General features: G+C 39.7%; 2 long non-coding RNA genes across 4 annotated transcripts; both read right to left on the bottom strand.

The window, feature by feature from the left end:
* Positions 1–54,256: 54,256 nt before the first annotated feature.
* Positions 54,257–116,363, bottom strand: LOC122863235. 3 transcript variants are annotated; one of them, XR_006374980.1, is made up of 4 exons: positions 116,076–116,363; positions 109,488–109,623; positions 96,932–97,107; positions 54,257–55,852 (listed from the first exon to the last, which is right to left on the bottom strand). It is a non-coding gene; the product is annotated as an uncharacterized LOC122863235 (long non-coding RNA). The 3 variants fall into 3 exon arrangements; XR_006374959.1 differs by lacking the exon at positions 54,257–55,852 and adding an exon at positions 94,506–95,962; XR_006374955.1 differs by lacking the exon at positions 96,932–97,107 and having other exon boundaries at positions 116,076–116,360.
* Positions 64,027–93,298, bottom strand: LOC122863308. The gene is made up of 3 exons (XR_006374988.1): positions 93,271–93,298; positions 93,048–93,144; positions 64,027–64,832 (listed from the first exon to the last, which is right to left on the bottom strand). It is a non-coding gene; the product is annotated as an uncharacterized LOC122863308 (long non-coding RNA).
* Positions 116,364–144,179: the final 27,816 nt, after the last annotated feature.

The following is a 144,179-nucleotide window of genomic DNA, read 5'->3' as shown; positions in this document are numbered from 1 at the left end:
GGAAGTGTGCACACATGCATCAGTGGGCCCCTGTTTATCCCATCACACGGAGCTAATAATAGCCACAGAATAGCGCCCTTTAGAATTTGCTTTTAATTGGTTTATAAATTCTGCCAATTATGCAGTGGCATTCCCCCTCAGGAGTCACCTTCACTAATCTACTTCAAGCCTAAGTGGAATCAAACAGGCCGGTGTCATGAAATCAAAGACTGTCGTGAGAGAAGGAGCGCGGACAGCAGGGGTGCGTGCATGTGTGTATGTGTTTGCCCACATATATCTGTGTGTGTGTGTGTCTGACAGAAGATGGCTGTCCTGCAGCCTGCCAGATCATGTGAAAACGGCAGGCCAATTAGATTAGCAGATTACCACAAGATTTGCCCTATGACCTCTGGCCACTCAGACAGCCATTTATTTGGCTGACTGACGTTGGTGCAGGCTGTCGTTTCCTCCCACGCATACAGTGTACAGTGCATACACACACACAGGCAACGGTCTAACCTTTCCCTGCCTGGAAGGGCATAGATAAACAGGACACTATAACTCTATGTTCCTGCTTCAGGAGGATTACAAGTATGAAGGAGATTAGCCCATCCACTAGAACAATAAGCAGGGTTAAACCCAAGTATCCTCAAGAGCCAAATCTATGCACTTATCTTTGACCATATGGAGGTAATAAGGAGAGATGGATAGATCGATAAATGTTGTCATGAAACGTATTTGTATCATGAAACGTATTCAGTGTAATTCCTAGTTCCTAGTTCCTGTGTGTTATTTCCTGTTTATACCATGGAGACAGAATTATCCATTCTGATTGGCTGGAAGGTGTGGATTAACTTTTAGTAACCAGTCAGTATGACTGGACACCTATGATGCAGGTGTTTGATTGCAGTTTAAAATGAATACTGTAGGTATAGACAGTGAGACTTGGATAAAGATCATAGAGCTAGTGTTAACTGTGTAACCACCACATACAAAAAAAAAAAGATAAATAGCTTCTCATTGAGAACCACGCATATTTAATTTCAAACATGTTTTATATTTGCTTGAATCTGGATGTCCAAATTAAGTAGATATTGCCTCGCAATGCAAACGTCAGGAATTCTGAGCCCCAGGAATTATGTTTTATGTGAAAAAACACAAAAGCAAAGTCAGACAAGCACTTTTATTTTTCTCTTCTTCTATGGTATTCATTCAGTGAAGCTGGGCTCACTAGGTCACACATGGCTATTTGTGGTTTGAAACCAACCTCCCCGGGAGAATAAAGCAAACTTGTTTGGCCTCAGCAGCCCTAATGTGTGGACACATTTTTTCCCAGTCAGAAAGCGGTTTGCCAGTGGCCCTCGCTGTACCTGATGACCCGCAGATCACCCCTGCCTCTCGATGATGTATTTCATTTCCCATGTCTCTTGGCTGACTGACAAATACAGGTTATTCACACATGTTGCTGCTGTTGTTCCTAATCCATTACACAGCTCACATGTCCAGGTTTGCCAGTAGCTGTTCTCTAAACAAGCAGAAAAGACATAGCACCGCTGTTGCCAAAAGCCTTTGAACAAAATTACTTCCTCTCACACACCACGGCTTTAATTACGTGTTGGAGAACATAAAACAGGTCAGACAATTTGTAGTGGGAAATCATATTTCCATTGAAAGGGCTCAGGACATAACCAATGATTTATAAGAGGAATGTCATAATTATTTTTCTCCACCAGGCCGAGGATCGGGTTTCCGCTAATGGGTGTCGAGCTGAAAGCACTAATTAGGTTTTGTAGTCGACTGACACCGGCAAAGAAAGAGAAGGTGCCACAATAAATAAGTTCTCACCGTGTAACTCAAAGCCTGTAATTTGAGTCTATGCTCCTGTATTAGGTTGTGGGAATTATAAACGTCTCAACAAAATGCAGATAAGTAATTGCGAGGTGTCTCACCCATTCTTTGGCAGTGTGGAGGGCCTCTGACATGTATGATTACTGGAATAAGCCTGTAACAAACCCCACCGTGGGCTGCTGTATGAAATTAAAAACAAATGACATTTTACACACTTGTGACTTTCTTAACAGTTGCTACTGTACACCTTGATAAAAAAAACAACCAAGCTATGATCATAAATTTGAAACAAATATATTAGAGACTGTATTCTTAAAAGAGGCGTATTATTTTACCATACGCTAAATCAACACATTACATTTCTGATTCAGACACACATTCCTCTCTGAGGGATAATACTGATATTTTTAAGGAAATTAAGTCCCTGTAAAAAGATGGATTGTTCATACTTGTCCAAACATGACATAAATCACTGACTAACTTGCAGGCAAATGTTGTTTTTCTTCTTCGTGCCCGACATAAAAAGCTATAAAATTATATAAACATAGACTGTTACCTTTTTCAGTCTTGCATGAGCAAACAAAAAGGTCTGGTGGCCTGAGCGCATGACCTCCAAGGTTTGGAATTTTCCATCTCTTCTTTTGAAGAGACTTAAACATGACAATTAGAGAGCGGATCACATGGCCTCTTGATTCATGGCTATTCAGTGAGAGCAGCACATACATGCACATACATAAACCGTTTCTTTTGGCTTCCTACAATGTGTGGAACTAGCGTGGGGCTGTGCAGAGTGCCAGCCAGGTGCTCTCAGCAGGCTGTCATCTTGTGAGACACACTCAATAGTCATTAGGGATGAAGGAGGCCCTATCTCTCCATCCAGGCCCATGGCCCTTAGCAACACACACACACACACACACAGCCAAGTGGCACCTTCCTGTAAACAAACAACACGCGGCAGCAGGACATGGCAGCGGCTCCTCTCTCCCTCCCTTGACACTGATGGCTTATGTCCCTCATGCATTAGTACTCTCCTCTGGCTCTGGAGAGCAAACCAGCTGGGCAAGCCAGGACACCTGATGGTTGCCAGGTCGGATGCTGCCAGGACCTGAAGGAACACCTTTTTAACAGCAGTCGAGATGAAAGTCGCTGCAGGCGATAGCTTTTTTTGTTTTGTTTTAAACAGCAAGTACTATAGTAGGCAGTAATACCTGAAACGACATGCAATACTCTATAATTTAAGGTTTCTACGGCGAATCAACAGCTCTAACATGTCCAAATGGAAAACATGTGACTGTAGTAACCCAGACTCTTTAATTGATTATTTCAAATTTAATCACAGCAAAATGAATAAACAGACCTTTCGATTAATAACTTCTCTGATATGGCTACTAGTATGCAACCAGGAGATTAAGTTATTTTCCCTTTGTTTTTCATTACATTTACTGATGCAATAGTAGATTTTTAGCAGATGATGTAAGCAAGGATAGTGTTATATTATATACATCTTGGTGGCTCAGCTGAATAAGGTACCCACAATTTTCCAGGTTTTCTGGAGCTTTGAACTTTAATAGCATGTCTTCACCCTATAAACTCTATGAAATACAGTAAAACATCACTAACAAAAAGTCTCTAAAAGCAAGCACAATCATCAAGCAGAAGCTCTATATAATCAGGTGCAGGGCTGACATTCATTTTTTATACTGCATATTAATGTATAATAAAGTGAATGAATAATGACAAATGATCTTTTGTGGGCAGCAATAGCTGAGGAGATCTGTCTAGAACTGTGAGATATATCAACATAATGTTGATATTAAGATATAAGACTAGAGTAGTATTGTGTGAGATTTATTTGCATACAAAATAAACACAATAGTGAATAGAATGCAATGATGTGGGATGTGAACATCTGCATGATGAGTTTGATGATCCATGGCGAGGTCTGATTCTTCTGAATCTTACTTGCATCAAAGGCTGAGAAAGCCAATGGAGCGGGGCAGGTATGTTACAAAAGCAATAATAAACTAATCAAGTACCTAGCAGTGCAGAATAGTCAGCTGTCAGCTGATTATATTTGGTATAAAATAATTGATCATATATCAGAATCAGAAATACTTTTGATCCCCGAAGGGAAACTCTCTAGTTTCTGAACATTATTTTACTATATTTTGTTTAATTCAAATTATAATAATAAACAAATACATATATTCAGTTAAGTGCCTTATATTTTTTTCAGTTTTTTAAAAGCACTTCACAGCTATTTCCATTGTGTTATCTGATTCATGCTGGTAAATTTAGAGAAGTTGCTTAGTGACATTATCCACATTACAAAAGTATGTTTTTGCCAAAACAGCTCACACAACAACCCAACACAAAGTATAGAATGACCTGCCCCATATGACCCAGAGAAAACAGCAGCCAGCATTACACACAACTAGCTGTCGTCTACACACACACATACACACAACTGTTCTACAGTTATCCACTCATACAAACTACTCTCTCTACACACACAGAACAAGGTAGACGAGATGTGAGTGTTGGAGGGGGAAGAAGTCATATATGTGCAAATTCAGACAGACAACACACTCCCACACACACACACACACACACACACACACACACACACACACACGTCTCTGCCCTGTTTCAACCAGGCTGCAGAATCCCTGGCCCCTGTCATTCATTAGTTTACAAAAGCTGTGTGAGGCAGACATGAGGTCACTGTGTTGCTTTGAAGACTGAAACACACAGACAGTGTATTAGAAGGTAAAGAGCATCTGACTGGGACCAAGACAGAATACTTATTAACCCGGTCAATGAGTGCTGCTATTGTGTCCCCTCTCACCTCCCTGGCGAGGAGAAGCTGCACTGAACAAGACGTTGGGTGTGTGAAGGGCCAGACAGGTCAAATCCTTTCCCGTACCTGACTTAATAATATCTCCCTGATACTCTGAGAACACACTTTGCTCCTCTGCAGATTGTGCAAATATGACTGCTGATCTCAAACTATTTTTGCAACTATGCAAAGTTATTCTTAGAAAGCATAATATGTTGACCAATGCAATAGACATACACGCACGTAAACACTCGGTTGCCATAAGCACACTCACAGACACACACACTCGCCATGGTTGGTTGCTGAGTCAGTGTGTGAGGTTGCTGGTGTATGAAATGAGGGGAGTACCTTTCATTTCCTCTCCCTGGTTCTCCTCAACTGCCAGCAGGAGTATGTATGCCTCCCCCTGTTTCAGCACGTCACGGCTGTGACTCAGAGCTAAGAGAGCAAACAGGAAGGATGTTAACTGCTGTGAAACACACACACGTACACAAACACATTTGTATAAAGTAGCTCACATAAAGAAAGTAGCTCAAAGGAGCCTAAAAGAAAGGTCAGAAAAAAAAGTCTAACTGGAGCAAAAGCAGCCACAAATACATAGGACGGAGCACATGACACGTGTAAGTACACAAGAACTTCCATGTTTGCACACAAGCTCATGCACACATGCACACACACACAAACTTAAACAAAAAAGCCCACACACACATTTGCTGTCAAAGTCAGGTAGAAAGAATTCAAAGGTGTGACGGAGTGTGATTGCTGGTGAGACTAAGACGTGAGAGGACAGATAGAGAAAGGATGACAGTAAGAAAGACAGACAAAGAAGAAGAGAGAGAAAGAGCGATTCAGGTGAGTCGGTCAGATGCCGTCACTCACCTCCATCCTCACCTGGTAGCTTTTCTGTCACCTTATGCCATCACCTTGTCACCCCACGTCCGTGCCACCCTGTCACCTATCCCCTTAGCAACTGAGCCTGTCAGCCCGTTGTCATGCGACCGTGTTCACCCCTGACCTTTTGTTTCTTTCATACACGCTACAGAGAAAAGAGTTGAGGCACAGGAGGGAGGGCAATTGTGTCCAGACATGCCTATCACCCTAGATCACAGTAGGCCACAGACATAAATGCTACAGGGGCCATAGATTTATGAGGGTGTGTAATATTGTGGGTGCGCTAGCCCCCCCCCCCCAACACAGGGGTAGGATGTCTGGTCACGTCACACACATACACACACAAATGCCATTAAAATTGAAATCAGAGGCCTCTGTCTCTGAAAGGAAGAACTGTCGCTTTTGTATGTGTGTGTATGTGTGTTTGTGTGGGGGTGCTTTAACATATGTGCTGTTTATGTTTTACAAAAGGACAAGTCATGACATGACTAAATGTGACTCACATTTGCTTCAGAAAAACGAAACAGGTTTTGCGGCTGGTGCTGAAAAAACCAAGTATAAAGAAATAGCGGTGTGTTAAAGACCACATCCTGATTATGAGAAACCTGAATATCATAGCTGGGATATGTCAACGTTACCTAGGACTTTTAGTTATGTAAACAGCCTCTACTGTTGACTGTCGGGTTTTTGTGGTCTGTGTAAATTCTGTGTTCTTATGATATTTAACGCATGGGGGACCACAGTAGCCCAGAGGTTAAAAAAGAGTGCAAATTACTGGAAAACTGCCTGTTCAAATACTGTTGAGGTGCTATTGAACAAGGAACTAAACCCCAAACCGCTCCAGTGCGGCTCTGTGGTCAACAGTAGAGGTCTGTGGGCAGTTTTATGTGAGAATGGATGCAACTGTGAAGACTAGTGCTGCTGAAAAATAGTCTGCATTTACATATACAGGGATGAGGAATATGAATGTTAAGATGGAGTCAAAATGCGTCTTGTGGTAAATAATATCGAGCTGGAAATACTATGCATTTAAGGACTGTACACAAATTATTGGGGGAGGGGGTTAGAAAGGGGGGTGGTCATGTGCATTTTCTTTTTGCTGAGAGGAGGGTAGTCTTTTTTAGGAAAGCAGAGAAGGGTATTTTTTATTGTTAACACCCCAAATTTATATTGCAGCATTCCCTTGCAGAATTAATTAAAAAAAAGAAATCATAAATGATGGTAAATATTATCTCTACCTGAAGTAGTTTCCTCTTCAGTTTCTTCTGAATCATAACAAAAGTTGAAAGTTAAATGTGTCACATGTTGGCCTATATTATAATTCAAGTTCAGCCTTTTGTAATGTTTGCCATAAAGTTGGAAACTGCTAATTCTACTTTAAGTGTACTCATTGGTGGTTGTTATGAAAATTATTATTCCATAATTATGGTAATGTTTAAATTAGATTACACCATCTTAAATTCTTTATGCCTTGCCTTTTTTAGTTATTATTGGTTGAACGAGTTGTACCAAGTTGTATTTTATACACTATATGTCAAGATATTAGGGGGAGGGTGTTTCACTTTTTGTCTAAATCAAAGGTAGGGTTCAAATAAAATATTAAATAATGCTTGGGGGGTCTTGCAATTTTAAAAACGGAAATATTAGATTTAACCCCCCTACCCACCTGACAAATTTTTGTATAATCCCTTATTCATCAATTTTAAAACCAGGGTTGTTCCGAAGATTTTCAAAAGCAGACAGTCTAATGACACAACTGAGTGCTCTGACAGAGAGGAGCCAGTCTCAGTGCATTTAGTCAGCAACACAGAACATTTTGCCATGAGGGCTGCGAGCCAAGGAATGCATCATGAAAACAGAGCGCAGCAAGCCACACATGTCCAATCAGACGCCACGGAACATTACCCATAATCCTCTCGACAAATACATGCATCTGGTACCATAACAACGCTCGACTAACACTTAGGAAGGGAGAGTGTGGGACGCATCCGTAGCAACACACCATAATTACAAAGAGAGCCAGGGCTGACTAAGTTTAGAAGACCCAGTAAGCACCCCCTCCCCTCTTCACATGCTCCCACACTGATATTTAACAAAACATTAATCTTCTTGCCAGTGGCTCCAAAGAATACTGGTGATGTAGCTTCGGCGCAGAGGCTAGGGTAATAGTAATTCCATTGTTCTGCCCTTTTATTTATGCCTTGGCTCTACCAGGCAGATGAGGTAAGTCTCCTTTTTCATGTTATTATTCAGAAGTGGTGATACATAAAGCCAGATTACACAAATGTCTCTCTGTTTCACAGCACTGCCACCTCACACCTCCCTCACCAACGCTTAATGCAACCCACCCCCCACCCCCTCCACTGGCTTTCAATAGCACATTTCCCCTTTCTCCCCCTTCTTTCTAAATCACCCTCAACATTTGCATGTGAATTGCTTGTATATCTTCTTTTATATGATGCACCGACAACACTGGCTTTCGAAAGAGAGAGAGGAGGGGAACTGCCACAACTACCCCCTCAAATCATCTCCAACACACACACATCACCAACTCCCACCAAAAAAACAAGATGTTACTCTAACTCCCCTCCCAGGATTGGCATAGCAGCAGTTTCATTAAAAAAGCAGGGGAACAGTGCAGGTTTTATGATATGGAGACAAGTTCTTTTGTGCTCTCCAGAGACAACCCCTCTGTCTGTCCATGTTACTGGGGCGATAATCCTGCTGGAATTTCTCCTAAGCACTTTTACTGACATTTTCAATTATCACCATGCCAGGGCCTGGTAAATGGCATTTAAGGGGCCCCGTCATCTCCATGTTGAATCATATTTGTGAATCAGACAGTGTTGGAGTTGGACTCTGATCTGTTTGCCTGAGGCTGGGAGGACAGTATGGAGGTCAGAGAAGCTCCCGCGAGCCAGTAGTCTGAGATAAGATGAAGTCAGTGGGTGACCAGGTTCAAAGAGGGACCACATACGCCATCATGCACTCGCACAGACACATTTACACATGCCCCCACAAACTGAGGAGCAAACACAGACACACACATACTGGCAGGCTCCTCGAACCATGCCTGCCTTGTAATTTACAACGTCAGCATAGCCCGTCCCCTTTTCAAATAGAGCACGTGGTCCAGACTCTGAAAACCAAACAGACAGGCTGACCTCCCCGGTGCACAGTGCAGGGTGCAGGGTCAGACTTGTTTTCTCTTCACCTCTGACTAGATCCATTTACACAGACTCCAAAAGCACTCCACATCTTTGGCTAGGGTTACATACTTACATCCCTGTAATAATTCAGACATGTATTGCAAGGAGATTTCTTTCTCTCCCCTCTCTCCCCCGCGTTCTGTTTCAGTGAACTCTGCTTTGTTTCAAACGTGGATCAACTTCAAAGCAGTGAAATAGACAGATTGATAGTTGAAGACAAACACTATTTCATAAGAGATTAAGTTTCGGATCCGATCACTCAGACGCCTTCTTGTAACAGTTAGAAGATGTAATGGCACCAAATAAGTGCATTTCAACCACGGAGACCTTTTTTTAGAGAACTTCATGCTTTATTAAACGGCAAACAGACAGCGCAGTATGGAACAGCGGTAGGAGATACAACTCATAATGCTGCTACGCTGGAGCTGGCACCGTGTTTGTTTCGTCTACAATCACAGAGTACGTATCTTCTGTAAGTGAGGGCATGTTTCGGTGTGTCAAACCCGTGTTGTGTAATCGCCTTTTAACATGAGATGCACCAATTAACCAGGTCAAATTTCTTGTGTACCCACTGTACTCAGTCACATTGTGATCCTGATAACACAACAAACACATGGCATGCTTGCTATCCCGCAGACAATCCGAGAACAGCTGTTTACATGCCTCCGTGCCCCCTTTCCTCTCCGCCAAGCTGACATCATTCCTAGCATCCCCTCCTTCCTGTCTCTCTTTTGGATGGGCTATGTTATGACAAGTTTAATTGAGGGTTGTCAAGCCATAACATTTCTGTAAATATTAGACTTGCCAAGAGCGTCAATAAGAGGAAATGGCCTTACTGTATGTTACTCTCTCAGAAGCACAATGTGTGCCTTTGTAAGAGGATCGCCAAGAGGCATTCTGATACCCCACTTTTGTCTCAGTGAGCTTGCATAAAATCCCATCTAATTCTCATTACGGAACTGTGTCACATAACACAGACATCCTCTAAAGCAGTATTACAGCTGAATTCACACTCAGAGTATTCACTTGGAATGAACTAGAATAGATAATATAATACTTTTATTGACAATTGGAAAGATATGGCATTACATGAGTGTTATCCAAGGTCCTGAATTAAACGCCCAACAGTATTTGTCAGAACAAGTCTATTGATTGATGTATTGTTGTTAAAAATCTTAAAGAAAGTGGGTTAAAAGTCCCTGGTGTGATGATGTGATTTCAACTGTTTTTGCAATTTTCTTGCATCAAGATTAAATGATTGCTAATTTTTTACAGTGTGGTCATAGAATAGTAGCAAAGAAGACGTCATCTCTTATGTCTGTGTATACAAAAGCCTCCTCATTGATCAAGGCGATGATGACCTCGGCTATGAATGTTCATGTGTTATTCTAATCCTTTTCACTGTGTTTGAAGAACACCTGGTCCAATGTACACTGGAAGTTATTTTGGGTGTCAGGGGGTGGTGATGGTGAGGTATGGGGATGAAGAGAGGAAAACTACCCGTTGAGTCATTAGTGAAGGCCTGCATGATTTACATGGGTATATGTGTGTGTGTGTGTGTGTGTGTGTGTTTGTGTGAGACCTCCATTGTGTTTTTGGAGAGTGTGTTCCAGTAAGTGCCATGGAGTCTTACTCACCTGGGGGGAGGGGTGAGTCAATATGCATCATCAGTCACGGCGAGCCAGGCAGGGGCACTCAGCAGCATACTGCGTTAATACTAACGTGGAATTGAAGTGGTATAGTTGAGGTCAAAATCAAGTGTGCTGTTTCTGTTGTGTGGTGTAAATAACGCTTTTGTGGGGTGTTTCAGGGGGTGTGAGTTTAGAGAAGCAGGTTTGGGTTAGATTAGGTTACATTCCTAAACTGTTTGATAATTGGTTAATCATTTAAGTCATTTTTTCAAGCAAAAAAAGCCAAACATTCTCTCGTTCCAGGTGAGGATTTGTGTCTTATGTGACAGTAAATGGGATATCTTTGAGTTTTGGACTGGACAAGCAATCTGAAGATGTTGCCTTGGATATGGGAAATTGAGATGAGCATTTTTTACTATGTAATGACATTTTTCAGACCCAAAGATTAATCGAGAAATTAATCGGCATATTAATCAATAATGAAAATAACTGTTAGTTGCATCCTCTATCATGTGATCATGACAGTGTATGCAGACACCCAATGTAGCATAAACAGAACTGTATGCAAGTCTGCTATCATCTGTTTTGGAGTAAATACTGTCCTTTACAATGTAAAGACGCAGAACAGAAAACTTTGTTGAACTTCTGATGTGATTTGGCGCTATATAAGTAAAATTGAATTGAGCAAGAAGAACAACGAAAGATGACACAAACCGTAAAATTAAAGTTCAGTTTTTGGGGAATGTTCTTACCTAGAGGCTGACAAGTTCACAGATCTAGAGCAATTTGAATGCATGTTAAACAGTGAGCCTTGCTTAGCTCAGTTCCTGGACATCTTTGTGATCAAGTAGCAGCTCTTCTCCAGGGATGATGCTTTGTACACAGACATACCTTGGCACAATTACATAAAAAATAAGACTTGCATTATTGGAACCTCTTTTTTTCTGATATACGAATAATTGTATTCATCCACCTATGATGTGGTCACACGTTAATGGCTATTAGTTACTCTGTTAATAGTGAAAATCACAACATTGTAAATATTTCAGTTATGTGGAGTATATAATAGTGTAGTTAAATCAGCAATCATTCTCTGGGGAAGGTGCGCTTTGCTTACTAAGTAAGCAGTATTCTTACATGCTTACTAATAATTCTGTTGAAATCAGATAAAGGAAATTATCCAACTATGGAAAATCTCATGTACTTTAAAATAAAGCAGTAAGCAGTAATCAAAACTGGTGCAAATGTAACTCGATTAACACTCCTTAATTTAACACACTCACTAGCGATGGTGGAACATTTAAGTTGCTGGAAAGATGCATCACTTTATTCATGCATCTTCTCGCTTTAGGTTTTTTCACCCACTGTAGTTGTCTCTGTTTTTAATGTTCTCTACATTTTGGAAACTGAGACCTGTTTCCCCTCGAAATCCTGTTTTCACAGCCAAACACAATGCTTAGTTGTTTACACTACATCAATATTATGTGTTTGCAATACTGAAGTACGTATTTCAGCATCTTCAGTAAATACAGCCATCATAATAATACCTTCTTTCCAATATTTACAGAGTCAAAGTCCCAACACACTTCCATTTCAACAGCTACAACTCCCATAGTTTCCATAGTCAAAACATTATAAGAGGACTGGTGTTGTTGCTTATCAGAAAGCAAAATACAGAATAGTATTCACATATTATAGACATCCTCTAAAGCACTTTTATAGCTGAATTCACACTGGGATTAGAGTAGTCATTTGGAATAAAATGTAACAATATAATACTGTGTTGTATTTGGAAAGATGTGCCTCTACTTGAGAGTGCAATCCAAGATCCTGATATAAGCATGTCAGACAGAAAAATACATTCCACTATTTATAAAATCAAAATGCTTCTTTACTGTTTAAAGTTATTTAATAATGCCGTTACAATTAAAAAAATAATCAGATGAATGAATTTCCCTGCTCTTTCCTTCCCTTGCTTGTCAGCAGTACAAGCCAGCAGGAGCAGCTAAAGAGCCCTCCTTAATGAGACTGCTGGAGATATAACTCAGCACTCCTGGCCCAATAACCGATGAAATATGAAAATTGACAGCACCGTTAGGGCGGCCATGCCACATGTTTATGAGTGGCTATCTTAACTGGCTGCCTCTGCGCTCCATAAGTCATATGCAGAGTGCTCATCATAGAGCAGGGATTTATGGGGCCTGAGTCTGCATATGACCCCCCCCACCCTCCCCACCCCAGCTGCCCCACTACCACAGAGGAGAAATCATTATCTAGACCCAGCCACTATAAGCTTCATAGACTTACTCAAAGCAAGTTGGCTCTGGGATCCTGCTCCTCATATAATCACAGCCTGATGCTCATATGTGTCTAGCAAAAGAGCCCTGCATCAACTTCCAGTGATGATGAAAGAATATTATAATAACAATATAATAATTATAATAATAATAATAAGTGCACTGTCACTAGCAAAAATATATTTATTGGAGAAAAAAGGTCATACACTCCATACGCCAAAGGTTTTAAAATCTTTCAAAGATGTCCAGTGTCTACGTGTGCTGTTGGTTGTGGCTTTAAAAGATGCAAGTCTAGAATTCAAATATATTTTTCATGAGTTTAATCTGTAGAGGTAATATCCTTAAAGTTATACTCCTTAAAATGGTGGATTTGGCAACACCTGTAGGTACTAGTGGTAATAGCAAGTGCAGTTTAATACTACAGGTCCCAGGCAGCAAACACTCCTTGAGCAGCTATTTTTTCAGAAATACAACAATAGAGCAACTAATGTATCTGTTTACAGCGCAGCCAAACATACTGAAATTGTTATAATAAGGAAATCAGTCAATAATTACCTTGGTGACAAATACATTGCATGACTGTTTCACAATAAAAGCAACCCCTTGTTTCACAAGTAGAATATTTTTAATGTGAAGCAGCAGCAGTATAAAGTGTACAGTTAGCAGTAACTTAATATAGCTCTGATATGGCTGTAGAGAATGAATGATAAACAGGGAAGCTAGTGTCAATGTGATAAAATTACAAACTGGATTACATGCTGCATCGTTTCCTGTGAATCCCTTTTTACGTGTGAAGGCAGTTTAATTCCAGCACAGGAATTGGGGACTCCACCGCTAACAATTTTTTGATTATAAAAAATGTTGTTACCATATCATAACCCAAAATACAGGTTAACAAGGTTAACAGGTTTGGTGACCATTATAAATGTAAACAAACTTTCACACTTGCAATTACATGTACAACTTCTGTTTAACTGTGACCCAGTGTTAGTCTTTGAAACAAAATCAAAAACAATAATAAATCTGTCTCGCCTCTGTTGTATTCCCCTTGTGTTTTCCAGTCTGGCCCAGCATGCTTTGTTTGCATTTTTTGCACTAAGAATGTGTAACATTGACAGAGAGCTGGTCAAGGGAAGTGCTGAAGGCAAGGGGCCAGCAGGGACAACAGCTATTACAACAGGGAGGCTGAGGATGAACACTGTATACTGCTGGTCATGTTGCCTCTGGGCTGAGACCCGGGGCAGCATGACCTGGATCTGAAACAGAGCTATAACCAAAGTTGGACTCCTCACCCACAACACGACAGGAAGAACTTGCTGGGTTGTTTACTGGGGTGGAGTTTGTTGAATACATTTGAAAAATGTAAAATCAAAATACATGGTGACTTTTCCCAGTTATTCCACTCTTAGTTCCAGGCTTCGAATGGACACAGACTGAAATGGAGGATGCCTGGAAATGAATGGGACTTTGAACAGCAGAGCGCCTCCAGCTCAGCTAGAGCCTTGTTCCGCTGCCACTGAGACTGACATCCATGCAAATCATAACAAAAATGACAGACCAGACTACCCCACCACCCACCCAGGCAGTCATTTCAGCCAGCCTGCCAGCCACTCAGCCTGCCAGCCTGACAGACAACAAGCTACCCCACCCGAGGTTCCACCCCTGTGCCTGCATAGGCAGACTGGGACAAATTGGGACAATCCCCCCCTCCATTACCACCCACTCTTCCTCTCCATTGCGCGCTGCCGGAGCCTCTGCTCAGGGGGCTAATTCCACGTTCAGATCACCATTTGTACTTATTATGCTGACATAATTAATCCCCTGTTGTGATCAGCGGGGGCATGAGGGCCTCTCCGCTCCATTGGCCTACCCCTGCCATGACACAACCCCCCCATTGGCTTCTCATACAAATCTGCTCCTCACTCCCTCCCATGTCCATCTTGTCTGGTTGGAGAGGTCTTCTGTCTATCTCTCTATAATCTCCACTGTATCTGTCTGTGTTATTGTTTGTCCCGTTGTGGCCATAGCCATTCTAGTAGTGGACTGACAGGCCGACAAGTCACACCAGTTCATGTTTGCGTACTCACTGAGGAAACTGGGGCAAAGTGCTTGCATCAGGGTTCCAGACTAAAATGGACACACTTGTTAAAACTCAAATGTGAGTTACAATCAAATTAAAACAAATCTGCCCGATCTTTTTCCTGTTTGCAATGAATGACATCAGTCCTCTTTGAACATTCAAAAACCTACAGTGAGCTGGTCACCTGTAGCTCTCTGCATCAGGCGCTACGGAAACAATACCATGGATATGGGTTTGATTTCTACTTCTTGCCCCTATGGTTAAGAGTGGCCACCGAGTGGCAAACAGGTTAGATGCTGAAGTCAACATTAAGGAAAGAAGGGGCGGGGGAGAGAATAGGACAATGAGGAGGAGGGGAAGGTTCTCATCAAAAAACACCAGCTGGATTAATAAATCCAACCAGTGACTGTGTCCACATCTTAAAGTGTTGGGCAGATTAAAACAGAACCGTCTCAAGTTGTGAAACATATGTCAGCAAGGCTGAGCAAACAGTGTCAGAATAATAACTGAGGAGATGAGTGCTGCTGTTGGCCCCAAACAGCCGCTCAGCGACAGGCTGGACTAGCACTCCAACTGCTGCTTCGTAGAAATCAAAGACCCAATTGCTGAACTTTGATTCCTCGCAGAAGGGCGCCATGTATGTGTATTTGTGAGGTCAAAGTTCTTTTTTTTGGTTTTGTTTTTATTTGAATAATGTCCATGAGAATAGACAAATATATACAATTCTGGCAAGTTTACAATATCATGCAAGCTGAATAAATACATAGGATGTAAAAACAAAATAACTCACTGAATTGATCATATTTTTGAAAGGTCTTTATACTTTTCATTTCCAAAATATGAAAACCAAATCAAAGAATGCTGCCAAAAATTAGGCTGAGCTGTACATCAAGTTTTATCATTTATTTCATATTTCAATAAATATAATACTGCACATAGTAAGTTCTGCTAGCTATCTTCTTTTGCCTTGCCTTCTTTTGTCCTGATGGAGACACAAATATGGAAACAATCGTGGAAACAATTCTGGAAACTGGAAACTAACCAATCCAAGATCACATTACAATAGTAATGTACAAAAGTAAGTCCCATTTCAATTCAACTTTGTGAAAACTCAATAACAAAACATTCTGACCATTTGGCATTAAATGATGCCAGGGTACCCAGAACACCTGCTAGTTCTGGGAAGCTCTGTGTTATTCTGGCCAGAGAAGAGAATGTACAGTCAACAGGTCTGCATGTACCACTGGAGGAATTCGTTACAAATACCAAGAAAAAACATGAAAGGGAGAAAGTTTTGCCTCATTGTGAATTCTGTCAAAATTGAAGGCAAAACTTAGTGCAGACGGTCAAATCTAACATAAAGCACCAGTGATATAGTAATGCATAATGAAAGGAAATGTAATGAAATGTATTTAGACTCCTTTTGTGCATGTGACTCTTTATGTAGTGAAGTTACACTTACAACAAACTTTAAAAAAATAATATTTTTTTTATCAATCAGTTTTTGTTTTATCACTCTGCTGCTTGATACCATCAATGTCAAATTCCAGGAGCATTTACTCACAACCCCCCTTACCCCCCATCCCCAAACCCTCCCCCTCTCTTCCCTCCCATCAACCCTGCCACTCCTCATCTTTACATAGAAGTTCAGGCTGCATATTAAAAGGAGCTAAAATATTCACACTGTCAAAGGTGGTCAAAGGCTTCTGCGTTCACACAGGAGCTGACAAAGAGGAGGCACCCAGCGCTTGGCCAAAAGAGAACTGTTGAAATAAATCAGCACATACAAAGACACAGAGAGATAATGGGGCTGGAGCTGGGCCTGATCCAGAAACAGAAACACACTGCGCACCAGAACACACAGACACATACACACAGAGCGCCTGGCTGGGAGCAAAGTCTGCACATTGATTAATATTTATTTTTGGAGCACACATTGTTCAGGACATACAGTATCAGAAGACAGAAAAACATCATAACTCCCCCTTGTGTGCAACCTTGTGGTGAATCCCATGCCTGAAATTAAACAAATAACACAAAAAAAGAAAAGAAAAAGAAAATCAACAGATGGTTTCACATGGGGGAGTGCAAGAGAGGAACCGGGTATCTCAGAAACATCTGTTGAAGCCCTTTGTAAGGTGGTAGTGTGTATTAACATGTACGATGTGTGCATTTGTGTGGTAAATGCTCTCAAAACAGGTGAGGTTTAAATAAGTGGATTATGTTCTGGTAAAAATGAAGCATTTCAATGTCTGTAAGCTACACAATGGACAATTTCAGTGTTTATCTGAGTGTGTGTGTGCTGAGCAGATAGAACAATATTTCATTAAGTCAGTAGAAGTCATAGTGACCCTGCACTTACAATGAAATACCAGACATCAGAGAGTGAGACAGGCATTGACTTTAATGAACATACACATTCCAGTTTTCCTCTTTAGGGATCGTTTTGGGGAAAAAAATGCATCTGGGTTTTGCCTCTTGTAGCAGGAGTCCAAATTATCAGAAACCTGGACACAACTGTTGTAAAAGTTTATGGCAGCTATAAATTTTACAAAACACATTTGTCAATAAATAAACACATGTATTTGTTTGTCCTGTTTTTCAAATACACAGAAAATTCTCCCAAAACTCTCTCTGAAAAAAAAATCTATGAAAACAATAAAATGACAATAAAGGTTATGCTGACTTTAACTGCTACTTTGATGTAAATAGTCTGCACTTGCAGTGATATTTTATATTTAGGATCTATGGAGGGTTTGTTGACGATGAAAAAAAATGCGATGTAACACATACATCTGGGAGAGAAGTAATTGTAAACCAAATAAAATGGTACTACTCAGCATTACAGCTTTTGCCCATAACTGAGAGCCCTTCAGTATAATCACAGCCCACACCTAGCAGCTCTACAGAGTAAAACGCGTGTGCCTTGCTCAAGGATCATAGTAAAAACATGGCAACCATTCAATCATAACAGGCCCTTATGAAGCACATTAAATACATTTAAAACTTATTCTGAAAATACATTGGGCCTTTAGCTTTATACCAGTGGCTTTTCAACTCACTGGGGTACTCACAAACTGGGGCTCCACATTTACGCAGCTTTTTATTTGCCCCTATATCAACATAGAGAGGAAACAGAGGCCTCCCTGAACTAATTTCACTCATGAACACTCAGTCATTTGTTGAGCACCACACAGCAGGCCCTGCTGTCTGAGGCCCAAGGATTAAGGCTCAATATTTGTAAACCTCAGTTGGCTTTAGTGCGGAAATGGGGAGTGGAGAAAAATGGGAAGCCTTGGCAAACCAAAGTGTGAAAAACTATCAAATTGTCAGCCATGACAGAAACAGTTACACACACCGGCTTCTGGCTGACAGAGAAACAATACACTGTTAAATCTATGAAACACTATGGCCTTGTTTGTATGAATGTGGGTGGGTGTGAGTTTATAGGTTTTTGGTTTTTCTGTGCAACAAAAAGCAAATATATACACATGACAAATTTATGTGCCATTTATGATACAACAAACTTTTCCCAGTAAGATACGCTCCAATCCACTGTGATTACTTCATTAGTTTGATGATATAGTATGTCTCTTGTCTGTTTGTAATAATTTGCTCTACCATTAAAGGCCTTTACATGAAGGCCAAGCCCTTAACTTCTCTCCTTGCCTTTAACTTCTTCCTCAGTGGAATATTCTCCCACAATGCACATTATCAGCCTCACAACAGGCCCATAAAGTACTAAAAATCCCAGGACCTTATTTCCAGCTGTGACACACAACACAGACCTACTTAAGTCCTCTACTTTGACCTTTGTTTGAAAAGTCTCTTTCAGCCTGAGGCCTCGGCAGTAAATTCATACAGCTATGAAATTAATGTGCCAGAGAGCCCATCCAGTCTTTCATTAATCACAACCAGAGAAAGGAAGAGACAGGTTACTGAGTCACGTTTTATTTTCCTTTTTTTTATTTTAAACTTTCTTTTGTAATAGAGCAGATTGTGTAATGATTGCCCTCAATATTAACTGTGTTCCGCCTATCAACATCCTCTCTGTTGTGAAATGAAGAAGGTATCGTAGGGGTGCAAGCACATCTGTGTTCAATGGGATCTGCACAGCCTAAACGCTTTAACCTTCAGCCCCTAATAAATGCACACACGTGCATCCATAGACACACACACACAAACAGACACACGTAAACACTTTGAAAAAGATAATTAGAACACTGAACTTTGCAGCTCTTTTTTTGTCAGATAGCATAATAGTTGACAATACAACAGAGTCCACTTGTCCTCTGTGGTCAATTGTGCCTCTGCAGCAGCCTTTGATAAATAAGCTGAGGCAAGGTTGACATGAAGAAAAGTGGGCAGATGCACTTTGTACCTGTGAAGGTGATGTGAAGTATATCCTGCGGAGTAATTGTACAGGCAGTGAACCATAGCACTGTCAATGAGGTGCTGTGTCTGGTTGTGGGTATTAAGCTGCAGTAGTGTGGCCGGGCACTCTATGGGACACTAGGCACAGTGCTTAATTACACACGTCGTGAGCGGCAAGCGCGCAGAGCAGGAAATGACAGCCGAGCGGCGCTCACTTCAAACGCAGAGGCGTAAAAGAGCATTCAATAAAAACAGACCTAAACTCTACTTGGGTCCTAATGGCCTGTGGGTAATGGATCAGAGGGAAAGGGGGCTGCACACAGCCCTGCAGGCATGAAAGTTGCTTCTCAGCAAAAAAAAAAATTAGAGTTTCATTTTTAAAAATAGGAAAGGAAAAAGAAGATGATTGCCATTTGAGAAAACTGATATTATGGAACGACTGCCAGCAGGAAAAGTACGTTAAAGAAATAAACGATAACATACAATAAAATAGGTCTATGGCTGACAATGTCACAACACATTAAACTAGATCCTTTAGGGCAGTCGGTGGAGGCTTTCGAATGTTACTAGCATCAAAGACAATCATTAATGAATCATTATCATCAACACTGAAAATATTCGTATAGGGACCAATAATGTTTTTTATTGTAATCGATCACTATTACTATGGCCTACGAATGAAATTGACACTGACTCTGACTGAAAATCTGATTGAGTCTTTTGGAGATAAAACAACAAAGAGATGTTAAACTATTGCATATCCCAGTAAGAAATGACTCCTGCCTCAACATAAAGCCTGTCCCCCAATAATGTTGTGGCCTTTGAGGAGGAGCTACTAACTAGACTACTCACAATTTGTTTACAGTTTTTATGGCTGTTTCAGTGCTGACGGGAAGTTGAGACAAAAACCAATTTCACTTTTGTATTTGACTAAATTACTAAAAGTTTGAGCCAGCACTCCAAATGATGGTTGAATGTCTGCCAAAGTGGCTGAGGGAGGACAGTACCCTGCATATAATAGCACAGATACAGCACAAAAACATGCTTATAGTTCAATTCAATTACATTTTATTTATATAGCGCCAATTCATAACAGAAGTTATCTCATTGCACTGTTCCTATAGAGCAGGTCTAGACTGTACTCTTTATAATATTATTTACAGAGACCCATCAAATACCACTATGAGCAAGCACTTTGGCGACAGTGGCAAGGAAAAACTTTCTTTTAACAGGCAGAAACCTTGGGCAGAACCAGAGGCAGGCACAATGCAAATACCACCTAGAATTTTTTAAACAGTAGAAATGTAATTGTAGTGTTAATATTAATAAATTAATAATAATAGGAATGACAGCTATATGAATAATAATGACAGTATTAGTAACAGAGCCAATAACAATAACTATAGTAACAGTTGCCGAGCAGGAACATGGGGGCAGCAGGTGGGCCACAACCACAGATCCAGACTCTGCAGCTCCGGAGGCAGAAATACCTGCTGAAAGTGACAGAAGGAGAGAGGAGAGAGACGAGAAAGCACAAAACTACGGGAGAGAGAAGATGTCGAGTTAGTAACATGCAGTAATGGGATAAAAATGCATACAGATGAAGAGTGAAAGAAGGAGAGAGGTGCATCATGGGATGTCTCCCAGCAGTCTAGGCCTATAGCAGCATAACTAAGGGATGGTTCAGGACTCACCCAAGCCAACCCTAACTATAAGCTTTATCAAAGAGGAAAGTCTTAAGCCTACTCTTAAATGTGGAGATGGTGTCTGCCTCCCGAAAGCTATCTGGGACCTGATTCCACAGGAGAGGAGCTTGATAGCTGAAGGCTCTGGCTCCCATTCTACTATTATAGGAAGGTAGGCAGACTTAAAGGATGTAAACAATAGGTTCTTTGAAAAATTGGGAGACACAAATGAGGATAAAAAATGTCAAAGTTACAGCTTCTTCTAAAACTATTTCACTCTGATGGAGGCACAAACACAAGTTTTTAATATTGAATGGATGAATGCTTTATCCGTAACATTTCTGGCCAAAAGAAGAAGTTACTGAGGTGTAATAGACTTCAATTCATTGCTTTTTGTGTGAGAATGGTGTGGGTGTGGTGGGAGATCTGAGGAACACTTGACTGGGTGGATGCTGCCACACTGGCTTCAGGGATCTGTATAAGTGGCACATTTAGTCTTGGTGACCCGTAGCGCATGCACACACGCACGCACGCACACATGCACACATGCACACATGCACGCTCACACACACACACACACCCACACAAACTTTCATACATATCCACACATAGAAGCACACATGCACACAAACTTCTCTTTTTCTGTGACACATACAAACACACACTGAGTCCTATCTCCAGCTGCCTTCCTAAACACAATGGCCCTGCTGCGCTGACAACTCAACTGGAAGAGAGCTTAACCTTTGACCCCTGAGGTCAACTCATTAACACTATCACTCCTCCCTGGGATGCAAATGACCAACTTATGAATAATATGACACACAGACTTTATGGATGATTGATAAGACACCGGCACTTTATATTTCCAAACATTTAAAGACTTGTTTGGCCTGTTATTTTGTTTTCAAATTACAACAAAAGGAATTTGAGGTTTTGAGTTGTGATGATGATATTTGCAAAATGATTAGGTTCTGAATAATCTGCGCAAAGTTCTATGAGAGGAAAACATCATTTACATCGTTACCGATGTTCAAAATATAAAGTGTGTTTCAAGCTACGGATTTCACTTGCATCTGTTAGAGATCCCTTAGGAATGAAACAGTTTGAAAAGCACCAGTTGCTACTCATGCAACTCATCTGTTTCTTTCAAACAAACCACTAATACTACAGGCGGAATAATAAAAGAAATTCCTGAGAAAAACTTTGTGTGACACCAGATATTTGAAACAGCATATGTAAAAGCATTTACGAAGTGGCGAGAGGTGACATTATTAATGTATTATATCTATCGTATCACTGTTCATTACGTAAATATTGTCTTATACCGTTGTTGAGTATTCAAAAACAGATAATGACAGCCATTGCTGAATTTTGCAGGTCTATCGCACTTCTCATAAGGAGCGGAGTAGTTACAGAACCTCATAATTTGAAGTGCCTTAAGTGTGCAGATAATGTAAGGTCAATGTCGAGAGCGAGGAGGAAGGCAGACCTAATGTTTAGCTGCATGTAATTGGACAGAAGTGTAGGAGGCAGGTGTGTAGCCATTGTTTGCTTTGATGGGATTATTTGCACCTCTCAATGCTGAAAAAACAGGTATCATCAGAAGGCAGTCATCTAAATTTACAACGGCTGGATTTAGGGTTTCCTCTTTTTCTCTCTCCATCCAGGTTCTGTAATTACAGCTGCTCTGTAATTAGGGGCAGAGTCTTTAGGACCAGGGTGACTACTGTCTACTTTAAAAGGGTTTGGCAAAGTACAAGACTTCAGACTGGGGGATGGGGAGAAAGTGCAGCATTCCTGTTATGCTCTTTTTATACTCTGGGCTTTAATCTCTAGGTTTAACAGTCTTGGTGATTAAATTGCCATTCTCAAACGAATCTAATGCATAAAGCTGTATTAAACATTGTTAAAGTGGGGTCAAAAACAGTTCACTTTAAGCTAAATGAATAGTGTGTTCTCAACCCCTCATCAGCCAATATGCAGTACATGTTGCTGTTACACTATCAAGATATAAAGTCTAGAGAAACATAATGAAAGTTTTGCATTGGGCCTATGAGATATGGGCCACATCACATTCATTCATTCATACAGTAGTGGCAGCAGGGCAAACCCCGATTCTGCAATTCTGGTTAACCTTACGCACGCAGTACCTGAAGCAGGGTCATACACAACACCATCAGAGACCACAAGACAGGGGAGACGCATCCTTGTTGGTCCTTAAAAATATATAAAGGTGTCCACTAAGCTACCAGGTAAACACATCACATCCAATGGAGAGCAGCCTAAGGTAATGCATTATAAGCAATTTTAATGAGATTATAACTTATATCCTCAATTTACTTGAAATATACTATTAGCCATGTAATTTATATTTTAATGTTATTACTGTGTTTAAAGGGACAAATAACCAACATTTTGAATCAATTTAGGGTGGGTTCACACCAGTCTTGTTTAGTCCGGTTTAGTCCCTGGAGCGTTTGCCCCCTTGGTGCAGTTCCTTTGGATCGGTGTGAACACCGGACTCGAACTCTGGTGCAGACCAAACGACCGCTCTCTGGTCCGCCTCGAAGGGGTGGTCTCGGACCACTGTCAAGTGAACTCTGATTCGGATTTTCTGGTGTGAACACCATTCGGCTCAATCACAGGAAGCTTACCATTGTATGCGTCATTTAATTGGTTAAAAAACATTTTCTATTCCTGTTTTGGTGACCGGTGAACTAGTAGCACGTTTGCTACCAAAATGACAAAACTTTATGATTTTTGCATGTTTGCAATTGTGGCTCACTTACCTCACTGGTCCACTTTGCATGGCAAATGCAAACAAGTCGTGGTTATCTCATCATCTTCGGTGATAAGACCATCTGATGGCAGAGTGTCTTCCTCGAAATGCATGCATTATGAAATTATTTAACACCCGCTGTCTTTTACGAGACGTTTATATGCACAGTCCTCTAAAGTCTGCTGATGTGCGCTCCAGATCAACATCAACATGAACAGAACCTGACGGTGCTCCATGATATCCAGGTAGAAATTTGGAGGGGTTTGTTGTCTATTTACCCGCACTCTGTATGACCAATAATCAAACGACATTTCCACCACACAGCTTTTGTTTACAATTTCTGGACCATTTGAGTTTTGCCTTTGTGAACGCAAACCGGGCCATTTTGAAAATTTAAACAATGTATCATCCTCACATTGATTCGATACAAGGACCAGAGCTTTATGTGTGAACCTGCCCTTATATTCTAAAATTAAGCAGATGTTTTTTAAAAGTTGTAAGTTATACATTCTGATGACATAGAGATTGAATGTTTTGACCCGCATTCATTTTATTCTAGAGGGGATACAAACATTGATATGACTGTATCAAAACCCAGTGGTTTTTTTTTTACAAACCGTGCCCTTGACTACTATTTGTACAACCAACTACTACTTCCACTACTAAAAATGATTACTTTGTCACCAAAGATGTACAGCAGTAACTTTTATTTTTCATTGTTAATAATGATGTAACATTTATACGCTTTATCAAATGAGTCCTAACATAAAGCACATGGTTATGGTTTTTCTATATAGTCCTACCACCAACCTTTAACCTCCCATTCGTGCCATCAACCCAGAAATATAAATGGCAGAAAAAGTAACATATGCTTAAGTCAGACGCATTTACTCCTGACGGTCCCTGCCAGGGTGCTCTGCAGCTAAGCTGCAGGGATTTGCACCAGCTCAACATTTACACCATATGGATGCTTTATTACAGAGTAATGATGTCTCTCTCTGTCTCCCTCACTTCTCTCTCTAACTAGAGATGATTTAAAAAACCAAACAGCCTTATGTGTAACCAGGTGATTAGAGAGACTTAAGGAGGATTTGATAGAATTCTACTGGAGGAATGTAGAAGCATATTTCTGCTCGTTTTATGTGAGTCGCTGTCAGATTCAGAGCCCCACAAATGACTCCATGTGGAGTCATTAAATCAGATACAGTTTATTCATAGTCATATTTGACTAAATCAGCTAATGACATACACCCAAACCGCAACAAGTGACCAAATTAACATAAGTTTAACTTTTTTCAAGTGATAAATCACAATAGCAACAAAATGTATGAGGTCAGTGTGAGGTCACAAGTGTGAGAGTATTACTCCCTATATGTTATGAACTAATAATACTAAACAAAGACTAGTGTTGAGGCCATTATATATAGGCAAATGAAAATAACATGGTGATCCATTTCCTCACGAATTTCTTCAGCTTTAGCAATGTCAATAATTGGATTTATATTGAAATGAGAGCTGGGCTGCTTATTGATTTTAACTACTGCATATTAGCAGTGAATAATCAATAAAGTGGATTCAGTGCTTATTAAACTGGAATAAGCTGGGATGGCCTTTTTTCATTTGTAAACCAATAACTGTTAATCTCATAACTGGTCATGGTAATGCATTGTTCCTAATAGGAGCATATTACTATTGACAGTGGTTCAAAATACAGCAGTTGCATTGATTAGTGTATGGGAATTGATTTGTTAACCAAGGTTAACTGTCCTGAAGTTCTCACTAAGTCATAACCAATAAACCAAGTAAATCCTACACATTTCAAGACATTGTAAATCCCAAACATTAAGCTTGGTATTTTACACATTGTTTGGGTCACTTTGGCACCATTTTCTACTACTTGGTGACATGAAAAACGATCCAGTGTGAAGTAAAATATTTAGAACATTTTCCACAGGGACAGAGCTGTACTGTGAGCAGTGGCTTAATAAAATCCAACCTGTTAATAAAAACGAGATAACCTTAGTGAAAACAAGAATTTAGGGCAATGCCGTCAGGCCAAAGCTAAAATTATAGCTGTCCTTTACTTTCTTTATCAGCCTCTTAGAATTTTCGTCTTGGAGAATTAATTGTAAGGGGGCGATTTGCAAATGAATGTGAGTTCAGTTGTGAAAATATAACCGTGGTCTTAGTTTGGGACACTAGGACAAACAGCTCTCAGACAGAAGAAAGAAAACATCTTCATTTATAAGCGATCTGCAACATTTTTCACCTAGAAGCCAAGGCAACTGCTCTGTCGAGACTGAAATGAAATTAGTGCTCGTCTTGAGCAGGAGAAACAAAAGCATCTCCCAAAGCAAATGAGGTCCCAGTCTGGCACAGTGAGGTCAGCAGGCTGAGGCCTATAGCCAACCCTAAGCTGAGCTGTAGTGCTGTGTGCAAATCAACCGCTTTTCTCCCATTTCATTTCTCATGCACAAGCATTTGTGCTCCTCTTTTCATGAATGTAGGACCTTATCTTTGGCCCTCCCCTCTGAAAGGGCCTTCCCGGTGACGAAGGTGACCTGCCACTGAGAAAAAGGAGGACCTGCCATGAACTGAGTGTCAGCCATTAAATATGATTTCGCCCCTGAATGGTGTGCAAACACATTCAGCCACTGAAACTCATTAAGCCCGCATAATCTCTCTTTTCTTAAGCATAACAATGATTTCAGCTGGGAAATGCAATGGTTTTGGGGAGCTGAGCCATTGATTTGAGTTGCATTCAAAGTAATAAATCAAGTCCAACTTCACATCCTGGGCCCATTTGCCTAATTCAGCGCCTCTCACCATACTAGTCAATTAGTTTAGAGCGAATATATTCAATACACAGAGCACTGACAAGGCATAATAAATCCTGCGGCTTGGAGACTGTCCAAAATAACCTTTTGCTGCTATTCTGCCCCTTTACTAACTCTACAAAAAGGTACCAAAAAGCGACCTTTACTGACAAAAAGTAACTGTAACAACCGTTCTTTGCATCAATGTAACTCTGGTTCACGATTTAAGGAACTTAAAAACACATTTTAGTTAAATCATAAACTGTGACATGCCATGTCGTTAACTTCCATGTTGTTATGGAAGTTGATCCTGCTTAAGCTCAAATGAGGTCACTGTCAGCGAGAGAGACGGAAGTGTGAAGGTGCCAACTCCTGTTTGACAAAGTGAGCTGCCAGTTTGATTCCTCTCAGTGCACTCTCACTCCTGTCTTCTCCATCTCACCCTGAGACACATGGCTCTAAAGGGCTGTATTTTTCTTAATTATTATTTTTATTTCTTCTTAACAAAGTTTGTGTCCAATTTCTATTGACTTTGCTTCAAAGCTTCTAGGGGGGAAGCTAGTGGCCCAGCCTGCTAAATTACAGCCGTGCCGACTGGGAGAGGTGGAAGCAGCTGTGAGGAGGGCTCTCAGTAGTCAGACTATTGTAATCTGCATTAACCACATTGCAAGGGAGTGCAAGGGGTCAAAGTCTTTAAGTGCCTGCAAGGATGGGTGCTTGTGGATTACATGTTATCGCTCCAAGAGGTTGTAATAATTGTACAGTGCTGCTTGCTTACTACCTGTTGTTCACCTACGATGATTTACATCGTAGTGCTGTTCTTGAAGAGAGCCTTCATTGTTATTTGGGTCTGAGGAGTGGAAAGGCTGGGACAAATTAGGGGTGTACTAGCATAGATAAGGGAGAACAATAGTTGAAACAAATATGCAGGTGCCTGAGAAAAAGAATGGAAAAAGCATATCTCACATATGTAAAATAATGTGTACTATTAAGAATTAGTCAGAGGACATGTCAACAGGATCAGTGCATAAATACATTCTTCTTGGTAATGCTGATCAGATTAAGTGCATTTCCTGGAAGGTGTACTGGAATAGCTCTGGCAGAAGGTGCATCCTAAGATGATCTGCTCGTCTTCTTCGACAGAGCATTAAACAGTGAGAGGAGCAGAAGTAACACTCTCACTGGCGGGCCTCTGTTCAAAGAAACCAAAATGACAGCAGTGTAATTTTTTTCTGCACAATTCAATATTTTTTTTTCTGTGCGCATCATTTTTCAAACAGAAATGGAGTGAAAATAATTTCAAAGAATGAATGAACAAAAGTCTTGTTTTCCATTGAAGCTATGAATTATTCATTGCTACGTTTCAGAGTGATTGAAATTGTGAATTAATCCCATTAACCTCTCTGATGGCAAGAATAAAAGCATATGTCTTGACGAATGTTTGCTGGGCTCAAATTTAGTGCTATTGAGAGCAGCCCAGCAGACAGATTGTATGCTGTGTCGCACGGAGATTATATAGATCCTCACAGTCTCTGTCTGAGTCTGTGGAGGAATGACAGAAAGCTCAATGGAGGCGTCTGTCTCCCAGCCCGACACCCTGTCCAGTCCTCTCCCCGTATACCTCCGAGCCTGTGATGAATGCATGCAGGGCCCTCTCTCCCCCACATACATCTGACATTATTAACACAATATAAAATGTGATGGAGCGGTCTGCCAAACTACTGAGGCCCCCTGATCCAGCACAGAGCAGCTACGTTGTGATTTATTCCCACAACCATGAAAAAGTAAGCGTGCCATTAAAATCACAGGTGTTTGGAGGCCACACGACTCACCGGGCACGATCGATAATGTCACTCTTTTACATGGCTCATTTTCAGGCCGCCGAAGCATCATATGCCATTAGTGAGGCCTTGATCTATTGAGGAGCAAACCTCTGTCTGGCTCTAAAGCTATGGACGTGCATAGATGCAAGCTAACAAGGTGTATGCACATGCATGCACACCTACTCCTCAACACACACACTTGCATACACTCTTGCAGGGCTAGTGTTTACAGTGTCTCCACCTGCACTCACACATAATTCAACAGAGCTAATGTAGGAGATAATGTACTGTAAATGGCAAGGGCTCTGATTGATACCTGCACTTAGAACAATTACTGGGGTAAAAACTTTAGGAAAAAAACAAAAGTTTGCGCTACTTATCGTAGGGTTACCTACTGAGGCCCGGGAAAGTGATTTGTTAGTGTTTGGTGAGCGTGTTCCCAAGGCTATAAAGTGTGACACAGGCAACAAATAAGGACTGATGCTCTTGTTCCAAATGAATACTTAGCACTACCTGTAAAAGAATGTGCTGTCTCTGCCCTTTCACAACCACACAGATTATCAACAAATTATTTGGTGCTATTCCTAAATGCTGCAAATCAATTTCCGATTAAAGAAACCAAACCATCACCTGATTCCTCATTTAATATTTATCAAATACTCAGAATAAATTTAATGAAAATGTTATCATTCTGTTAATTTTCTTTTTAAATTAACAACCTCTTAATTAACAGGTGGAGGTCTTTTTATTTTAGATATATTAGAATGGTTGCATAAAAAATGGAATTTTAAAAATCTTCACGTTGTAATAATCTAATGTTGTTTTCATATATTTTTCCACAGGTTGATAAATACAGAGAAAGACAATGAACCTGTCAACTCCAAATTCTCATGGGTCTTTTTGGTGCAGGCATAAACATGTTTTTATTTCCATGCTAATTCAGATATATTCAGGAAAGGTATGCAAAACATTTCTGAAAAGGAAGACCTCCGTTTCTGCAGCAATTCCCTGATAAAATAAAACAGCAGATTATGGAAAAGCAAGGATGGGGCGGCAGTCCTCCTAAACTTCCTTGTCACTGAAAATGCATTCTGGATGACATTGTAGTCAAGTTGGCAAAACAAAACGTCTATTCGAAGCAACCCCAGTGGAAATGCAGACTAGTGTTCATCTGAAAGCAATGCATTTGCATATGGCTATACAATGAGCATGAATATTCTTTTATTATTTATTACAAACTTCAATAGAAAAAAATGGGGAAAATGTTCATAAATAATACCAAAAAGAAGTTCATTTAAAAAAAAGCCTGTTTTTTGTTTTTCCTCACTCATCTCCCCCCCCCTCTCTATTTTCTTTCTCTCTCTCATTCTCAGTGCAACTGCCATGAAAATGAACTATTAATCTGTTTCCCAAAGGAATTCCTCATGCCACGCAGGCCTGACAGCCGCAATACGATGGTTGTTGTGCGGTCAACAAACAATTTTCCTGGGCTTCACTGCCTTTCAAAGGCACTTTTTCATCCGGCCCTGATCATGTGAAAAATGTCGTTTTCAAAGGTTTCTCTGCTTTTCTTCTCACACAAAGATGTCAGATGGAGAGAGTTAGAATTTCCAAACATGTTAATCCGCGTGAGCGTAAACTCAGCCCCTTCCTCCACAGTGCTTGAGAGTTCATTCAGCATGTTGGAAATTTCCTGTGCTTGAGCAACACAAGTGTGCCTTTGAGTTAGGATGCAATATGCCCTTAAACTGAAAGAATACAGGATTATGGAGTTACGCAATTCAATCGAACAATTCATGCATGCACAATTTACTAACGCCTGTTTCTCAACGCTGCCCATGATTTCATAAAACACACCTGTTGTGTAAAAATGGAAATTCTTAATTGTTATGAAATTACTGTCAGTTAAGTTGAGAAAATGACAATGCAGAACTATTTTGTTAACAAGTTTTGTGAACAGTTTTGCAGACTAGACAGGATATAAGCTGAAAAATAAAGTGACCACATTAATGAGCGTCTGTGGATGGACGGATGTAAGATGAGCAGCGGTTTCTCAGACCCTGCACACTGTCTGAGAGGGTTGTTCTTCTGCTCTCTGCAACGTCCCAAAGACCATCTCTTACCGGGTCGTCAGGAATAAAAGGTAGGCCCGCCTTATTACAGCCACATACTCCCCGCCTCTTCCTGCCTGCACTCCCAACACCCCTCAGTCCACCCATCATCCCTTCATCCCACCCTTCTCCTCCACTCCAGCTTCTCATCACCGATCTTTCCTGTCATCACACACACATCCGCTGTCACACTGCTGTCTGATTGATGAGGCCACTTTTGCTAATGGCATCAGGAACTGGGGTGCCTGCCTTGTCATTAGATACTATCAGAGCGGTCTTATTACAGCGGAGGAAGACCCCAGGCAGACAGACGAGTTCCTCAGTGTGCAGGTATGGCCGCAGATAATGAAGCTCGGCAACGGTGTACTCTAATATACCTGGCTGAGTTTATCCATCCATCACATGTGTCAAAGTTCAGTGACCTCCCTCAGATCACATGAACTTCCTACTGTCAAGGTGACAGCTGTACTTGTCAGAGATAATTTTAGAGATAGTTTTTATTTATGATATTGATTTGGCATTTATTTTGCTAAATATTCTGTTTAACCAATGGTAGGAAGGAAAAGAGAAGTAAGTGAGGGCCTGTTATTGTTGCACCATATGCATGTAGGTGATGTGTGAAAGTTTTTAAGCTTTTAGTATGTGTCTACATCAACACTGAAGAGAAATTGTGCTACCATGCTGTTTATCATTTGTTTGTATTACCTTACTGTGAGCTAAAAATGGTAGTATAGCTACAGTACATATGATGTGATGCAACAAGTCTGTAACAAATTAAATGCATGATTAGCGACAAACATCTTCTTTCTATCCATCTAAAAATACAATTTGAATTCCACCTAAATTGACCACCAGAAACACACTGGCAACGAATGAATTATAATGGTGTGTGTTATCTGCAGGGTTTCTATTAATTCGGGACAAAGGTGAGGTAATGATCAAAAGACAGCAGAGAGAGGGGCGTGCAAGCCAGGATAAGAACCATACAACACTCACAAAGGCCCGGGCTTGCCACTGGAAGAATAACTATGGTTTGAATTATGGATAGATCTGAATGGTGTCTCTTCTCTACAGATGGCTGCACACATGAGAATCCCAAGGTCCGTATAATTGTATTGCTAATAAGGAGTAAAGCCAATTAGGCATTTAAGTGTGCTGTAATCACTTGGACGGGGAGAGATGAAGAGAGGAGCATGGAGGAGATAGAAAATCAGGCCAAAGGACAAATGAATGCCTCCCCTATTTCTCTCCCACACCGACAACCATAATTAGACATAAACTGTGTGTATGCCACTGAAAAGTCCCCACTGGGGGAGAAAACCTTTGCAACCATACAACAGAAAAGCTGTGTGAGAACTCATGCGCAGTGAAAATAATACGAAAGAAACACACATAAACAAATGGTAAAGACTTTGCATTGTTCACTTTTCATCATCTTTGCAAAGTCACAGAGCTGATGTTCCCTCTCTCTGACCCTCACACTAACTGAACCATGTTATATTATGACAATCCCAAAACCAATATTTTCAGTTTTTAACTTAATCTCCAGTGACAGGTTTTCAAAAAAAAAACAAAACAAAGCAATGTGGAATCATTTTCAAGTAATTTCAACATTTTAAATTTGCTGTGAACTCAGTGTTTTTCTCAGCATTCAGCACCACATGCCTTTGCCATTCATTTTCTCCTGACATTAGAATTTGTAACAAGACTAGCCCATTGTATGGCTATTTTCTCTGCTATTCATTCTATTGTTTTGGCTTCAAATTAACCAATGAGTATATTTCTTGCTATCCAGCAAAACTCTTGAGGTAGCGAAACCACACTGGCTCCAATAATGTCTCAAATCTTAGTTAAGGGATGTTGAGCTCATGAGACAGTTAAAACTGTGATAGTTCACCCGAGAAATCATGAATTCAAGACATGTAAGCAGTTTTTATCAGTAAACTCTCCAACTTAGAGTGCATCAATTTGCAGTTTGAAACAGACCACATACCGTCTCAATCAGGAAATACTGCCTTAAAAAAAAGTAAAAGATTGTATTTAGCTGAATACATGAAGAGAGGCCATGCAGTATGTGAAATCTCTGTATAAAAATTCTATAAAGATGAACTGGATACATATTTTTTATGTTCGGCAATAATAATATAATGGTTAAAAATGGGCTGTGTTGAATAGTTACACATAGGATTTTCCCAGAAGCTGAACCAGCTTTCAACAACATATTGTAGCCAACATGATGCACTTAAATCCAGGTGAAACACAATTTTGAAGTTATCAGAGGAAGCTGACCAGAATGACACTGATGCATTTGTTTGATGCTAAGTTAATAAGCAACTTCCTTTAGCTCATGTCTTATCATGTGAGGTCATTTCCAAATACTTTAAAGCTCACAGCACTGCATTAAATAGTTCTTACTGTTCAAATACAGTTGTTAGTTGCTATCTTAATAAGTTTCTATTTTCTGCAAGCCACAGGATAATAAGTAGAGAAATACCCTTCTTCAAGCAAATAGCATAAAGTAATTTAGGGACATTTTAGAAGTGCAGTGTGAGTTCATTAGAAATCTGTGTGTCACAGATAAAGTCTACATACTAAAAGCGAGAGGGTCTAATTGCATCTGTATGGTGGTCTCGTGAACTTACAAAATTTTTTAAGAAAAATAAGAGGGTTAACATCTAGAGCACAACTGTTCTTTTTCAATATCGTGGTATCAGTATCAGTTTCAAAAATTTGCATTAACCTCTTAAATATTGGGGACTTGCTACTTGAAACTACTGATCACAAACAAAATCACACTGATAGGGAAAAAAGTGCAGTCTAACATTAGTGCTGAGCCATTATTAGCCTAGCCCTTTTCAAATTGTGCATTGCCAGATCTTAGATTCACAAACGCTAAAGAGCTACATGGAAGGGTTAGCGGGGAAAAAAATGTTTATGACAAAACTAAATGCACCTTTCCATGCAGCATTAACTGTTGAGGGGGCTGGTGTAACCATGTACCAACAGTGCAGACGGGCCATAAAATCCTCCAGACAAGCTGTCTGTCACAACATTTGTTTGCCAGATTACATTCCTTTCTGTCACTGCCAGTGGCAATAAAATGGGTGAAATTCTCCAAGCAGCATTGCTCTGGTCTCTCAAACTGCAATATGTCTGTAGTCAAATATGTTTAGAGGTGGAATAGTCAACACAATGCCGTATGCTGAGTCCTTTTTCCATGTTCTGGAACTTTTTAGACTTCAGCAGGCCAGGAGGACAAAAGACTGGGACGTCTATCAATACATTTAAACAGGGACATGCATTTCTCATAAAATGGCTCCAAAAGCAGAGCGAGCCAATGGGAGGGGGCTGCTTGATCAACCCATAAAGGGAACCTCAGTTATGAACCAGAGAAAGAAAAAAAGGAAGAAAGAATTGGGCAAAGGGGGAGAAAAAAAAATTGAAAGAAAAGGTCATGAGTGGCAGTTGATTTGAGGAGTTTCTTCGACCTCACAAAGGGCCATGACATCATCAGGTATTGAAGTGAGAGAGGAGGAGAAGGGGTTCTTTAAAAAGCTGGCCGCTTACCGAGGCCGTAATTACATTTGCGCTAAACATGCCCAAGTGCTCCTGTGCTGTGGGGGGAATCATTTTCAGGGGTGGGGGTTGGAGGGCTGAATTAATCAGCTCTGTTTGCAGTGGGGACTCTTTATAACAAAAATCTTTCTCACCAAAAGCTTATGTTCCAAAAACACTATGCTCCCTGTGTCCTCTGTCCTGTGAAGAGTGAATTTCCCTAAAGTGCATTTGTCTATTGGACTAGCTGTTCTTGTCAGCGGTGAGTGCAAAACCACCCAGAAAATTCAAAAACTGTCCTAATGTCAGGATTAAAAAAAAATGTTTTACCAACTCTAACACCACCCCTGCCGACCCCTCCAACTCTGAGCCTTTCCGTTGCACTGGGAGCATATAAAGCCTTTGCAGTGCATGGTGGGTAGGCATGGCGTGAAGTGTACAAGGAAGGAATGCTATTAAGTAAGTTATGCACATAATGAATCTGAGCAATGCTTGGGAAAACTTCAGCAACATTTATTCCTCTTTCAGATCAGCCTATTTTTCAGTGAAAAGAGCAGGCCAAGTGGTGAATACAGTAAATCACTCTTTAGTTCTGCCAGAGCTGCTTTCACCCAAGGCCAGTGGCCCCGAAGACTTCATCTATTTACAGCCGCACGGTGAGTCCAATCTCGTGTCAAGTTTTTAAATAGGCTCAATATATACAATGCTTTCACTGTTCGTTGTGTCAATTTTAACACTGCAGAGACAAGCCAAAACCAAATTATCACATTGCAGCAGGTTGACAGAGTTTTAAAATGTGGTTAAACTATGCTCTCAAAATGTGGAGTAATATAAATCAAGCATACGGGGTGTACAGTTGTGGTGACTGTGGTGTAATGTGAGGGTGACAAATTCACCAGTCCTATGATATTTGCGGGCTCGGGGCTTTTCCTCACTGCTGCTGACACGCTACAGTCCAGCATGACGTGCCATCACTATCCTGACAGACCCACAGTGGCTGCGCTGCAGCACACTCAGCCAGCAAATCCAATTAGCTTTCCCACGATGACACTACTCTGCTGTCAGGATGACACACTGTAATATGATGAAATTATACACAAGCACTTCTGATTCAATCTGAGCCCTGTGGGACACTAGTGCCAAGAATCACACAGCAACATGCTAATTCAAAGCTGACAGCGTATTCACTGCATTCAGCTTTGTACATTGTAGCTTAGCAAGACTGAGTGGGCATCTGCTTAGGTTAGGAACATCATCAATAATGTCCAACCAAAATAATTTAAAGGCATTTTGATAACTGCCTTTAATCAATTAATTGATTGACTAGTGTTGTCCTACAGTGACAAATCATCATGAAAACTTCTGCATGGATATTTTGGAAGAATCACATATCATCTACACCATCCAACAAAGTTTCTGAACAAAACTCTGGCAACGCAGTTAGTGAATCATTTTAACTTTTAAGAAAATGAATGTATTAATTGCACATCTACACGGACTAGTTCAGTAATTGCTCCCAAGATTCCGAGGTTGAGAGGTGGTGAGTTGGTGCTCACTTCAAATCCAAAATACAGCACAGCATATTGTCATGATGATATAAATATCTTTCCAAAGATTGCTGATTGATCCATCTTCCAACTGTCGGCCTCCATCAAGCCTCAGTGGATGCATAAACAGAGCTAGTGAGATTTAAGGAGGGGTGGGGGGTATGCTCGAAAACAAATTGTTTGTATACAATATGTTGACTGACCATGTTGGAAAGCAAAAACGTCCGAACGGCCAGACTTGAAAGCAGGGTGAAGAGCCGGTTGTACACACGAAAAGTGACAGAAGTAGTTGTATAAAGAAAAAGTTTGAGAGAGAAGTTCAAACCCTGCTTACTTTCTCACCCCCACACACCTGGCAAATTGCTGCATGAAGAGGATGTGAATGTCAGATTGTCGTTTTCAGAAAGTTAAAAACATTGCCAGAAGCAGCCCCACCAGTTCTGATGTCAGAAAGGTGTGGGGGGAGGGGGTTTCAGACGTTGTTCAGCCGAGGCTGGAGCGTACTGGTGCCTTTACAATGGTTTTGGCAGGCTGGCTATAAGCTAATTCTTTTGACATTAAAATAACAATGGGATACATTGCACCTTTTGTGACCTATTTTGTGGGCATGTGTTGTATGGGTGCAGCCAGTGGTGAGTTGGGTCACGTTGCTTTTTTTTTGCTCTTGCCCATTGTCTGCTTTAACAATCAATTTTTGTAGTTTGTTAATTCTAACTTTTGATTACTCAAATTTGCATATTGTTGCTTTAATACTTCATATGTCAATAATCAATGAAATAACAAATACTGTACATATTTTCCCAGATACATGCTGACAGTAACATTGGCCTTTAAAGGATGTTTGAGTGGCCAGTGTCCCCAAAGACATACTAAAAAGTTCCCACACTGAGTGGACTTTAGTTTAGCAGCCGGCAATGATTCCCTACTCGATGGATTGGCTCTTTCTTGCCTCAAGCTCTTATCCATTTTCTCCTTGCCATGATCTATTTTATGGATGTTCCTCCATGATGGCCGCATGTTGCCATCAATGGTTTCCTTTCTTTATTTCTCTGAGGACTAAGAACACCTGTCTGCTTTAATCACTAAGTCCTTCCCAGCAGGAATGCCATCACTGAATGGACGCAGAGCTGCTATCTGACATTGATAGAAACAAGATAGTATAGATCCCCATTCGGCAACAACAAAGAACCAGCAAAGAGATCAACAAGAGAATCCGTCTATTCTCCTGATACTAAAGTTGTCTCTTCACAGTCTGCTGCCACATGACTCACTAATATCATAAAGGAAAGAGACTGCTGTTTCAGCAGTGACTCACTGTGTAAACATGAAACATGGATGAATGAAATAATATTTTCACGAGTCACACCAATTATGTGAATGGTCATGGATTTTCCCAGAAGCTGAACTAGTCATCAGCAGCATATTGTAACCATAATAAAGAATCCAGGAAAAGCACAGTTTTGTTCACATCTTTTGTTTTTGTTTGTTTGTGCCCTATCTACCTGGCATTACAGTGCTTATTTTAAATTGCTCCAGCACATCTGCTCATTGGCCACCACTACAACTCAAAGGTGGAAACTGGTATCTTTTTGGTTTGAGTGTTTGTATGCACGATACATATTCCAACCAAATGACTACTCCTCATTGCTGTGATTAAGAATGTGTTCTTTTTCAACTTGCCTTGCTTGGTTTAAATATGTTTCTGTCTTTTCTGTCAGTTTGGAGACTTTCATGTTTCTCTAACTGGTATGACATCATTTCAGGAAGAGGCCACAATCCTTGTGGGAATTTACTCCCAGCAGACTACTATGTCGCTGTTTGTTCCAGTGGGCAACAGCCTTGGCAGCTATGAAATAATCTACCAGTAAGGTTAACAAACTACTTTGCTGCCACTGGAGACAAACCAATCAACTCTCACCATTTGATTGAACAAGAGCCAAATGCCCCAGACATCAGTAAGCTGCCCCTCAACGGAATTTTTTTCTGAATGCAAATAATGACTAAAGTTTGCTCAGCGATGAACTGATCGTTCTATCAGTTTTTCATGGAAAACAATTTGTCCTTGAATGCACAATGTTTGTACCCATGGACTTTTATGAAAGGTCCCATTTACGATTTCACATGAAACCCCCACCTCCCCTTAGTGAGAGATAAGGACGGGAGATTAATCAATATCTTACCCTACAGAAGCACAGACACATACACACACAGTGGCTTGTTGTCATCAAACTGTCCACAACCTTAAGGCCACAAAATGAATGATCTCCAAAGTTTCTAATGACAAAGTTTTGTTTCACCCATATTTTGTCCTTCCAAAACATCCTCAACAATAATTGTGTCAAAGTTCATGTGTTTGTGTGGTTAATGTCAACAGGCTAGAATCTGCAGTGAATGACATGGTTGTTGCCAGAGGGAGCAGTGGTATCCAACATAACAAACCATTCCTTTTCTTCTCAGAAACTTAATTTTAATTGGAATAACACATATACGTATGTATATTAATTATTTATAGTAAGATATTTCATATTAATATAGGCCTGCTTTGTCACTGATGAGCCCAAATGACATCAAAAATAAGGAAAATAAAAATTACACTGGGCCCTTAGCTCGAGGCATTGGCAGGGGCGTTTATTCCTGCAAAAGCCAGTGGAGGTAGCCTTCTTAGCAGCAATAAAAGGTAGGATTATCGCCCTGCTTGTAAAGACTGCCAACCTATTTGGGTAAAGTGTAAAAAGCGACAGGAACCACAGCTGATAGTTAAGTCAAGGCAGGTGTTTGGGAAAATTACAGCTGCTGCACACAAAATGGGTGATCTGTCAGGGGCGTCTGCTTTGTTAGGTATACTGTGCACCATTGAGGCTCGCTTTACTCATAATGACCCACTGTATACAGTGTATTGGCTTAGCATGTGGTTGTAATCCTCATACTACAATACACAAGGTGATTCTTTTAAACACACACCTCTGTGTATTTAGCCACGCTAGCGGCACGGCTCTAGAGACGGCAATGTCTGTCTGACAGTTGGTCGATCAGTTCACCACTTTGGTCTAGACTGAAATATCTCAATAATTATTTGATGGATTGCCATGAAATGTTGTGCAGATATATATGGTCCCCATAGGTTCATTCTAAATGACTTTGGTAATCCTTTGACTTTTTATGTAGTGCCACCAGCAGGTCAATATTTTATTTTATTTATAAAAATCTAGTGGAATATATTAACATTTACTGGATGGTCTGGCACAAATATTTGCACAGACATTCATGGTTTCCAGATGATGAATCCTAATGACTTTGGTGATCCACTGACGTTTCCTCTAGCTCCACCATGAGGTTATTATTCATGGTTTTGAGTGAAATGTCTCGAGCAACTTTTGGATGGATTGCCATGAAATTTGGAGTAGACATTCATGTCCCTCTTAAGATGAGTTGTAACAACTTTTGTGATCCCTTAACTTTTCATGTAGCGCCATCATCAGGTCAAATTATTAACTTGTCCAATAGTTTTGTTATGACCACATGCCTGCAACACTAATGACATTCCTATCAGCCTCAGCTGTACTTTGTGTTTGGTGCTTATTAGCAAATACTAGCACACTAACAAGCTAAACTAAGATGGTGAACATGGTAAACATTACCTGCTAAACATCAGCATGTTAACATTGTCATTGTGAGTATGTTAGCATGCTGACATTTGCATTTCATTCAAAGCACTGTTGTGCCACAGTACAGCCTCACAGAACTGCTAGTGTGGCTGTAGACAACTTGTTTAACTCTAAATATGCCTGGATGCTCAAGGAATCAGAAAGACATCTTGACTATTCTGACTATTTACGTGACGTAAACACGATGGAGTACAGTAGTGTGATGGTGAATAAGATTCTACCTAAATGACAAGACTAAAACCCAGAAGAGGAAATAGGCCATTTTCACAGTGACAGTGGTTGCTGAGGGACAGAACCCCCTCAGAGTTCAAAGATGACAAGTTTCCCACAGAGAAACACTAAGGGACTCAATTCAACTAGTCTTTTTCTGTCTCTTTGGAACAAAATTCAGCTTGTTGTGAAATAAGATTGGGCTTCATTAGGTTTTTAAAAGATTTGCATATCTTAGAGCCCCTCTATTTTACATGGTCCGGATATTTAAGAGGCCTCCAATGGGATTATTCTCCAGCTGTGGGGTTTGTATGCCTGAGCATGTTTGTCCAGCAAACAGGCTTCTACGCTTACTCGCCAGTCACTCTGGGCACTGGTCACTTCTGCCTCCAAATCTGCTTATAGATTTCCTTTGCTCTGTGGCCTGAGACAGGTCAGGAGGTCAGCCTCTTGCATGGCATTCTGGGAGTGATTGTTCTCCAAAGGAGTGGGTGTGGAATCTATCATCATTAATGCACCAGTCTGCTCTTGTTAACCGGCTGCCTAAACATTATGGAGGAAAAATGGAGGTCTTTTGAATTGGCTGCTTTTGAAAGGAGATCAAATTTGTCATTTCATCTAATAATTGGGCCAAATAGGAAAATGCCAAAGAGGTCACAAGGTCAGCCTCATATGCTGATTTGAGACTAGATGTGATAACTGAGATTTTGAAAATGGATGATTAGCATTATTAAGTTAATATTGCATCAGTAAATGGTGTGATGTAAGTGTAAGACAAAATTCCATTATGTGATGGATAAAGGTTTAATTTCTAAAACAATATACAAGAACCATCTGCCATATGACTTTATTGCACAAGGACCACCAGTGTGACAACCATACTTGAGCTTTTTTCAGGTTGCATGACAGCAGCTGTGAAATCTCACATTGATGAATATGGTCAAATGTATGCATCCTCGGAAATGTTTACTTAAAGATTGTGAACCTGGGTTAGATATTGCGACCCAGGACTAACATTAGCGTCCTCCATCACCCGGTCATGCACTTCTTTCAGCTTACTGCTATTAAAACTGTCCACATGATATAGGTGAGAGAAGCCAGCTGCTAATGTTAGCATGAGGTCTTTCTTCCCCCATCCGTGGTCCAAAGCAAACGATTCACCCATTTTATCATTGTTTCAGTTTGACCTTTGACCCCGCATTGGAAACTAAATAATGAATTCCATATTTCCCTATGGTGGACGGCAGGATTGGTTGTTAGTGACCATCAATCAAAGCCAGCAGAGCAGAATGGTCACATGACTCTGAGTCACACATAGTGTCCACTGCCTGTAGAAAGAGATGATGAGGAGACATACAGACACACATAAACTGCAAAAGTACAACAGTACAATTCCAAGAATGAAAGTTACACTTTAATGCAGACGAGAAGAAGAGTTAGAGCTACGATATACTGTCTAGTCTATATACTTGCTAAATTGGCCATGATCACACTATAATTTACACATTACTGTTTGCTCTTCATGTAATGTAAAGAGATAGAACCAGAAGAGCAAAAAGGAAATATAACAAAAAAGGACAAAGATTAAACATGAACAGCTACCACAGACAAATGTGGGGAATTCCATTCATGTGGTTGGCCAAAGTTGCTATGTCATATCAGCTCTTTGAGACGGGGCAACTTTGCACGTTGTTAACTCAACAGCAAGAGATAAATGTTAAATGCCAATGCCCAGCAATTGTGTGATGTCAGTCAACCACAAACAGTATGATCTTTACTGACCCAGATAATTATTTTTATTACCTTACACCAAAAAGATACCAAAGGGGTGACAGAAGCAAAGATCTCACATAAGTCAAACTTTGCCCGGTTGGAATGCTGGATGTTTAGTAGAGCGTGTGTTTTGCTTTGATTCATTATTTCTTGTGGGTAGAGAATATTTTCTTGACAACAGAATTCATTTTGGGCAAAAAGTGCAAAACAACAATATCTTAATAAGATGGGGGAGGAACACACATTTATTGCAATTCCACATTGTGATGCAGGCTGAAAAGGTTGTGCACTACTACATAGAAATCATGCACAGTGCAGCTTTAGATGATAAGCACGGGAGAGCAACAGAATAGCAGAAAAGATAGCAAAAGTGAGACACAATCATGGAAAACAAGACCAGAGAGGGACTTGTTATGCACAGTCGACGGAATTTCATCTGAAATGACACCACTTTCATTAGTAAAAAAAAAAAACTTTCTGAAACTATTGCCCCAGATAAGAACCGTGTGAAAAATCGATGAGGGAGCTCAGTTGTCAGTGTGACGATGTGCTGACTAACTCTCGGAGGAGCGAGGCAGAGTGGGAAGAGGGTTTTAAGGACGCCCACTGGAGATAAGAGACCATTCACATGGGAACAGCGGTACACCTTTTTTTTTTTTTAAAGTCACTAAATCTTTAAAGGAACAGAGTTGAGTATTTGCCTTCCTCCTGATTGAGACTAGGATGACAGCTCAGGGCCAGACGGAGAGCACTGTCGACAGTGGGAAAAGGGGAACGGGACGAGGGGAATAATCTCCTCCTAAGCCCTGCCTATTTATCACGGAGGTAATGATAAGAATCAGATTTAAAGGTGAACCCTGAGATGGGTCAGAGCCTCACACAGGCGGTAACGCGATCTGCAGGAGCGTGCTGATAACCTGGGACAATACGGGGGGACGCCTGTCAGATAAATAAAACAAACGGTGCACAGCTATAAAAGGGGGCCCACGTGGCATCCTCTTCACAGAACAAACGCACCATCACTAAGAACAGGAAGAGAGTGATTTCTAGAGAGAGAAAGAGAGGGATGGTGAGGAAGAGATAAAGGAAGCAAAAAAGATGATTTGTTTCAAAAGGAGCCCAGAGACAGAGCACTTTCAGAGTGGTGATAGACAGATGGTGGGGTGAATATCACTGAAGTGTTGTGTCCATTCCAGTGTGATGCTCTACAATCATTAAACAGTAAATTAAGAAGAGTTTTACTCACAAAGTGTGATGCATTGATTAATCCAGCATTTTAAAATGGCTATTACAAATTACTCTTCCAGTTATAAGCGGGGTTATAAACCACTTGGTTATGAAACATGTAGATTATTTGCCTAAATTAGCACATGCAAGAAACTTTTATGTAAATATGTTTTTTTTAAAATGGTGATTACATTTAGATTCATGAGATTGTGTCATTAAATTGGTTCAGGAAGTAAACTAGTTAAGGAGCCCATAATAAAAACCTGTTGTCTACTTTTGTAGGCCACTGAGAGCCTCGGTGTGCCTTGGTTTTCATTACAACCACACACAACACCAGTTGATTTCACAGCACACCTTCAACCAGAGATGAGGAGCTAATCAGTGAAATTGTGTGCTGCAGTGTTGTACTGGAATGAGAACCTGCAGGCACATACCCCGCTCTGGATTGAATACCGCCGCCGCGTCCTATTTCCTGCTGCCGCATTAGTGGCTGCTGGTGGGCGTCTTGAGCAGATTGCCCTCTGCTCGAAATGTCGCCTGGTGAGGTCACTCAATGGCCTCGGGGACCCTTGGGCACTTCCCCTATGAGGAACAACAGTGCTTTGACCTCTGGGAATCTTCCCTCTCTACAACGCGTGTGAGGTCATGTTTTCCAGACCCCGCGCATGTTCTCGTGTTTTTTGTCCTCCCCAGCACACTATATCAACACAGCTCTGCAGTTATGAAAATATAACAAGGCAGACAGAAGCATATCCTGTGCCATCTAACGAACAATGGAAGAAAACATGTCACTGACACTGAACAGGTTGAGATAAAATGCCTGCAATGTGCATTTGTCACTCACAAAAAGTCATTTGGGGGATTTGGAGGCAGACATTCGCCTCCCACACAGTAAATGAATGGCCAGAGCTGCTGAGCATTGATGACTGATTACTTCCATAGCAAGCTCGGGAGCCCTATTGCCACTACTGTCACTGTAGTGTCTCTTGTGGGTCTGAGTCACTGGATCATGTCATCCAGCACCAAGGAATCACCTCTGTGTTACAAGAGATAAAGTTGATGCTATGATGCTCCACAGACAGCAGGCTTCAATCAGTGTTCTGATTACAAGCCTTGTTCCAAAGAAACCACCTGTAAGCACCCCACCCACCCCACCACCACCCCCAGCCCCAATGCATTCAAAGGAATCAGTTAAAAACACAACAGATAATATGCAAAGATGAATTGAGGAATAATGCAGCAAGTCATTTAGCAGCACGAGTTAATTTGTTCTGTGTCTTTTCTGTAAAGGGATTGAAGCTGTTGTGGAAACTTCTGTACAGGAAGTGCATGGCGAAATTACTATTTCCTGCTTTTAACAATGCCCCAAAACATATTTCTGAAGCGGGAAAAAGGCCTCATCCTTTGGGTAGCTTAAAGACGGCCGTATTAGTCCACTTACAGTAAGTGCAAAAGCCTTTAAATGCTTTTAATTTACAGGAAGTCAAATCCAAACACCACTGTGTGATTGCGATGACTCACCGAATCACACAACTATGAGGCTATGCTGTTTATATCTCCCATGAGGTCATGCCTTACTCATATCATCTAAACACACACTTATGATGCCAGCCGTGCCCAATCATGACGTGTAAAATCCTGTATTCATATGATTTGTGAATGAATCACACACCATTAAACAGTGGGCAGATTCAAGGCAGATTTCTTCCTAAAAATATGTCCCTTCGAGTATATCATGTATATAACAGTTTGTTGTTGTTTTTTATATTCTTATCAGTCTTTTATATATTATCTTCAAGTGTTTGATCTAAATCAATTAAATGAATCCTGCCAAATGTTAAACATAAAAAAACACTTCTGTGAAAGGCAACAAGAGCTTTATATGTGAAATACACTCCAGGTGTCCTTTAAACATTGTTTGAATGATTGTTTTTCTCAATTTTTTTCATTAGATGGTGAACAGTAACTCACTGCATGTAGTAGGCTGACAACTTGCTGTTTAGTAACAACAACAGTAAACAGATTCACACCAACCCCCTCCTCACATTCCACAAGTTTTGATTCCCATGTGTGCTGGAAACTCTGTTAACTCTTTGCCACATAACTACGCGTGCATACTCTAAAACATGTACACGCTGCCCCCAATATGCCATTGTTCTTCTTTTCTGTTGGCTGAAAGAAGTTATTTCTCCAATTCAGCGAGAGTCCTTTTCTTATGACATCAGGGTTTTCCCCTTTGCTCTCCGTCTCACTTTCTCCTTTCTTCTCATTCCTCTTTCTTTGACTCTCTCTACCTCTTGTATGCTAGTGTCTGCAGCTGTATTTTTAATCAAGTGAAGGATCCATAGAGAAATGGGCATTTCTTTCAGAGCATTACATTCTTCCCCCTCCTGTCTGCGCTCATGGATCACTGGTTAGCTTAGAAATACAGCCGGCACAAAAGCAGCAGCTGACATGTGGAGCTTAATGGTAATAATGGCCATTTTTAAGCCCAATCAATCACATTTAGTGGACATCTCCATTTTTTGTCTGTGAAAAGGTATAAATAATAATAATGATAATAAAAAAAAGAAACAGGAGAGGAAAATGTGGTTGGTGGAGGGGGAAAAAAAGCCCACCTCGGTAAATATTTTAACTGCTTATTAAGATTTGGAGCACAACACAAAAGGAGCATCTGTGCTCCACAGAGCAGAGTGAAAGGAGAGACCCAGATGGTTCTTAGAACTAAACAGTGAAAACTGATCCATGAACTGGGCAAAGTAAAGCCCATTTATTTAACTATTTATTTATTGTGTGTGTGTCTGGTGCCTGTATGAGTGTATAGACCTGCTCATGTGCGGATGCTGTTGCTTTTATACATGGGAGGACTGTATGTGTGCTTTTGATTGTGCAAATTGATTTGCAGCACTAAAGGCTCAAAAGTCCTGAGAGGACAGAATTCTTTGGACAGCCTATAAAATGTGCAATGAATACCTCAGTTTGTTTATCTTTGCAAGGTTCAGATATTTCAATGTCTCTTCGCTTCTCCTTTTATGAGTCTCTGCGACTTGTGGTGCGATTCTTAGACACGCAACACAGAGGGCAAAAAGGAGGGGGTGAGTCAGGTTGTCTTTGCACAACAATGTACTTAATTTATGACCAGTCCAAGTCCATGGCCATTTTCTTGCCATGAGAAAAAGAAATGTATGTCAAAACACTAAAGACTAAAGTATCCAAATTAATACTGAGTGTGTTGGGGGTGACTTGCTGAAAGTTCAAATTACTCCTACTTTGGCTCTGTCCTTCAGAATAATTAAGGTAAATGTAATAAGAGAGAGCAGAGAACATAGCTTTTCACAAGATAATATGGAAAATTTTACAGCTTTCATCCCTTCCTAATCCTCCCTGCTCTTTTATCTTGTTGGCTTTTTATTGGCTGTGCTGCTCCTGGGAACTTTACCCTAATAAAAAACAATCCTGCGGAATTTTCCAGAGAATTTATGCAGTATGCAAAAAGATGGGTATGTACTTTCTTCACTGGACATTTCTGTTTAGTTTTTACCATCAGAGTAAATAAGTGTGTGTGTGTGTGTGTGTGTTGGGGGGGATGCAGACGGCACAGTTTTAGTGATAATCAGAAAGAATCCACTTTGTAGACAGCAGCATGAAAGTGATGAGGATCCTGGGATTGATTTTGGTGAATTTTGCTTAAAATTACTGCACTTAACTTACTACACAAAATATCAGTGTAAAAAATGGTAAATTTCTCATGATGCTACTGTTAACACAATACTGTGTGACGCCTTGTAACAAATAGCAGAAGATAAACAAATGCAACGTGGGGTGAAATGATTAATGCTATTTGTACTTGATTTAGTTCTTCAGAGGTCACACTCAAATCTTTGTCCAGGTAATACATTACATTTCATCTGCAATAGCTCTGTTCATTTTCAAAACCAAACTCATAAAAGCATCATATAAGCAATAACCGAAGAGAGCCCTCGTAGAAATTTACATATTAATCCAATGTTAAAAATCCTCCTCTATTAAAACTTTTACTGGCTAAAATAAAACTGAAAATGCTTCATGACAAAATGAATCTGTCCTCTGCCAAGACTGTGTTCTGAGGAAGCTGCATTTCTATAGCTACATATCCCAACAGTCACTCTCTATCCTGTCATTGCCCCCTGGCAACGACAGCAAGAAAACTGCTGTAGATAGTCACTTAAACTTCCTCCACATGAAGTTTGAGTTAGAAATCAGCAGCAGAGCGACACTGAATTTAGCCTGGAAGATAAAGAAAAGACACACAACAGCTCTCTGAGGGGATACAGGCTACAGTTAGTTATTCACTAATCATATTATCAATGCCATGAATTAATCCAAATATTACTATGGATACATATTATTTCTCCAACAAATAACTGGGACAATAGCAGATACTGGACACTTTCTCCTGCTGGACATGAGAAAATGTTAGGTAATAATATGATACTCTTCCACCTCCTCCTATAAAGATTTAGCAGCAAAAGTACATCTTTGTCTAGAAAAGTTATCTTCCTTGCAGGAAGTGATACATTTTATGTTTTTGGTAGCAGCAAAGACAAATAAACACACACACACACACACACACACACACACACACACAAAGACAAACTAAGTAGAGAGCTGATATATACACACATATAGATAGCCATCACAGAAAGAGAAGAATAGAAGAAAGAGGCACCTCCTACACAAACCCAAACTTTTAAAGAACATTTTTTAAACTAATTGCTTAGAGGGAAGTAAACTAAATTAAATAAATAACTTCAGTCAGAGGTGTTCAAACTACTGTTTCTTTCTAGTCATGGCTTCCCCCTTTTATTGTGGGAACAGTTATTTTAAACATCTGATGATGCGCTTTTTTCCCATCAGCTTTTCTTGTGAAAATAAATTTTATTTATTTATTAATGTAGGTGCATTTTAACAATGATACAGTACCTATACCGTTGGGTGACCGTAAGATGTTTTTTAAAGTGTCAATTGGTTTCCTTGAGAAGTATCCTAATAATATTTTCTATAAAGTTATCAAAGTTCTTTGGCAAGAAGAGTGGGAGACCGTGGGGTGTATGTCAGAGAAGTCGCAGTTTGAATTATAACTGCAGAGGCAAATGATGAGCTATTCATTTGCAATAATCAATTAATAATGTCTAGTCACAAGCATTGCATCTTGTTTCAGTTATTTTTTAGCTTGCCTTCTCATCATGCAAAAAGAAACAAAAAAAAGAACTCTTATCTTATTCTACAAAATTGGTAGTGATGTCCCTAAATACATACAGATGTTGGGCTAGCTATTGTTGACTTGGGCTTTCATTAATAAATAATCAATTAGGCAAAACTCTTACCCTATGTAGAGTCAAAAATGCCCTGTACCTCTGTCATCAGCTTTAATTTTCAAGTCTCAACACAATCACCCTAAGGTCATAGGATTATTAGGAGAGCACAATGCACACATTGCACTTTGCTCTGAATAAAAGCATCTGCACAACGCCAAATGTGCTACAATTATTAGATTTTAGTAGTGTTAACTGGTTAACTGGGGATACCCAGCAGAGCAGAGGAATACTGACTGTAGGTCAGAGTCCATGGCCTGAGAGCAGAAGTCTAGCGCCCACCTGGGGTTAAGATGGTCAGACCCCATGTGCCTCTGTGCTGTGTAAATAATCCAATTATAGCTGCTCAGCATCAGATTGATGTGAAACGGATTCATTCATCATGTGAACTGAAAGACGGGGCTCAGCGGCTGCGTCCTGCTACTTCCTAGTTCGCCCTTTCTCTTTTCCTCTCCCAAAACACACCCACAATGTTTCTGACAAGTCATGAGGAGAATCCGAGGGGCCCATCTGCTGCTCCTGCTTTATAATGATTTACTGACCAAACCAAGGTTTGAGGAAGACCAAAGTTATATACAGTATATGAGACATGTGAGTCAGTCATTTTAGTCTTTTTAGAGACCCTGTGTGCTAATTAACCACATGACCATATGAATTTTACCATTCTTGGGGCCAGTGCAGCTGTCGTTGGGGCTGTTGGATCAGAAATATCCAAAATATGGTCTATGATGTTCTTAACCAATAACAGAAACAAAATAATTTTCTGTCTAGCCATTATTTTCACAAGACCAAACAGAAGTGACAAACAAAAATTAACTCTCGGAATGAATATTAAGTAATTCATAATGGTTCAGGCAAATCACCAGTATAAAGTCAAAATAAATGCTCTAAATGCTTTAACATTCAGAGCGCCACCAGGCCAGAGCACCTTCTGAGCACACTGCCAAAGGAGAAATTGCAATGTAACATTTACAGTGTTTACAAGTGTGCTGCCACTCATGTCTAAAAATAATGCACCAGACACTGCTCACACATTTACATGTTTGCTTAAGGGTTTGTGAGAATGAGTGTGTGACTGACAGCAGCTTGACACTGCTACTATGGTACACTGTCAGTATTTTAGACACCACATCTATATTTACAAACTCACAGTAAATAACCTTTTTTTGTTACGCATATTACAGTACGGGAGTAAAATCAGCACGTTAACAGGGTCAATTCTAAATGAGAATTACTAACACTTATTCATGATTTGTACAAAAAACATTATCAGTTGATTTATGATCCAACCCTCACCCATGGTCATGACCTTTGGGTAGTGACCGAAAGAATGAGATTGCGGAGCTTCCTTCACAGGGTGTCTGAGCTCAGCCTTAGGGACAAGGTGAGGGGTTCAGATATCCGGAAGGAGCTCTGATTATAACCACTGATCCTTTGAGCTGAAAGGTTAAATAAATACAACTAGATGAAGGCTGTTGGGGGCATTAGCAAAAAATGGTTAGTCAGAAAATTAAAAAATGGTGGGGAATAATATCAACTTTAGTTAAACTTGTGCCAAATCTTGATCACACAATGGCAAGACATTGTATTAGCTGTTGCACTGGCTGGTGCATTTTGATGAGGCTTGGTGACAAAAAAAAAATGCCTAAGGATGTTGGACAGTTGATCAGTTCAGCAGTCTGTCTGTACAACACTTTGGCACAGAACAAGATATTTCAACTACTCCATGCCACAAAGTCATAAAATTAGATGTGGATGATTTCAAATGATTTTTATAACTTCAGAACTCTGAACCACTGTTTTGGGGACTACAGGACATAAACCCTTTTGATTTCACTCCATGAACATTCTTTTAGTGCCACCTCAGGACAAACTTCACATTCCACAACTGATAAGGCTTTAAAAATTCGAAAATCTTTAGTATGCTGTCAGTTTGAACACTTTTGTAATGTAGGAAGTCATTATGTTACAGCCCAGTCAACAGACTTTTAGTCTTGTTTGAATAACTGTTGACCTTCAGGCGTCTTTCAGTGGTGCTCAGTGAAAAACCTAGTTTGCAAAAGCTGTTTTTGTCATATTTTAGTGCAAAACATCTATCAAGGCAGAATAGGGTGTGGTCTGCCATCTGAGATCTGGTTGGCTGTATACAACCGCCACTACAAGAAGTCCACCACAGTTTTTTTTTGTTGTTGTTGTTTTTTTTTACCCAACGGGCGCCTGTAGCCTCTCAAACAGCTGTGTCTGCCATTGTAGTGTATCACACTAAACTGACACCCTGCAACAACCAACAACAGGACTCTGATATACATAATTGTAATCAAGTTTGACAACAATGTCAAATAAAAGAGCCTGCATAAATCAGGATCTGGTGTTCTGCATCCACTGGGGCTCCAGCAAGACAAGCTACAGGGCTGTCAAGGGGCAGGCAAAAAAGAAATGTTTGGTTCGGGACACCGACTTCCACAGAGGGACTTCTACATTACATTCAAGTCCCTAACACACACATACAACAATATATGCTGTGGGACTGGAGCGTGTAATGGGAGCCAAAATAAAGAGGCACTTAAAGTGTGGCCCCAGCACCTACAAAGGCTTCCTCAGTGTGGCGTATAATAGGGCCTGACCATGTAACCCCTCTACCCCAGACCACCCCCACATCTGTGTTATTAATGTTACAGTGCCATGCATGGGCTGTGACTTGGCCTCATGCTGCCAAACACATATTTAACCTCACCCCATCCTTCTTGACAGATAAGCTAGTAAGAAAATTATTTCACAAAAAGAATCCAACCATTCATGGTGGCATTGATGTTGAATGACACATGTTCTTATTGTATTCAAACCTCCGAGTATAAGCGAATGTTTTTATTTCCCACAAAAGGGAACATTGAGGACATTAAAATGTATCTCTACCATGGTATAAGTGACACACTATTGTTCTGTGGCTGTTAGAGCACTATCCCGCCTGTTTTTATTGTTTGTCATCTTTCTGGAGCTGACATCAACCTCATGGTCCTGTAAATCATGTCACTTAAAGTGCCAGTGGAAACACAGGCCGGTGTTACAGCTTGATTGGTGCAGTGAGGGGAGGAGAGGGAAATAAGGGCCATGAGACCTGTGGATTCTCAGAGATATCTCTTCCCAATGCCTCATGGACCATTAACTGCCTATCAAAGACAAAACAGGCTCCCCTAGCTGATCTGCTATCAGTGTAATGGGGAGACATTCAATCACACGCAGTTTTCTGAGCAATCTAGCCAACATTTCAGGCCTTGGTATGAAGTGAGTTACTGAGTTGTAATTTCAAATGTTTAGTGTTAGTTTCTGGAAAAACATGCATGTGTAATTAGCTAAGTGATACATATTTAAGATATAATTCCTACATTTTTTATGTGATTTGTCATAAATTCAAAGTAGAATAAAAATACCCTTGATGGGGAAACAAAAGGTGGCAGTATGTCCTATTTATCTAATTCCAGGTGGGCCTGGTGTTTGTCTTCAGGACAAGCACCATTGTGGCTATCAGCTAATGTGTATGTTACAACAACTCTCATAAATCGTATTTGCCATTCTCAGGAACAGAAGAAGAGGAAAAAGCAGCCCACTGCTAGATCCTGTCAACAGTGTCCTGCATTTTATATAATTACCATGTTTATTGGATTTTTATTTTCACAGTGACAAAAGGGCCATCTGCCTACAGCAGCTCTCCAGTCAAGCTCTAAGATCAGCTGTGAAACATACTGGGGAACGGATCAAAGCTCTCTGACTCCCCCCATCAAGCTCCAGTCCATCCCTTAACCAAGCCAGCTACACACTCATTAAGTATTTCAGAAACTGTCTCCATTTGCTTCCTTTTTTTGCAGAAATTATTTAGTTCAAGCTGGAAAACTATCCCTTAATCCACCCTTAATGCCCACTGTAATCATAAAGTTAAAAGTAACCGTGTGGTTTCTTAATGTCATTGAATCCTGGTCATAAGTACCTGAGAGCACTTTTTTTTTAACTTCTTTTTACATTTCACATTGTTATTCTTGCGTTCAGTGTGTTTTGTGATCTTTGGAGCCACAAAAACATTTAAACATCCATAGCAGGATCGAATCGTATCTTAGAAAACAATTTCTCTACAAACACTAAACAGTTTTGTTTAAGATACTTGGTTTCCCTCCTCAACGATGTTGTGTAATAGACGACCTCAGCTTTAGAAACCAAATCACCCATTTGGCACAAATATAGCTTTGGGTGAGTAAGGAATGATGACAGAATTTTTCTGATGCATTGTTTACCCAGTAGGTAGTAGGGGACCTTATCAATTGTTCCATTACCTCTCATGCAATGATGTGGATAACAGTATTTTAACACTCATCTCAGCTTGGGTCTGTCTGGGAGACACGTTAGACAAGAAACACAAAATCAATGATAAGAACACTTCAAAGTTTGCTCGGGAGCTGTCAGAAAACCTAGGTCAAATTGGAGTTGTTCTAAGCATTTGTTTTATCCCACTCAGAGCCCCAGATGGGTGGAGTTTAACACATTTGAGCAATTCAGCGAGTGTCCAGTATGTTACCACAACCACATAGGGTACTAAGTTTTACTAAGTTTAGTATTACTTGTACTTTTAAATGTTTACTTGGAATTTGTTTAACATTTTCATCTGTATTTCCCCAAATGGAAAACTTATTTATTCTGACAGTTAAGTTAGACGTCATGAGGCATTTGGTCTGGAGAAATATATGAATCAGATACCCGATTGGTACGAAGAAAAAGAGGAAACAAAAATATTGTAAAGGTATCACTTTTTCTTCCTTCAATTATGATTGTTGACTTGTTTACAACCACAATATTTCACATGTCAAGTATTAACCATTACATGTTATTACAGAGCATGAATACCACTTCCCTTGTCCCAACTGGCTCATCTGTGTCACTGTGGTGCCCCTCGACACAGGGAGGTGAGAGGCCTGTTAAAAAGACGCTCCGCTGGGAACGACGAAAGTGGAGAGACTGCCTCTTTCCCCCTCGCACTGGGATCGTATTTCTGAGGGTTATCAGGCGGCTCATTTAAATGAGGGCTGGTCACAGCAGGAACCAGCTGAACAAAGTTACTATTACCAGCGCCTCTCCTGTGCTGCTCTCACTCTCCCCTAATTGGGTTTGACTGCATTTGTTTAAATCCACAGTGGAAGAAAGAGAAAGGAGGGTGGAGGGGTTGCAGTGAAACTGAAGTGTGTCAGTTTGTCCAGACATGGTGGCACTTTAGAAAAAAGGGCTACCACTCCCTGGGCTTATTAAACAAAGGTTGGGGGCTTGGTGGGTCACAGAACAGGCCTAGTCAGTCAGTGACTGGAACAAGCCAAACCTGGTCTCTGGTTGCACATGCACAATCACCTCTGGTGGTCCCAGCTCATTTCCTAAGTCAGCAGGAGCACTGACACACTGTGTACGGTGTTGCATGGACACCCACATAGGCATGTAACACATGAACATGTACACAAACACCCCTAATCCATAACCACTCCCACAGTTACCGAGCCACTAAGTTGTTCAATGCTGAGCTCCAAGGTACATGTGGTTGCCCTCCGGCTCTCGTGACAGGAAGACGGCTTTGATTTGAAGTATAACAACATTTGACAGCAGTCAAGAGAAAGTTAGAGGGCATTAAAAGCCCAATATGTTTGAATCAGCAGCTTTTTCCCCAAGGACAACACTGACCCTTTCACATATACTAAAACTAAGGTTCTACAATTCAACACAGTTACCCTCTCCGACATACTACAAAGTCAGATGACGCTTACCATCAACCAATAGCATTCTGAGCTAAGCAGGGACAAAGCCGATCAAATGCTGTTTAAATGTCAGCCATCCGTGGTTCCCGGTTCACATAAACAAAGACAAATGATAAGTTTAATGGGCCGCTACTTTTTCAAGCATGTTTTTTCCCCTCTTGACCACACTTTGCCTCGCATCACGCTAAAAAGGGATTCCTTGTAAATTTTATTGCAGCAGTGTCAAAAAGACTCCCATCGAAGAAGCAGTAAATATTCTAACAACGTCTAGATGCAAGGCCATTCCTGCTGGCTCCAGGCACTGAATTAGGCCGGCCTGTTTCTAGTTAGACAGTCATTAAAGAGATCTTACAGCCACAGCAAATGGTTTCCTGTCCTGAGTGCTTAACTCCTGTAGTAGGAAATGTCCTAGGCCGTAAAGGGTGAACCAAACTTCCTGAACATTTTTTAAAGTTACCACAGAGGGCATGCGGCGTGTTCCGACCATTCGATGTGGCCAATCAAACAGGACCCTGCTTGACCCTAACATGGCACTGACCGTTTAAACAGGTGGTGTCCATTTATTGCACCAGCTTTCTGTTTAATATGGGAATGACAGGCTTATTCACTCACCGGGGAAATACTCAACCTGGTATGAAAAGAATAACATTGAGAAAGAGGAAGAATAAACAATGGAAGCTTCATTGCTTAGAAAATATCATTCATCAAAGCAGATATGGACATTTTTTTAAGGGTTTTCTCTTCCGAGTGATGTTGGTGGATATAGGGCACGAAGCATAGTGGTATCAAAATTTTTAATTCTCACCCAACCGGTATGAAGAGCATGAAGCTGGATCAAGTAAACAGATAACAGTATTTATGTGTATTTAGAACCATATTCATACTGTATCTATTAACACATTTTATAGGTATATGGAAAGAGAACAGTTCCCTCCCCATCTCTACCTCCCATCTAGCAGCCAGTCTGCAGGCAGCATAATCACTCCCAAGACAGTAAAGGTGTTGAGACCTGAGATGCAGAGCACCTGCTGACTCCACTCTACAGGTGACTCTGTCTTTCTTTGACCTCACAAAAACAAAACAAAAACCCTGGGTTTCCTGTTCCCACCGCACACTGTCTGGCTTTCGATTAGAAGAAAACCTGGCCTGGCAGACAGCTTGCATCATCTATTAGTCATGTGGAAACACATTCACATTAACATTCAGCTTTGCCGGATGTATACTGCAGCACAAAGGCGGGGTTTATGGCACTATGGTTTGTCAGGCCATGCATATGTCTCCATGCCTGGGGCACAGACTTGAGACAGCGAGCGAAAATATGATATTACAGCATCAAGAGGATGGGTGACTAATATCCCGGGAGATGAGTACTTACATGACTGTTATGAATCAATGCACTCAAGAGTCGATAAAAGTACTGTAAATGTCAAGTTAATAGCTGGCTGCTATGGACATATGAGTTTTAAAAGGAAAAGATGAACAATGCCCGCGTTGTAAAAGAGGTGGGGTTGTTGGCAGGTCAGATTCCTTGAGTCCATTAGCAATCCTTACACTGTGTTTGAAACTTCAGAGATATGAATGTATGAGTTACTTCTGAGAGATGGGTATAAACTGTATGGTGATTGTCATTGTCTGAACCAAGGCTTGGCTAAATCAAACATAAAAAATACTTGGTATAATTGGAATGACTGATAAACCTGACAAAAAATGTAATCATAGAAAAGCACACCTGCAATAACAAGAACAGCTCATATTCACACACATATGAGCAGACACGCATATTCTCATACAAACACGTATATGCACACATGCAGTGGACGTAGTGCTGCTCTGTTTGTGGCATTGTGTCAATAGAAGCAGATATGTAACTCCAGAGCAGAGCGTTGGTAATGATCCTGTCCAGTCATTAATCACTGGCTCTAGTGAAAACAGAGAGTTCACTCATGGCAGAATCGGCCTGGCCCTGGGACGGAGATTAGAGGCCTAATGAAAGCAAAACAAAGCTGGACATGTGAAATTTATTGGCACATTTATAAAAGCAGCCCCAGAAGGACACTGCCACCAATAATCATTTCAGAATCCCAGTCAAGTGCCGTTTCCTCGGCCAGACGCAATCTGGAGAGGGGATATTTGTGGAGTGGCTGAACAAACACAGATTTGCTGGTATCTCCATCTTTCCCAGCAGCTGGGAAGGCAAAGGGAAGGCAGGTCTCTGGTGTGCTGGCTGACGCCCCGCCTCACTGCAGTTGACTTCTGGGAACAACACTCTCTGTCCTCCTGGCTCCTCCTATGACCCAGTGTGCTGTAGTTTGTAGCAGCTCACTGTCTGCCACCTCCCAGCTCCTTCCTCTTTGTGCCCTGGATCCTACTGGCCGCCTATAGATACTCACAAAGAGGTGGGACTTCAGATTCCCAGCCAATCTGTGTATTTTTACATTGTTGAACAATATTAAACCAAACAAACACCTTTTTTTCCCTGGTCATTTATGTTATTGAAGCTGATGTTTTTTTCTCCAAAGTATGAATAGTGTTATCATCACTATTAAGTTTACTACTAAAGCATTTAATAACAGTTATGTTCTTGATGATTCTATTTTCAAGTCAATTTGCCAAAAACTATCTAATAATATCTTAAATTTTAGCACACAATGCATTTATCACAGTAACATGATCAACAGTATCATTTCAGAAATCTTCACAATAAAAAAACTGAGAACACAAAACATTATCAACATGATCTGAGTTCTGTTAAATTGTTAGCAATAATTAACACTCTGGAAAAACTGAAGTTCCAAAATAAAACAGTAACTTCTGTCATTATGCCAAGTTATTATAAATCTGTCCAAAACAGAGGGCATGAATCAAGATAGAAATGAAGATATTTGGCCTAATGGCAAGTTGCCTAATGTGTACCACATGCAGCAGGCTGGAAGGAAGAGGAAATGGTACTTAAAATGGCCATTGTTCTAATTCAGAGCCAATCTGGAGATAATGACACCAACATCAATAGCAGACAGTCGATTCATGGATAACATCTTTTTTCCTTTTCGTTGAGCTGTTATCATCAGCCCGGGGATTAACCATTTTGACATCGAGGTTATGACCTTGGTGCTGTGATTGTTTATGATTTCAGTCCTTGAAGATGTGCTTAAAAATCTATATGTCTAATTAATTCATGAGAAGTGAATATAGAATATAATAATGTCATTATGTGAAACTAAGAATGCACACGAAGGAATTCAGTCATAATCCTGCTAACATTTGGATCTGATGTGTATCTCTGTCAGGATGAAACCAGTGAACGATTGCACTAGTATCCAGGTTTTAATTTGCTGTCTGTGACATACCCAGTTCATGGCTTCCCTGCTGGATAGTGTGATACATGTGTTCTTTGTGCTTTTCTTTAGTTGATGGTCAGTTGCTACGCCTGTCTTTGTTTCACTCCGTACACTGAGCTGCTCTCCATGGTAACCACTAATTAGGGATGATTCCTACTTGTGCCCTTTGCCCTTGGAAAAATGCCTTTTTCGTCCCCATTCTCCTTGTGTTGTAATGCTACACCACCCCTCTGAGCACAGTTTAAATTATTCACCTCTCGAAAATAGGCCTCTGGGTACATGAAGCCTGACTGACCTCTAACCTGCACGACTTGGGTCCTTTGGAACAGAAATCTATATTTTTCTATTTGTGGAATTCCAGACATTCAGGAGAAGTGGATGTGAACACAAGGCTGTCACCATGAAGATCCCCATGCTGTCTCTGAACGCCTCACTCATTGTCTGTGGATGGAGACTGACAGAATGACGAGCTAAGGTAAGATTCTTACAATAAAGTTGAACTTGTCCAGTATAGAAACAATTGTACATGCTGTGATTTTTGTACTGTTTGTTCATTATCAAGTCAAGTAAAGTCAATTTTATATATATAGCCCAATATCACAAATCTGCCTCAGGGGGCTTTACAATCTGTACAGCATACAACACCATCTGTCCTTAGACCCTTAGTTCATTAACAATACATGTAAGTGAGAGTGCATGAAGATAATCATTTTCATGGAAAACTCGAAATGGCAGTGGTAAAAACCCAAAAGACAACAACTAATGTCAACAAAGATGACTGAGGGGTTACGAGGATTTAAAAGCTCTTTCACCTCCTTGAACAAGCAGATAGTGTTAATGTAAACCAGGGCAGTGAACTGGAAAAAGAAAGAGATGCTTTTGCCACAAGAATACAGGGCAAGTCTGTGATATTCTTGACCAGTTCTGATGGTCACACACTGAAGAGTTTGCCCAGCATGCCTGTGAGTCCTACAGAGGTAAAACCAATGTGGTGCTTATGTTTTTGTTTATTACCACCACCAGGAAGTATGTTTTTGGTCCTGTTTGTCTATTTCTTTGTTTGTTGATGACCCTTGCTTTTTGCCCATGAACTACTGAACATACTTGAAATAAAAAAAAAAAAAAAAAACGGCCCCTGTATCCCATGCTTGTCTTTCACTTATATACGTATATATATATAACACCACAATCAGTGAATGCAGTCACAAAGTTGTGTTTTTGTACAGTAATCCAGTAGTCAGTGAGAACCGGCCACCTTCTCCCCTTTCTGCCACAAGCGGACTACGGACATGAGCAAAGCAACAGATGTTCAAGCAAGTGACGTCCTAACTGAAGAACCGCCTTGATGAGAGCTCTGACAGTTTTCGTTTTCATTTTCATATTGACCCCAAAAGAGCAGGGTGACATGTAAATGTAAATACAATAGACTGGGGGCACTGTTTTGCTTACTGCATTTGAATATTGTCTGATATACAGCAAATTAAGTCTTGAAATGTCAAATGCAGTTTTCATTGGATTGTTCCAAATTTTCATTTTCATTTTGACTTAAATATTGCTTGCATAAATGGAAAATCAGGTTACATTGTTTATATTTAATTTTCAAATTTTAATCAACATTTAATCAACATCAATATTATCCACTGTACAGTGGGAAACAGCTTTTCCATTTATATTTTAATATAGTCATAGAACGCCCATACAAGTATGTGAAAATGAAAATTGTATTATTGTATTTTCATTTTTACTAAAAATAACACAAACATATGTGGAAAAGTATAATGTTAATGCTTGTAGAATTAAATTTTCATTTTCAAGTTTACATCATCATTTGAATATAGTCCAGTATTCGCTTCCATGCATGAATGTGTGTGCCAAATTTCATGGCAATCCATCAAATGGTGATTGAGATTTCCCTCAAAGACACAAATATTATAAAATATAATATAGAATTTAAAATTCAGAGTATCTCCAAAGTTATTAGGATACATCCTCTGGGAATCATGAGTGTCTGTACAAACCTTTGTCCCAATCTATCTAGCAAAAGTTGACGTTGAGTTGAAAACTTTGACCTGCTGGTGACGCTGGAGAAAAAGTCAGGGAATCACCAAAGTCATTAGGATTCATCCTCTGGGCAGCATGAATATTGGAATCAAATTTCATGGCAATTCATCCAATAGAAGTTGAGATATTTCAATCTGGACCAAAGTGGTGGGCCAAGGGCCGACAGATAGACCAACCAACATATATTGCCATCCCAAGATCCATACCACTAGCGTGGCAAATAAAGACAACCAGGACATACTGTAAGTCAAATGTGTATCTGTTCTTTGTTGTGATAGTTGTGTTTTTATGCTGTGTGTGATGTCTGGACTGCAGCGGTGAGATTGCATGTTATAATGTGCTAGTGTAAGTGTAATCTTGTTGCTCTGTCAAAATTCTTGCTGACAACTGGCTGGAAACACTGGTGTACTTCTATTTGACAAAAACAAGATAAAGCTTTGCCACAGTTTAAGATATAACCTAACCTCAATTCTATGATTCAGACATTTTAAACACTGTGCAAAAACATCAAAATGATTAAATTAATTGGATGTAACACGCCTATGAGAAAGATAATTCCCCCAAAACAAAACAAGTAAGCTTAAAGGTCACTGCGGTGTACATGATTGTGTCAGTGTGTGAGCTCATATGTGGAATTCTGAGCACTATTTGGTGCTTGGCGGTGCAGAGGCTTGGAAATGCAGCAGGGTGCCACCGCTGACACGGAGACACTTCAACCCACAGGCTCTAATCCCTTTTGAACCAGCCCAGGCACTAACGTGGGACCATATGTTTGGGAGAGCACAAGCGCTCTCCTGTGCTATGTTAAGGGGCAGAGAGATGAAAACATTTTGCCAGCCTCTCTCCCCCCCGCGATCGGATCAGTCATCAAGTCATCCTGCGAGCATAGATGAGAGATCTCCGAAGGAGGAAAAAAAAACAAACAAACACTTGCACTCATAGCACCATCAGCCCCGCTCTCCCCGTGAGACGAGGGAGAAGTAAATTACATAAAGCAGACATATGTCATTCTGATTCCACTCAAATTGTGGATTACTGCTTTGATTAATCACTCTTTAATCTGAGTGCTGAATTTATATGTCCTCCATCGCAAAGAAATAAGCTTATTCCTCTCTAGCAAAGGGCCTTGATTATTTCTTTCTTCCCCCTGAGCTATTCTTCATTGCCTGAGGATTGCAACTCAATTATCTTTGTGTCAGACGATTATCTCCGCGTTTAATTTAATCTTCATTACGCGCCAGTCATATTTCAATTAAACATGCTATCATAGCGTTAACACATACTGTACTTAAACCTGTCATTTCTTCAGTTAATATTGTGCTAAGAGCTACTGTGGAGGGTAACAGATGTCATAATTATGCACTTACTAAACATATTTCAGACTTGTCTGTGCTGGCAGCATGCCAAGACCTTAGTATGCAGTGGTATTAATCTAATGGCAATATGATTTAGTTGTGATCTATAATACTCTCACAATCTGCTTGGGTCTCTGTTTAATTGTGACACACAGAACAAGTACCAGCAAGCCGGGTTAACGAGGTTCAAGCATTGCTAGATTACTCAGCATACTCATTGTCTCACTGCTGTGATCAGTGCTGCTGTAACAATCTAAACTGTGTGCCTGGTTCTCAGAAATGTGAATATGACATACACATTTCCATATGTCTTGTAAAACCTGCCAGATGTATATCATGCTGCACATAAATTATTAAGCAGGGAGTTTGTGCTGGTTATTATGTCGCGAGCATAGTGTAATATTTGTCAGACACAAGTTTTTTCCGTCACCTTGTTATTTTTGGTGATCCGCTGTGAAGTGAGCTTAAGAGGAAGGAGACAGTACGCAGTACGCGGTGTGCTAGAAACAGTCAAACAACGCAGGGCAGTTTTAGTGCAAAGGATTACTGGGTTTTGTGCTGGATTTACCCGCCTGTTTAGACAAGGTCAAATGCTCCTGTCACAAAGTGCAGTTGTGTTTTGAGCCACTTCTGGGGCTTTACCAAGAGACATACACATTAACAGATCCATAACACACCTGTTGTTACAGATGACATGCTGGCCATTTTGACTTTGATATAATCAATCAGGAAAAAGGTCAGATAAGACCATTTTCATTCTAACTTTCATCCAACAAAGCACTGTCAGTATGCAGCATGACATATGATTTGCATTTAATTTAGGTTAGAGACCTGTGTACTATCAGATTATTATGATGTCATATTACTAAAATTCACATTTTATAAAGCTATTTCTGTATTCTGTCTGCAAATGCAACATTGGAAAAGATTGTAGCAAAAAATATGAGTAAAATAAGGATAAGGTTGAAGAGCTTTTTTTAAGACACTTTGCTTTTCTATTCCAGTAAGTGTATTTTTAAAGAACACCAAGGACACAGTATTAACTCATAAACATTTATTATCTTTCTAAGATAATATGCCAGAACTTAATTGATTGAATGGTTCAGTTTTGTTTATGTCAGAATTATTATATTATTGCTCCTTGACCTAACTCCATGTCCCTCTCCTCAAGGTCTTTTTATCTTAGAAAAACAGCTTTCATCCAAGTTCCTGCATGGTATTATTAATAGCAAACCATGCTATCACAGCAGTTGGATGTGTAGTACCTCTTATCTACTTTTTAGGATAAATCCAAGTTTTTGCATCAATATTTCGGTAAAAAAAAAAAGATAAAACAAGGAAATAATTGTTAGACAACCACAATTAGTGTTGTTGACTTGTGGATCTGTTGTTCAGAGATGGATTAAATCTGCATTTTGTGCACTTGATCTCCTCACAGATTATCCATGTATTTTCCTCCAAAGGATAAGAAACTAATCTCTCAATAACAGTGCTGCAAAGGAATACTGTATGTATCGCTGTCACATACAGCCCTGTAATAAGTAACAATAGAAAAACATTTAAATATGAGAGGGATCTCTTCTTATTTCCTTTACTTCCACTTATCTTATTTTCACAAACTCTCCACAGCTTATGGAAATATACCACTACTCCAAACTACTTAGAAAAGTTGAACTATCTTGTCTTTAGTTGCAATCAAGGAAAGCCAGCCAAGTATGTCTCCACATCTAACCCAGCATGATAATGCACTAACCCTGTTGCCAGTTCAATGAATCCAGACACTGGCTGCCTGGGTTTCCTCCCGCTAAGAAGGGAGAATAGATTACCAATAGCTCAGGCAGGGAGGCAAACAAACATACAAATAAGATGCACTCAGTCGGAGAACGCCTAGCAATTAAAGCAAAATGCCTGTGATGCCCACTAGATAGGAAATGTGTGGGACATGAACCAAATGTGCAGAGCAGACCTGCCAACCGGCCCACATTGAGCGGAAGAGCTCCAGGGCAGGCTGTCAGACATGTAGGAAACATTGTGCATGAAAGCAAACTTAAAATCTTGAATTAGTTAAATCAGAAACAAAGGATGTTGTGAAGGTCTTAATGAAATTATTATAGAAATTCATATTATCAGATAAATCTATGGATAATAGCTGGATGGAGTATTAGCCATGCTCTGAGTGGGAGAACTATTAAAAGCAAAGGAAAAGCAAGACACCCATGTTTCTCTTTGGCTAGTGTAAAACACCACCTGATTGATGCCCTGAAACAAACTTCGCCAGCTAATAGATGCTGTGTGGTGTTCTAACTGAATCTGGGAAGTATTTGAAGTTGAGCTTGATAATCTCTGCAATCTCAAAGGGATATCCTGGCGACTAATTTTTTAGAATCAACAGTAACATGAATAATATGCGTGAGAGGCCCAGGGCCATTGGCTGCTCTCCTCTGAACATTGTGTGCAGGGCAACAGTGAGCGGAACACGTATGCATGCACAAACACACATGCAGGTGTGTGGTTAAGAAAAATACAGCTATTTGCTGTTGATATTTACCAGAGTTTGGGTGAGTTAGAGAATGACTGGATGGGAGACAAGGGTGAGCAGTGGAGGAAAGGAAGTAACCTCATTTTCAGACTTGAACATTCTGAAATCAGTGCTTGCATGTATGAATACTGGAGTAATCTTTGTTTACATACTTGTTTGTATGTGTTTGTGCATACATATACGACTGTATGTGTAGTCCCAAAGGAGGGGATGGAGAGGTGGACTAGGGGAGTGGGTGAGAGGAAGGTGGAGGCAAGGAGCAGAGGCAATCAGGGATTATTGTTACTGACAGGGCTGCACCTTGATGGGCTAGGCGCTGCATTGTTTGTCACCTAACCAACCTCAATCAATCAATCATCTCCCTCAGCCTGCATCACCAATCAATCAGCTCGGCGCTACACCCACAGAGGGCCCTCCTGTGCGCTGCTGCCTGGCTCGGGTTACACCGGCCAATCAAGTGTCACAGCATCAAGTAAGTCCCATGTCAGAGCACTTAGGACAGAGCTCAATATTCAAACAGTGGTGGATGAATTTTAATGTGCTCTTGCTAAAAACAAATTTTAAGGAATGTTTTATATTCATGTAGTTTTTTTTTCATGACAAATGAATAGTGTAGCTCCAGGTGGACCACAGCAGGCAATTATCCACACTGATGTGTAGTGATCAGAATTACACTTATTAACAATGTTGTGGTAATGTAATGTTTTATGCCTGCGTGGTGTTCTTAGGCTACTTCCTCCTTTTGCTTATTACATGCATTTCGGTGCATATTTGCTTGTTAATTCCTAACACGTACTGTAGCTCTGAAGCATTATATAACAACATTAACGTATAACAACGTCTCTGGAAATTCTTAGGAAATGACTATAAGCCAGAGATATGTGTGATGAACTCTGGTAAGTTTCACCTCAAATGTTATCAGTGAGGGATTCAAAATAATCCTTCCCAGCACCTCACTATCAACGTTACACATTTAATGAATAACACTTCTCTGAGGTAATTTTTACACAGTGGTTGGCTTATTGGCAGAAGAGCTGTTATATACTTAATACAGTAGTATAGTGTGTCAGGATCTAAAATCTGCTTTGTCTACTGTAAGCTGCAACAACCTTTTTAACAATAATACATGCTTAGAAATGCAAATGCTCAGAATAAAAACTACATGATGAAAACCACATTTTTTATTTCACTGTGAAGTACAATAATGCATTCAGATAATCCTAAACATGAGTTAATCAAGTGTGTATACTAATAAAAAGAGCCTGCTATTCTGTAATCTGTATTCACTCATTTAACGTTATGAACTATGTCTCACTACAGCATGTCAAAATATAATTCTTAATATGATTTTGTCCATAATGGATGTAAATGTATTGAATGACCACCTCCACCAGCTCTGTCTATTGATCTCCTTCATGTTGTGTGGAGGGTGTGTTTCATCTGATGAGGACTGTCTCCCTCCCAGAGCCCCAACTGGGGCTGATGTTTCTTTTTTCAGCACATTAGGTTGCAGCCTTAGGGGTGCTTTGACCAGTGGATCAATGGCTCTCGCGCTCTTGTCACCATTCATTTGGAGTGAATGAGCACTGGCTCCAGTCCTCGTCTGCCGCTGGCCCTCCTTTCACCTGGCCTCCTCTCTCTCCCTGAGCTCCCCTGACAGCTGGCTGCCACAACCAGCAGCAGACAGACGACAAGTCCTTGGGCTCCACAAACGCATGCACGCCCTCCACAAACACACACATCGCTGCGGCGAGTGGCTGTGATGCATCTGGGTGCTGACGCCACACACCCCCACTTTTTTTCCCCTCTCACTCACACTCTCCCTCGACTGTTTCTCCACCCCCTTCTACTCGTCCACCCATCTACCCGTCTGCCTCTGCCGCTCTCACTCTCCATCTGGGTTTTTCAGCCTCTCCCTCTGGTCTCTGGAGTCAGGAAGAAGCAGATCATCCAGTTGGAGGGGAACCAGCTGTGGGCCAGAGTGGCTCCGTCGTCAGCTAACACCCGTGATCCAACATGTAACCACTGCTGCTGCTGCTCCTACACCAGCTAGCTCTGGCATACTAGTCACATCAGGGAAAACAAACCCAACCTCATGTTAGAGCGTCGAATAATACAGTAAATATGTTTAGGGTTTGTGTCTATTTATAAGTCTTTCATTGGAACAAATATGACGTAAAGGTATGACGAAGGTAAGTGTAGTTAGAATACAAAATTAAGTTTTCAACTTCTGGTATGTGACGCCAAACCAGATCAAACTGCTTTTAGTGCAACATTAAAACTGTTTACTATTCAGGAACAACAAGCGCTCCTAAATATCCCCACTAGTTATTGTGCCCTTGTGCTATAGAACATATTGCACTGTATGTAAAAATGAACAAACATCGGCTGGGCGTCAGCCATCGACGAGGAGGCTTGTTTTATCGCCTGTACTTTATTACAGTTTGCCATCTGCACGGAGGTATGTTAATAGCTAGCTGCGACTATTTACACATATGAAAAAGTACATCCATCTGCCATGTTCCGCCAATCTTGCATGAATCAGTCCCGCCTTCCCCAATGAACAACTGCTGTTTATTCACAAGGTGACAGGCAGCACCAAAGCCTGGCGACACCTGCACCTTACATCCTGCCGTCTGACATATGCGAACCTCGCACAAACACACACGTACACACAGAAACATCTCACCTTGCCATGTCACACCCTCCCCATAACCCACCCATCACCACATTTCTCAAGGTTACAATACACAATATGTTTTGGCCCCCTTGACATTTGTGTTTGCCACTTTAATATGGAAAGGCACTCGTGAGCAAGAACCTATCAATTCTAATCAGTCAAAAAGGGATTATGAGGTTAATTACTTATATGAGCATTTAGGTTAATGCCCTAGCCAGGACTTGGCTTAACACTCTACCAGGTGACAAAGGCAGGCTGGGTACACTGGGCCATTTAAGGCAACTGCAAGATCCATAGCAATTACTATCTTGCAGAAATACTGTATACACATTCCTTATAAAGTGACAGAGAAATGCCTTGAGGAAAAACTAAGATGCTTTTAACAGCAGCAATAATCAAATAATATACGGTTATGCATAACGTGCTCTGCTCTGCATCAAATTACAGCTTCTTTTTTGGCGTACATATCAGGGCACTATATTGGATGAATAATAACAATCCATATAAACCAAATATCGGCGTGGAAATTGAAAAATAAATCTTGATTATGTACAGAGAAACGTCCCTGGCTGCACTGTGAACAAGCCAAGCATTATGCCATAAGTGTGGGGTAAATCACCCTCTGTGAAAATGTATGGGCCCGCATCAGTCAACAATAGCAATAATCTCACTAATCGGTGGTTTCTGCAGCTACAGCAACACAAACAGGAAGACGTTTTCAGAGGTGACAGGTGCTAAACAGGCAATAGACAAAGAAGAGCAGTCTGTTGTTTTTCCAAAAAGCTTCATAACTATATTGTACTCCAATAATAATAACTTTAGTTACCTCTTGTCCTGTATGATAATAAATTCTCTTTATGTTGGTGCTCTTCTGCTCATTTGCTTTTTACAATATGACACTGTCATCACGGAAGAAAAGTGTTACCTAACATGAGAAATACATCACGTGCCAGGTAGAGTACAGTGTGCTATGTCGGAGGTGAGGGAACATTAAGCATTAATCCCCACCTGACACTAATACTTGATGTATGATTGACCCTGAAGCAGGACACTGCACATTACAATCTGGGCCATATGGCAAGACATTAGCTCTTCAACCCTCCAGCAGGATAATCTCTCCATTCTGGCAATGCTTTTTCTTCACAGATTTCTTTGCACAATAATTGCATGACAGTATTAACGTATTGGGACAGATTTAGAACGACCTGCGTCACTGGACAGAGGAGGGGCTTCTGCCGGAGGAAGTAAGGAAACATAATCTGTGATCAAGGAAGCCATGCACAGACCCTGCAGAAGACCTATGGTGTCCACTTTAATGTTTGATTTATTTTTTAACACAAACGTGAAATTTAATATTTCCTATTACAAAAATCAAAAAGGATGTTATACATTAAGAAACATTAAACAAATAACAGTCATAATCTTTATATCTAGAAAAGTACATGCTAGTATGTCCCTTGTATCTGGTTGCTTGGGTTCATTTTAATTCATTTTTCTTTTGTATTACACTTTAGATGACATCAGTGTAGCGACAATACATATTTAGGGATTTATACAAAAGACAGGTTAAGAAAGTGTAAAAAACAAGTCTATACTTAATCCAGGCAGCTGAGGATCCCCTGGCAGTTCTTAAAAAACAAAAACCACACTAACCAGACTGGTCCCTGAATATCCAGTAAAGCTGGTCTACTGCTCTCCAAACACCTCCAACCTCGCAACACTCCCCAACCTGACCCCTGCGACACACTCATATAGCCACCCCAAAACCACTGTCACAACCACATCCCCCCGCTAAACAATACACACACACACACATCAAGGCTGCCAATCCCCCGCAGCTCCACACACACCCAAACACACCCACCACAAACACATGCATACACTCACCACCATCAAGCTGCCCCCCAGCCCTTCAATCCCCCAACCCTGAAACACTAGGCCTCCTACAGTGGAGAGCGGGTGAAACCTCAGCCCTCTCCTTTCCAACCCCAGCTAGTAATGAACAAATTCACTGCGCATTACTCTGGACTTGATCTCTAGCAAAATAGTGCTGGAACAAACAATTTGGTTTGTCAACACCTTTCTCTGGACTCCTCCATCAATGTCAGAGGTCCAAATTTAAACAGCAAAGTGCATTTGACTGCAGGACCCTGAGCTGATTAGACTTCCCAGCTCAGCGAATTGCTCTAGACAGGACGGCAGCTCTGATTGCTAACCCGGCTTGAAAATAGTCTTCGCTGCCCGGGATTAGCATGAATATTTTGATATAGATCGATAAGCAATCTCCACTCCATAAGAAATGCCAGCAGCCTTCATTTGGCTGATCAAAGGCACATCAGCCGGCGGGCGACAGCTGGCTATTGTTTTTCAGCCAGGACTCTGTTGAGGGAGCGAATCCATGGGAGGGATCCACAAGCACGGCCCCACTACTCTTCTCACCTAATCGTGGAAACAATCACTGCTTCACAGGATCCCATCTCCCAGGGATGAACCCACTCAAATGAGGGAAGTAGAGGGCCCGACCGCTGGGGGACAGAGTTCATTACTGCTGTGGTCTCAAACAGCTTGGCCACCGGGTGCTGCTGACCCGGAAGTAAAGACAGGGTCAGCAATCAATCTGTTTACCTTTTCTGCACCTAAACGCATTTCATTGGATTAGACACTAGACTGACCAAGGGGTCGAGGTTGATCACACTATACTTTTTGGGCAATAACAAAATAAGTGTCAGGGAGATTTTTATGAGACCTTTTTACATTCACTGGGAGCTCAAAAGTGGACAGGAGATTTGGTGCAAACTAAAAAGATACACAGGACTACACAATGTGCCTTCATCAGCAAGCTTTCATCTATAATGTCCTTAAAACCATGTGCACATATACAGCAGCCACTCTCAAATATAAATGTGTCTTGCATATCCTTAACAGCAGGGGCGACTGGACTGATCACTCCCTTCACAACACTAACCCCACTGATTTGCCAGACCCCATAAAAGGGCGCAGGTGTGACCCAAGCATTTAGCAGTTAACTAGTGTGGAGTGAGACCACACGCCACTGACAGACTGGCGGCTCCCACACGGGACCAATAAGGGAGGCTGAAAAAAAAACAACGAAAGGAATAGCGCACCAATTGTAAATTGCAGGTTTAATTCATTAGGAAGTGTCACTTTATTCTGGGGCAGCCTGAGCAGGCCGATTAAAAAGTGGTAATCAGGATTAATTAGGGGAATATATATGTGAGGATTAGCAGGTCTATTCCTTCTACCATGCATCTCCCTTTCTCTCTACTCTATATTCCTCTATTACCCTTTCTTGACTGCCTGATGAGAATTCAGCTCTACTGCCCTCTTTCTCACATTCTTTTCTCTCTGGCTCCTCTATTCACCAGTCCCTCCGCTCCTCTTTTTCCGTCTCTCATGGCATTTATGACTTCTCTTTCAACCTACCCAACACAACTTCAGATTAGTGATGAAATGGGCTTTTAGCAAATGCTCAGGGCATGCCTTCTTTGGTTGAGGTGACACTTTATGGCCAAATGTAGGCCTTTCATGATAAAAATTATTATTTGAACTTTTCCTTGATTCTATCAGAAAATGTTCGTCATAAAATGCTGATTTAAACTGCATCCGTGACAGTCATAGCTTGAATAAAATAAAGTCACAAAACATTTTCAGATCGGTTTCTGCTTGGATTTGGTTCCATTTTAGGCTGAACGATTGAAAAAGCCTGCCAATGTGTTGTAAAATAGAATATTACCAGGTTATGCTTTGTTTGTTGTCAAATTAAAACTTGGATAATGCAAACTTTCACCTGCGTTTCGTCTTCAGGAGCCAATAGAGTCTGCCAACATTGTTTGGAAGTCTTGCATGAAACCTTTAAAAAAGTTAAGAGTTGGATTCTGAAATGATTACAAAGGAGCTGGAAGCAGACTTGATTTTTCATCCTGCTGGTCAGCTAGTGGAATTATATTTTTGAGCACTTTTACACAGCTATGACAGCATTAACCTTACTGTGATTTTTATATAATTTTTGTGTTTATGTAAAAATTTCTTATATGTTTTCTGAAATTGTTGTTTTTGCAAGGGCACTTTAATGGATAAAAGTGAAAAGACTTAAATCTGGGAAAAGTGTGGGTGTATTATATCTATTTAATTATTGATTTACAGTATTAGATACTTACTTATTTATTTATTTACTTACAACATTCAGTAAAAATATAGCACTAAAGCTGCGGCAGGACAAACGCTGGATAGATGCAGAACAGATGCATAATGGGAGACTTTTACACTAACAACCACTTGATGTCATCACAAATTTCAGTCAGACCCCCTCTGGCCAGATTTATTACTGAAATCTTCCAAACTGCTGGTTTATCACAGTGTTTATATTATTACTTCAACATGTTTCAGTTAACATAACCTTGAATCACTGCAGTTCAAGTGCGAGGATGGGCTGTTTTGCTTGCGGTGCAGCCCCATCATTGATGTTAGCAGATGACGCATGCCCTGTTCCTTGGCACAGGCTCAGACCAAATTTTTCATCCTGCTTGCCTCTCAAGTGCGGTCGGGGTGGCCCTTAACATTTGAGCTTGAATATAAATTCAACAACCAGGCCTTATTTTTATTTTGGTTCAATGAGAAAATAATATAGCCGGCAGCAGACCTCAGTGTTTTCGTTAAATCTATGAGCAGGAGATAAGATTTGGTATTTGGTTACAACAGTTTGACTTTCAGGTGGCCTCCTTCGAGATCAGAATGGTGGAATATAGACAAGGTCAAAACACACATAAAATGCATCAAGTGCTGTCCTATAGACTAGCTTACATTCAAGCCCATTAGAAATGTGTCACTGCGAGGACTAAAATGATCAGACCACACAAGATGACCAAACAAAGCAATAACAAAAACAGAAAAGTTTAAGGGCATGACAAATCTGTCTGTGCACATCTATAACATTTGTAAGTGAAATATAAATAACAAGAATCTTACACTACAGTAGACCAGAAGAAAGACTTAGACAGGCACTAAACAAGTCAGGAAGTGTCTATTGGATGCAATCAACAGGGATACATTATAAGCAGTTTAGATATTTCCTCCTCATCCAATACTTACACAGTTTACTTCACTGTGCAATTTAATGATTTTTGTGGATCTGAAAACAGGTTTGGGTGAAGCTGAGGACTTAAATAATAGCAGGAGTGGTATTGAACCTTTTCGAAGAAGATCAAATGCAGCTTTCATTAGTTTAGTACAGCGCCGGGGCTCATTGATGACTTGTCAGACAGTCTTCCCTTCAATACGCAGCGAGAGGCTCTAAAAATCATCCTTTTACTGAGCCCTCTCGGCTGTAAATTCAGCCCAGCTCAATACTGCTCCCCCCCCAAACCTCCATTATTTCTTACCATGGATTAACCCTATGCTGCTGATCAAAAGGAAGCTTCTCCGTGTATCTGCTCAGGCCTAGACCGGTCCATCCATTAGCCACTCATAATGAAATCTTCAACTTATTATTATGGAAAAATCCATTGTTTGTCCACAGGTACCATATTTAGTGGGAGAGCATGATCTTCCGGAGGATTAAGGAAATGCTTCAGGGGGTTTTGCTGCTCTTCAGAGGGAAGGAGGAAGGGGGTGATGGGGGTGGGAAAGGGGAGGGGTGAGATTGCCTCACAAAATCAGGGGTCTTATGCACCTTTTGTGGGGTGAGACTGTTTCCAATTAAGACAGCATGTGCCGCACAATATCACATTGTCACGCAGTAAACAGAGCTCTGCTTCCCACAGAAATAGGATTGCATCCCCCTTTAGGGGCTAATGACTGTGTCACTGTCCTATTTTCCTGCACTGTCTGAACAACTTAATATAGACATAACCTGAACAAGCATCAAAGCATGCTGAACTAGCATGAGACACTGATCATATTTAGGCACAGTGTTCAAGAGGTGACCTGTGCATGACTATGATCCTTACTCATTGTCATTGCATTAGCCTGCCCTTGTGTTTGAAGTGTACTTACAGTAAATATGATACATACACCAGGGCTAAAAGCTTTACATAAAACTGTCTTCAAAGAGCATATTAACCCATCTTTGTTTACAAGAGACAAGACGGAGAAAAAGACAATTTGGCACAATGGTCGTAAAATGCTGCGCTCCCCACCTCGCTGGCATGCACACACACACACACACCAGCATGCACTCTGCAGACATAACGCAGACACAAGGCTAAATCACTTGGGACAGGAGCATTTAAGACGGAGTGTCACATTTCTATGTAATAAATAGCAGAGATTGATTTGACCTCCCAGCCAGGTCCTGCAGTTTAATTATACACAAGTTAAGAAAAATGGAAGCTCTCATTCTCTGGGGATCCCTTGGAAGGAAATCAGATAGCCTGTTGTGGGTTTAAGGGCCGCAGCAGTCCAGCAGTGTCAATATGGCCCTGCTATCAGGCGGCCCTCCTCTCTACCAGCTCCTACAGCAAGATGAGAGGATCAGAGAGAAGCAAGCCCCAAACATCTCCAGCTGTTACCTCAGCTCTGGGTACAGAGACGAGCAACGGAGAGGAGAGGAAGGTCAAAGGGTTTCTGTTACTGTTTCTTCTGGGACAACAGACCTATCTTTTGCATTATCCACAGTAACCTCATATTCCAAATATAGCCTTTTTCCCACCATTTGCTTTAGAGGGCAACATGAACTGTCATCCATTTATAAGCTGACTAATTAAAAATTCAATGAAGAGAAAGGTACAGACAGTGGACTTTTCAGTGAATTTGCCACAGATCTGTCTTCTCGGGAGCTGCCCTGAGGATGGGAAATGAGAGTAGACACCAGCAGGTGTAAAATAAGATCCCAATTTTGAGCACATCACCAGAAGGCAAATGGCTTCTTCCTCTTCTACAGCACATATCTGCAACCTTAAACAGGGGGCGGTGTCTCTGTAAGCACTTACAGTGACATGAGGGGAGGAAATTGTCTGAGACACAGCACAAAAATGTATGTATGTCTGGCACCCAGCTGCAGGATGAAGCTCCTGAAACACACTGTCTGCCATACAGTATACCACACTATATACCAACAACGCCTGGCTAACTTAACACTGTTTTAAGCCACGCACCTGTGCCTCTCATTGACCGAGTGAACATAATATCAGAGACTGAACTCAGAAGCATAGCAAGAGAAAGTGGTCCACCTCAACAAGAGCACAAATACACAGAAGCCGTTCCCAAACAGCAACATGTGGAGCCCATAAAAACCACATCCTATTTAGAGTAATTATATTGCTACAGCCACATGTATTATCAGTGACGCAACACGTAGTGACAACATCTTGAAAATATGTCAGCCACACCAAACAGGAGCCAACTCCAGTTTCCATTACAGGGTTAGTGAGAGCTACAATTACAAGTGAGGAATATGAATGACTATGTCAAAAGTTGAAAGAGTTATCTATGTATCTATCTATCTCTCTGCCTGCCAAACACCTACTGGACATGAACTCCTACCACCTTTAATGGCACTACTCATTGATGTGCTTGTGCTTTCACCTCTCAAAGTAACTACATGTATGTGCATGTCAGCAGGACATGCAACAAAAATGTCTAATTACACAAAATGCCAAAATATTAACTTTCTATTATGTGATTCAACAATGATATAGCCTCATTATCAGGGAAATAAGTAAGTGTCTTTCATTTTGAACACAGTTTACACACCGTTAACACTGCAGGAAATGCTGGAATGCTGTGAACACATTGGCCTGTATTGACTACCCAGCTTGCTCTCCTCTCAGCTCTGCAGAACAGAGGGAAACCAGCCAGTGATGAACGATGGCAGCACAGTCAATGAAAAATCAACTGGGAAGCACAAAGCTCTTAATGCTCAGCCATATTGGCTGCTGACGGGAGCAAATAACATCAGCATAGCACTTACAGAGACCAATCATACATTTCCACCAGCAATGACACAGGTTCTGGACCGCAATAAATTCTATCCCCTGATTAAACAGTAAATTCTGCATGCCTATCAGGGTCCCATTAAGTGGGGGGCTGCTTTCAAAAACATCATTAATCAAGCGAGAGATATGGTGCGAAATATCAGTCATCGATTGTAACTGCTTATGACAGTTTACACAGCTTTATATCTGCAGGGAGTGCTCGCTGATCTATCAATTACCAGCAGCCCTTACCGCATGCTAATTGTGCATTTTCCCCTCTAATGCATTTGCACTGTTATCTTATAGGCTAATGAAACCAAACAAATCAATAAATATAAATTATACATGCAAAGATGTACTGCTGTGAACATAAAGCCTCTAATTAATTGCACTTGATTAATTTATATACTTTAATTATCTCTCCTAGCTGCAGATGGCATAAATATCTGGACAATCTGCTTATTGCTATGTCAGTCATAAAACGGCAGACGCAGTGAAACTATTAGGTGAGGCTAGCTTTGTCACTGGAAAACACACAGTTGCTGACATAAAAAAGCCTTGCCTCTGAATAATTTAAAGAGAGCAAATTGCCAGACAATGCAGGGCTTAGGACTGTTGTAATTTCTTTGCTGGTTTGTTGTGGTGAGTAGTATGTCCATTTTGCATGAGCAGAGCAAAACTCACCACTACATTTTTAGTAACCATTCTTTGTTTTCTTTTCTCTAAATGGTTGGGCTGACACATTTAGGCAATTTCTCTGTACAAAAGCAATTGTGGGTAAAATGAAACACAGCATCACATAGGGAAAGTCATATCTACTGAAACTCATATGTACTGTGCAATGTGTCTGCAGAACTTCCCCCCATTTTGTATACAATAAAATTTTAATTAAGTCACATTATTGAAAACAGTTATGACTGTTAATTTTACCCATAATTCCTTCACCAGCAAGTGTGTGTGTATGCATGTGTGTGCTATGAGTTGTGGGTGCTGTTTAAAACCTTTAGTTAATTGGTAAACAGTCTGTTAGCATTCTTCATTTAAAGCAATTGCTACACATAGCCCCAAGCTAACAAGCTTGAGGGAAAATCAGCATCCACGAGTTTCAAACCAGTTTAAGGGACGCCTTTAGACAATATTACTGGTGTCTGGTGAAGAAAAACAACACTAAAATGACAATACAATGTAGCAAATTGAATGCAGCCACATTGAAAAGCAGTGTTATGATACTGGAAATGTACTGCAACAAGAAGAAAGTTAAGTATGAAGTGGAATTGGCCAAATAACTTGCCTTCCAAGGGTGCACGAGGGGAAAGATAGCGAGGCTTCTGGGGGTTTACATCTTGATGCTGCTAATGAGGGTGTTTTTAGTATAATTACCCCAACAGGGTGCTTGGCAGTATAATTACCAGAAAGACATTACAGAGGAACATTAGTGTGTCCAGGTACAGTAAATATGTCGAGATACAAGGTGACGAGGTCTGCTCTTTTTCTGAAGCTGGATCTTTTCTAAACAATCTGTTATTTTTCCCCACATGTGCCAAACTGTGCCGGGGTAAATTACAGTTACAATTTATCCTTGAAACAATAACAGGTTCCCTGATAATGCTTTACACTTAAACATTTTTAAATGTTGAACTGCAAAATGGCTGTGGGTGAACAGTTGAATTTGCAAGGGGTCCAGTTTTTAGATGTGTGGCGTTCTTTTTTTTATAAAAAAATACCAGAGTCAAGTGGGAGTCCAAACAATCAAGATTTTATGGCTGACACTCAAATTGCAGCAAATCAGCTGCCCACAGTTGAAGGTACTTTATGAAGTAAGCGAATACCTGGCAGGGATGTCTAGCACTTTTGTGTAGGCGACTCCAGACATATAGTTTAGACCACATAAATGCCACAATGCCTGTAAAAACACCTGGACTTTTTGGCCCCAACTTCAAACATTGCCATTTACGCAATTTACTCGTACAGACCTTTCATGTGGTCAGATTTTTCACACACACACACAAAAAAGAATCTCATCCTATCATAGCTGAATGTGTGGCATCTGAATGTAGTATGAAGTATGGAGTTGTTATATGTACACTACTTGCAGATGTGTGAATGCAGGTCAGTCCTTTCTTACTGTCCAGTGGAGATTGTACTGTTTTATTGTTGTTTATACACAGGTAAGTGGGATGAACTGGGAAAAAACACTGGAAAAAAATATTGCAGCTCACACAGGATGTCTAACATAAAACAAATGTTACAAACAGATAAACCCTATTGGAATTTAGTATGGATATCCTTTCATTAGGGCTTGAAATACTAAAAGTTGATGTGTCAATATACAGTATATCCACTCCCCATTTGTCTCTCACTTTGCATCATATATTGTCCTTGTACTTGGTCCTTGTGTGCTGTAAAATTCTGAAAACAATCAATGTACATCCATGTTAAATTCCTCTAATTTTGTTGTATTTGATAAGTAAATTGATCAGTTCAAATACTGTATAACTCCTATTTGACCATACATCCACAACCACAACCATATGAACAGAATTTGGGGATAGAACCACAATTTCTCAGACATTGTGTCTTTACTTTATCTTCCCTCCCCTCAGTGCCGACACTTTTAATCATCCCGATATGATTTAGTCACTTTTAGCCAATAATGATCATGGAAGGAGCATCATTTGGGAGGAGGTGATCAATCAGAGGCTCATTCAGCTTTAATTCATGTAGATGCACACCTAATACTCATTACAAAGATGCAATTTCCAGCCAGTCAACGTAGATTAATGGGGAACCATCTCTCCTAGTGTTTCTTTGTGCAGTGCCATGCCTCCAGCAGGATGGATGACTTTCATACCGACAGAACTGGTCCACAGGCTCATTTATTTAATAGACATGTTTATGACAAACTGGTTAGCTGAAATCATATTCATCACGGAGTAATCAAAATGACACAGAGTGTCAGTTTTTCTTCTAATTTTATCGTTTTGGTTTGGATTTGAGGCCCAAATGTTTCCATCCCATATGTTTTCAGAAAAGTACAACGCTGCAACAGAAAATGTTGGTCATTTCTGTTTCCTTACATTCATCATGACCTGAACAATTTCATTTCAGAACTCTGCATATCCATTTTAAACATTTCACTTCCCTAATTTAATTTGTTATATAAAAAAAAAATCCTCCAAAGAATAATGTGCTGCGTATAAAGTGCTGTGGATTGCAACTATTTACGATTCAGGACACCAAGCCTTTTGTTTTGACAACTTGCCCCAATTATCAGGGTAACTGTTAGGAAGAAGTATTAGTAAGATTTAAGAACCATTTATAAAAACAACTCATATGAGCGTGTGTGTGTGTGTCTACACACACTTTTAGCATTGTGTCCCTCCTTGGCAGAACTGCCAAACACAGATGGTCACACTTCTGCTCATCAAAGAGTCTCCTACTACTACTCCTACCAAGTAAAAGTTTTGGTTTCAGGTTTGGATTTGGCAAGGTTTTGAACATAATTTTGTTTGTTGTCAAAGCATAAAAAAATGTATTCTGAAAAACAAAACAACATCTGAAAAACTTAGCAACGTGTCTTTCCAGAAACAATGTAGTTACTTAATCCACAGACTAACATTGTAACATTAAACCTTAATGTGAACCATTTTCATCAGAAAAGCTAAATGAAATCTTATTTGACCACATTATTCTTGTATTTTATGTTGTATGTTGAGCTTACATAACATAATTGCTATTAACAAGAACCTAATATTTTATTATTTATTTATTTTTCTCTTTAAACCTACAGTATTGCTATGTCAACTTATGCAAATAATTTCCATTTACAATAAGTCTACCCAGGGTCCTAATGAGTAGATACAAATGAGCATTGGGATTTTCTTCAAATACAAATTAAACTTAATTAAATAAAGAGGAATACACTACCATGCTGAATTAGTTAATTAGGCTGAAAATGGCAGTACATTCCCCTTGAGTATTTCACACACTTTCAGCATTATTTTAAAATGATTTCCATCTCCAGGTCAGAGACTGTAAGAGACAGAAGAGGAGAAAAAAAGATGAACGAGAGAAAACCCAGAAAATCTATGAATTGTGCAATCTAATAGACACTTGAAGGCTGAAATCGTCATGTTCCTGCTGCAGCTTTGATTTCCCTCATATCAGCTGCCAGCTGGTGGCATGGCTGAGGGGGGAATTACAGCGTGTGGCGAGCCCGTCCTGAGGAGCTCCAGGTGGCTGGAGTTGAGCAGTGCTGCCCTGGGCTGTGTCACTGGCTGTGGGTTGGACCAGCATCCCTGTCCATGGCCCACCCCTTCCTCTTCCCTATATCCTCCTTCTCCCTCAGCTGACCCAGCCATCCATCCTGCATTAATTGGGTTTGGTGCTGGAATCCCCCTCTCACGGCACATGCTCACGTCCAACCGCCAGCCGTAAAGACAAGCATGTTTAGCGCAACAATTATGATAATTGCTGCAGAGCACTCAGCTAAGGGAATAAGCAAATCTGATTAAGGGCCCTTCTGCATGATCAAATATTAATCTGATGTGTCTTCACTCCGACCTGGCTTGGAACATAAGAAGCTCTTATGGTCTTATGCATTAACAGATTTGCACAGGCTGAACTCATAGCAACTAATAATATTGGACATGCAAGGCAGAGCGCTGAGGAAACCTTCCAGGAGCAGAATCCACTTACAATAAAACTAAATAAAAATAGCAAAGATAAGAATCAGACTAAGCTTTATGACGACTCAATTATTGCATATTTCTAATTCTCAGAACCACCTGTTGAACTGGACTGAATACAACATGCTGTTCTATACCTTTTATTTAGCTTTGTTTCTGCTATATGTAACTGACCACAAACATTCACACACAGGCACATAGTTCCACCTGTGTCATTACAATAAGACTAATTCTTCATGTTTTTTTTTTGTTTTTTTTAGAGAAAATGAAAAATAAATTCACCGTGCAAATGTAGACCGATAGATAGACAGATAGATTAGATAGTTTTGAAAATAAAAAACATAAAATAGAAAACAGTCTGTCCCTTTTTTTACACGAATTCCTTCAAAGGAGTCTTGGTATGAAAATGAGATGTTTTTCATAAATTATCCAATGAATTAAATGTGAAATAACACAAGGTATTTTTACACAAACCACTAAAATGTTTTAATGTTTTATAGCTGCATTTTTTAAGATTTACAATCTATTTACGGTTAATTGCGGCAAATTAATTTTATAAAATGAGATCATGGTGTGACAGGGAAATAAAAATGAAATTCCTCAGTGAAGTGAGTTTGTCACCGTAGCACATTGCCGTTCCTCCAAGATGCTGCTTTTCAAAAATGGTGGCTGGAAAAACCAGTAAAAAATGTTTGTAAAAGTCTCTGCCAAAAGGTTGTAGTTAATCACTGTCGCAAAACTTGTTTATACAAAGTTTAGCAAGAAGAGGGTGTTAGCAAAAGACTTTCAAACTTTAAAACATTAGACAAGAACTGGGGGGGAAAATCCATAAAATGTATTTGAAAATTAATTTTAATTAATTTAAAATGATCAAAATCCAACTTCACACATCAGTGTGGAGTTGGTCAGATTTAACTTCCCAGCCTACAGTATAGAGTAGAGAGCAAGTAATAAACAAGATGGCCATGAACCAGACAGCAACTGGCAGCTTAAAGGAGATTAGAATAATATTAAATCAACACAAATACCCAGTATTTAACAACACAAAACAGCTTGTTAGAATCAATGGATTATGAATCTGGATTACATCTCTACACCCTCATTGCTGAGAGACTGTGCCTATGGGAGGGGGGGCTCCAGATGACCTAATCTACTTACAAAGCATATTTAACTCACTATGATTTATAAATAAGATAAGGCTTATTCCAAGGTCAAATCTTAATTCAAAACATATTGTTTACTCTGTTGGGCATTAGTGAAACAGATGTCCCTGCCACCCGCCGCTCCTCCCCAAATAAATACATTTTAGAATGAAAATAAAACAGAGTAACTGTGAGAGCGTGCAGGCCGTGTGTAATGGACAAGGAATGTAAAACTGAATAAACCACAGGACACACCAAATAACATTAATATATACAGTACAGTACCTGTACACAGTGCATAGCTGTACACAGGACCAGTGACGGGCAACTTTCAGAACACAAAGTGAGGGCTGTAAAATCAAAACATTAAACTTCATAACATAAACTGACTGATTTCTAATTAGACTTTTAATTAATTATACTAAATGTATGACTAATAATGTAAAGGCTATCATGGTGCTTAATCAAATTTTATGCATGCACTCATACCAGCTCTGGAGTCTAGGAATTCAGCATGCTCTCCGAGTTGAGATATTTACAACATTAGTCGACCTTCTTGTGCATTAGAGGTTTTTCAAGCACGTGAATCTTTGAATGTCAAACTGTAAATTCATTTTCACCACCTTTTTATTATTGAATCTCTAAAGTGATACACAGTAATCCACTAACGCCATGCATTTCATTTAGGGTATACTTCTGTGAAACAAGTCTAAGGCTGTTTGTGAGAATGATCCTTCTTAACTAATATGAGATTAACCCAGATGCTCTGCGCAGGAATAAAAACACGCTCACTGCTAGCTTGATGGTAAATGCATAGAACTACCATAAATTGGTAACAGTGCAAGGCTATATACAGTTAGAATAAAAATAGGGCATAGTCTGTACAATTCCTGACTATTTAGGAGCAGTGGGCAGCTGTAGTGAAGCAGCCAGCGACAACTGTTCAAGGCAAATGTAAGAGTATTCCAAAAACCCAACATGCGTGCATGTCTTTTTCTGTGGGGGAAACCAATCTGAGGGAACTCACACATACATGAGGAGATGATACAAACTCCACACAGAAAGGAGAAGTTTTAAACCAGGGAGAATGCTAACTACTGATGAGTCATGTGCTGGCAGGGTTGTAATTCTGCTGGGCCATGGAAAAGCATTCATGTACAGTGCACACAGAAGTAAAAAAAAAAAAGAAAAAAGAAAGAAAGAAGGAAAAGCATTATCCACAGACCCATTTAAAAAAATAATAACACTGCAGCTTTTTGCGGTAACACATTAATCTTAGAGGAATATACTGTCTACTGTCTGTCTACTAAAATGTCTTAAAATTGAATGATTGGAATGCAAAAGAAATAATCTCAACAGCGACTGGAGTGGCTTGATCTGCTCACTATACTACAACAGTGACCAACATACAGACAGAGCCACCAGTGCAGCAGGACCAAACAATCTGTAAAACATAAAACACACTGAGAAAGTAACTATAACAAGTTGTAGAATTAAGTCAGAATGACCCCACTGGCATACAATGTGTAGAATTTACTCTTATATTTATATCTAAGATTTAGACAATGGCCACAGAAAACACTGATAAGCTTCCGATCAGAATTGTATATTGGGAAAACTCCAGTCAACAGTTTAATCATCATTCTACATCATCTGTGCTCATGACCTCCCAGCCTGTTATTTGGCTGCAAGTAACCATAGTAACAAAACGGATGCTTTACACTACGTTAATGGTTAAGCTCACTTACAATTTAACAAACACAGTTTAGCCAGTGATCACATTAGCCAAAACCAGTGAAAACAGATGACAATATTCTGTGTTTTGTTCTGTGTTAATTGGTGGTGGTTTAAGTGTGGTAATGTAATGTACTCAGTCGTTTTAAAAAACTTCCCGTTACACTGTTCTTTGCCTTACATATAAGCATTTAGAAAAGCAATTTAAAGAAATGTGATATTTAGTAATACCATCTCTCTTTTTTAATAATGGAACACTTGTTAATCTAACAAAGTGTCACGAAACCAGAGGAGTGAGCTCATGTTTGGCCAGAGAGGAACAGTATGTTATTCTTCTCCTTTGAGTAGAGCAGGCCTCACTACTGTCAGCCTGTGGTCATTCCACAGCCCAATCTAAACACTGAAATGGGAGAGGAGATTGAGTATTTTCATGGCACGCTGCATTGCACCCTGACACCACCTGACTGACCAGTGTTAGAGTGACCACACAGCTCATCTGCCTGCATGGGGGAAGGTCAGTAATCCTTCCTGGATGCTCTAGGAAGAGTGACAGCTCCGAGGCGGAGTATACCACATGTGACCATATGCGAACAGAAGACTGCTTTTCTGCTACCTACGCATGTCTCTTGTTCTGTCCTCTTACACAATTGGATTATAGCAGTACCCCTCTAATTCTGAACAGTTCCCAAAGATTTAATATGCTACTGGAATTTGATATATGACTTAATTTAGATGGAAACCTCATGACATGCGGCTTGTGACCTCCTGTTGAAACACTCGTTAACTCTTTGTGAGCATATTAATGCTTTTGGACCTGTACATGAAGAATTATCAAGCTTTATGAAGTTTTATTTGTTGTAGTTACAATACGGCTAAAAAAATCAGAGCAACAGCATTACATAAACATTTAAATGTGAGTTTATTAAGTTTCTAGTTTCAAATGCATCGATTGCTTATATATTATCGCATGTATTGTTTGAGATGAACATTTCTGGTCAATTTTAAATGAGCAACAAACTTCACTGCATGGCTATATCCGAGTTTATTCCATAAACAATCTCCTTTATTAAATTTCCCTTTATTTCTCTGTTAAGTATTTTTAACACAATTACTAGAAAATATTAGTTTATGAAACATAGTTGTGAAACTGGCTAATTGTGAGAATGTGTATTACATTACATGCTAGCAATAATCTGTCTTTTACTCCTTCATGCACTCATTCCTGCTATGCGTGATTTGCTTAAAACTAATGTAACTTTTAGGACTAAGCAAAAATAACTTGAGGTTAGGCCTAGTACTCATTTGAAAAGGGAACAAACATAGCATTAAGAATGAAATGTATTAACTATGTCCAACCCCTATTATTAACAACACCATTATTAATACTGGTAATACTGGTATAATTCTGTAATCAATGGAGGTGTGCTGCTACAAGTGGCTGAGGTTTATTTGCACTTTGGTGCACATGGAGCCCGGGCAGGTGCACACAACCCTCTGTGGGGTATCAGGTATCCCCTTGGCCTAGGCCTCTCCCATTTGTCATGGTGAATGAGTGGTCTGCCTGACTGCACTTTCTCATTCCATTTCCTCCCAGGCTGCACTGAGGCCCTACCACCCACTGTACGCTGTCATTTCTTTAACCCCTTTTCCATTCACATGAAGTGTGGGCAATAATGCTCTCTCACATTCCTCCTTTCAATAGCTTACACGCAACAGTCCCCCCCCCAAACCCACCACACACACACACTCACACACCTCTCCTCCTGGTCACCTCCCCTGATGGTGTGAAAATCAAATTTTATCCATTTGACAAGTCACAGGTGTTCTATAAAAGACACTGACTCAATAATAATAATGCTAATAATAATAATTAAAAGAACTCCAACAAAAGTTAAAAAAGGAGAAGAATAATTTAAATACTCATTTTAAATATATTATGACTATGACATCAACATAACCTGTTTCTTCAATTAGGAACAACAAGGCCCTGTCAGATGCTCATAAGCTTAATTATTAACCTCTTTACAAGAAATCCAGCATGCTCTCTCCTCTCAGTCCACTTATAAAGAAGGATGTTAGCGCTGCTCTTACTTACGTCCATAATGCCTCCCACCAGCCATGCTAGCTGTGATATTTGGCCCAGCCATCCTACCCACCATGTTCCACAACAGTAAAAGCCCCAATGCTGAGCCCACCGGCACCTTCTCTGCAACTGTAAGAGGCAACTGGAATGGAAAACATTGTCTGTTCCTACTCAGCGAGGGGAAAAAAGAGCAAGAGCACAAGTAAGGATAATTGCAGAACACCCCGAGCTCATCCTATAAAGAAACTTTGCTTTTTTCCTTTTTTTCCTGCAAAAAGAAAATCAGGAAATCTCCACTTATTTCAACAAACATTTGCCTCAACCCAGGAACTAAGCCGGACTTTTTTTTTTCTTTTTAAAAGTGTGCGGAGTATGTCTGTGGGAGACTGGGAGAGCATATGTTGTCTAGCTCCACTGTAGATGCAGCACCATCTGCTGGCAACAAGAGAGTCAAAGAAAAGAATGGAAAAGAAGCAGGGAGGAAAAGTTTGAGAAAGATGGGTCCAGAGGGAGTATTTCCCGTTTAATACCCACTTGGGTCACTCATTCTATATGTATTCATGGTACTGTTTGGTGCTTTGGATAAAAACACCTACATGACTGAATAAGGAAGACCCAGACAGTGGAAACAAGTACTGTATGTCAGCATCATGATTCAACTTCAAATCACTAACTTGGAGAGGTAAAAGTTCATGGAGGCCTCTTCCTCACATCACATTCATAACTCTGACCACGAGACATATGAACAACCTTTTTGGTTCTTGCCCTCATTTCCTTCAGTGGATCCCGTGGACAACTAATAACGAGTTAATCAGCCTGATTGCACATTCATCACTGTGATCTGTTTCTTTTTTGCAGCTGACGAGGGGAAGCATGTTTTACTTGGGAAATGAAATATTTGGTGACCTGTTGCTTTTGCCCTTCCACTGGAGGTAGAGGCCCTACAGCTGAGTAAACAGCAGGGCTGCATAGTGGACAGGTAACAACTAGTGCCCAATCTCCTCAGCACTGACCAATAAAACCAATGTTACCCGGGACACAGGGCTCATAACTGAAATTAAAATATGGTGTTTTTTCTTTTCTCTCAAACAAAACAATGAATTGGGGCATTTGAGCTGGTCTCATCTATGACTTTCACTTAAGCCTCAGCCGTAACCTTACATCTTCCTTAGCAATAGACTTTGTGAGGTAATGCACGGTTTTTGTTCCTATAAGTCAGTGATCTATCTGTTATACTCTTGATGTGGTCAATGAATGGACACATTTGTTATACTAGTGTGCTAAGTCCCATCGCACTGAGAGACGTTCAGAACGATGAAGAGATTCTGCTGTGGTCCTCCTCAGTAAACCCACATCTCATACACCACAGCCAAAGAACTTGAAGGAGAATTAAGATCTTTACTCTGGGTCTATTCAGCTAACTTCAAAGACTGATATGAAAACCAACAAGACCAGAGGGCTCAGGAGATGTTGGGAAAATAAGGAGAATCAATATCTTTGAGAGAGGAAAGTGGGGGAATTATGTAAATGTATTATTCAAGTTCAGTTAGGGAGATGTCTACTTTTTTTTCCCTGCGGTAACGTCCAACAAGTAACTAAACAACATCACCTCTGAGATTTGTAAAGATCTGTTGCTCCAGCAATGTTTGCATTACTGACTCATTGCAGAGAGGTAATTTATGAGGGTGTAAATAGACAAAGGCATCAGAGGCAATGATGCATGTTAATCCTGATGTGGCTGAATCCAACATGCAGTGCTTCTGCAATATACCCCTTTACAATCAGGAGAGCAGGATTCAATATTTTAAGCAACAAAGCTTAAAATCTAACAAGCTGACATTTACCACACCTCAAAGCATTTAAGATTTAAAAAAAAGAAGCGCACAAGTCAGATTTGTTGTCTATGTGGAATGTGACAACACATTTTTTTCAACCATATGTTCACAGTCCTTTTGCTAAACACAACTCAATCCTTTATGAACATAATAAGGTGTAAGATACACCTGAAGACCGAGGGCCCCATGTATATCATGGAGGTGTTAAACATGGCATACTAAATATCTAATTTTGTTCATAGAGCACCTGTTTGCAACCACTTTTCTTGCGGTGCTTTTTTGATTGGTACTTACAAAAATAACATTTCCCTGTTAAAAACACCAAAAGTAAAATTCATCATGATTACATCTTGAGCTTCTGTGTACAATTAGAAGTTTAGGATTGATGAAGATAGATTGGTTGTGCCTGATCAAGGTCTATTGAATTCTTACCTCTCAGCCATCCTCAAATGACCAGTCAGCACTAATGCATCCATATTGTGTCTATAAGTGTGAATTGATTTATATTGCTGCAAAGCATCCCAAGACATTGAAAGAGCACCATTGGAACCCAATACCAATTATATATGTTTGTTTCTGGGGAAATGGCCACTCAGTACATTGGATCAATGTGGACATCAAAAGGTCAGAGCAATACATTTCTGCTGAAAAGTTAGTGTGCCATCAAGCAGCTCATCTGCCAGCCTCCAACCTTCTCCTGATTGGAAGTGAGGTGCAATAAAGATGGACCGATAGATTTACATAGGTTTCTAGCAAGCACTATGCTCCTTTCCCAGTTTCCAGAGCAGTTAGTGAAATTAATTAATATGCTAAAGTCTGCTGAAGGCTACTCATCAACACCCATACTGTAAATATACCAGCAGTATATAAACATAATATATACTATATATATATAATAAGAAGTACTGGGATTAAATGAGGCCATGTCTGAGCCTGACTTGAATGGGAGGCTTTGATAATGAGGCATGATAGGCATGGGCAGCCTCAGTAGTCTTACACATACTCCTCTAAACTGAGAGTACTGTAACCCTCCCCATAGGAGCAGGGCCTATCGATATTCATATGCAAATCTAATTAAAGACCATATTAATTGCCTGGGCCTGAATGCCCCTGCTGAAACCAACACCTGGCAAGCCTGCAGAGAGGATATCCTTATGCAAGCATGCCTTATAGATTGTTGCTTTTTTTCCCTTTTTACTGCTCATGCCTCTGAGGACCTTTTGAATCCATATTAATTTCCTCTCTGGCAGTTATGTGGGCAGGGTATGAACTGTGCTATTTCACTTTTAATCTGTCAGTAATTTAGTAATGTGTAAACTAATTATGCAGCAATATTAATGTAATTGGTTCTGGGAGCTGTTCAAAAAAATCAATGTGTTTGCAGAGAATGCAGTAAATTGCATTGGGTTATTATAATCATGTGTCAAGTGCTGATTATGTTATGAAACTAAAAAGTAGATGTCAGCCACAGGTCAATACAGCTCAGCTCCATAAAATCTATGGCTCTCCATTCATTAATTTGAAAGGAGTCAGTGAGCACCGTCTCTCCTTCCTACTCCCACCACTTGCCTATCAACTTCCTGTATACACAGTATGATAGAGAGAGCCTCAAGGTAAATAACAGAGAATACAATAAAATAGTTTCTTTACATGAAACAAATCGGACATACAAGCTGGTTTACAAACTACCAAATCATCTCCTCTTGAAAATGATTCTTACCGTCTGCAGATGTCATTAGCATCAATTCTGCATGGCATTTAAAACTAAAATGAGAAATTCAAGTCTGTTTGCATGATGATATAATCAATACAGAACATAAAGCAATCTGAAAGACCAAAGGGACACCGGGAAAAAAAAGAGTGAGAGGTATTAGAGGCAACAAGACTGAATTATAGAGAAAATAGGTGATGCAAATTTGAAAATGTGATGTACAAAAAAGGAAAAATAAATTATGTGCATCTGGATGAAAAAGCAGAGACTGATTGTTGACAAATTTTGTCTGATGTTTGTATCCACACACAAAGAGTAAGAAAGTCAAGACAAAGAATTACTTTTGGGACTGCCAAATTCACTGGGTTATAAAGTCCCAGATGACACACAAGTTGCCCATAATATATAAAGGCTAAGATAATTAGGAAATCAGTTCCTATAAACAGAAAAAACACAACCGTTTAAAAGTTTACACGAATGGAAATGGATTACCATGCACTTAAACATGATACTTTGTTGTTTGATGAGACTGGCACAGAATACTGTGGGACTGAACGACGTCTTAATGCAGCAGTGAGTGAGCTGACTCGCCATCTCTGGTAGCAATTACAGCTGTCAAGGGTTATGATTGATAGCCTTTGTTTACAGTGTTTAAAAGGGGAGACAGATTTCAAAACATCATTTTGGTGTACACATAAATAATTGGGTTTAACCTGAATGTTAATATGGAGTAAAGACTTTTGCAATTGCACCAAAAGGTTCAATAATCAACCAGCAATAACATTTCCCATCTTTACCATGAAATTATGTCCGTTTTATATACCCACTCATACATCTTAACTTGACAGGTTTCAGCCAACTGTGACGATTACTGGAGGTAAATACAGTGCTTATGTCAACTTAACTGTACGTACTCATCAAGGGAGTGGTTTGGACTTTCCTCTTCTGAAAATGATTAAAATGAAACATCTTGAAAATAGAGCGTATGCATTTTTAACTGCCTGCAATATGTCATCTTAGGAAAGCACAATTTCCAGTTGCAGGATGATTTCAAATAGGGAGACAAAGAAGGAGAGTTTAATTTACAATAAAAATTAAATCTATGCAAATCTACTTTGATTCTGATTTTAGTTTCATATGCCAGAAATGTTACTTTGAAAAATATCTGGAGGCAAATCTTTTCTTGGCCTTTTCCCTTTGTGAAAACAAACCAACTGTTTGTAAAATGTCTGCCTCCCTGTCTTGATACGTCTCAGACATGTTTGGCTGACACCAGAGTCAATGAGTCGATTGAAGCTTGTATTCCACAGAGAAGGCATTTAGATGAGACTCAGAGCCATACTGTGAACAAGGAGCACGTCTTTCTGTGACTCCAGCAATGGATTTTTGTTGTTCTATAGCTGGCAAAGAGCCTTGAGATCCACAACCCCTCCATCACCCCATTTCTGTCTTTATTCCTTTATCTTACTCACTCTCTCAGGCTGCTGCTATATATATATATATATATATATATATATATATATATATATGTGAGTACAACGAAAATGGTGAGTGGTTTCATGATTGTTATGGACCACACAAAGAGCAGGTGCCTAATAGGGTCAGTAGGTCAGTACTGTGCTCTCGATAAATGCTATGTCACATGCAGGTGTTCTATGGTGGGTGGACAAAAAAAAAACTTTAACTTTAAAATGTAATGATAAACAGTGAGAAACTTCTACCAAGTGGAGCTAAAAATAAAAAAAACGTAGCTGTAATAAACTTCACTTTAACAAGTTGGGGCCCTATGAGATTACACACCCAGAGGCTATCTCACCATCTCAACAAGCTTGTTTGTTCTAAATGGATCTTTTCATTATTCATTTATGGATTTATTTCTCCCCTTGATCAACATTAAAAATAAAACATAACGCCTAAAAAAAGAGCTTATATTGTCCATCTCAGGAAATGGACATTGTCAGTATAAAGACAAACACATATAACTAATTTAACAAACACTCAGACTTTGATATACAGTATGGCCATAATGAACTTGTCTTCCCAGGGAAAAACCAATGCCTGTTTTTCTGAGCCAAGCAGCATTAGTGGCAGTTTTTTTTTTTTTTTTAAATAGTGGTGGTGGATCCCAAGTGCTTCTCTCAGGTCCTGAGTGGCTGAGCTGCGGGTTAGCCAGCACTACTGAAACATCCTTTCACTCCCAAATCACACTAAACCTCTCTCCTGTTTAACAAATTGCCTGAACCACAGAATTCCTTGTCTGGGGAAGGCTTGATCAAGCTTTGAAGTCTGCAGGTCAGTCTAAGGCCAGCATTTGAAGTCACTGCTGTAGTTGGACTGAGCTGATTTTCTCTGGTGAAGGCAAAAGAATACATTGCAAGCAAAGACACTGTAACAGTACACATTCCATTTTCAATAGTTCACTTCCTTAAATATAGTTTGAGTTGAATTAATCGAAATCTTTGTGATTAATTACAGGGGCAATGGTCACAGATAAAGAAGACTGTCGAATCCTTTCAGTCAACTTCAGTGGCAGCAATAGTGGTATGGTTAGGCAGTGGTGGAGGAAGTATTCAGATCTTTTACTTAAGTACTAATACCACATTGTAAATATACTCTGTTACAAGTAAAAGTCCTGCATTGAAAATGTTACTTAAGAAAAAGTATGTAAGTATAATCAGGAAAATGTACTTAAAGTATTAAAAGTAAAAGTACTCAATGCAGAAAAATGGCCCTTTTGCCTTTTATAGTGTATCATTAGATTATTATTACTCCTGCATTAATGTAAAAGCAGGATTTTACTGTTATAGTTGAAGTGGAGCTAATTTTTAACTAGTTTATATCGGACTGCAACTAACGATTATTTTCATTATATATTCATCTGCTGATTATTTTCTTGATTAATTGATCGATTGTTTGAATTGTAAAACTTCAGAAATTAATGATAAATGCCGTCACAATTAGCCCAAAGTGACACCTTCACAATGCTTGTTTTGTCCAACCAATTTGTCTACATTTGCCTCACATTTGTGAAGTAGTTGCCATGAAAAATGTTTTTGCTTAAAAAAATGACAAATGATTATCAAAATAGTTGGCAATTGACCTTTTAAAATCCAGAATAGAATTTAAAATCCTTCTCCTCACCTACAAAGCTTTTAATGGCCAGGCACCATCATATCTTAAAGAGCTCATAGTACCTTATTACCCCACTAGAACACTGCGCTCCCAGGATACAGGGTTACTTGTGGTTCCTAGAGTCTCCCAAAGTAGAATAAGAGCCAGAGCCTTCAGTTTTTAAGCTCCTCTCCTGTGGAATCAGGTCCCAGATAGGTTTCGGGAGGCAGACACCATCTCCACATTTAAGAGTAGGCTTAAGACTTTCCTCTATGATAAAGCTTATAGTTAGGGTTGGCTTGGGTGAGTTCTGAACCATCCCTTAGTTATGCTGCTATAGGCCTAGACTTCCGGAAGACTTCCCATGATACACCTCTCTCCTCCTCTCCCTCTCCATCTGTAAGCATTTTTATCCCATTAATGCATTTTACTAACTCGACATCTTCTCTATCCTGTAGTTTCGTTTCTCTCCTCTCTCCTTCTGTCACTTTCAGCAGTAATTTCTACCTCTGGAGCTGCAGAGTCTGGATCCTTGTGTGGGCCACCTGCTGCCCCCGTGTTCCTGCTCGACAACTGCTACTACAGTTGTTGTTATTGGCCTTGTTACTATTATTGTCATTATTATTCCTATGACTATTATTCCAATTATAATTACTTTATTAATATTAATATTACCACAACCATTACATTATTACTATTTTAAAATTATAAGTGGAATTTGCATTGTGCCCCACCCCCTTCTCTCTCTGCCCTCTCTCTCTCTCTCTCTCTCTCTCTCTCTCTCTCTCTCTCTCTCTCTCTCTCTCTCTCTCTCTCTCTCTCTCTCTCTCTCTCTCTCTCTCTCTCTCTCTCTCTCTCTCTCTCTCTCTCTCTCTCTCTCTCTCAACCCAACAGGGCAGCGGAGGATGGCCGCCCACCATTGAGTCTGGTTTTGGCCGAGGTTTCTGCCTGTTTAACGGAAGTTTTTCCTTGCCACTGTCGCCTAGTGCTTGCTCATAGTGGGATTTGTTGGGTCTCTGTAAATAATATTATAAAGAGTACGTTCCAGACCTGCTCTATGGGAAAAGTGCAATGAGATAACTTCTGTTATGAATTGGTGCTATACAAATAAAATTGAATTGAATACATTTTTGTCATTTCTGTACGTGTCAGTTCTTTAACAAGGTGAGAACTAAGCAAACAGAGAGCAGCAGAACAGCCTGGCGGTTAACCACTTGGCACAAGTTTGATACCCAGTCCCACCAAGTCTGGTATCGAGATGCTTAAACAACGTCCCACCAAGGGTAGGTTGCTATTATTGTTGAGACTTAGAAATTTTGAGTGTTAGGTCTGACTTTTCAAATCACAATCTAATAAATACTTGAGCAGCATTAGAACTTATGAACTCTTATGAACCGAACATATTGTATTTCTACCTGAATATATATTCACAGCTGCAGCCTACATACAAGGGAGTGTTTTCATAACTCACAATGACACATGTGCTGTAGCCATCCAAATAACAGTCACGAGGCAAAGGTTGCCTAAGCCATTTACTCTCTCACTGGTTGCTGGGCATGGAGCGCACAGTCCCTGGGTGAATGATTCGCTTATGGCAGAGCTGGTCAAGCAGGGAATGATTCGTGAGAGCTAAGGTCACAGGCAGATGATGAGGCTAATTAATCTTCCTTTGCACTCTACTCGCTAATTATTTGCTTCCGTCATTATGCCCCTAATTCCACCTCACCCTTCTGAACTGATGTAGCTCACCTCGACCTCCCGCCTGTAGCTAAAGAAACAGCACATAAATTTGTATTTAAGGTGAACATGGTTGCAAGAAATGGAATCACATAGCTTTATTTGTGACAGCTGTTTGAGAAAAAGTGAAATATCACTTCGAGCCACCCTGACCCAGCACCCTCCCGCTTCCATTGGCTACGATGAAGTGTTAAAAATGCTCTTCTTCGCACCACATCACTTACAGCAGGAAATCGCACAAAAAAAAGAGTGGAAGGAGGAAAATGGGTGGAGGGAGGAGAATCTAAGTGACTCATTAATTCTACATAATCACTCTTTCAGACACTTTTCTGACACTTCCTCTGTGTTTGCTTCATACTGTTAACAAGCCAGCCTGCATGAGCCTGCCAGCAGCAGTTAGCAGCAGCTTCAGATGGTAGTGATGGTTGGGTACTCAACATAAGGGAAGTGAGACAGAGACAGGCAGTCACAGAGCCAGGGGATAAAGAACGCTGGAGTAGCAGGAGAAGGCAGGCTGAAGACCCCAGGGCTCAAACAGAGCTAGATTTACCCTTATGTGCTAGTCTAGAGGAGCCATGGTCATTGATCGAGGCTGGAGAGCCATGGAAGCCGCCATTTAGGCTGGAGCAATACAACTGTGCTGGTATTGATTGATGAGGCTGGTCCTGTTAATATTATTTATGGTAGAGGGGCTACACAGCTCTCTGGCAGAGTAAGCCCCCCCATAATAAGTGGTAATTGATGGCATGGGAGGCCAAGGCTCCCTTACCCTGCCTTCCCCCTATTCACTGACCCCAGTCCTGTGAAAGTCAGATGGATTGCCTCTAACACAGTTATGATTGATATTATCAGATTACATAACCCGCTACAGAAACCTTGTGGGCCTACTCAAGTGGGCACATTGATTTTTGATTAGGACGCCACTCAACACATCTTGGAAGGAGCTGGGAAAATATATCCTGCAGATCAGGCTGCTTCTCAAGAGAAGGGATGTTTTCCATTGTGTCAGTGGGTCTCCAACAGTGTGTGTATATTATATATATATATACACACACACACACACACACACAACTCATGGGTGATACAAAATGTTTCCATAACAGTCAGTCTAACAATTATGTTGTTCTCATTCCAAAGTGAAGCAAATTTTTATCACAGCAATGACTCCAATCAGATCATGTCATCGTCAGTATGGTTTTGAAATAGTTTTTAAAACTGATGGAATTTGTTGACATATTATTTGTGTTTTAATGCGTTTGTCCAACATCTTTGCCTTTACTGAACTGAGCAGCTAGAAGCTATAGGGTTAGCAGAGCAGGTCACCATGATGGAAGCTTTTTATCATAATCAAACTGACACTGGATTTAACCTTGTAATCAAAACATCTTTTCTTTGTGCAGGGAGAATATGCGGCACGGCAGTTCTAAAAATCACTAGAAGGCAAAACTGATCATTTTCACTAGTAAATTTAATTTTACAATAAAATAAATGTAAATTTTCATCTCTCATCTGCTTATGTGACCACTTTGTTAAAATGCATTTAAAATGAAAATTCAAAGTGATGAAAAGAAGAGGTTTTAATGCATGAACACTAACTGCTATAGAATTAAAGTTACACATACTTACTTTAACAATATACTCCTGGCTGCAGAACAGGGGTGGCAGGTTTCTAAAAGTACCTGTGCAGTAAATGGCTCGACTGTTGCGTGACCAAGCTCAATTACTGTGAACAGATGGACAACATCCAGCAGATCTCAATGGCTTTCTGTGAGTCAGACACAATTTTCATTTAGTAGGATGAAATCAAAATATGTATGAAAAACATATTAGTGTTTCCCTAGAGGCTCACCTCAGTTTGCACATGTACATGGTGTTAAGGTGACGGTCGAGAGAGGGGCATATGTGTACCTGCGAATGTGTGATGCAGGCTGTGATTAATGTCTCTTCATGACTTTTCTGACACTTCTGGCGTAATGGCTCCTTATTTTAGAAATGGCTAATTATCATTTCATTTCACTTAAGAATTTTGTCATTGCAATTTTTTCCTGACTAGCAGGTCATATTCAGCATGAGAGCTGCCTGGTATATGGAAAAATAGCGAGGATGGTGGAAAACTAAAAGCTTGTTATGTACCCATGAAATCTTAAATTTTCAGTTTGATGGCAATTGAATACAGACAGCAAAAAAGGATCAGTGAGGCAGCTGTGTAAAGTGACTTCTGGCTGACCAGAAGGAGAGGGAACAAGGCTGGAGTTATGTATCTACGAAATACATCTTGACGTAGGGGCTGGGGTACAGAATGACCTGGTCTGCTTGTTCAAAACAACAATATTTCCAGATTCTACAGGGGTGACGTGAAATGAAAACAACACAAGGTTAAAGAAAACCTATGGAGTTATTTTAGTTACATGGTTTATCTTGGTTGTCAACACACTATTACTTGTCAGCTCAAAATAAAATTAGATGAAAAGCAAGAGAATGCAACAAAAGATCATATACAGTATAACTTAAATATCTTAAAATATGCAGGAGTTTTGATGCTGTTTTTAACTGTCAAACGCAAAATGTTGTGTTATGGAATGTTATGCTGTGGAAGACTGGGATGACTGCACAAGAGAAAATGTATTATGTTTATTTCTTTACAGATGGTTGTTACAATATAAACAGACTGCTGACAGTGTTGCCTCCATTTCATTTACTGTATAAAATGAGGACTGCAGCTGAGGGATGATAAGAACCCCTGCCTGTACTGTTTTGCATTGGGTCAATAAATTCAAAGATAAATTAGAACAGACTTGTAAATATGATAATAACAAATTGTTCCTCTTGTGCACTTCCCTCATTGTTTTATTGCATGTGTGGGCAATCTTCCAGATAGAGTTGAATTGATTTGTTTAATGATCTTCAATCCCTTCAACGCTTTTCCCTCATTCTCTAACAGCCTGCCTCTAACCCCTCAGCATCTAACACCCTAACCCCCTGCCTCTTTATCCCACCCTCACCCTCATCAGCACAGAGTAAAGCTGTGGATATGAACATTATGAGCTTTGGGTTCAAAACATAATGGTTCACAAATCAGCCACTATGGATTTTCTGCTACTCTAATCAATAGCTGCTGGAAGGGGGTCATGATTTCTAGCTTTCAGATATACTCCTACTCCTAATTCATATCAGTGAGGCTGTTGAGGCATACTTGCTGTATTCTTGCCATTGCACTTTTATGGTGAGTTGTGAATACTCTTACCCTATAGCTGAGGCTTTTCACAAATCTCCAACAAGTTCAAATAAATCATTAGTCATCTGGCTGTCTCTGTAATCCTTTACCAACAAGTCATGCAATGCTATATTTGCCTACATCCTTTAAGATTCACTATTCAAAGTTAATTATTTTAATATAGAGAATCTCTCAAGGTCCCCTTTGCCACAGAAATATGGTGGAACCAGTGTGTGTGCAAAAAGTATGAGTTCATGTTCTGATAGGCACATGCTGGGCCCAGTTACATAATTTTGGACATGCAAGCTGCCACGCAGCAACACGCAGCCATGAAAAGCATGTTGCAATCCTGGTAGCAAAATAAACAAGTATTGCTTACTGTATTTGTCTTATTATTGCTAATAGATGCAATGACCATCTCATATCAACTGATAGGGCACATTGGACCCATTAAAGTCCACATCAAATCAAAATTGTGTTCATAAAATTTTGGCATGAAGGTCAGTTATGTTTTAGTCTTTTCATATAATGATTGTCGATAACAAACATTTTATTTGTTTTCATGTGAGCAAAAGTACTCATCTTTTAAGGTGTAATGCATGGGTTGTAAACTATGTTTACAACAATGTACTGAATGTAAAGGACATTGACAAGTATTATTGGTACAACTAGTAAAACTACAACTGCTGCTGCTGCTACAACAACAACTACTACTACTGCAACTACTACACTGTTACAAATACTACCAGTACAGCTACTGATACTGCTCAACTACAGTATATGAATAGCAGTTCTTGCCATAAACGTGTGAGCTTATGACCAAACTGTTCCCAGCATGACTTGGAGTCCTTGTCTACCTACATGATGGCCAAACAGCAAAGAGAAACACAGGGCTGTTCACTTCAGGACAGCCTCACATGATTAATGACCTCCAATTAGGGCCTGGATGGCAGGTTTCATGGGTTCCTACTGCCCACACCGCCCCCAACCAATGATAATCTCTCTCAGGCATGCCTCAACAGCTCAACTCCCCTACATCAACAACATCCCAAACTGGGACAAGCCTCTCTGCTGTCCAGATAGGACAGGGCCCAGCGTTACTCTCCTCTTCCTAACATCTGTAGGGTGATATCATTTTATTTCACTGGATTACAGAGCTAAGACACATTCACATTAAGGATGTCTGAAGTGGTTTGATAGACCTTTTAGGGGAAGAGTGGTTTGCTCCTTTTGTTCTTATGTAGAGCCATTGATTGGTTTTTCCATTCTGGGCTACTGTAGAAACATGGCGGTGCAACATGGCGACACAGAAGGGGACCCGCTCCCTCTGTAGATAAAAACAGCTTATTCTAAGGTAATGAAAACACATCGATTCTTATTTTCAGGTGATTATACAGTAAATGAAAACATACTTGTGAATATTATAGTACATTTCTGCCAATAGATCCTCCTAAATGTACTGGACATACTGTACATACTGGACCTTTAAGTAACAATAGAATTGTTATATGTTTTGTGATCTAGAAAACCCAATTCCAGTGCAAATGTTCTCCTCATCATCGTTGATCTCTATCACAAAGTGAATAAAAGAACATAAATATGATTACTTCACCCACTGGAAGTATTTGTAGCAGGGCTGCTGGAATAACTTAATAGGGAAGGATAGATCCTGCTTCATAATCACACTATTTTGCTGCAAAACATAAATCTCTTCTTTCAAGTGAATTGAGGTGCAGTTTGACCATGTATGATGATACATGAGAAAGAATAAAATAATTTGATATTCCGCTGTTATCGTCAGGTTTTTTTTTACCAGTTTAGGAAGCCCTGCAATCAGTAGATTCTTGTTCTTATTGCCCCATTTGTGTCAAGCATAGAGCCCAACAGGAGCCACAACCTCTTTTAAAATGCCAATGTGCTCACCATCAATTTAAATACAAACCACTCACACTGTGAACACCTGTGATGGGACTTTGGTGATTACATTTCATGTTCACTTGGTGCAAAGCATAGAGGTGTATTATTTAACATTAAATATTCAGTGGAAAATACTGCCGTTGAAATTTTTACTAGTGTAGCACCATTACTGTACCATTTGCAATTCATTGAATGGCCACTTGAGGCTGGCTCCAAAAGCGAGCCAATCCCAATAGACCCCCATGTAAAAATGCCTAATTTTACAGCAGAAATAAACATGTTTGCAGCCTGGTACAAAAATCGGTTTTGGTCACTTTGGTCACTGCTAATTTCCCCGTTCATGACAACTGTGAAGGGGGTGAATTTTTATATAACTCACCTGTTTAAATTATATTAAGGCTTAAAGTTATGCAAGATTAAGGACGCGGCCGCATTGAGTGACAGGTGGGTGCCCTCTCAGGGCAGCAACCAGGCTTCTTTCGGCTCCACCTCTTTGCCCATTTTTGGATTAGCCAGAGTCAGGCATTGCCAAGATGGTGATGTTGGAGATTGTTTCTGCAGAAATGACACAAACAAATAACATGCGCTTTTACTCCTTTACACATTATAATTTTCAATTTTTTTTATTACTATTACTGACATTGCTTTGTTGCATTGTTTCTAATGTGCCATTTGTGGCATTTTTGGGGTTTTAGCACTTTGTTGCTGTTTTGTTGTTTTTCTTAGTGATGTAATTGATAATGACTCATGTGGTTGTATTGAAAAGCTCCCATGTCTGATATGTATGTGAATGTATGAATGTACAATAAAGGATGGTTGTGTTGCTAAATAACAGCAGAGAGCATGTGTGCCAAGGAAGCCTGCTTTAGATTTTAAAAAGTCCACTTATCAGTCTGTATCAGTCTTAATGAGTATTGTATTCTGTTCCACAAGGAACTTTCATTTGGGCAACATGCTGCCTGCAGGAATCAGCACGGGCCTGGAAGAACCACTTCTGTTCATGGAGTTTTGACTCTGACTTAGCCCTCCAAAACCACTCTGTTATTAAGGCCTGGAAAAGGCTTCAATGGGTGGGGGAAAGGGAAAAAAAATCTGAAAACAATTAAACACAAACCGCATTTGTACTTGGAAAGGAGTGGCTGTTATATTCCAATCCCAGACGACCTATGAGATGCCACGGAAGTGCCATTAAAAAGAGAAAGGATGCGTGAACAGCTGTTTTCTGTGACTGCTCACACTGCTTACCATGATTTGCCTCTCTAAGACTAGGTCAGGATTACCACAACCCCCCGGCCGCCTGCTAAACTTCTTCCTCACATGGCGCACATATGACAGTGTAGACTTACAGTACTACATATGTCTGTGTGTGTGTGAGACAGGGATATGTGGAAGGAGACATAAGCCATAAAAAATTAGGTGCACATGTTCATGTGTGTGCGCACTACTGTACATATTGGAGGCACAGAAATGGACATTTAGGTATGAGCAAATGGATAAGTGCGTGTGCAGGTGTGTGTTTGTGTTAATGGAGGAGATGCCTTAAAATTCCACATATTGACTTAGCCTTTTCCACAGACACAGAGAGTGGAATGAGAAAGACATAGGGTGTGAGATATAGAAAAATGAGCAGCCAAGCAAGAGCCAAAGGGAAAGCGGGAGAGAAAGAGAAAGAGTGTGAGAGAGAGATAGAGAGACTGGTGAAGAATGTGATTAAGACTGTTTATGGAGTCCTATCACTGACACACAAGAGCAGGACCACCTGCAGTCTGGAAGTCATTACGCCAGGGTCACGGGATATCCTACATGTAAACTCTGAGTCACTTCACCTCAAATTGGGTGTAAAGATCCCATTTCCTCCCGTCGACAAACTGAACCACCTGCAGGATGATAGGACATGATGTCTACCTATCATACGGCTACAATAGAGGGGGCCTGTTAGCAAAAGTGACGGGTTGGAGATGTTGCTTGGTCACATAGAGTGTATCATCTTTTAGTGCAAAATTCAATTTACCATATAACACCTACACTAAGTAATCATCCAAAAGTATAACGTGTGAAATGTCCCATTATCTTGATCCATGTGTATTTGCATGTAGCATTAATGTTTGAATATATATGATGTGTCAATATTTTTCTGTGACAATGCAGCCAAATCAGGACAATCACTTTCTGTGTTTTCTCTTGCCATGAAGGTCCACTTTAAAAGAATATTTCGTATTAATTTATTATTATAAATAATCAGCTTTTCTTTATTGTACAACTGTGCAATTAGTCATTTAGATTTTTTTGTGTTAGGCTTAAAGCACAAATGAATAAATTGCTCCCTTCTCATTTATATTCAACCTTTTCCAGAATAAAGATTAAGAGAGGCAAAAACTAAGTAAAAAAAAAAAAAAAAAGAAAAATGTAGTGGACTGGTAGGCAATAAGCCATAATTCCTAATTATTCCACATACAATATTAATATGGAGGTTTTACTATTATAATGGTTCAATTATGCCTGTCAGGCAAATTAGTATCCACATTTTACAATGAATTCTTTTGTAGAAAAAGGCTCCAACATGGGCCTACATCACCTCTCTTTTTGAAAAAAATGAATAGAAAAGTGACACTTAACCTGAGCTCTGAAATTAACAAAAGGGAAACACAGCCTCATATTTGTTGTGTACACTTTTCACCCATCTCGTGACTGGAAGGCAGATGAGCTGACGGTGTGCTGAATTAGATTGATGCATCCCCTCTGTCTGACAGTTCTGAATCATGGCTCTAGCCACACACACCACCAGCAGCTCTGGAATGTCTGATAAAATGATATTAATTCCACACATTAATGAGATTAATGAATCAGTGCAGCTCAAAGTAGAGAAACCAGCTTTTCCTTTTTGTCTGGCCCTGAAATAATAACACAAAGGTAATTATAGTGCATCCATCAATCTGCTGCCGGACAGTCTAATTATCTGAGCATTTCTGAAGTGCTCTCACTTCTTCGCACCCATTTGTATTGTGTGATATGTTATTTTTTCATTAATGGAGAGCTCATCTGTGGCTCCTCCTGCATGTTACAGTGACTGCCTGTCAGCGGCTACGGGAGCTATGATTGAGAGGTGAGGGTCTGGAGATTGAGAGATCCAAAATTTCAATGATGGATGAAGATGTCATACTGCTAAGAGGTACACATCATCGACTCATCGTGCATCTTGACAAAGCACTCTTATCCTCCAAAAGGAATAATGAGGATGCCGACAGCACATCCGCTATAATCAATGGCTTTCAAATGAATAATCAACTCTACTAATTGAACAAAGAATTTCTTCCTGGATTTATACTCTTAGTAAAACCTACTATAGCCTAATCCTGAGTTTGTCTTTTGCTGCACATCAGACAGCAAGTTAGAGCAAGAGAGTTTTATTGTTTTTTATTTATATTGTTATAGTTGCAGTATCTATTTATATTGCTATGTATTTAATGTAGTGTACTTGTATAACATTGCAGCTCTTGAGCCTTGTCACTACTATTGGCTGAATGTTCTGCATCCCAAAACTGCAAAAGTTTCAGGAATATGAACAGCCAGAGCAGCAGACCATTACAGAGTAAATTCTGATATTCAGCGGGTTTCCATAAGTCATAAAGTTTTTCTGACTCATAGAGGACAGTGTAATCATTTAAACATGATAATAACAAAATGGGATTCAATGTTTTTGTTTTGCAGCTCATAAATTGAGCAATTGCAACAAATTTATGCATATCTGGATGAAAATTTTCTAATTATAGTGCTTAGTGATTTCTTATTGAAGTTGGGCTCACCGTATAATAAATAATAAAACCCAAAGCCCCAAATCCCTCCATGTCCTTGCCAAAGCAGCTGCATAAACCACTACCAAAACTCAGCCTTTCTCAAACAAACTCTTCAGCTCCATCATCTGGACTGTAATGGATTTCCAAAACAATAATAATTACGTGAGCTGACCGAAGCGGAACAAGGTTTGGCTCAGATCTGCCCTCCATCCGGACTAATTGTGAAGCGTACAGAGAGCCACTTCCTGGAGCTTCCTCACTAATGGTTACAGACGATTGACATTTCAGCGCAAATAAAAGGTCCCCCAGCTGTCTAAGTAACTGGGTTTAGATCCCCTCCTCCGTCCTTTTTTTTAAATTTCAACAGCAAGAAACCCAGAACCCATCCTTCCATAAGTGTCACACAGAGACTCAAACACTTAACCTACAGTTTACATCTGTTTCTCTGAGTAACTAGGTTCTACTACACCTGAACAAACTATTACACAAAGTATGTCTGTTACATTTCTTTAACCCTTTGTTTAAGGAGGATGGAGCTGTTCTGAGTTTCCATTAGCTCAAAAAATTAATTGAGAAATTCCTTTAAAAGCCCTTATACACCAAGCACACCACAAATCATTTGACAGACAATGTTATGATGTGTCTCCTGTCTCAGTGCTGGGGCTGGCTCGAGGGCAGTTTCACCCCTGCCTGATAAACACTCCCTTAGCTCTCTATAGCCATAGCCTAGGGGGGAGTGAATGGGAAAATGTACAAGCTGTGCTTGGGTTACAGCTGTAGAACCAGCCACAGACAGGTTAATGGTAATATCATAGAGTGGCCTCAACTTTAATTTCAATAAACTCATTAAAATTTGAGACAAGTCGTTCCGCTTGATTCAAGTGTCTTGTAAATGGCTCATAAATGTCCATTTCTTTTTATAAACACTGGAGTCAGTTACTTATCAGGCCTGGCAGAGGGACACTTACTTGAAAGTGGTTCTTGTCTTTGTTTTTGCATAGAGGCAGCACAGATGACAGTAAAATAAACAAATGAAGAAGAACGTAAAACAAGACACAGACCTCATCCTGTCAATGTCAGAGAGGCCCTTACATGTACACACCCACACAACATGATGAGTTTCATATATATCATCTTTCATGTCTGGCCCCTTGTCCTACTGCCTTTTAAGCAAATCTACATTATGGTGAACAAACCCTTATGGGTAGGGCTGAGCTGTGAGTGACCAAATCAGAACAACAGGTCACATGATGGCCTCAGACCCCACCCAAAAAGGTATGCCATACACATTAGCTGTAAAACAATAAAAAAACATTTCATGATCATACAGTAACACACAAAATAAAAAATGAATACCACATGTATAGTTAAAAGGTCAAATGTATTGTTAAAAACCACATGGAGTCATATCAAGATATTTTTTTCTGTTATACTTGGCGTATATATCTTTGGCGTATACAATGGGTGAGCAGCTTTTTTACAACACATAGCCGCCATGCTTGGAAATGTCATCCAGTGTTTAAAGCTGCATTAATCATTTTTTGAGCACTATGGGGCAAAAAAATATCAAATCAAACTGACAGGTGCACAGACCAGACACCACTTATAAGATGATATGGCTAATGTTAGCAAAAAACTTACAAACTACTAACACATACAGCAGTCATTTTATAGGCCAGAAGAAAATTTTATTTAAAAAAATAATAATTAAATGGCAATGTCATCAAACATCTCCAACATACTGCCTACACCTACCCACGCTTACCAAAATATCACACACCTTAGAGAAAATACTATCAGTTTTCTTCTGTTCCCTGTAATCACAAACATGGTCACTCTAAAAGTGAAGAAATGGGAAGAAAATTAAAGGAGAAAATGCTATAATGAGGCCAAAAAAATCAAAACATTACAAACTCTCTCTCTCTCTCTCAATTTAATTCAATTCATTTGGGCTTTATTTGCATGGGAAACAGTTGAAAATAAGTCGTGAAATAAAAACATACATAATAACATATAACATGCTATTAAAATATATACAGATAAGTAAGATAATAATACTACTACTACTACTAATAATAATAATAATAATAATAATAATAATAAATTGTAGACTTGCAGTTACAAACAAATAAGTGAAACTACATTAACATTTTTTTAACGTGTGTGTGTTTGTGTGTTTGTGTGTGCGTGTGTGTGTGTGTGTGTGTGTGTGTGTGTCTAGGTCATTCACTGCCCCTCAGGTTGTGGCATGTTGATACATATTGGGCAGCAAGATCTGCCCTGTCTCCTTCTCCTAGGAATATTTTTAATTTTGAGAGGTCATTTAGCGCTTTGAAATCTGAGATTACAGAGTTGAACTTGTTAAAGTAAACGTTCCTTGTTTCATTAAAAGTTGTACATTGTAGGAGGAAGTGCATCTCTGTCTCAACATCACCTGTCGAACAGTGACCACATATTCTGTTGTCTTTGGTTGCTTGGTTACTAATTTGGCTATTAGTTTCACACACACATTCATCAAAAAAAAATTGTTGCAATGTTTATGCAGTTTTCACTTACTTGTATTTTTAACTGCAAGTCAATATTTATTATTATTATTATTATTATTATTATTATTATTAGTTGTTGTTGTTGTTGTTGCTACTACTAATAATAATAATATTACTATATTATCTTACTTATCTGTATATATTCTGATAGCACATTTGTTGGTGTTTTTCTGTGTACGTGTAAAATGTATCTGCAGAATTGTATGTAAAGATTCTGTTGGATGTCCCTCTCTCGCTCATGTTTCCATTTGTTTTGAAAGACAAGATGGGCATTTTCGGTGGTGAACATCTAAACTATGGAAGTGACAAACTTGTGTCCATTTTTTGATGGATTACATGAGCATTTCTGATACAAAAATATTTGCAATACTCACAGACAGATCCTATGGATTGACAAAAAATATTCCAATCCAGTCCATCAAAAATGAAGTATTTGGATTAGTTAGACATTATTCATTAGTGGACTTCACCAGCCACTTAAGTTTATACAGAAGTCAAAAGGTTTTCAGGCACACCCACAACAACACAATCTCAGTAAATGTGACAGATCCAAAATGTCCCACGTGAACGCCACCTAAGTCTCATCTGCACTGTGACAAGGGACTTGCTTCCTTTATTCTAACATGAGGAATAAAGCTCATCCATGACTATAGCATCTTTAAGTTGAGTTATTTGCTGCAGTGTCTGATAGATCACCGTCTCAGCTTGACTTGTGTGGTTCGAGGCAATTTCATTTTCCAGCCCCTCTCAGAAGTTATCTAAATGGATTGTACAATAATCTGTTGTGCCCTGAAACCACACAGCAAATAATTATTCTGTGTTCAAATGTTTGGCAGGAAAAATTAGTAACAATCACCAAGAGAGCAGGTGTTTTTCTATAACCCCCCCCCCCCCCCGAGTGCCCGCAGCAGAAAAGGTTGTGTACAAGGCTAGTATTGATTTTGAAACCATTTGACAAAGAATAAATAAGACGGGAGAGGAGGGAGGCCTTAGCCATGAGCTTTTTGATCAATCAACATGTCACAGCTGGAACTAAATTCAATTCTTATTTATCAAAATACCCTGCTTGCTTAGCATGCTATGCAACAATGCTTTGCAGCGGCCCTTAACAGTCCTTTGAGCCACAAGCATCACTGTCACCGGCATAGATTTCATGACGGAAATACTTTGCTGTGAAATCTTTATCATGTGAAGACAATAAATTCATTTGACTTGCATGAGGGCATGTATTCACAGAGAAGTGAGACACATTGCATTTTGTATTCATACATAAGATTGCCGATGTCAGAGAACATGCAAACTGCTACTGACTGAAATAATACACTATATAGACTAAGATATGTAGCTGTTGCTGTGTAGGTTGAGCAGACAATTGCATTTATGTCCACAGATGAGCAGCTATTACTTTTTATCCCCGTGGATCTGCCACAAACCCTGTAATTTCTGACAACCTTCATGTATGTTCATAAAACAGAGCTCAGAGGTCAGGATCCAACCAGTGATTTCACAACAATACAGTCTGATGAACGCTGAACACGGCTGACTAAGAAATCCATTTCTACCATGAAGCCAGACAAAACCTTTCTTGACTTGTGTTATTATTGAAGGAACATGGAAAACAGGTCACGTTTTTACAGCTGTTCAACAATCCACCCACTCACCCACCTTTGCTCCACCACTATCCCCGTAATGTCCCTAGACTCAACCCATGCTACTCTCTTTGCCATTGGCACTGTAATATTTTGTTAAGTACAAGTGGTATGGGATGGGGTTTAGGGAAGGGAAACCCACTTTGACAGGTCGACCATTTATCACAAGGTAACATATCAGACAAACATATCTGTGGGCAATTTGAAATGTAAGAAGAACCTGGAGCAACTGGAGGAGACTCACACAAACATGGCAGGGATTTTCAAACACACAGAAAGAAGCAGAGTTCAAATTCAAACTCAGTACCTTCTTGTTGTTAGGACAATGCTAACCTCTGAGTCATTGTGTCAATATCGCAATTCACAACTGGGCCTTTGAAATTAAAACAAACATGCAACAAATGATAACATTATACTTATTTACATATCAAACACTCACATAAATTGCTTGTGTGAGAGACATTGGAATGAAGGCAAATTAAAGCAAATGCTCTTCTGATTGTAATTGCAGGTTATTGCTGTGGATTCTCATGGATAATTCCTGCCCCCACAAACTCATGAGTAGTATCAAGTATCATATAAAAGCAAAGAAAATGCTTGTGAATAGCTGAATTACCCAACTAACAAACTTATTCTGGCTGGTCAGGGCTATATATATGATAACCTTTTATCTCATGCTGACATTCTACATACCTGATTCATACAGTAATTGAAAATACTGGATGGTCAATAATGCCAGTACAAATACATATTCAAAATTAAGAGTTCAACTCCAACAGTAGTTCTGCCATGGTGTCAAGCCAGGGAATCCTCACCTAAAACAGAATTAACATGAGTCACATGTTAATTCTGTGTTAGTCACATGTTTCACTGTCTTCTACCGAGCTGTAACAGATTCAATTGTATTGTGGCAGAGACATGCACACTGCAATGTACTCGTCAATTTTCTCATCCCTCTATCCTTTGTGAACTCAACACCCATTTCCTGTTCCCATGCAGTTTTAGCTTTGATGATAAATTGATTATCAAATAACATAAAAGTGGCGTAGACCTGCCAGATTAATGATCGCTGGTGAGGGCTTAAGGTGAGCAAATTCTCCCATGATTCACTTACAGGAAGCAAGCAGAATAAGGGGTCTAACAGGGACAATTGTTTTTGTTTAGATAGTGGAACATAGGGGCATCCCAAATATACCAATTGTATTGAGTGTAATTTTGGCATTACAACAGTTAAGAAAGTTTTGTAACCCCCCCCCCAATAGGCAAAAATGCCTTAAAATGGCAAATAGAGTAAAAAAAAAGAGCTGCTCAATGGCCCATGTTTAAGACCCTGACAGTAGTTTCTAGGTAGCGTTTCCTTAATATACTGACAACTATACCACATTATATAAAATGTCAGTGATTGGCTATATTACAGTCTTCTAGGGCAGCATTATAAAAGATTTGAGAACACCAGAAACTCACTATCGCATAATTCTGGCTGGACAGAAAGAGACAGAAGGAGAGGAGGAAAAAGAAATTAAGTTGATACCTCAGATGAATTTCTTAGTATGGAAATATTTATCTTGAAAATTGATTTTGCTAATATCCCCTCTTAGTTATGTGAAAATAAAGAATTTTTGAGGGAAGGTGTTCCAATGACGTACCTATTTTACAACAGTGGAAATCATGAATGAAAGCTCATTCCCAAACGTGCAAATAATCAATCTGAAATGCTTATGACAATTAACAGTGTGAGATGCAATAAGAGCTGGGTGTTTTGACAGCTTAGATTTGGATTAAACCTGGTTTAATAGGATCATTTTTCTCACAAAACGTACTCCTTCAAACCAGGGCAATCAATTATTATGAATTATACATGCATTGAATTAAGTGTCTAATGTCATTAATATGTCTCATTAGTTTGCTTTAAGTGCGGGAGATTTTCCCCTGTGTGACTCCTCCATCAAAAAGAGGATGGGGGGGTTGGTTGGTTGGTTGGGGGAGAATAACAGTATTTGCATTGAGCAGAGGAGCCATTGTGTCAGTGTCAAATGGAGTGTTTGTAATGTCTCTCTCTGTTGCTGGAAAGCATGAGCTTTATTCATTTCAAATATTTTCAGTGATGCATTAGTGTCAGGATGTGTCGGTTCCATTTCTCAGAGACGAGCAGAAGCCTGACAGCCCGGGCGGATGTGTAAATACAACAGAAAACACTTAACTATGAGATCATCTGCACTGGGTTATTAATCTTGTTTTTTAAGGGCCTGTGTGGCCTGACTCCATCTATGATCGTCCTAGCCTGGTGTTGCTATATTCTGAACCATGTTATCCGCCCGGGGAAAAAAAATCCATTAAGGAGATGGATGTATTTTGGGGATGGTTGGAAAACAAAAAGGAAAACACAAGTGCTGATTGGGTGGGTTATGGGTTAAGGGCACATTTACAATGGGCTTCTTTGTTGGGATGGTATACCACACAGGGCATAACGGCTGCTGCTATGGCTGTAAATTCACACATCTTACTAGCTGATGAGTGAGTCATCGCCCAGTGGAAGAGTGCAGAGAGAAATCTGCTGTAAGACTTAAGGATCAGACTTTTTTCTAATATACCTGGGCTAAGTGTCTATATTCTGAATATATCTTTCTTAACAGAAACACCCTACTTCACATTAATACAGTTACACACATTCACACTTGGGAACTGGCAAGCATGGTATTGGTATTCCCAGTCATGTCCCTCACACAGAATGGGTCTCTGTCCTATTTATTCAAGGCACATCTCAAAACTCACAACAGCCACTAAGCATGTATAGCAATGCATTAAATACTGATACCTTATGTGAAAAATGAATAACTATTGCTAACATTCTCTGCAATTCCAGCACAAGCCACAGCATATATTGCCCGTACTTATTCACAACACTGACTTCTAGACATGCAATGACCCATGTATCATCTCTGAATCAAGAGATGGTGCTGAATTAAGGGGTGATGACAAGTCGCTGTTGCAAGGCCAAAAGCACTAAACCACAGGCCAATGATGCGTTGTCACTCTCCAGTCGGGCAATCCATGTCCATAGCATCAAAAAGCTTTATGTTAAGAGAGTAAATGTCCTTATTGTGGAACCCTAGAGAGACCATAGCCAAATCACCAGCAGCAGAAGTTAGAGAAACAAGAACTTTAAATATAATCAAGATGTGTGCTTTTATCCATTAATGAGTTTTTATTCAAATCTGTCAGGCAGGAAAAAGGCGGATAGAGGTCGGCCAGCCTTTACATAGGATGAGAGGCTCCTTATAAGGCAAATTTTGTCTTGTTGAATTCAATCCAGGTATACTTCAATTAATTAGAACTAAATAAATAATGGGCAAGGAGCCTATTTAGAGGTTTTATTCTCAAGACATAAAAGCCATTTATTATCAGGGTCAATGTGAGAGAGGGAGATAACGGCGAGGGAGGAAGCATAGAAATAAGTGAAACAGGTAGAATTCTAAATCTCAATTAGCAAACTTTATCGCTACATATGAGAAATGTCTCATAAACGATTGATCAATTTCGGTGTTTATTTTTTTCTGAAATGGAAATATAGTTCACAGTGAAACAAATAAAAGACAGCAACATTCCCCTGAAATTACTCTTCCTTGTTTTTGAGTGTCCAGGGAGGCAGGTGAAGTCTGCCCTTATTACCAATGTCAGAGATTCGATTAAGCACGAGGAAAGCAAATGATCCCAATGAACTAATGATTAATCCGGCAGGTCTATTTACTAATGTACCAGAATGCATTAGAGGCATAAGTTAATGGGGACAGGACATCAATTCAAATACAAATGAACCACATTTGCATTGGACGCTTATTGACTGGTGTAACAAAACGAATTACAAAAGGTAATCTACTTATAAACCTTAGAGACGGATGAAACATGATTCCCAACATATCTACAATCTAACTTGGACCCATTCTTGCCTCCAGAAATGACAGCATCAATACAAACAGATTGACCGGTCTGTCGTCAAAATAAAGCATCCGTTCAAATTAAAAGAGAGGCTAGAAATAATTAACCTGATTTCCTGTCAGTGCATAAAAACAACTGTTTCCTCTGATTGGGCAAGACAACTTGTGCTACTTACTCTGTAAACTATAACCTAAGTATGACCTCAAGCATATTTGGATTCATACAACATATTGTAAATCAACAAAAATATTTTTTTACGTGTGCTGCAGAGTTGTAACTAACTGCCATCATCCCTATTAGTGGCAGAAATTTTCCCACACTCTTCCCTGCCAGGCAAAGGACAGTGTGGAGGATCGTCAAACCTGTCAGAGGCGACAGTGCTATGGCACTCCTGAAATGGCTCCAGCTGAGCGCAGGGCCTTCCCTAGGGGTGAGTAAAAAAATAAAAAAATAAAAATACTCCTCCCGCTTTGTGGATGAAAGGCCCAGACTTAATCCTCGCTTTGTTCTTGTACATAGATGAACATGAAAGCCCACTTCTGTGGATTGCTTCTTTCTGGGCCCTTGGGCACAGTGCTGGACCCAGAGCACAGTCTTATCAATAATGCTGCGCTCTTAACTATAGGCTTAAATTGGTGGAAAATATTCCACAATTTGACGGAAATCTATCCATCCCCTCTTCCCAGCGGTAATGACACTTTTGCTAGCTTGTCTAATACCATCTAGTAAGTGATTTTTGTAAAGGGGAGGAGGGGGGGTTAAAAAGAGAAAAGCAGCAGTTCTATTTGATGTTTCGATCTGGGATTGATCTCAGAGGAAAGACTCACATTCTGAAAGTAGGATTATTGGCTTCACTGGAGCTCCTCAGATGTCAAAGATCTTTGAACAGCCTTGTAAAGTGCACTACTTCCAGGCTGCTGGTGAACTGCTTATGAACTCATCAAAAGAGCACCTGTCTCCATATTAATGAGGCACCATGCACTTGACAAGGGTCCTCTTCCCACACATACCTGTCCCCTTGAGACCCTCGCCGCTTTTTCCTGGAAACCGCAGAACAAAAGGTGCTTCTCATTCTCAAACTGGTGTCTCCTCACATTCAGACTTTGGAGCAAACTCACCAGATCATCTGAGGTACAGAGTGCCACACTGAAAGTAGAAATAATCAGAAACCATGATCAGATAGACAGCAGTGCAGATATATATTTAACACATGCTACATCATAGTCTTACATTCAGTCCATGGGACAGTGTTGCAGACTGCTGACTATACATTTTGCAATGTGTATGTTCAACAACTGAACAGCTTCTGCACTTTATTTACCAAAAATCCTGTGGTAACAAAACAATATCTAAAGCATTTTTAGCATTTTCTGTTGTGAGGTGGCACTCTTTGCCTGTTTTAGGTGTTTTATGGTGAACTCCTGTTGCCATTGCCAAAAATACACACTGTTCTTTGTAGATTTTTCTTGGGGGAACACCTGTCTAACACTGGGTGCAAAGTATGGCTTTAACCAATACAATATTACACCATTCACAAAAAGAACTGTTATATAATTGAACAAATCCATCTCATATTATAATATTGTTCAGACCACAAACAGAATTTTGTGAAATCAAAGTCTCATGATCAGCAAGTCCGATAAGATAAATATTTAGTGGTATGTAAAAACGTGTATGGGGTTTCTGTTGTGTATTGGAGGATGGGGGTGATAGTGATAGTAGTGGCAATGTGTGTGTGTGGGGGGGGAGGGGGTTGTAGCTAAGTCTGTGGTGGTGGCGGAGTGAGGGGTAGCGGCATGGCTGAACTGTAATTGATAATGTAAAGACAGATGGGGGTCTCCAGGGAGACGGAAAGAATCCAAGCAGATGGCCAAATTGCCGCTTATTTATGTGGAGCAGAGGGCTCAGCCCCCTCGTCCGCATGGTATGATGGATCATTATAGCTCTCTGTGCATAAACACCAATATGCTTTTAAATCTGGACGGCAAAGCTGAAGAAAGCCAACAAGCAAAAGTGCCGTATTTCAAAGGTGCTGTCAGGAGCATGGAGGTGGAGGGGGGTGGGGGGTTACGGTAATGCTACAATGAATCTAATTAAAGACCATCCGCTCACAACCTCCACTGTCTACCTCCCTTACCACCACAAAAATGTCATAAGGGATCTGTTGCATCTGTACTGAATGCTGGTGTGTTAACAGATTCACCAGTTAAGGAGCTGACAGTAGCATCAGACATCTTTCCCATGGAGGGCCGGTGCACACAGTGTGCTTTTTCTTCAGAAGCACATCTAGATGAGGAGGAGTCAAAGTAAAATGTACACATAAGCACCCATGCACCGATCTCTCTCTCTCTCTCTCTCTCTCTCTCTCTCACGCACACACACACACACACACACACACACTTATGTTAGTGGTCAGTTTGTTTTGATGACACACACTGTCATTATCTTCGATCAGCTGTTGTGTGTGCAGACACAGACAGATTGGTTAATATGGTTGGGGCCCCTTTGATCCCACCCTGTCCCTGGGTTAACTCTATTAATGTCACCCCGGACAACCTATTTCATATTTACTAAGACTGTTTCATCTCCCCATGCAGTAATTGGTCTCCTAATGGGAGAGCACTGATGTGAAGGCCATCCATCGGACTGAAATTACACAGCATGATCTCCCCTCTTCTCATAAAGACACTTCAATACTAACTAGCTTTTCAGTGTTGGGGATTGTAGCTTTAAGCAACTGCTCTAAAGCATTTGTACAAAGCTGTCCATCTTTGGTCAAAAAATTGCATTAATAGAACAAAAACATCCCTGAAAACTCATAGCTAGCACCTGAGATAAATTATTGTGTTTCTGTGTTCAACAAAAGATTGGGGATAAACTGCTTATACATAGATTTAGCCATTGAGTTCATGTAAATTGGATTAGTTCTCTGAAACATTGAAAAAGATGCTGCACAGGCAAATAATTAATGCTTGCAAATGTTTTACTGTTTTCAATGTATCTAAACTCTGGTCTCTTTGCATAGTTTAGAGTCATTCTGATCATTGGCTCATAACCTCAAGGACTTGGCTGTGTAATACCCAGAAAACCTATAATTATGTGACAACCAAAACCATTAAAGACTATCTGAGATACTGCTGTTTATTTAATATTATCAACAACAAATGTACTGTTTAAATCTACAGGCTACAGATAAAATAAAGTGAAATTGTATTCATTTCACTTGAAATGAAGAGACAATTCTTGCTTTATAGATTCTAAAAACAAACTAAACTGGAAGTCTGAATGCCATCATTTGTACAGTAAAAATATTGGATGATAAATTTATTTGGGGGGGAAAAAACAGCCCACAGAACAGGAAAGTAAATGTGTCATTAGTGGGGAATGTATAACACCACCCTGGGCCTCCCATATTTTACCTTCAGAGTAACACCAGCGAATATTAATATTTGCTTTTCATTTCAAGTAGCAGTGGTACTCTGTTCAGGAGGAGTGAAAAAGGGAGGAGAGCCTCAGTGTGGCGAATGTGGCCTTCAGACAGGATATTATAGTGACTAAGGGTGCTTGATCGGCCAAAGAAATAGAAGTTTACTGTAATTGAGGATATTTTTTCCCAAGGTAAAATGAAAATAAATGTGCATGAAAAGACTCACATTGTGAGGCCTCATTAGATCTGGCTGTGATAAAGGCTTTCTTTGTGCATGAGACAATGATTGACAGAAGATGAGAAAGTCGCCTTGTCACTGTATCTGCCACTATGTGTCTTTCTCAGAATAGCTGAAAGCAGTGGCACTATAGTGTTGGGGAGGGCTTACTTAACACCCCACATTACACTTCCAGTCACAAAGAGAACAATCACAACGTGAAAGAGCTATCGCGCAGTGGAAGTACTTTGAGTTCTAAACGGAGAAGTTAAACCTGAGAAATAGACTCTGTTTGGAGAGCTGATATCCAAAGTAGCAAACACTGTGAAACATCACAAGTAAACTAATCAGTAAGTGATTTACAGCAGTGGGGGTCCTTACATCCTTTGAAAGAAGTTCTAGGTTTTTTTTACAACCTGGGTCCTACTGTCGTAGTTTTGGCCAATATATATATATATGTTTATCATAAGACTGTACTAATCACTATTATTGTAGAGACAGTAAATGTGAGTGCTCAGCAGGAGCTGCTTTACAATCGAGCCCATCTGCCAAGAAAAAGCTCAGATAGCTTTAATACAATGTAAATTCTAACCAAACTGTCAAAAGGAGCAATTTTGAGCTAAGCATTAAAAGTTATTGCAGACAGAAGCAGCAACCATCTAACCAGGAAAGCACAGGATGATTATGCCTCATGACGTGTACCATATACCATGGCAACCACTAAGACTGATATTGTTTTAATACAATAAGGAACTGTCGCAACTGATGTAAATATATCACTAAAATGGAAATGGCACTGAATAGGCTTTCTACATGGTACCAATAATATGATTCTTCTTAGCAACACGTGCAGGAACCACAGACAGAAGGAAAACGTGGCCATTTGTTTGAAATATTAGGCAATTTTCCATCAATCAAAACTCTTTCCTTAACCTCATGTGCAATTAAATCCCAGAGGAGCACTGATTTCCCACATGCAACAAATAGGAAGTGGGTGACTTGACAAGAAAGAGGGCCATGTTTCAGATTTAGGAGAGTGCCCACTCGTTCTACACTTCAAAGAGAAATGTATGATTCTGCTAAAATGGTGTCAGTGTCTGCACTCAATTTTGGTAATAACTTGTTCCGAGAGAAAGAAAGAATCTGGAAGCAATTTGTGATAGGACAGCCAAGTTTTCTTTTTCCTCAAACGAAAGTTATTCTAACTATTGACCTTTCCAGTGCTTGAATGGCATTTTCAAGCTTTCTGGGATGCCACTGCTGCTCTCAAACGGAACTTTTTAATTCAGTGCGTCAGTGTTGTTTTAGGCCGCGTCTACTGGGTAAAGCCCTTAAACTATTACTCTATGCTCACTCTTTTACCACAACAATTGAACAGTGGGCCTTCCTGCTATTCCTGTACTGTTGGTAACACATTATCAAATCTATTCCCAAGAATTTTCATTTCTGAGGATTTTTACATCATCAAAGAGGGATGCCTGAAAATGTATACTTGTTTTGACTTTTTACTAAAAACTTTTTTTGCCACTTGTTTTTTTCACTGCATGTTTATAACATCAGAAAATTGCCACTTAAATGTCAAAACAGAAACAGAGTTCAGTTGTCTTCCGTGCTCTATGATGCATTTAATCAACTAGCTGAGCTCTCTTCCTTTTACACTACTGCTCCCTTGTGGTGTATCAAGATATGATAGGCTGGTTTGACATAGTGTAAATCCAATAGTCTCAGGTGATTAATTAGCAACAGAAAAAGAGATGGATTGTTGTGTTCATTCCCATTGGAAGAGTTAATAACTAGAAGTTGAACGAGCTTTTATAAATAGAAATAATATAATACAAAAACAGCTGCCGCCTTTGATTCATTTAAACAACAAATTTGTTTATTCTAAATCCTACAGTTATAGAGACATGCAGACATTGCCTCTTGTAATTGTTCTTGACTTGCCAATTAGACCAGCAGCAATGAGATGGCTTGACAATAAATGTTAATTTATGTGGTGGATGGCTGTATTTTAGAAATATGATTACTGAAAGCCAACTCCACACCTTCACATCACTCCAATCCTCAAGTCTCATCTCTCAGTCATATCCCTGTCCTGCTACCCCACCACCCTCATCACAGTCTCTCACCAAAGCAATCAGGTAAATCCCACATTAACTCCTGGGAAACAGCCCATTAATATTTCACTTGTTTCTAAGCCTGTTTGTGCCATACATCAATGTCCAGCCACTCCTTTCAAAGCCATACATTAGAACTATTTTCAAAATACTTCATTGTCAGCCTGTGGCAGCCTCATTACTTATTAAGATAAGAGAAAAGATGTGCAGGAGCAGTTGGTGGCTCAGCTTGCTTTAAAGCTCCTTTCTACTGTTTCCACCACCTCTGCCTGCCTCCTACTCCACCTCCTTCTCCTCCTCCTCTGTACTCGTTTGTGTGCTAACGCTGTCAGAGAACCTTTAGGAAGTTGCTTGCCTGAAAATAAGTGGGATGTTAGTTTAGTTAAGGGGGAAAAAAACAGGCCTGCCGTGGTGGGTAAAGTGTACTAAAATAAATGCTTGGCAAGCACAGTCAGGCTTCATCAAAGAGTGTCAGTATTTATAAAGCACCAATTTGACCGTAAATATGTAAGAGGGATGTTAACAGCAAAATATTAGGATGAAGTACTTCTAATGAGGTATGTACAGCATTTAACTATAAAATACATTAAACTGGAGCATTTTTGTATCATGTAAAGCTGTCGTACAGTAACTGCCAGTGTAGTAATAAGTAGCTATAGTATGTGTACATTATAGTATACTAGATGATGGAAAAATTGCAGGCCCATAATTCACAAGAATAAAATGTGTCATCTTAGCATGATCTATTCTTAAAAACCAAGGCATGTGTGGTGAAATGAAAAAAATGTGAATATGATGCAGGGCTATGAGTCAAAAACATACAGTACAATATGGCATTCAAAATAGTTTTCAAAAATATATCACGCATTACAGGAGAAACCCAAATATTTTGTTTTTGTTTGGTTTGTGAATTTTTTGCGGAAATCTTAAATAACAATATTGATTTTAGATCTAATGTTAAAGAGGAACATATAACAGTTACATATTAACTATATTCACATATTAGCATTAACGTGTCAGGGGGAAAAAAGTTTTGTGATAATGAATGACGGCTAAGAATCTTTACATTCATATTCATTCACATTCAGTATGGACCCCTAAAGGGCTACTGGCTGGACCAAAACCACACTAGGAATGTCACTTCAGGCATATCAGGAATATCTGGAGAGCAGTTACAAGAGATTAGGAGGAATACACTGCCATCCTGGAGGAGTCACAACAAAAGAGAGATTGCAGTGTTATTGCCTCATCTTCTCTGACAAAACATAGAAAAATTGCTATGGAGGGTGTTCAAAATCTACTACAAAAGGAAGAAAAGCCCAAAGAGGAAGATGTAAGAAAGTTCTAATCTTATTTTATAATCTCACTTTACTGTCGCTCTTTCAGCATGATGGCATACCTTTGTAACTATTGACTCTTTCAGCATGATGGCATACCTTTGTAACTATTGACTTTGACTAGTCAAAGCAGAAAATGCACAGGTGTGAGTAATAAGACTAATTCTGGCTCTGTTCCATTTAAGTATCCCAGTAAGCCATGCCAATCAGCTAGCAAGCATGACCCTAAAAAACAAGCAAATACTGAATGAACACTCTGAGGGTAAAGCCACTGCTAAAACTGCAATTACTACAGCTATCACTGTTGTTGATATTACCATACTGTACGTAGCATACCTATGATGCTACCATAAAATTACCTTTGGATACGCCTGGAGCCTAATGTAGATGGACGATGGAAACATAGTTTTATTGAGCAAAGTATAAAGTAGCAAAATGGCTGCACTTAGCTCGATTGCATCCAAAAACTGTGTCGAGCAAACTGGGAATTAACATTTTACCTCATATGAAGCCGCATACTTTCATTCAGTACTGTAACGAAGCAGGAAGTGCAGTGGTGTTAGCAAGCAACATCTTCAAAATGTCTTCATGGTGCTCCTCTCGACGTCAGGCGCGCCTTTTAAAAGGCTTATACTTTGTATCCGTTTATTGTGGTCAGTTTTGGATCCTCTCTCTACTGGTCGTGTTCTCCTTCTCTGTTTCTGGAAAACACTTAGCGAACTTAGGCATCATTTTCTCCGGACTAGACCTTTTTTTTCCGCCTTCAGGTTTGACCTTTCACCTCTGCCTCTTTTCATTCTCGCTGTCTCATCGCAGTGAATAAAAGCAATAATCCAGATGTATCTACTGTTATTGTAAAAAATGTTGTTGTACATCATTTCAGGGAAAAACTGAATTTATTTCATTGAAGTTACATAATTTTCTAACATCAACATCAGAAATTAGGAACAGAACATTAGGATAAATGCGAAATTAAACCATTCAAGAATAATTTGATTACTATGTCACACGCACTTAATGTCTCCAGCATGTGTTTGGGACTGGGCTCACTTAAAAGTAGAGGGAAACCTTATCTTCAGTTCTCAGCTATTGTTTTATGGAGTCATTTAGACTGGAAACACACTCTGACTTCAACGTCCAGTTAATTTCTCCTACTGGAACAGCAAGGTGGAGCTATATCATTTACATTTTCAGTTGAGATTGTGTTCCTAAAGATACGATACATTTTGGGGGTTACTCTGATAGACAGCAGCATTGTTTTTTTAATCATACAGGAACATCTTGTTGCCAGGAGACGGTGAAATAAGATTCCCCCCTGTCACTCGATGTATTTGCTGCAGGGAACATTGTAAAACTTATTCTCATATCACATCGCATATCACAGTAATATCCGTCTGTGGCTTTTACTGGTACTGGTGGTTTAACACACAGAATTATACAGATTTTTTTAAATTATCATTTATTTGCAAAAATGTTATTGCAAACATTTAGTGAGAAGAAAGCAGTAGACTGAGCATAACTCTAATTGTGGCTTTTTTTACACTCTTTTGTATCCAGCTTTTGTAGCAGGCTGCACTGCATTCATGATAGTTATCTCAAAAGACATTCTTGGAAATGTTCACCAAACTAAAAAGATGATGCATTCTTCACAATCCAGCACCAAGCTAACCTTAATAAAGGCGAAGCTTGGTCAGCACAGGTAAGCTGATTAATGACTGAGGTAGGGCTATATTTATCAAATCACTCCCAAAGTGGGCGCTTCCATGCAGTTTTCCTAATGGTTTACAAAAGCCGCTCGAGGGGTCCGGCAGGTACAGTACAGGGAGCATCATCTGTTCCCAAGCAGATTATTTACACTGTGCCTTTATCAGCCATCTAAACTCAGGCTATTAGTCATCACAGAGAAGATGACAAGCCCCGGAAACTGAGCATTTATTGTTAAATGGTGATGAATGGAGCAGCATTTCAATGGCCATACATCAGCTAGGCATCACCTCTCATCTCTCTTGGGATGATAGAGTTAATATTTAGTATACACATCATTTGAGCATCAAGTTATGATTATACTAAACCCATCACACCGGGAAACTTACATCCAATATCTATTGAGTTTGACACATATTCAGTCTTAATAAGATAATAAAAAGCTATGTTATAAAACTGAAACAAAGGTAAGTAAACTAATATTTCCAGTTACTGCCTAAGCCTATCTTAAGGGAATCTAATTGCAATCTAAACAGAAATGAATATTACTTCATAATGCTTTTATACCCTCCACTGCAATATTTCATTGTGTGTTCTGAAAGAAAACTTTATTTAAATGAAAAGTTTGCAGTAAAAAAGTTGCACAATGTTGGCTTATGCTTTTAGTTTCTCAACTTAGCGCCCAGCATGAAAGACTCGCCTCAGTCACTGGGCTTGATGTCAGTATGTGGTCGCTCTGCTTGGGTTTGCTTGTTGGCTAATTTCTCTCAACGCGTACTCAAACAAATCAACAGTGTGTGTGTGTGGGTCATGCAAGTGTAGCAAATCCCTGGCAAAGAGCCGACAAATCTCTCACAAGACACAGCGGGAGTGTTTGGACTGTAAACACACAAACATTCTGCCTCATCCATACACAGCCATGAAGCACCAGGCTTTACCCCCTCCGCCCCCCCCCTCCCGCCAACCCTCATCGCACACACACACGCACGCACACACAATCATGCCAACAACTCTCTCTTGCTCGTACACACTCATACATTTTGCATTTAATGCGTTACACATGCAACCCATCTCTCATTTTTTGCTCACACACACACACACGCACACACACACACACACACACACACACACAAACAAGGACATGCATGCCAACACAATCACAATCATGCAAGCACTGTCACCTACATACAGTACATAGAAAAAAAGCAGGAAAAAAGGAAACTTCAACAGAGAAGTAATCGTGATAGGTCTGGCACATGTGCACACATACAGGTACTGTACTCTATATGTGTGTGTGCGTCTTTGTGCACCTGTGTGTATGTGTGGATATAAGAGAGCTCAGCAGGGACGTCCCTGTACTTTAGTGTGTGGCTCCCACGACAGCCTGGGGTGGCACATCCATCTACGTCTTTTTGCCAAATTTGATTTTAAATATTTAGCACACCATACATCTTGGCTGAAACAAATTGCTGGCAAAGTGCTATTGTCTGTGAAACATGTAGTAAGAAGGATGGAGGCTTTAGAGGGAACATCAATGTTTCATTTGGTAAAATATATGACTGGGAAGTGTATGTGCAACTACAGCACTATTTAAAACTGGAGGATGATACAGATGTAAAACTTTTTGGAAGTGCATTCTTCCTATGGAGTGAAGGTGGAGGCAAGTATTTTTAGGTGAAATGTTCTAGTCCACTCTAAAGCTGCATACTGTATGTGCACGTGTACATTCAAAGGGCATCTTTATTACTTACAAAGCCCTTACAGAAAATGTGTCTTTGTTTGCATAGCAAAGCTTTTAAAGAACAGTATGGTTGTTGCAGGTTAATTAAGCTTCCAGTAAAATAAGATTGTTTGATTTGTTTTTTGTTTATTAAGAAAAGAATATTTGAAGAAGTACAACAAAGTAGTACATCATTTACCATGAGGATCATTTTGCTGAAATTACCATGCTAAGTGACCGCAATGCACATACAATAGTACAGAACAAGATATAAACTATGCAGTATACAGTTACTGTATATTTATGGAAAGTATTTATGAGAACTGACACATTGACAGGTATGCTGTAGCTACCATTCCTGAAGGAAAAGTGTTGCTTCAGCATGGCAGCAGGGCTCCAGATCTCCCGCTGTGTGTGCGCAGTGCTCCCTGCATCACATTTCTTGAAGCTTTTTTTTTTTAAAGGGAAATTTGTTACTTTGCACACTTTGCATTTGTTACTTATATTTAGACCTGAGAGATACCGTAGCTCAGCGCAACCACCATATTCTACTGTTAACCATGGAGCATCTCGAGGGCATTAAGACAGCAGTTGATGAGATAGAGGAGAGCAATACTTATTCAGTTTCACATTCCTCTGTGCAGAGAAACCAATATATTGGACCTACTGCTGCTAACTGTTGCAGTAACATTGGACCAAATTCAGAGTAATGGTGGCTTTCCCAGCAAACAAAAGATGATGTACAGCTTACCTGGGGACAGGAAAGCCACTCCAGCACAGCTTTCCTCTGCTCGATGATGTCAAAAAAGCAGCAGAGCCAAGCAACTCAAATATTGCTCCACTTTTGTTACATTGCTGTGCTTAAGGGAAGGTGCTGCCACAAATGTGATTTACTACATTGGTTTCACTTTGAACAACACACATTTCTGTATTGTATTGTGTCGTATGACACAAAACTGTAATATTTAGAAAAAATTCTGTCAATAGCAGCGAGTAAAATATACAGTGCTTCCAGTTAGAGAAATAGTGCAAGAGGAATTAATTAATAAATGATGGGCTGACTTTTTTTGGGAGAGATAATCCACATGCCCTGCACCCTTCTAACCACTTGAGGTAAATTATCCAACTGAATGCTTCCAGTAAATCCCTCCAGCCTGCACTTGTTTTACACTGGCACTGAAGGATGTAAAAAACATTATACAGCATCATGCAGTATAATGCTTCAACAACATCTGGCTTTGTTTATCTTCCCATTTGACTGATGACTCTGTTTGTGTTAAATATACACGGTATGAATTTGTATAAAGTGTCCCATTTCTGTTTTTCACGGCTGAAAATGAATGTGTGGCTACACAATAAATGTTCACCCTAGTAATCTAAATTTATACAATAAATCATACCTTTTCTTTCAGTTGGTTTTGTGCTCGACCACTAAATGACCACACGATGGTGCTCTTGTCTTGTGTAAGATAAAAGATTGCCATTCACAAAAAAAGGGAGAGAAAAGATTGTACTGGCAGTGTGCAAAATTCTTACATTTAGGACTGCATATAATACATGTAATGATATATATGTTTTTAAAAGCTGATATGAAGACATGTTTTTCTGATTTGTTTATGTTTATTACTATGAGGTATGATCTTAATATTATAAGCAACACAGAGTTTCATACTAATACTCCACTTTACACCTGCCTGTTCAGAAAATCTGCCATCTCCTATCCACTGACTAAGGGGGGATTTGTGTTGTTAGTGCTCTTTTTGCATCAAGATTTTCCCACTTGGCCTGGAGAGCTTGATAAGTTTTGTGCATTAATACTAACTGTGAGGCATGATACCTGTTTGTTTTCCCTGTCAACAGCAACACCCCACTAGATGGCACTAGTGTAGCACCACAGCTGGCCTCTCTGCTGTTGCCATTGTTTAAGTCAACACCATTCCCTTTTACCAAAGGGCTGGCTAAAAAATGCAGCAGTGATTAATTATCAATTCAGTATTAGTACACAGTATTATCCAGTATTCAAACGGTATCGTGCGACCAAACAGTGCACAAAAACAAAATAAATCAGGAGCTTTAAGACCATTTGGACATGCACACCACAAAGCTTCTCAGCACATAAATATGTATTACATCTGCAACTCAATTAGGCATGGTGAAATCTGGCCTTTGGGGTAGAAACCTGTGAACTTGCATAGATTTGCCATAACCACTCCTCCATAGGCCTTAAACCATATTTTGCTATTACTGATAATCATCCCAGCTGACCTGTGTATGGAGGTTGTAATCTAGTATACACTTTTGATCTGCATGCACCACAGGATTAAAGCTGCTTGCATACACCTGGCCAATGCCATAAAAGTGGATCAAGGTCTGCCGAATAGCTTCATTACAGACTGCCATGTGGAGCTGGCATATGCAAATATCCCAGAAATCTAAATGGAGAACTGCAGCTTCATTAAATTTGGCAATAAAATATTTGCAATACCTCATTGGCTTCTAATGGCCATAATGAGGAGTATGACTGAATCCAATCGCCTTGCGTTAGATTTAATTTGTTTGGCATTTCACAGATGGGAATGCATTTAGAACTGTGAGTAGACATGAGAAGTCATTACAAAACCAGGACATAGACGAAAGCTTGCCTTGTGGTGAGTCTGTGTCACCACATAGCCACAAAGGCCTCCACTCTTTCCAATGGGGATGTTTCCCAGAAAGCTTTTATGGAATATGCAGAGGCTTGAGCCTCAACCACATACTGGAAATACCAATGGTTGATTTTACCATATTGCGTTTCAACATATTAGGTTACTGGAACTTAATTAATGCAATTCCATTCCATATAACTATCTGCAGCTGGCTTTTGTCCAAGCCCTGATAAGATTGGTCGACAGACTTAGCATGCCATCTAAAAAGATACCAGAGGAAAAAACAATGAAGAAAAGAGATTAATGCAGTCTAACTCTGTTTTGCAGACTACAGAATTTGCATTATATGATTGAAACAGCACACTGCAAATCAAATAAAGATACAGCTTGAGCTTTGGTCAAACCAGCAGCTGATAAGCCACAGCAAGAGGGACTGAGTGATAATGAAGATCTCTATAGAGCAGCATTAAAGTGTACTACAATCTAGAGACAGCAAATAGCATCTTCAGAAACTGAGGCCTCACACCATGAGTCAGATTGGAAACAGATTCTTGTATGTTTTTTAATTCAATAAGCTGCAAAGTGACACACATGAGTATTGCCTCATTGAAGGGCCATTTGGTTTGCTTTTTATGGGACAAGTCAAATATGCCCCTGCACATGTCTACCAACAAATAACCAAATGTTGTGTGTACAGTAACAGCTCAGTAGACACAGGATTAAATGCACCATTGCATGGTATGTGCAAGACTATGGTAAACAGATCTATCTATCTATCTATTTTAATTCGTCATATATTCAAACAATGTGTTATGCTAGTGGTTGTAGCAGTGAGAAAAATGAAAAATCAGTGCAAACAGGAAAGAGAATAATGAAGACTAGAGTGTAGGAACAATGCACAGCACAGAGCAAATGATTATATCCTGTCAGGAGGATAAGACTCAATTTGATCACATCCTTTCCTTTTCAGAGTGCTACTGCAATCTATTCTATAGACACAAACTAGCTAATCAATTACAACCCCCAGCTAATGTAAAGATGCTTTTCATACACAGCCCCCTCACTGCGCATTGCTAAGATAAATTGGCTATGACCCAAACATGACCCTGGCTGATGTACATGAAACCATTACATTTCCTGCAAAGAGGGTGCAGAGGGCTTCTCTGTTTGTGTATGTGCGTGTGTGTGTGTGTGTGTGTGTGTGTGTGTGTGTGTGTGTGTGTGTGTGTGTGTGTGTGTGTGTGTGTGTGTGTGTGTGTTTGTGTGTGTGTGTGTAAGAGACAGAGAAAAAAATACAATGGGAAAAGGGGAGGGGGTATAGAAAAAGACAATGAAACAGAAAATGAGTGAGAGAGAGTGGGGCACACATAATAAAAAACACTAGTTACAAGTGACTAGTTTATTTTCTTCACTGGTATGTTGCATTTTACACTATTGTTTACTTCATGGTCACTTTTACATATCTGACATTTGTATCACTTGACCCTGTTTGCTTCTCTCCTGTGGCTGGGTTATGGCTTTTGCCACCCCACACCTTCCTATTGCTTCAGTGATTCAATTGCTTCCTCATGTGTGGTCTGACATGCTCCTTAGTGAGCTCCTTGAGGAAGTGCTTTGATAATTTGGTGATTAGTCTGGGTCATCTTCATCTGAAACATTAGATTCTAACAGTGTAACCCCATCACTAATTCTTCATCCAGGATCTCTGAGACCATTTCAGCTGTATATCTGTCAGCCATGTCAACACTAAATATAAAGAAATACAAAATCAAGACAATGTTTTAAATGGTACATCAATATATACATACATACCATTGTAAAATGATGAACAGTATGCCATCTACCAGTCAATAAATGTATTTATTACAGTTAAGTTACACCTAGCATCAAATTATTAAACTAAGAAATAGCTACTTAGTTATTTCAGAGCATCCACAACAACTACTGTACAGTAAATTTAGTTACAGTAGCTACAAAATAGGCTAATATCACTGTAATTTTAGATACTCTTTAACATTATTTCAATCAATGTGTAAACTGTATGTAAAACATCCATCAATTTAGTGATAGCATTTTATCTGAAATAAAAACATATATAAATAATAATTTAAGTATCACATGTAAAATTGTCTTGCTGTGTAAAATATGTAGCTGAGTGGTGCTAAGGACAGTCGGGGTGTAGTTTACTGTAAATATTGTATAACTGATTAAGTATGAAAGGTTCCTAATTTCCATAGGAAATGCATACAGCTCCTTTTTGACTCACTTACGGGTTGGGGGTAATGGTACAAAAAAAACTGGACAATACTAAATTTCACACATGCATCTAAGGGTTAACAAGTATGTAGTAAAAACAGTTATCTTGTACCAGACAATAAAGAATTATATTCCTGAGTACATTTACTGTAATGTCTGTGTTGTTTTCTTAGAGATGAAAAGAGAAATCACTAATGCTGTCAACATGTTGTAGATGTGTGTAAAGTTTCTAGTTGCAGTGGTTTAAAACATCTATTATATTAAACAGAATATATTATATGTTACAATTATATTAAGCAAAAAGTATCTATACATACTTTGCACTCAAAAGGTTAAAAATGATCATAAATAAAAGCTTTAAGACATGCAATAGGCTGTGATGGTGTGATAGATACACTTATAATAAAATTGTGCAGTTGGTAATATGTAAGCTACAGGTATTATAATCTTATAGCCAAAAGGAAGCATGATCATCTATTTCTTGGGTTCTAAGATTTTCTAGAGAGACACAGGAAGTTTATTAATTGAGGCACATGAAAGTTTAATAAGAAAAAAAACTGAGGGGCAGTGGGGTGTGTTTTCACTGTAAGTAAATGCTGTGCCTACATGTTAAAAGCTGAAAGATTGACATTTGCCATCATGTGAAGTTTCATCTGAGTTTATTGTGGTCCAAGAAATTATTGTTTTGTTTGTGATATGTTCCAATCTTAATAATTGATTTCTGTTCTGAAACAAGCAGACATGGAGTCTGGGCTGTGTGATCTGTATTAAGGCAGATAACAAAATAAGAGATTGACATTAATGTGAGGTCATATGATAGAAATGCATGAACATCACCTACATCCATCCATGTGATGGATTGCAGAGAAAAATGGTCTGAAATTTCTGAAAAATGATCCCAATTTGCCACTTCAATTCAGCCAATCAATCACTCACCCACAGACAATCCATTCATTTCATGTAATATCAACAAATAAGACAAATAGGATGGTCTCTAGTATGTCACAAATAAAAGTTGCTAACAATTTAAGTTAGCATAGAGTACCCATCAACAGCAAATCACACCCTAACACTGCAGCACATCCCACCAATTACTGTAATGCCATTGGCACCGCAGAGATCAACTGTACAATTGTTAGCTTATATTAGCCAACAGACATTGAGTGGAGGATGCCAGAGGGGTAATGTGAATCATTACACATGTTCAAGTAAAATGAAGACAATTATTTTCATTATACTGCATCTAACTATGTGCAATCTGCTGTGTGGTGTGTGTCCCTGATCCCTCTAATGGATTACCACAGTGTCCATGGATTCAAGGGTCAGCTCTTGTAGCTCTGGGGGTATGACCTCAGTGTACTGTACTTATCCCACAGTGTTAAAACACTTCCACTTCGCTGTGCTTGCTCTCACAGAAACATGTGGACGTAGTGAGAAGCCCCACCACAGCAGTTTGTCATGTTAACATAATCCAGAGTGATGTCTGGTTAATTTGTTTCCCTATTCTAATAACCTTGCATATAAATAGTTACTACCAGCATGTATGTTTCATGCATTTTCACCTCTTGAGCCTCAGAGGAAATTAGCATTTGAATTTGTAATCATGTCCCTCTTAAGTTGCATCACATGCAGAGACTGAAACGAGGAGACAATTAACCTGCACAAGCTAAGTGGACAAGAGGATATGACAAAAATAGCTCAGAGGAAAATGAAGTCAAGTTAAATATTTCATGTGCTGTTCTAATCATGTTGGCTGTGGGTAAAGACTTCATCATCCAATCTTAGCAACAATAATAATGATATGTAATATGATATAATTTCGATACGCCACCGCAACACACCTCTTTCACTGCAATACATTTATATATGTATATATATATATATGTATATGTATGTATGTATGTATGTATGTATGTATAAAATCCCCCTCTCACCCCGTGGGGTGGTATGTGTCATCCTCAAGCTCGGGTCCTGGGAGTTTGTGGGTTCTGCGCAGAATCTTAGCTGTTCCTAGGACCGCACTCTTCTGGACAGAAACTTCAGATTTGTTGTTGTACCTGGAATCTGCTGGAGCCACTCTCTCAGTTTGGGGGATCACTGGCACCACTGTTGCTTTTACTCTCCACATCTTTTCTAGCTCCTCTTTCAGCCCTAGGTATTTTTCAAGCTTCTCATGTTCCTTCTTCTTGATGTTGCTGTCACTTGAGATTGCTACATCTATCACAACTACCTTCTTCTGTTGTTTGTCAATCAACACAATGTCTGGTTGGTTAGCCATCACCAGTTTGTCAGTCTGGATCTGGAAGTCCCACAGGATGTTACCATTTTGACCTTGGGACTTCCAGCCCATCCATTAGGGAACATGTTCCTGTACACTATGCCCGCCACTTGGTTATGGCGTTCCATGTACACTGTTCCTGCCTGCATCTTACACCCTGCTGTTATGTGCTGAACTGTCTCAGGGGCATCTTTTCACAGTCTGCACCTGGGGTGTCTGGTGTGGTAGACCCCAGCCTCTAATGACCTTGTAATAAGTGCCTGTTCTTTTGCTGCCATGATTAGTGCTTCTGTGCTGTCCTTTTGTCCAGCCTTTTCCAGCCACTAGTAGGCCTTCTTGATATCAGCCACTTCTTCTATCTGTTGGTGGTACATGCCGCGCAGGGGCTTGTCTCTCCATGATGGTTCATCCTCCTCTTCCTCATCATCATCCTTGGGTTTCTGTTGTCTGAGGTATTTACTTGTTCATCATTGGGGGGGCCATCTTCCTGATGTATTTCTGGATCTCTGTTGTTTCATCCTGGACAGTGGTTCTGACACTCACTAGCCCTCGGCCTCCCTCGTTCCACTTAGTGTACAATCTCAGGGTGCTGGATTTGGGGTGAAACCCTCCATGCATGGTGAGGACTTCTATCTCCTCCTTTGGCCAGTTTATTATACCAGTGGGGTATCTGATGACCGGCCCCATGATTGGCCCCCATGTGGATCTTTTTCTTCCCATTCAGCTGACTTTTCAGGACCTGCCTTACTCTGTGTAGGCATTTGGCTGTGGCTGACTTCCTTGCCATCTCCTCATGGTTTCCATTTGCCTGCGGGATCCCAGGATATTTGTAGCTGTCCTGAACATCTGCAATGTTGCCTTCTGGTAGTTCAACCACCTCGGTCCTGATCATTTTCCCTCTTTTTGATACCATCTGACAGCAATTGTCCAGTCCGAATGACATTCCAATGTTGTTGCTGTAGATCCTAGTAGTGTGGATCAGTGAGTCGATGTCTCGCTTATTCCTGACATACTGCTTAATGTCAACCATGTGGAGGACATGACTGATGGTTGCTCCACTTTGGAACCGATATCCGCATCCACTCTTTGTGATGATCTGGCTGAGGGGGTTCAGGCCTATGCAGAACAACAGTGGGGATAGTGCATCACCTTGGTATATGCCGCACTTGATGGTGACTTGTACAATTGGCTTTAACGTGGCTTCTAGAGTTGTTTTCCACAGCCCCATTGAGTTCTTGATGAAGGCTCTTAGTGTCCTGTTGATCTACATTTCCAAGCATTCCAGTACCCATGTATGTGGCATTGAGTTGAATGCTTTCTTGCAGTCAGCAGGCATTGCACAGGTTGGTCTGCCTGGTCTTGCAGTCTCAAGTGACTGCTCTATCGACCAGTAGCTGGTGCTTGGCTCCCCTGGTATTACTACCAATTCCCTTATAGGCCCTGTCCATGTATTGAGCCATGTGCCTACTCATCTTAGCCACTATGATGCCTGACAGGAGCTTCCAAGTTGTGCAGAGGCAGGTTATTGGCCGATAGTTGGATGGAATCGTTCCCTTCAGGGGATCCTTCATGATCAGGACTGTCTGTCCTTGGATTAACCATTCTGGGTGGGTCCCATCCATCAGCAGTTGTTTCATTTGTGCTGCCCGGCATTCATGGAGTGCAGTTAGTTTCTTTAGCCAGTAGGCGTGGATCATGTCAGGGCCTGGTGCTCTTCATACCTGACACGCCTTCATTGTAATGGTTACTGGATCTTGTTCTGGGAGATTGCTGTGGTCTGTTCTTAGATTCACTAGCCACTGAGCATTGGTGTTTTGTGATGCCTCCTTCTCCCATATGTTCTTCCAGTACTATTCAGTCTCAGCCCTGGGTTCTTGTGTTATTACCCTGCCACTGAGAGTACACTTTGGATGGTCCAGTGGGGAACATCCGATTTATTCTCCTGGCCTGTCCAGTGCCTCAGGTAGGTTAGGTAGCCCTTTCTTCCTTTCACCTTTCTGTAACTCTGAGAGCTGACTAACTTCTCTCCGTGTTGCCTTGATCTTGGCCTCTAGTCTCCTCCTACATGGGGGATAATGCTCTTTGTGGCTTATGGTGTTCATCTTATAACCAAGCATCTCTAGGCTCACTGTAATTGTAATTGGGGGTGCCAGGTGTCCAGCTTGGTCATGATCTTCAATCTCAGGTCAGTCGCCCTTGTGTTAAGTGAATCTGTGCCGTAAGGGCTTGTTATTAGTACCCAATCTTGGAGTTTGGGGATGATGATGACATCTTCCCCCTGACCTGTCGACCTGGCTCCTCCTTGCCGTAACATTTGTTTGTTGTACATCATCAATCTCTAGTTGTGATAGCAGTTGCTGCTTGCGGATGTTTATGACTGTTTATGTAGCTTAGAGAACAATTTTCTCCTTCACTGTGTGAGAGTAAATAACGCTTTGTCAGGTAAAAATCTCTAATGTGTGAACTTATCAGGAACGAAGAAAAACAGCCTTATTTTAGCTGGATGACAACACAGTTTGCCATTATCCAAAGTGTTTCTGGATGACTGTATGAACCTAAGGTTTTGAAAAATTGTCTCAGCCCCCCGGAGGAGCATGCTATCCTTCAACTTATTTGAAAGCATGAAAATCACCAAAATAGGATGTACATTTTAATGTCCCCTGCTGCGCTGAACACATACAGAAAAATAATGCAGGAAAAGAGCAAAACAACTGAGAACTACGGCTCAAAATTTGGTTTCAAAATGTTAAATGGATAATAAATAAGAACCGTTTTTCGAAGTATGTACTGTATACAGTATGTTCACAAACCGTATTTTTCAATTACCCAGGATTTCAATTACCAGGTACCCTGTGGAGTTTTACTATGAATTCTCCACCTAGCACCACATTACAAACAGGCCGGGTTTGTATGAGGAGTCTGTCATGTTGTACAAAGTAAAGCATCATGAGTAGTGGCTCAGAGGGACAGAAAGTCGGGGTTATTATTAATAAGTGGAGGAGAAAGAACATTATGCTGGCAAGCTGGCTCATGAGCCAGCAAATTGAGCTTGCATGTACTAAAGCACCACAGAGGTAGGTCATTAAGATACGCAGAATGGAGCTAAGAAACACAGTTCTCACCAAAAGGATTTGGTGTAATTGTGGAAATAGGTGTTCTTGGTTTGCACAACAGCAGAACCCTCCTGGTGCTATACAGAAGCATTGAGACAGGTTCTCTACACAGATAGTGGCTCTATGCAGAACCATTATGGTGTTGAGCAATCTTTAGAAAATGGAGGACAGAACTATTAAACCACCAGGGTCTGTGTGGAAGCACTAATGGTTTTGCAAACATCAGCAAAGGACCATTGAGAGGTTGAAAGGGCCCTTGAAATGGTGAAATTTCTGCAGCTAAATTGGTTGCGAGTAAAAGCCAGAGTTTTTCAACTGCCCCTTAAAATGTTACACAAAATCATTACCTTCCAAATTATAATTTGAAGGTGGATGATATATGGACAGCACAAGGAAAGCATCAGTAGCTTCAACCTTTTTAGATCCATGATAGATCAAGATCAACCAATCGTTAAGAGCTGAACTGAAAAGTGATTACTGGAAAGTATCTTCTTGTCAACGATGGCTTATGATACCTATCTGTCTGCTGTTCAAGAACATGCTTTTTAAAGTGGTTGCAAATCTAACATTTGAGAGGATGTGTTTGATTACGTTTTTCTTCATGCATATATGGTATTTGCTTTGAATTGGTCAAAGAAAGAAAGAAAGAACCATTTCTCCCACAAAAACCCTCTGGAGAACTGGTGTTTGCTTTCTATATTTCATCCTCCATCCCTGGAGAAACCACCAGTGAACTGTTGTACTGACCCAATGACCAGGAGGTCACTGACCTGAGTGGTCACCTCTGATTTCCTGAGCCAAACCTGTGTCTGTTTTGCATTTGTTATTGCATTTTCTGTCTACGCCTCTGAAGCTTTTTGGTTTTTCATTACCATGAAAATAATGGAAACATGGAGAATGAATGTTTAAGCATAAACACGAATAACAAGCAAGTGGTTGGCATTGGGGGTAAATAGTAAATGTTCAGCATCCATATATTTTGTATCCTAGAAAACAATGAAAATGAAAAAAAATGTTACTGCCATTTTACGGTGTAACTGAGTGAAAATGTGTGCACTTGTGCCATGTGTATGTGTTTATATAAGCCAGGACACATTTTTACCTTTGATAAACCAGAGCATTATCTCCTCTGTTTTACCCCACAGACATAACAAAAAACCCATACAAACCATATATGAATGCAAAACAGGTTGTTGAGATTCACCAGTGTTACTTTATTAACACAGCAACACTACTAAAGTACGGTGCCATCAGGGTTTCAACAGAGATAAGAATGTGAAAAAAGCAATTTCCGAAAGCAAGATCTAACTAATCAACAACTCTCTTTTCCAGCCCATCTGATATACAAATTGTGCCTAATGAACCTCGCAAAATCAATTACCTAGGTAACACTTTGCATGCAAGGGAAACCAAACACTCAATGCATGGTGCATACGTAAACAGATATTACTCACTGCAGATTATTTTGCTCCATTTACATTGCATTAGCACTAGAAACAGCAAACTGACTGGTGCATATTCCTCAATCATGTTGCTTTCATTGAAATGCAACTAGGCCAGATACATAAACCATATCCAGACTATTTACAACATTCATTCCAGCAAACACTATAACTTGATCAATGTTACATCATGGAATGGACAAACTAATAACAACAATGTGTATGTTGGAAAAGCTAGGGCACAAAATAATACAGCATAAAGTATTTAGGTGACTCCTGAATGATGGATGATACTTTTTTCTACTGATAAAGTTCTTTTTACATGCCTGTTTAGCATGACATACTGTATCATACATGCTGAAGATAACATTCTTAATGTATTGTTTGACCATATTGTCTGTAGTAATGTAGGACATAAAGAAAGGGCTGCTTGAGTCTGTTCTTTGTGTAGCCTTGAAACTTTGATTAAGCATACATAGAGACTTTATCAGGCTCCTTATAGGAAGCCATTTCCAGAATAAATAGGCTTTTGTAAAATGTTCTGAGGTATAAACCTAATAATGGAAAGAGGCACAGCACATACTCTGGATATAATTCATCCTTCTGTGCTTCTCCGTTGCATTTACAATAAAGTGGTATGTGATCAACAATATATCATGCTTGGTAAAAAAGTTGCTGAACTGTACATCAAACTTAAAAAAGCTGATCCACAGCTCTTCTGCAAAGTAACATAGTGGAGAATTTTCAGTTTCTGAGCAGTGAGGCACAAATCTAAATCTGGCATCATGAATTATTAAAGCCCCCTTTATGGAGCTTTCTTCAGAGGAGACTATCCAGCATAGTATAGTACAAGCTTGAGATCAAACAGAGCAGAGAAAAAGAGCCAAATGTAATGCAGAGAGTATTTCCACGAAAATGTTCAGCGTTGTTCTGCACTTGAACATAACGGCAACTTCAGTCAGATGAAATATGAGAAAAAGCTCCATGATTCTGAGTGAAAAGAGATCGATGGACTGGTCTCTCTTCACATGGTCAGTGTTGGTCTCCTCCATGGCAACCATCATTTGAATACATATACGAAAGAAATGAGAAAAATTCGGGGTACCTTACTAGATGACAAGATGATGACAAGAGAGCAGATTTACCTCTGCTGAATATGACAAGACAATAAATGGTTTTTGTTTTTAGAGGTGAGTGTCAGTTGTGGATGAATCACTCCTCGCTGTGTCATCCAACTCTGCATACCTTTGTGAAATAGCTTTTTGAGTCTGAGCCACACTTATTTTTTTTTTCAACGTTTTATCTTATCCCTAAAAGTATTTATAAATGTCATTTCAGTTCATTTCCTGCAGGGAAGCAATATACAAAAATCTTTTATGGGCTTTTCATCCATTTGATTTGGACTGTGGAGTGTCTGGGTCACACACTTGTTTCATGGCACACACTACATCAAAAGGCGTCTTTAGTTTCTCACAGCATTATGCTAGTTATGTAGATGTAGGACACGTCACACAGCTTAAAACTAAAATAGAACTTTATGAGATGGATGAAATGGAATACAGTATGTTTATCATTTGTAAATATTTATTACTGTCTCGTGCTTCTTTCTCATAAAATGTGCTCTGATAAGGTAGGCCTTTGTGAATATGAAAAGATGGTGGTGCTCAGGATGCTTTTTTAGGGGAGTAAATGAGGGTAATTTGTGATTTAGCTCTTGTTGTAATATTGCCAGAACATAAAAGTCATTTAGACATAAAAACAAGCTTTGTGGGAGCCAAGAAAAGAAAATTCATTTTCTAAGATGTATCAGATGTACATCGACTATTTTGCTTTCACTTTATGGCTGCAAATATTTTGTATCTTTATTGCTGTCAACAAAACCAATTAAATCACATTTAAAAAATCCAATGAAAAACCTTAAACCAGCAATGAATTTATCCTACTAACAAGTAATGTTTGTGTAGCCAGTCTGATGTACATTATGCCTCCGTTTGAGCCTGATTGGGCCTTTAACAGTTGAAAGACATATAAAATAGCTATACTGTTGGGTGACATATATCTTCATTACAGTGAACATGACAAGTGTAGTTTATTCCTCTCGTCAAGCTAATAGTGCTAGCAAAGCAAAGTAAAAACACAAAGCTCAGTGACATCTGTCAGATCAAAAACGCAGTTGTGGAGCTGTTTCAGAACACACTACCCTGTCCTTGTTGGTCATAATTAATCAATATCAGTCATTGCCAAACTATAGCTTTTTAAATGTGATTAATAGTTTTTTGGAAGACAGTGGAGCTCTACGGCAAAAACTATTTCAAGCTATGGCTACAAAGACAATACTTGCTAACTAAATAAACTCATTGTTGGTTTAGTCTCTGCAGGTGATTTGTTGAAAATAGAAGAATATGATCATTGCAGCACTGTCCTTTAAAAGCATCCCACAGCTAACTTGCGTTTCTGAACACACTGATCGACCATTCAGCTCAAGAGTGTCAGGAACTCAAAAAATCAAAAAATACTTTATATCACAATAACGTGAAGTCATATGCTGTGTATCAATATGATACAACGCAAAGGATTTAGCATACATCTCCCATTGCAATAAAGAAAATATCAATATGGGTTAACTGAGTAAATCTAACCAGAAAATAATACATTTGCTCAATCAGCTGTTAGCCTCTTAATCACTAATAAAACAGAAAAATGAAACAGAAATGAAACATACTTATTTACTTATGAATTTACTTACAGACAATGCCTTTTTAAGCAATTAGGATCCATAAAATATTCACTCTAATTTTAGCTCTGTTTTTCAATGGGAACAGCTGCCTAACTAAAACAAGGGCCGGAAAATCAAAACAATGAACTGCTGTGTTAGCAAACATTGGAGGAAAGTAGGCTAATATTTTATGAAATGTGAGTATGATAAAATGGGGATTTTGGCCATTTTTTAATTCATATGGCTGAATTACTGATTGGTGCTAAGGCTAAGTTAACAAATACTGCTATTTGGCATGCACTGTGTAGCCTGTTCTACAAAAATACGGCCAACCTTTGTAGCAGTGTTTGCAGTGGTAGCTGAGTTACCATTCAACTGAAGTGTTATTTTGTCTACTCCCCCATATTTCTCGATGAATACAAAACGGAGTAGCTAACAACCCCTGTTAAAAATAAAATGATAATACTCGTCTAACCGAGAACAATTCCAAATGCCAGTCACTGCAATTATTCTGCATTGCTCAGAATTTGCGTAATCAATGTCATTTTAAGGCGCTAATTAAACACCTTTTTAAAACCAGAGTGGGGCTTTTTTAATTATAGTATTCTAATTGTACCCCCTGTTACTTTATTTATCTCTTTCTTTCCAAATTACCTCATTGATTCCTCACAGCGAGTTGAAGTTTTGTTAAGTGTACCACTGTTGCCCACATTGTGCCGTATTTTATCTTTACCTAACCTTTCCTCCCCTCTCTCTAAATGTTAACTGTGTTCATGGGCATGTAGGGCTTTGTCATTTGCGGGTAACACTTTATTTTAACTTCCCACTATGTATCATTTATACTGTAAGGAGGATATAAATGCTCAATAATGTGTTATAAACCATTTATTAACTGTTTGTATACGAATTATGAATTTAAGTTAGGGTAAGGTCCTACTTGTAATGAGAGGACTATAGTGTATGTTAGATTTTGAAGTCTTGAAGTTGAGTCATGGAAAAACAGCAAGTGTTAAACACAAATATTACAATATTGCATTATTGCTCAGTGCATTTTCTTTGTTGTAGTGACTACCCAATTCCCCCAATAGCTTCCTCAAAGGTTTTATTTACTATAATGCAATCAAACCCACTTTTGTATGTACACATTATACAGGGATTTGCATTATCATTATCTCCGCCAGGTGCAAACCTGGAGGGGATCATGCATTTGTTCATGTTTGCGTGTGTGTGTGTGTGTGTGTGTGTGTGTGTGTGTGCATCTGTCTGCAGCTAATCTCGCATACTACTGGACCAATCAGCCTAGACCAATAGCCTTTACCTATCGTAAAGTCAAAGAGTAAAGAAGCAAGTTTATTGGCTTAGGCTTTCGTCTTTTCAGCAATATTCGCCATTTTATGATATGCCGTACGACACAGCAAAAGGCATTTCTGGCAGTTGGCTAGGCTAAAAAGAAGGCTTACCTTATCTGTTGCAGGCCACAGTTTGGCCTTTGTCGTGGCTCAAAAACTGACATCCATAGAAAGTTTGGCCTCATCTTGAACTGGAGCATCTGCAGATTAATTCCATACCCAATATGTTATGATCAACTAAAGTTAGGCACGATACGAGATGAATAAGATACATCCCCACTTTTTGTTATTTTTGCTGCCTGTAAGGGAGCCGGGAGGGACACTGGAGTGAGATTCAACTCTTCTTTGTTTGGGAGGGGACAGGGCGGCAGGGAGGGTAATTTGTGGTGTGTTACAACAAAATGTTCTAAATAAATAAAAATGTTTAAATTCAGAAGTTTGGACTTATCGTCCCGTTTATTGTTTACATATATATAAGAAAACGTACTCTATACTACTACAAAAAAACTTTCTCCCCTTCATTCCACCACTCTCATACATACACGCTGTACACACAGCCTGCACCCCCTGTTCCCCACCCACACGGGCCCAGAAACACCTGTTGAGAGCTGCACTCTACTGAGCGATGACACAAAAGGTGATAGAAACAGATTTTTTATCTTCCATTTGTTTGATTTCTGGTGTCCCTGGTACTTTGGTTAATCCACAGACCTCATTGTTAGCAGATTTCACAAGGACTAATGAAATGAATGAATGAAAACAGTTCTTAGTAAAGTCTGTGGATTAATGAATCTTTTAAATGTAATTTGTTAATTTTTTGAACAGAAATGAAATAAGTTTCACCTCCATTGTATTAAGATGGAGACAGGAAGCTCAGAGACGGATATCTCAAAACATTTGTACACCATTTGGATTCATAGTAATGCATACTGTAGTGAACTATTGCCATAGTAATGTGACAGATAACCGCAAGACATGCATATATTCAACACTCTACATAGTGTACTGTATGTAGTGCCCTAAACATGATTGATGGTGTCACTAAATTCCTTTTATGTTTCACTGCAGTTGAAATTTGGCAGACTATAAGTGAGTGGCAATCTCCGTAACTCTTTAACTTGTAATAAGAATCAGAGAAAGGCGAAGCGCTCGCCTCTCCAGACAGATAAACTCAGCTCCCGGAGTTAACAGCTTTCTATGGGGAGAAAATGAATTTCCAATGTTTATACTGTTTAAAACCACTATAAATTAGAAAAAGAAAGAAAAGCTGATATCATTTTGTTTGAGCAGAATCTCTCCACTTGACTGAATGTGTCTATAAAATTCTCAGAGAAAAGTAGGTTGCTAAAATGGACTTAATTTGGCATGATAGATTGAGTCCATGCTTCAGTGACTGTAATTGAATCTGTGACCTATTTCTTCAGAAGAAAATTGTCTCTTGGGTTATTTGTCACCATACATTTTAATGTAATTCAATAGACTGACACAGAATTTATACACTTTCATCCAATTATTAGCACTCTCCTTATAATCTGCAGGTTGTTTTAAATTTAGTCTTTTATATAGCAATATCTCAACCTTAAACAAAACAGACCATGCTTGTCATGATGCAGATTTGTCTTCACTTCAGAATTCACTGTATTCGTCAGTGCTGTTATTTTAAAGAGTATAATGGAAATGAGCACAAACACAGCACTGAATGACAGGACACTGTGGCTGGCTGGACTGCTATTTATTTTGTATTCCTCACTCTAAATCCCACCAGAGATCAGCTGCTAAGACGGAAATCACAGCACAAGCCAACCATGTCCAGTTGTTCCTGGACTGAATGTCTCTATTACCAAGATCATTGTTGGTTCTTCTCGCCTGCTATAAATAATATATATCTCAACTTACAGTACCAACCAATAGTTTGACATCCGGTAATGCATAAGGGGATTGCTGAAAACAGATAAGATGAAAGAAGATCAATATTCCACCAATCCAACTGTCAGTCAGATAACAATGAAAATAGAGAATGTACAGTATGTTAAAGCAGCCGTTACTCAGATCTAGCCATCATTCCTATTACTTACTATGCTCATCAACATACTACATTTAGCTTATTCTACAATATGAAATACCTAAAAAGCATTGCTGGCAACCAAAAAACCAACCATTTTCATTTCCATTTTCTGTACTCATCTGCTTCTTTTCTATAGAAATGTCATATAACATCATACTACTGTGTAACATCATCACCATCGTCATCTCATTTGTAGGCTGATCTTCCCCAGAGTAAAATCTGAAATAGGACATGATGCAACCTGATACTGCATGTGTTATAGGAGGTTAATGTCCTCCCAGACATTATAGTTTGACCTGATACTGCACAGGAAGGGCTGCTACCCTTGACAGAAGATGCTAACCGGTGGAGACAGGTCTTGTCAAACATTCAAAACAAAGTGGAGAGAAAAGTCTCGTTCTTCAGGAACGCCTCAGGCCACAGGGGGTATTCCACTGCAGCCTCTTCGGGGCCAAAACTGCTAAGCATGTTCACAAGTCAAACCAACTGACTTACTATATTTAGTTACATTATGCTAAGCTGTAATTTATTCTCTCAACTGTTCTACAGCCACACAAGCAGCTATGAGGCTGTACTAAATGCTAATGTCAGCATGCTAACATGCTCACAGTGACAATGCTAACATGCTGATGTTTTGCATGTATGATGTTTACCATATGTATCATCTTAGTTTAGTGTGTTAGCTTGTTAACATTTGCTAATTGGCACTAAACACGATACACTGTGCGGTACAGCTAAGGAAATGTCATTAGTTTTGCAGATATTTGGTCACAAACCAAAGTATTGGACACATTTTGACCTGATTGTGCCAGACTCAGAGGATCAACAAAGGGATTACAATCAATCCAATAGTTTTGGAGCCGCTTCAATCCAAACCACAAATGTCAACCTTATGGTGGCACTAGAAGAGTCAGGGTCACCAAAGTCATTATAATACATCCTCTGGGAACTACGGATGTCTTTACAAACGTCCAGTAGATGTTGAGATATCAAAGTGGGTAAGTAAAACATTGACCTGGTGGCCACACTAGATGAAGAGTCCGGGGATCCATAATATTCATTAGGACTAATCGTCTCGGCAGCACGGACATCTTTACCAAATTTCATGGCAATCCATCGAATAGTTAACAAGATATTTCAGTCTGGACCAAAGTGGTTGACCGGCCACCCGACAGACTGACGTTACCATCCCTCGGTGGAATCAACATGTCATTTTTTAGCCAGCAACTCAAACCAAAACAATCTAGATGGATAAATAGCTCTACAGGTAAGAGGAAAAATATGTATTTTTGATTTTGTGGTGAACTGTCCCTTTAACATTCTCACACAATCTTGTGCATAATTACTAACTACTGCCTTATGGTCTGCACACATCGCCGATCATTTCCCTCCTGACATACAATGCATTCAACGGTGCTTCCATTTTGTAGCTCCCAATTCCCTGCCGAGATTCAGGAGTGGATTGCTGGATGCAAATAAAGATAACAATTATTAAATCCTTATATAAACAATTCGTTATATAATATTCATATAAGACTGCAGTAATGAACTTGTAGCTATAAAATGTAAATTTATAATTACATGACTTAATGTAAGTGTGGCCTCTAATGATAAAGTACCTCTGGTGGTAAAATGCAATTAGTGCGGGCACCAACCAGTCAGGCACAGCGGATGCCATCAGCTGTCATACGTACATTTATGTGAATTATAAAGTTCAAAACTGAAACGACCCAACTGATAAAAGGCACTTTGCTAATTATGGATTGTTTCAGTGTCCTCTGCTTGTTCAATTAAGTCAAATTGAGAACGTTTTCTTCATTCTCTCATAAGAAACCGCTGTTTATCATTAAAAGTTCAATTGGTTGACTCTCGGTGGAAATGTTATCCATATCACGCTAATGAGTTCCTAGACGTTTTTGTTCTAATTAATGCTACTAATTCCTGTTAATTAATTGTTGCTGAGGCTCGCTCCATCTGCTGAGTTGAGGGAAGTAAAATTGGGTCATTGTAAAAAATAACTTGGTGATACTGAAATATTTGTCTAGTTTTCCTCCCTAATTTGTTAAGCAAAATGCCTCAGCAGTCTGCTAAGCGGCATATGAAAGCTAATGTTTGCACTGGCAACTATTTTGCATGAAAAAATCGTTCAGTTAAATGATTTATTGTATTTACGGATGAGCAAAATGTAAAGCAGTGAAGAATGCAGTCAAATACATTCAGAGTATTATAATGCTCAAATGTAAAGAGCTCACAAACAAGCAGCATGTGAGCCCAACACAGTAGAGAGAAGTCGTTGTGTTAAAAAGATTTTGCCTCACAGAAGCCAACATAAATCTCATTAGTAGATCATGTTAAAAGATATTAATCTGAAATACATCCTCTGAGAATCACCTGAGCCTGGGAGCTGGCAGCTGGGCTCAATCAGCAAATGATGAAGATTGGCTTAGATTTAAAAAAAAAAGTGTGTTTAGAATACAGCTTTGCCTTGTGGCTCACCCATTTTGCGTTCTGTTGCTGCTTATGGTTAAGAAACTTCACACAGTGACCAGAAACCCCTGTGTAATGTGATGCAAACCAAAACAGTAACTCTGCAATAAATACTACCATTGTGACACTTCAATTCAATGCAATCAATTTAAATCTCTCAGAGTGTGTTGGAGAAGTGCTTGCTTATGGTCATTTCTGAGGCTGCAGTTGCTTTAAATTGAAAGTTGTTGTTAATATTTAGTCCAACCCTTTTTACACAGATGGAGGAGCAAAATATTATTGGCTGGTGTAGCAGCAGGCAACGAGAGACAGATGTTCCCCATAACACAAGTCCGGCTTTCCAAAGATGGAAAGATAGCCCTTCACGTGGTGTGACATGGGAAGAGTGTTAACTGTAAGATGTTGCTGTGTTCAAAAGAAATTCTGAAATTGTGGATGCACAAGATGCTTATACGCAAATTTATTTGCACCCTGGTGGTTCTGTTCCCCTTAACCTCCCTACAAAATCTGGCACATAAATGACAGAGTGCATCTTGATTGCCTACTGTAGTTGTCGTGCACTTTCTCAACATTGGCGGTACCCCGCATGGTGTCACTTAATATGCAGGGATACAGGATATTTCTGAGACTGATGTACTGATATTTGCTTCTTCTATTTTCAATTGAAAAATGAATATGTGTGAAATATGCCATCCTGTATATGTAGTTCTTTTGGAGCTTTTTCTATGCGCTTAAAAAACATTACAAAAATATGACACACTCAGATTCACATGACAACTGGGGTTTTGACATTTTAAAGACCTAAAAACGGGGTCACTGGCAAGAAAATACTGAGAAACTCTGTTGCAGACAGTCATTAAATATGTCTTAAATTCCAATCCAATTGCTCAGAGAACAATTACGTTGCACCGCTCAAACATACAGTGTGATCAAAGCTGCATTTCCCTGTCTGATGGTGTTGTTTAACAAATGCCGAAGCTATTAAAACTGGCACTGCCGTGGAATATTAACTACACTCCTCTGAGATGTTATTGAGCCAGTAGTCTGTCAGACAGACAGACAACAGCAGCTACCAGCCAAAACCAATATTATGTTTATAATGATATTGAATTAAGATCTCTCTCCCTCTCTCTCAATTTAGATGACTGGTCAAAAGAATTCTTCATGTGTGTATTTAGAATTTACAAAAAGTGCAATTTATATAACAGAACAAATACCACCGATGCGTGCCAACAAATAAAGTTAGCTTGTAAAGAGACTGTGAAAGATTATAATTAACAGCATCTGTGGCATTTTATGTGCTGCTAAACTTAACAAGCATATTTGCTAACTTAAGGCTTTTTACTGGTGAAATAGTCAAAATAGACCACTAACTTGAAAACAAACCTAGCAACAGGGAATGAGGAGCTCATTTATCATTTCTCTCTAAACACAAACAGAGACAGTGCGTGTGTGATACTGCAGTACAGTCAAACAAGGTGAGATCTCTGCTGATGATGAGAAACTGATCCATAAAGATTTTCTATACTTTTTTCTCAGCTAGTGCCAGCTGTCACCAGCAAATAACTGTAACCAGTAAATGTGACAGATAATAATTATTGACCCCCACTGATCATAGAATGTGAATCAGACCCACTCAGACATTTGGCCTTGCCTCAAGGCACACCAGTACAGACGGTAGGTTGTACACAGTTTGAAAACCTTTGCTATAGCTGAACCATCAAAAGTAGAAAAAAAAACATATGTGTACATTGCATTAGAAATCCATGTCAAGCTTTTCTCTATGTACTACTTTTAGCTTATTTCATTCAAATGTTGTGAGTCAACATTACAGAGCCTGTCTGATGTATTTAGCGTTTATTAGTATGTAGATTTCTTGTTATATAACAAGAACAAATGGAAATGCTACAGTAGATACATTGTAGTATACTGTAGGGTTTTGGTTCCATAAGAAACTGGTATGTTAAGAGTTGTCGTCCATGTAACATAGTGTGAATTATGATGGGCACTTACTTTACACATGACACATTTATCACCTGAAGTGCACATCCTGCAGGAGACCATGCATTCCTTCACATCACACCGGGTTTGAAGAGCATGGTGATTTAAATGCCAACAATTATAATGATATATGTCCGCTTCAAGGCCTTTTCATGCCATTTCCTGCATTACGTTTGAGGGAGTCTTTTTGATAAGAAGCATGTTTTAGAGATAATTCTGTAACATTGCTAAGTTCATTTATCTGTTAAGTAATGCATTTTTGTCTCAGTTGCAGAAATCTTCTATATTGACTCCTTTCTCAAATATGACAAGACTGGATCGAAGATAGAGCTGCAATAGGTGTCAGGCACGCACGACGTACAGCGGGGAGAACTGAAACCTTTTGTTTCCCCCTCACCATGGTGGCAGCACTGCTGGAGAATAGTGGTAAGTTAAGTAAAAACGACACCAAGGAAGAAGGCGGTTGTCAGTTCTCTCACAGGCGGAATTTAAAAGAGTCATTTAAGACCAAGCTGAAAAGCATTTTTTCACTGATCCTTTCTGGTTGAAGGTGTTAAGTGTGTTGCACGACTGATCACACTGGCACACTGATGAGTGCAGTCACAAGTGTGCTATGTTGTAACTGTAACCATATCAAACAGTGATGTCACCATGCACTTACCACACCCTGAGTACACACTTAATGCAGCAAGATAAGAACTTCAACAACAGGATGCTGGCAAAAACAAGATTTTCAGCTGGTGTTAAGTTATTCTTTAAAAGTTGTTTAGCAGTTGAATAACAGTTTATCTTAATTGCTGCATTATTGACCATCATCAAGTTGCTTTCTTATCAATTTCATTATTTATTAGATATGACTATAAAATTCTACTAATTATTTTTCACAGTCCACCAGTGCCCAAGCCACTACATGTATAAAATGGACGAGATGTGAGCGTTAAAGAACTTGAACACAGCCTTTTCACAAAATCAAGAAACGCATTCTGAATAGAGGTGGTCAGTACATGAATGAACAAATCTTTAACAACAAATCTTCAAAGTGAACTGACTATACTGAATCACCATTGTCACTGACTGAATCAGTAGCTTTTAGCAGTGGAGCTCCTCAGCGGTGACTGAGAGCGCCTTTGTCAGCACAGTTGTGATACACAGTGTGTTAAAAGCTTATTAAAAGACCAAGAATGCCACAGAAACAATCATGATATGATAACTGTCGCTGTTTACACCTCTGTTTCTGTACCCTGACACACACCTCCCCCATCTTCACAAATTTCTACTACTGCTACTCTCAGTTCCACACAGCTGATGGCTGATTGCTTTATTTATATGTCATGGGTGGGGTGTGTGTGAGGGGTGGGGTGAACGTGACATAGTCTTATTATAAGACCGGGGCAGAGTGTCCCAGGGTACATCATAGATTTTTAACAGATTTTTGTCTGGTTTAGAGGACAGAATAACTTTTTTCCATTGGAAAAAGGAAAATAACTTACAATAAACACTATTAAATGGGACCAGGATCAATAGATAGTGTAATAAAGTGACTGTGCATGTAATTCACTAACTCAAAAAGTGGATTTAGTGTTAAGTGTTTCTCTGATGTTCTGCCCACATGCTGTTGATTTTTTAAATGAAAGAGTTCTGCAGGATTTTCATCCTATATAATAGGTATGGTATGGTATATGGTATGGTATAAACAAATGTTCAATATTTGGTGTGACTTGGCTGATGCTGTGATGAATGGAATTAGGTCCTGAATTAAAAAAATTGCCGCTGTAGCTATTATGTGACTATTATTACAAATGGTCTTTTTCAAACATCACATCAACATGTAAAATTGAACATTTACGGAGTGAAGTGTGTGTCTGAAAGACGCTACAGAGAGCTAAGCTGAGCAAAGACTAAATGAAGCTCGAGAGAAATCCTACCCACAGCTGCTACAGCTACTCTCCTGCCTAAAGAACTTCCAGAAATTCAATATGGATATAATCTTCCACTTGACTACTTTACAAGGAAATTATTGCCCTCCTCTTAATAGAACGCTCAGAGCTACAGCATTAAAATGTATTTATTAGTTTCCTTCAAATGAGGTGATTGTCACTACCATTAGCATAAGGGAAGAACAATGATGCACATATTGCCTCAGTATGATCTGGCATAAGAAAGAAATCATAATTATTCAGCTGTTTTTTGACACAGCAATCCAATCCACAAGGACTGTAGACTGTGCCTCAGTAAGGTGACCTCTGCTTTAGTGTGGCAGCTCTTTAAAAAAAACTATCCACATCTAGACCTGCCACAGCATACAAAGACTGCCTTGTTCAACAAAGCATCACATGAACCTGAGTGCTGTAGTGTTTTAGAAAGCATAAAAGTGAATAAAACACACACACATACATGTACAATGCAAGCCTATTATTGAGGTCTACGCAGGAGACCGTGCAACAAGAGAAATTTGCACCACAAAACCTACAGTTTCCTGTGGCTCTTCAAGCCCAAGATATTAATTTGTGGGAAAGCTTCAGTAGGAAAGACAGGACTAATGGGCAGCCATGAAATGCTTTTCTCTCAGGTGAACATGTTGGGTGTGATTGCATGTTTCAAAAGAATAGAGGATCGTTTTCTGCCTATAATCTCCACATTTGTTGCAGTATCAGCAGGCAATTTAAGGTTACCGTAATTACTGTTGCTCCACAATAACCTCTAAATATTTCAAGGTGACAGAATACTCCCCACTGGAGAAATTGGTAAAGACCTTTCATTTCTGAGATGTCAACCGTTATTATTGTGGATTGGAGACTCCTTAAAACATACTGTATGAGATAATCAGG

Source organism: Siniperca chuatsi, linkage group LG1, assembly GCF_020085105.1.
Source record: "Siniperca chuatsi isolate FFG_IHB_CAS linkage group LG1, ASM2008510v1, whole genome shotgun sequence".
Taxonomy (NCBI): Eukaryota; Metazoa; Chordata; class Actinopteri; order Centrarchiformes; family Sinipercidae; genus Siniperca; species Siniperca chuatsi.
The sequence above is the reverse complement of the archived record's forward strand: the minus strand, read 5'-3'. Positions and strand labels throughout refer to the sequence as shown.